This window comes from Equus caballus, chromosome 27 (assembly GCF_041296265.1).
Source record: "Equus caballus isolate H_3958 breed thoroughbred chromosome 27, TB-T2T, whole genome shotgun sequence".
Classification (NCBI taxonomy): domain Eukaryota; kingdom Metazoa; phylum Chordata; class Mammalia; order Perissodactyla; family Equidae; genus Equus; species Equus caballus.
Genome location: NC_091710.1, coordinates 20,027,056 through 20,169,737, shown reverse-complemented (window position 1 = coordinate 20,169,737; position 142,682 = coordinate 20,027,056). Strand labels below are relative to the sequence as shown.

The 142,682-nt window shown below is 43.8% G+C and overlaps 4 protein-coding genes across 38 annotated transcripts in view; 3 read left to right on the top strand and 1 right to left on the bottom strand.

Annotated features, from left to right (window-relative positions):
• Nucleotides 1-9,957, top strand: part of FNTA (farnesyltransferase, CAAX box, subunit alpha) — a 30,075-nt gene extending 20,118 nt beyond the window's left edge. For both annotated transcript variants that reach the window (XM_023630751.2, XM_070253322.1), the window contains 5 exons: nt 2,502-2,628; nt 4,046-4,194; nt 7,913-7,975; nt 8,864-9,035; nt 9,318-9,957. In XM_023630751.2, coding sequence (XP_023486519.1) covers nt 2,502-2,628; nt 4,046-4,194; nt 7,913-7,975; nt 8,864-9,035; nt 9,318-9,440 — 634 coding nt within the window. In that variant the 3' untranslated portion in view covers nt 9,441-9,957. The remainder of the gene's footprint in view (nt 1-2,501; nt 2,629-4,045; nt 4,195-7,912; nt 7,976-8,863; nt 9,036-9,317) is intronic.
• A 7,598-nt stretch (nt 9,958-17,555) lies between these two features.
• On the top strand, nt 17,556-41,388 carry POMK (protein O-mannose kinase). 23 transcript variants are annotated; one of them, XM_070253335.1, is made up of 8 exons: nt 18,487-18,511; nt 19,434-19,511; nt 21,472-21,564; nt 21,754-21,895; nt 22,781-22,938; nt 25,734-25,875; nt 26,856-27,158; nt 38,259-41,388. In XM_070253335.1, the coding sequence occupies exons 7-8, from the start codon at nt 26,877-26,879 to the stop codon at nt 39,027-39,029; spliced, it is 1,053 nt and encodes a 350-aa protein (XP_070109436.1). In that variant the 5' UTR covers nt 18,487-18,511; nt 19,434-19,511; nt 21,472-21,564; nt 21,754-21,895; nt 22,781-22,938; nt 25,734-25,875; nt 26,856-26,876; the 3' UTR covers nt 39,030-41,388. The 23 variants fall into 23 exon arrangements, 19 of the variants coding, with proteins under 19 accessions (XP_023486472.1, XP_023486471.1, XP_070109430.1 ...); XM_070253330.1 differs by lacking the exons at nt 18,487-18,511; nt 19,434-19,511; nt 21,754-21,895 and adding exons at nt 17,819-18,376; nt 23,317-23,482; XR_011433353.1 differs by lacking the exons at nt 19,434-19,511; nt 21,754-21,895 and having other exon boundaries at nt 18,375-18,511; nt 38,259-39,299; nt 39,452-41,388.
• Nucleotides 41,389-57,078: 15,690 nt separating this feature from the next.
• Nucleotides 57,079-94,059, top strand: HGSNAT (heparan-alpha-glucosaminide N-acetyltransferase). 5 transcript variants are annotated; one of them, XM_014736513.3, is made up of 18 exons: nt 57,079-60,147; nt 67,205-67,314; nt 72,753-72,889; nt 73,106-73,227; nt 75,576-75,645; nt 79,890-79,959; nt 80,627-80,736; nt 82,320-82,396; nt 83,119-83,149; nt 83,580-83,740; nt 84,873-84,988; nt 86,686-86,807; nt 87,031-87,157; nt 87,983-88,069; nt 89,772-89,849; nt 90,467-90,537; nt 90,620-90,732; nt 91,669-94,059. In XM_014736513.3, exons 1-18 carry the CDS (start codon nt 59,862-59,864, stop codon nt 91,848-91,850), a joined length of 2,070 nt encoding a protein of 689 aa, XP_014591999.2. In that variant the 5' UTR covers nt 57,079-59,861; the 3' UTR covers nt 91,851-94,059. The 5 variants fall into 5 exon arrangements, with proteins under 5 accessions (XP_014591999.2, XP_023486485.2, XP_023486484.2 ...); XM_023630717.2 differs by lacking the exon at nt 57,079-60,147 and adding an exon at nt 61,854-62,370; XM_023630716.2 differs by lacking the exon at nt 57,079-60,147 and adding an exon at nt 61,854-62,370 and having other exon boundaries at nt 86,659-86,807.
• A 3,624-nt stretch (nt 94,060-97,683) lies between these two features.
• INTS10 (integrator complex subunit 10) lies at nt 97,684-127,817 on the bottom strand. Of its 8 annotated transcripts, none has more exons than XM_023630726.2 (18): nt 126,682-127,817; nt 126,222-126,289; nt 124,567-124,670; nt 123,711-123,850; nt 121,884-121,965; nt 121,202-121,342; nt 120,597-120,768; nt 119,965-120,134; nt 119,034-119,167; nt 115,570-115,723; nt 114,328-114,410; nt 113,486-113,638; nt 110,598-110,706; nt 106,090-106,169; nt 104,776-104,938; nt 103,723-103,816; nt 100,227-100,304; nt 97,684-98,083 (listed from the first exon to the last, which is right to left on the bottom strand). In XM_023630726.2, the coding sequence occupies exons 1-18, from the start codon at nt 126,808-126,810 to the stop codon at nt 97,927-97,929; spliced, it is 2,211 nt and encodes a 736-aa protein (XP_023486494.1). In that variant the 5' UTR covers nt 126,811-127,817; the 3' UTR covers nt 97,684-97,926. The 8 variants fall into 8 exon arrangements, 7 of the variants coding, with proteins under 7 accessions (XP_023486494.1, XP_070109418.1, XP_023486495.1 ...); XM_070253317.1 differs by having other exon boundaries at nt 124,567-124,653; XR_011433351.1 differs by lacking the exon at nt 100,227-100,304 and having other exon boundaries at nt 104,776-105,241.
• Between the last annotated feature and the right edge of the window lie 14,865 nt (nt 127,818-142,682).

Below are 142,682 nucleotides of genomic sequence, written 5' to 3'. Positions count from 1 at the left end.
GGCGACTGAGGAAGGAAACCAAAAGTTAGTGTTGCTACAGAATTCAAAAGAGAGAGTTTTAAGAAGAAAGGAATGAATGACAATATCAGCCACTGCCGGGAGGTCGAGGAAAGTAAGGAATAAAAGATGACCAGTGCATTTTTTAAGGAGGTGAGTCTTAGTGATCTGGGCATGAGCAGCCCTCCCACCAGAGGGTGGGTGGATGACGAGGTGGGCAGGAGAGAAGTGGTTGGGAGAGGAAAGAAGTCACACAGCAGTGGGTTGAATCATAAATAGAAGAAGCAGCTTGGCTGTGGAGAAAAGAAGACATCGCAAGTAGCCAGTCAAGCTATGGTTTTCATTTTTGTTTTCCCAAGGTGGTAAAGACTTCCTGGTGAGGGGAGAGTATTAACAGAAGGAGAGAAGGTGAGAATTCTGGAGGAAAGGGGGAATAAATTAATGGAGGGTAGATTGGAGTTGGGAGCGGAGCCAGCGCATAGGTTAGCCTTAGAAGAAAGCACAGCTTTGTCCCAAATGTTGACAAATGTGGAGTGCGAACTGCTATCTGGCCCATTTGGCTAATAATAATCTGCATAATGAAGTAGTATCATTAAGGAGTCTGTAACCATATGTAGATATTTGATTTTCAAAGAATTTGAACATAATAGCCCTAGCAGTGAATAACTGAACATTATTTGGCAAAGAATGGAGTGGTGGCTGTTGCAGATTTCCATTTGTAGGATTTTGGTTAAACAGCCTCACCACTGTAACCTCTTTGTTTATAGCTGGATTGTTACATTCCTGAGAAACTGCATCATCAAATAGTTGTCCTAGTGAGAAAAGCGATTAGCTGGAGAGTTTGGGACCCTCACTAAGAAGTTATTTACCTTGCGAATTAAGGTGCTTTTGTTTAAGAATCTGTTGCTATAAAATCCAGGCATCACACCTTGTCACCTATTGTTATGAGTAACAAAGTACAGAGCCACCCAGAGCAGCTGCTGTTGAAACCCAGCAGTTTTTTAATCGCAGGACATTTATATTGACCACTCTGCTGGTTGCTGGTATAACCAATATAGTACAAGTAATGCAGATCCTGTAGCCTACTTAATTGATCACATTGTATTAAATTCTCACTATGAAAACTGCTGTAAGATTAAACTCCAGTATTTAATTAATACTCTTTAAATCATAGAACATCAGAGAGAGCTTCTTAGTATTTTGTTCCAAGAAGTCACCTTGACAAGGATCTAATCAGGTTTTTCCTAAATTAAAGAATTTACCAGGAACTTGGAAAAATAGATTATTACTAGTGTTAACTAACTTGAAAGATTTCTGAATTAAATTATTTAGAAACCTTTTCCTCTAGGATCTTTCTCTTGGTGTAGTATCTTGCTTTCTTAATATTCTGTAAGATCAGTTTTTTAATTTTCCATACATATAGAACAGATAATTCATTAAGTGTTAAATCCGTTTTCCCCATCACCCCTGTTCACTTTTAGTATAATGCATACTTATGGATTTTTTAAAAAATAACTTTGTTGAGATATAATTCGCATACTGTTTACCCATTTAAAGTGTACAATTCGGTGGTTTTAGTATATTTACAGATAGGTACAATCATCACCACAAGGAATTTTAGAAGATTTTCACTAATAGATTTTTATAAATATTTTAGGTTAAAAAATTAGTTTTTAATTTTTTTTACCTTTTAGATTTTTTTATTTTTCCTTCATCCCTCCAAAGCCCCCCAGTACATAGTTGTATATTTTAGTTGTGAGTCCTTCTAGTTGTGGCATGTGGGACGCCGCCTCAGCATGGCTTGGTGAGTGGTGCTAGGTCCATGCCCAGGGTCCGAACCAGGGAAACCCTGGGCTGCCGAAGCAGAGCACACAAACTTAACCACTCAGTCATGGAGCCGGCCCCAGGTTAAAAAAATTATAAAAATAGAACCCAGTAGAAAACTCTTAGAGGTATTTTCCTAGTACAGAAACTCCTCTTTTGACAAACCTGCAACTTGACATAGCTACTTGCCAGAATAGAAGTGAATTTCGTCAACTGGTGGAATGAACACTGGCTCGTATGGTGGCATTTTGGACTTCAGGAAAACTGACAGCCTATTTTTAACCAGAGGAGCTTCTATACTTGATAAAATAGCATCACATTTCCTGTGGTCTCATTATGCTCTGGGAGTGTTTCACAATTCTTTGACAGAATTTTGTGCTTGTCAGAAGATTACTGTGCTTCCAGATTTAGCTTGAGATAACCCTTCTTTAAGCCCCAGGTGTGTGATTTCTTTTTACACACAAATCACTGTTTTACGTTACTCAACTCTTAGTGTTGTGAAATTTTTTCTCTTAGTGTTTCTTTTGTGTTACCTTTTCTCTCCAGGAGAGTCCTGAGAATTAGAGGTGAATTTCTGTTTGAGTGCCCCTCCACATCCCCTAGTGTAACTCATGCAGCTGATACTTTAGTTCTTGGGTAAATTAACACAAAACTTGTCTCCCTTCTTCTCCTGGCTTTAGGCACCATAGGCGAGTATTAGTGGAATGGCTAAAAGACCCATCTCAGGAGCTCGAGTTTATTGCTGATATTCTTAATCAGGATGCAAAGAATTATCATGCCTGGCAACATCGACAATGGGTTATTCAGGTATCACCTTTCTTGTTACAATGTGTTTTGGATTTTTATTTTTTAACTGAATTAAATTAAAATTACTATTAAATTGTAAATATACTTCTGAACCAAAACACACATGTAGATCATTGCACACAATATGTAATGATGAAGCTTTATTAAGATAATTAAAACTTGACATCCTTCATGTTGGTTAACCTTTAAAATCTCTTGGGATATGTTGGTGAGTAGCTTCATGTTAAAGAAGAATAATAGTAATTTTAAAATATTTTTTAGATTGAATTTGCATCACATATTTGCTAGCAAATTGAATAGAAAACATAGTTGTAATTTTTTAATATAGCTGTGTTATTTTTATTAACAAGGGCATAGTATAAACTAAGGTCTTTGCATATATAAACTTTAGAATATGATTTTATAGTAACTATTATGTGTTTTATTTCTGTCCACTTGTTAAAATTTTATGCTAAATCCTGAATAGAACAGAATAGTTCTTACTCCCACTCTGGGCATTTTATTTATTCTAGCAAACAATTCCAGTGTTGTTTCCTCTGAACTTTTTTCCAGTAATTGCTACTTTGTCCACTATTCATTATACGAAGAACATTTCGTCAAAATTTTTTTACTTAAAATTTAAACTTTCCTAAATTTGATTAAAAGGATACATTTTCAAAAAGTATTCAGTATTTTTGTTTTATTAGCTTTTACATTTTTGCTATTATTGAATAAGGAATATAACTCCATTAGCTTTTTCATAGTTATCATCCCCAATTTTGCAATGTTTCTAAGTTTCAACCATTTTACTCCTTTTCAAATTGTCTTTATTGGTTCTCTTCTCCCCATAAATTTTTTTTATTAAAACAGCTTTATAATATAATCATTTATATCTAAATACATGTATTTTAATGTAATTTTATCATATATGTGCATTTTTGAATATTTCCCTTTAATATTGTGTATTAATATCAAATCACATAAAATTAATATACTATACTATAGTTAATCATTTTATTTACTGACGTTTTTCCCCCTTGAATTTTCACCCATAAACAGTGCATAAGCATTTAGTTAGATATACTTTTTTTTGCTTTTGATTTAGCTTTAGAGTAGTTCTTCGGTCAAGTAATATAAACATGCCTCTTGGTATCTAAATTGCTCTCAGGAAGACAGTACTGAATTACAGGCCATTTTGGCTTCAGACTCTCACTTTCTGATTTTTTTCCTTCCTCATCTCCATTCCCTTGTCTTTGATGACTTTTCTTCCCCCTCCATTTCCTTGACATGCACCTATCACTTTCCTCCAAGTATATGATGACTCCCACGTCTTCAGTTGTGCCTACTTAGCTTTGCTGAAGTTTGACTTATTTATTTTTATTGTTTATAAATAATAGGACATTTCTAATTGGATATTTTATTTTTCGTTTTCTTATAGGAATTTAAACTTTGGGATAATGAGCTGCAGTATGTAGACCAACTTCTTAAAGAGGATGTGAGAAATAACTCTGTCTGGAACCAAAGATACTTCGTAATTTCTAACACAACTGGCTACGATGATCGTGCTGTGTTGGAGAGAGAAGTCCAGTTAGTAATCTCTTCACTTAGTAACTCATTAAAATATTTGTGTGCCTACCACGTCTCAGGGACTGGGGATACAGCAAAGATAAGACTGCCCCCACTCATACCCTCATGGAACGCATAGGATAGAATACTTGGATGAAACCTTTAGTGACAGATTTACAAATAATATAGTATACTTCTTTGTAGTGTCTTAAGTTTCTTGAAATATTGTTGCTAATACAGATTGAGAAGATATCAGATTTCTTAGTGTCTAACAAGCTTTATTTTAAAACTGTCTCATTAAATTCTATTGCGTTTTAGATAATAGTGCCCAGATGCCATGTTACTCTAGTGCAGGGTTTGGACCAAGTAAGTCTTGGTTGTAGGGGGCTGTCCTGTTCCTTGCAGATGTTTAGCAGCATTCCTGGCCTTTATGCCCTATATATCAGTAGTAAGCCCCTGCCCCGAGTTGTGACAAAAAGAAATGTCCCCAGACATTGCCAGGTGTCTCCTGGGAGGCAAAATTATCCCCAGTTGAAAACTACTGCTCTAGCATACAAATAGAAAAAGTTGTTATAAGAGCTAGAAGTTTCTGAATTGGCATGAATGTCTGTGTTATATTGATAAACATTAACAGCCACCTCCTTTTTGACTTTGTTTTATCTCAGTGTCTGTTTTAAATTTGAACGTGTTTATTGCTTTTATAGCCTGATGAGACCATAGTCATAATTTTAATTACAAAAGTTGCTTTAACACCTGCTGGGCAGAGCTGATTTTTATGGCATGTCTGTCTTTCATCTCCTTTGCCCTTACTTCTGCTTGGATGAGGGCAGCTAGCTTTTCTTTTATCTGTTCGATATAGAGTTCTGGTGATTTAAATTAAAAAAAGAAAGTCTACAATCCAGTATCCTGCATTAACTCTGCTCCAGGCTTCTTTCTGGAGTAGCCACGTGCCCCGCAAGCACACCTTATGCTTTCTTTCCACTGCTCTGCTCTCCAAAGCTGTACTGTCCAATATGGTAGCCATTAGCCACAGACAGCTACTTAAATTCAAAGTAATTAAAATGACATTAAATTAAAAATTCAGTTCCTCAGTTGCACTAGTCACATCTCAGGGGTTCAGTACCCACATGTGGCTAGTGGCTACCGTATTGGACAGCACAGATAAAGAATATTTCTATCATCTTAGGAAGTTCTACTTGAGTAGTATTGATCTAAAGAATAACATTGGACTTTATTTTTTTAAAGATTGGCACCTGAGCTAACATCTGTTGCCAATCTTCTTTTTCTTCTTCTTCTTTTACTTCTTGTCCCCAAAGCCCCCTGGTACATAGTTGTATATCCTAGTTGTGAGTGCCTCTGGTTGTGCTATGTGCGACACTGCCTCAGCATGACCTGACGAGCAGTGCCATGTCCATGCCCGGGATCCAAACTGGTGAAACCCTGGGCCACTTAAGCGGAGCGCGTGAACTTAACCACTTGGCCACGGGGCCAGCCCCAACAGTGGACTTTTTAAAATAATTTTATTATTCTTAATCTTAACCTAAGTACTAGGGCTTAAGTAGAGAAAATTCAGACTCATCATCCAGCACTCCATTTTTTACTTTCTTTTTTCTTTAAGAGTTGGTATTCTGTTTTGAGGATTAGAAAAAAAGTACTCTGAAGGAAAACAAAGTATCCTTTAGAGGGTTCAGGAGCTTTCTTGTCAAAAGGTAGAATGCTTCAGGTTATTCTACCTTGAATTAACCGGTTACTAACTAGGGATTTCAAATATTACACACTCCTTATTTACTGTAGCATACTTCACTAGGTTAGTAATAATAAGATATTTGAAAATTGAATACGAAGAGTTTGGAAAATACAGACTTCTCTCATAGCCTTCAAAGGCATATCACTGGCTTTCTGTTAGCAAATAGAAACAGAAGTAATTAGCCAAGAATCCAAAGGAGTTTTCCATATTAAGGTTTATCATACCCTTAAGATAGGTAAAAGAAATATTTAAAATGCTACGTGTAGCTATAGTTATCTAGAATTTAGTTTAATTTTTCTTAATTCGAAGAATATAGATGTAGCTGATTATTTTCTGTAGTTTTTATTTTTATTATAAAAAGTAATTCACTCTAGCTGTGGAGGAAATTGTACTAAACTATATAAGTAAAACCTCAGAATCTCTCATTCTCTCTCTTTCCCATATCCCGTTCTTTAGAGTGAGTTGCAATTAATGAGAGTCTTATAAATATATTTGCAAACATTTATGCACAGAAATGTAGACAATCATATTATACACATTGGGGCTCACTTAATATATCATGGCCATGTTTCCAGATGAGTACATAGTCTACTAGCACTATTAATAGCAGTTACCATTTATCAAGCATTTACTGTATGCTGAGAATTCTTATTTAATTCTCCTAACAACACTGAGATGCTTGATGAAGACCTTGAGGTTCAGAGTGGTTCTGTAATGTGCCTGAGCGCACACAGATAATAACTAATGGGGCTAGGATTTGAAGCCAGGCAGTCTGACCTCAAAGTCCATTTTTCAGTTATTAAAATAGGTAATGATTTAGTGCACATGCACGTAAATAAAATGTTTTAGCTATTGTCAAAATGAAATTACAAGAACTAGTTAAGACCTGCAAGGACCTGGTTACAAATAACTGAAAACATTAGGTCATGTAAAAGTAGTTGGAAAAACCTTTTCATAATGCTGAATGAGTTTATTATTATTCTCTGTGGAAAAAAATGCTGTTGTAACAGCCCTGCAACAAAACCAAGATCACTAAACTTTAGTCAGTGCCTTACTCATTTGAGTAAGTATATGAAGCACAATTCTGTAACTGCCTTGGAATTTGTTGTTACTGGATCTAAATTGTATTTAATAATCTGGTTAAGGGGAAGAGAAAGGTGGGGAGTGTCCATTTGCCTGGGAATCACATAGTGTACTGGTGACCTTTTGGAATCTAAGAAATATATGTTTGTGTTGGTTTCTTATTTTTATTCTTTGCCTACATAATTTCCATGTTGTCTGTTTTTTATTTTAGCTCCTAAAGTTGTGTAGTTCCTTTTCAGTGACTAAGGATTTGTCTGACATTAGTAGATCTTAGACTTTTTTCTCAAGATTTACCAATAAAAGGAAAATCTCCTTGTTTTAGTTGACATTTCCTTCAGAGGGAAAGCCTAAATTAAAGGAAGCCTCCCACGTTAGTTTCTTTTCGTATTGTTTTTTTGTTTTGTTTTGTTTTTGTTTGCTTGTTTTTCTCCTGCTTTTTTCCTTCCCAAATCCCCCCAGTACATAGTTGTATATTTTAGCTGTGGGTCCTTCTAGTTGTGGCATGTGGGAGGCCGCCTCCGCATGGCCTGATGAGCGGTGCCATGTCAACGCCCAGGATCTGAACCGGTGAAACCCTGGGCTGCTGAAGTGGAGGGCATGAACTTAACCATTCGGCCACGGGGCCGGTCCCTCTTTTCGTATTGTGAATTGAGCTTTCGTGTTAGTTAAATGTCTTTCCCCGGAATTGGTTACAAATATATAGCCGGGAGGAAGTGTGTAAGAACTGACAGGTGCAGATTGGAGGAATTCACTAATTTAGGAATGAGCTAAAGAGTTACCAGCATCCACTAAGACAGATAAGTGAAAGCTCGTATGCAAACTGTGCCATAATCTTATTAAAGCTTTTCCAATTATTGCACTGCTCTTTTAAGTTTATACACATATTTATTTGTGGTCTTTTTCTTACAGGTACACTCTGGAAATGATCAAACTAGTACCACATAATGAAAGTGCATGGAACTATTTGAAAGGGTAAGCAGTTGTTTTGCTTGTTTTAGATAAAAAACAACCTGCTAAAATGATGCATCACAGATTGTGTTCCGTAATCAGATTCTAAAAGGATACTAAAGAATGTATCATTTTTCTACATCTAAGAGCAGAAGCTAACAGTGTCTTGGTATCACCCAAGAAGAGTGCCATCTACTCTTCTCTTCCCCTCACAAGCACAAACCAGCACAGTTTTTAGAATAATCCATGAGTAAACAATAATACGATATTAATTGTATTTATGAATCTTGTGGTCTTTCTGTCAAAGAACAGAATACACATACTCAGTTTCTGTTCAGCTCAGGAGCACAGTAAGACAAGACAGACTGTTTACAGATTGCATAGCCAACCTTTCTGTTTTCATTTCTAGAGATATCCTGTTACAAGTCTCACTCCCTCAGTCGACAAGGTTTCACTTGCCTGGCCACTGACATAACCAGGCTCCTTGTTGAACTTAGAGATCTCTAAGGAAACTAGGCCCAAGGAGCACAAAGTATGGAGTCACATTAGAGATGTGTTCATGATTGGGACCCATAATTATCTGGAGAGCTAAAGGAATAAGGAACTATGTCAAGAGAATCTTTCCTGAGTTTTTTTCCCTTCACTTTAATTTTAAGAAGATAGTTTATTTTCTGCTTTAATTTTGTGTGTTGTAGTTTGAGTTATAAACTTTGGTATTCTTTATAACTAATTTTGCTCAGCTCTTAATTATCCATGATAAAGCTCACATATAATTTAGAAATTTCATTTAGTTTCAACTTCCTTCATTCAAAATAAGTCTCCTTTTCTTGCTTATGCTACAGGGGTCGTTTTCTCTTGATCTTTCTACTTTTTTTTCCTTCGTTCTCAAAATTGAGAGTAATTTTTTCTTAGGATTTTGCAGGATCCTGGTCTTTCCAAATATCCCAATCTGTTAAATCAATTACTTGATTTACAACCAAGTCACAGTTCCCCTTACCTAATTGCCTTTCTTGTGGATATCTATGAAGACATGCTAGAAAACCAATGCGACAACAAGGAGGACATTCTTAATAAAGCATTAGAGGTAAGCTGGTGGGACTCCTTGCTTATCTTTTCAGTATCTCAAAGTGGGGTCTGCCCAGTGCCACTAATATTCATGCCCCTTTTCAACATCATTACTCGGAATTCAATGCAAGGCATGTTCTGCTGTTTAGGGCAACACCCATGACACTGGTGAACATGGTATGTGACTGGTGGTGTATCTCATTTGAACGTGATCTGCGTTGAACTATATTGGCTCAAAAGCATTTGCCCTAGAGATTGACTTATACATTTTCTTTAATGAATTTTTGTTTTTTGTTTTCAGTTATGTGAAATCCTAGCTAAAGAAAAGGACACTATAAGAAAGGAATATTGGAGATACATTGGAAGATCCCTTCAAAGCAAACACAGCACAGAAAGTGACCCACCAACAAATGTACAGCAATAACACCATCTAGAAGAACTTGATGGAACGCTTTTATTTTTTTAAGAGACTCTAATGCAGGAGTTTAAAACTAGAGCGAGCATTCCCTTTGCCTGTGGTGTAAAATGTGCATCGTGCAGGTACTGCTTTTTAACAAGAACTAGGTGTGATGCTGCTTGGGTGCTGCTGCTATTCAGACTAGCTCTAAGTAATGTGATTGTTTCCTAAAGCAAAGTAATTCGGGGGGTGGGAGAAGAAACAGAAAGTCCCATAAAGGAACTTTTGTAGTCTTACCAACATTTACTCTAATCCCTTAGCATCAGCTCCTCCCTAAATGGTATATGCGTCAGGATTTGCAGCATTAATGATTACAGGTCACTTGTATGTAATGGATATGAGGTAACTTAGTTTTGGTTCAGGAAGCAGGGAATGCAGTTGTTACATTAGAGCTGCTGTGCCATGCTCACAGTATCTTGCTATCACTGTAACCAACTAATGCCAAAAGAATGGTTTTGTAATAAAATATAGATGTATCCTAAAACAGTGCCATAGTAGTTTGATTTTTTTAAGTAGCATTTAACTGTATACAAGGGACATTGTATTGGCTTAGAAAAATAATTGAGAAAGAAAATACTGCTATAAAACTGGAGAAACCAGAAACATTATTATGTTAAAGGAAATGTTATTAAAATGTGAATTGGTCAGTTCTTGACTACAAGCAACAAAAGCCACTCAAGGTAGTTTAAACCCACAGAGTTTATTAAGGTGTATAGATAGCTCACAGAATAATTGCCTGACATTCCAGAAATACATCCCCAAACCACACTGCAGAACTGGACTATCAGGTTGCTGTTGCCAGTGCTGGGATCAGGGAACTGCTGAATGAGGCTGCCAGCCCCAGGACCGTCCACATCTGCCACATTCTATGTGAGCACACCTGCCTCCTTCCCCACGTAATGCGGCTCCAAATTAAAGACCCGCTTTAGTGCATCTGATTGGAAAGAACCTAAATGACATCTAAAACTCAACTGCAAAGGAATCTGGGAAATGTAGTTATTTAGCTTTCCAGCCTCTACAATTCAGGTGGACATGCTAGAAAGGAGGTGAAGTGTTGAACAAGCTGGTTCTCTGTGCCTGCTCGTAATTCAATCTCACTTTATCAATAAAGAATTTGTGTTCAGTGTTCAAAGCACCAAACTACAACTAAGGAAATTATATAGAGTAGAATAGTCATCTCTTCTCGAGAACTTAGGAAATAACAGTATTTTAATACTTCCACGAGAAAACATATTTGGGGGGTGTTATTTTTAACATTTTACATGTTTTGTTTTTAGGCTTCAAAAATCTCTGATTTTATATTTGAAATTGTCAAAAGTGTCATCCCTATTTAGACAATTTCAAAGTTGTCATAAGGAACAAAAACTACTGAGAGAGGTTTTCATAAGATAGCATTTACTCTCAGAAACGAGCTCATCAGTGTCCCAAAATTGATTGGATTCAGGGCTGCTGACTCAACATAGCTCATCATAACTGTTTAATAAAAAGCATAATGGCAACTTACTAATTAACATTGAGAAATGTAACTGAAGCAGACCACACAGTTGCATCAGCCTAGCCACTTAGCATTTTCTGTCTGGAGTTTAACTAGGTGGCATTCATTTATCAAAAGTTTGCTTAGTGAGCATGGAATCAGGTGAGGAGGCTCTATGATTTAAATGTATGTAAATTTTAGGCTTTGAGAATCATCATGAGGGCCATTTCCTGTTGGGCAACTGGATACATAGACCTGGCAGCACACTCCTTTCACTGGACCAGCGATTAATGTCTGTGGAGGGGGCTGCTAGTTCAGAACTACTTGCCTAATGACACTGTCACTGTGTTGCTCTTTGCATTGTTGGTGCAAAAACAATTGTGGGTAAAGCTGCTGGTGCCTTAGCACAGATCAAGGCAGTGATAGTTAGCAGTTGTATTCTTCACTGCCGTGCATTCACTGAACAATGTCCTTGATGAATCAGTGGTTCTGTTTTATTCACAATACTTGATCTGTCTTTTCAATATTTTGTGTAACTGAAGGGGAGTATGCGTAAAGCATATCTTTTTGGTTGTCTTGAAGAAAGGCATTTGTGAAGTTGTGTAAGTTGTGGGCCAAACAGGCTGCTTTTCGTGGAATGCCGTTTTTACTTGAACAACTAACCAACTGGTTATTCATACTTGGATGGCTATCATACATTTTTCTCAAAACTGAATGAAATGACCTTCTCACTTCAAGGAAAACAACAGTGTTTGTTACAAATGATAAAATTTGAGCTTTCAAGTGAAAATTTTAATCTTCTACAGTGGGCTTAACAATTTCCCAATACCTACAGACCTTTCTAAAGAAATCAAAGTGATAGTATTAATGAATGCCATCTTTTAATATTCTTTCATTAAGTGTATCAACAACTGGGAGATCTGCATAACTCAATGAACCAATGTTTTCCAAATGACCAATCTATGATGTTACATGCAGATAAACAGTCCATTCAAATTACAAGATGGAACAGGACAAGAAGTGTATTAATAAGGTTGCAGAGTCCACACTGCAACTAACCTTTCAGAAACTACCGCTTGTCAAATTTTGGTGTAATATCATACAAGAATATCCACAACGTCTGAAAAGGCTATTCAGATACTCCCTTTCCAATTACACATCCGTGTGTATGAGTGGATTTTCTTCATCTGTTTCAACCTAAACACCATATTGCAACAGACTGAATGTAGAAGTAGACGTGAGAATGCAGATATCTGCTATTAAGTCAGACTAAAGAGATTTGCAAAATGTAAAACAATGTCATTTTTCTGTTTTTTTTTTTTTACTTGGAAAATGTAAGTTTCATAAAAGATATTTTTGTTAACATGTAATGGGTTTATTGTTTTATTAATTAACTAATAAAATTTTAAAATTTCAAATATGATAAATATCTATGGGAAGGTATCTATGGGTAAGACACTAACCACATCAAGAAAAGCCCGATTTAGAAAAGAGTAAGACACCACCATCTCTGCCCTCAGAGAGCGCAATTTTGAGAGAGACCGATGGTATGCTACTCACCTCAGTGCCTTGAAAAATGTCTACTGGCTGTGTGAAGAAACACGGAACATGGAAGCAGGAGGGGTGATCTGCCTGAGGGAGTCAGGAAGGGTTCACAAAGGAAGACAGATTTGGCTAGTTACATCCTTTAATGAGACCACAAACTCAGTGTTATAATTGCTTATATCCCAGATATTAACTTATAAATTAGCAAGAGAGTTCAGAACATTTCTCTTTGGAAGTTATGTTATAAAAATTAATGGTTTTCAAACTGGGCTGTAACCCATTAATGGACAATTACATCAATCAGTGGGTCTCAACCAGCTTTAAAAAGAAAAAATATATACTAGAAAATGCTTAATTTCATTGAATTCTACTCATATTTCTTTGCTTCTACTTGATTTGGTTTACTCTAGTATTGTTTTCCAGTATTACCGAGATACAATTAACAAGTAATATTGTGTAAATTTAAGGTACACAACATGATGATTTGATATATATTGTGAAATGACTACCAGGTTAAGGTTAGTTAACATATCCATCACCTCACATAGTTTACTTTGGGGGGGGGGAACATTTAAGGTCTACTGTCTCAGCAAATTTCAAGTATACAGTATACTCATTTTTTAAGTGGAAGCTTAGATCAAGACTGTTCTTTCCCAATATAAGCATATAATGCTATACATTTTCCTTGAACTGCTTTAGCTGCATCTCAGAAGTTTTTATATTTTGTATTTCCATTTTCATTCAGTCCAAAATATTTTCTAATTTCCTTTCTTGAGACATCCTCTTTGACCCATGGGTTATGTAGACCTGTGTTTAATTTCCAAGTGTTCAGAGATTTTCCTGTTATCCTCTGTTACTTATTTATTGGTTTATTTTGTTTTTATTGGTTACTCTAGGGATTACAAAATATGTATTCAACTTTTCACAGTCTATTTAGAACCAATATTTTATCACTTCAGTTGCCATGTAGAAACCTTACTGCCATATAGGTCTCCTCCCCCTCCACCATTTATGCTACACGTGTCTTATGTGTTACACCTACTTGCATCATCAGACAATTTTGTACCTTTTGCATTCAACCACCAAACATTTTAAAGAACTAAGAAAAGAAGAGTAGTCTATTTACCCAGCTATTTCCATTTCTGTTACTCTTCTTTCATTCCTGATGTTCCAAGTTTCCTTCTGGTATCATTTCCCTTTTCTCTGAAGAAACTTCTTTCAGCAATTCTTTTAGAGTAAGTCTGCTGGTTGCAAATTTTCTTAGTCTTCCTTCATCTGAAAATGTCTTTATTTCACCTTCATTCCTGAAGGATATTTTCACTGGATATAGAATTCTGGGTTTACAATTCTTTCGGCACTTGAAAAATGTTATGCTACTTCCTCTGGCCTTCATAGTTTCAGATGAGAAATGTACAGACATTAGAATGGTTACATGTCATTTCTCTCTGGCTGCTTTCAAATTTTTGAGTTGGTCTTTAGTTTTCAGTAATTTGATTTTGATATGTCTGGGCATGGATGTCTTTAGATGTATCCTGTTTGTTCAGCTTCTTGAATTTGTAGGTTTGCATTTTTCACCAAACTTGGAACATTTTCAGCCATTATTTCTTCAAATATTTTTTCAGCACTTTCTTTCTCTTCTCCTGTGGGACTCCAATGACAAGCATGCTAGACTTTCTGTTCTTGTCCTGCAGGTGCCTGAGGTTCTGTACATTTTTTCCTATCTTTTTCTCTCTGTTGGTCAGATTGAATCATTTCTATTAATGTGTCTTCAAGTTCACTAACTTTTTCTTCTGTCGTCTCCATTCTGCTATGGGGTCTATCCAGTGATTTTTTTGTTTTGGTTATTATATTTTTCAGTTCTAAAATGTTTACTTAATTCTTCTTAAGTTCTATTTTTTACAGATACTTTTAACTTCTTTTACAATGTTCATGACTAAGCATTTTTATAATAACTTTTAATGTCTTTGTCAGACATTAATCCCAACGTGTGTCCTCTTGTCACTGGTAACTGTCAATGGTCTTCCCATGCAAGTTGAGATTTTGGGATACTTGATATGCCTAGTAATATTTTACTGTAACTGCATTCTGAACGTTATGGGACTCTGATTCTTGTTTGGATCCTATGGAGAATGTCAATATTTTTATTTTAGCAAGCACTTGCCCTAGTTAGGTATAGGTCAAAGTTCCAGCCCTCTTTTTGTGTGCTGTGTCCCAAAGTCAGTTCACTTGTCAAATCTGCAGTGCTATTTGGATGAGTCTCGTGTGCACCACCCAGTGGTTAGTCTGGGACCTGGGCAGAAATCTACCCGTTAGCACAGTACCCAAAGTCTTTGGTATGCCCATTAGGATCAGATCTATGATGTGCAAGTCAAGGGTGAGCCCAAGAGTTCATAAAAAACTTCATGGGGTTGCTTCCTTGATCTCTTCCCTTTCCACTTTCTTCCCAGTACTTTCTAGTTCCTTGGGGCTCCTCATTTCAGTTCAGACCAGAAACCTCCCACTTCTGGTGAAACTGCCCACTTGCACAATTGTGCCATAGCACTGGGAAAACAGAAAACAAAGCAATGGAGTTTGTCTCTGCCCTCCTCAAGTTGCAGCTCCACTGGACGGGAAGGAAGATCGTGTTCTCAGAGTTTTGGCTCCTGGGGTTTTTGATGGCCAGCCACTTTTGCTTCTGCCCCTGCTCCTGCCACAGGACTGACTGGAGGCTGGGGTGCAAGGAAATGAAGTAAAAGGAGAGGATGAAAAAACAGAATTTTCTCTACTCTGAGTTTTAGGAGTTCCCTTTTCTGTTCTGTGAGCTAGAACCAGAGGCTTTCTCCAGGGTCTGTCTGCCCCCTACTGCTCACTTCCAGGTTTTGGTCTGTGTTGAGTTGAGGCCAGAGGCTACCAGAGGAAAAACAACGTCACCACCGTCAGTGGTTCAAAGTCTGGTGGTGTTCTTTTATCCACCTGGTGATATTCACTTTTCTGAGACCCCAAATAGCTGTGCCATGAGTTCTGTTCAGGTCTTACAGTTGTGTTCAGTGGGAGAGAAAAGATTGTGTGGGTTTACTCCATCCTACCAGGATCAGCCCTTCCTGTCCTTCTTGACATCTCTCTCCTATTGGCTTTCACTGCTTCTTTGTTCTTCACTAACACTTCCTCTAGTCCTGAAATCAGTTTCCTAGAGCTCAGATATACGGCTGTCTCCTTTTCTCTGTAAGCTCTCTTTCTTGGAGAGATCATCCATTTCCAGAGCATCACGGGATTCTTTGAGGCAGATAATTCCTATACACAGGAAATCTTTATTACTGTCCACTCACCAGAGATGTTAGGTCCTGCTGGATATTAACTTGGACTACACTCCATTTCAAACTCAAAATGTCTACCGTGTGCTCTGTTAATGATGCCCTGTTCGAAACCCACCTAAAGCCCTTGTCTGGTCAGTTCTGTTAGAACATGATGCATGCGTTCCTACATCACCATGCTATGCAAAATCACACACACACACGAAAAACCCAGGGAGCTTATGGTAAAAATGGGTTTAGAGACGCAACACTTAAAAACTTAGTCAGTTAAAAAGATAACCTAATAAAAAGGGCAGGACAGTTTTACACATTATGGCACTTTACTTTGAAAAAGACCTGAAGCTTGCTTGTGGAAGTGGGCACTGGAAGGGTTGCAGCTTGTGAGGAGTTATGAAGCGATAGAGGGAGGGTTATCTGAAATCGATCGGAACGTTGTAATAGCAGATGTGATGGGTGTGGCTCACAGCACACACAATGACCTGAGGGTGTTGGTAGATGCTGAGGGCGTGCAGGTGAGTGTTTTGTGCATCCCTATGCAGTGCAGCTCAGCTGGTGCCATTTCCTGCACTCACCTCCTGTTTCTCCAGGATGAAATCACACATGAACAAATGGGAAATTTGTGTCATGCTCAAATGATCTCCTAATACATCAATCCAATTGAAATAAATTTGCTTTTTAAGAATATGTTATAGCAAAGCTGACTGCACTTGACTTTGTTTCTTTCCTCAATTTCTCCTTCCTTGGCAGTTTTCAACTCCTGATTATTTTTCCCTTCAAAATTCTCGTGTTCAAAGTGTCTCATATCTCACCCATTTTCCTTTTACATTCTTTTAAAAAATTATTATTTGACAGGTTTATTTCATGATCCTCCTTAGTGGTATCTCTCTAATACAAGTCACATATTGATACCAGGCTCATCTTTCATATATACACACACTTATGGAGTAACACATGTTAATTATATAAACATTCAGAAATACATATAAGAGGCCGGCCGTCGCCGAGTGGTTAAGTTCCTGCGCTCCACTTGGGCAGCCGGGGTTTCGCGGCTTCAGATCCTGGGCGTCGACATGGCACCGCTCATGAGGCCACGCTGAGGGGGCGTCCCACATGCCACAACTAGAAGGACCACAACTAAAATATACAACTTTGTATTGGGGGGATTTGGGGAAAAAAGCAGAAAAAAAACAGATTGGCAAGAGTTGTTAGCTCAGGTGCTAGTCTTTAAAAAAATAAATATAAGGTAAATAGGAAATTTTCTATTGCCCAATATATATATGCTATATTTCTAAAAATAGGATTGTTTCCCCACCCTTAGCCTTATGTTATGAATTATTATGAATATCCTTTCATGTCCATACATATAGATCTACAGCATCACGTTTTTACTGTGGTAAAATTTACCATTTTAATTGTTTTTAAGCAGCACTATGTACATTCACATTGTTACGCAACCATGACCGCCATCTAGCCTGAACTACTTCATCTTCTCAAATTGAAACTCTACCCATTGTACGGCATCAGTTTTAATGGTTGTATGGATATAATATAATTTCTTTCAGAAAGCCCTATTGTTAAACATTTTTTTCCCTACTATACGTATCCTTTATCAACAACAGATCTGTTGTACATACGTCTTGCACAGGTATTCAATTATTTCTGCATGATAAATTCCTAGAAATGAGATCTGCTAGGACCTTTTATACTATGAGGAATTGGTACAGCTTAGACAAATTTACACTCACGTATGGGTGTGGGTGTGGGGAAACTTTTAGATCCTGGACACCATCAGCAGGTATTACCATTCTCTTTGCTATTTGCCAATCTGATAGGGAAGTAGCTTCTACTCATTTTAATTTTCATTGTTTGGACTGCCAGCCCAGGCTATGCTGTTTAACCCACATCGTGTTTATTCTCTTGATGCCGAACTTGGAAATGTGTCCGTGTAGAAGCAGATTACGCCGCCTCTGATTTAAACAAACAGAAAGTTATATAACCCGATGCCTGCCTTTCGCCGCTGCAGCCTCTCCCGCGTCAGCTTCCACCAAGGACGAAGGCCGGTGTGACAGGCTGACACCTTCCCGCTCCCTCTTCGGATAGCCCTCCCCGCTGGGGTTTGTCCACGTGACCGCCTGCCCCCCGAACCCGTGAAGCTCGGCCTCTCCGTCTGGGCGGAGCCCCTGCGTTTCCCTCCCGCCACTGGTTCTCAGCCTTCGGGGGCGCAGCATCACCCGCAGGCCTGGTTAGAGCCCTGACTGCAGCGCCCCACCCCCAGGTCTGGGAAGGAGCCGAGAATGTACACGTCTAACAGTTTCCCGGGAGGTGTGCAGCATCAGCTTCTGGTCTCAGGACACCTTTCGGGAACGACCGCTTTGCGACGCTGGGGAGCTCTTTGAAAGATCTAGACCTTACAACTCCTCTCCACCGTATCCAGCACCGGACCGGGCGTCCGCACTAAACCAGTAACAGGGCCACACATCATCGTCCCCACACGCTCGAAGCGAAGAACCAGAAGAGGACACTGGTCGGGGCACCCGGGCTGGAATCCGGACGCGCTCCAAGCCCGGCTCTGCGTTTCGGCGTCTCGCCTCCAGGTGCGCGGCGGGAGGCGGACGCCAGGGGGCGGCCTCGAGCTCGCCCTGCGCCGCTCGCTTCCGGCCACGCAGGCGCAGGCGCAGGCGCAGGCGCACGCCGCCTCCAGCTGGAGCGGGGCGGCCGGGGCGCCGCAGGTGGGGGCGCCCGGGTTGGGCCTGGCCGCGGGGGTGGGCCTGGCGGGGGGGGGAGCGGCCTGGCGGGCGGGGGTCGGGGAGGAGCGGAGCGGCGCGGCGGGTGGGCTGGGGGCGCCCGGGGGGAGCGGCGTGACGGAGCATGCCGCGGGCTGGGGGCCAGGGGCCGGGGCGGCGGGCGCGCCCTGGCTGCGCCCCCGGTGGCGGCCTCGGCCGGCCCTCCCGTCCCCTCCCCTCCCCTCCCCTCCCGTCCCGGGCCCGCGGGGCCGGTGCCGCCGCCTGGCCGTGCGGTGGAGCCTGCGGCGGTGAGCAGGCGTCCGGGTCGTGGAAGCGATCCGTCCCTGTGCCCCGTGCTGTGTTGGCACAGTGGGATTCTGTCCCTATTTTGTGTTGGGCGACGCTAACCCATTTCTTCTTTGATTGTGTAAAATTTCTGTAAATTGGTAAAAGCGAATTCTGTTCCGTTGCTTTTGTTGGTTTTAAATTAAGCTCTGAGTGTACAGCCGTGGTTCCCAGTCTTTTCCCGGTTACCAGCTTTTTCCCGTGAATGTCGGGAGTCTTTTGTGTCTAAACAGTGCCTGATTTCTCCTACCCGCTGGCCCCACAATCGTTATTCCTTAACTGGCAGGGTATTTTTAAGAACGAGTAGCTTTGTGTCTTTTTTGCTTATTTCTGGGCAAAGACAGTTCCTTCAGCCCGCCTCCGGGGCGCGGCCGGGCAGCCTGCCGTGGGGACCCCGCCGTGGGGACCGGGCGCGCCCTGCGCCGCCGCGCCGACCATGGCGGGAGGCGGAGGAGGAATGTGGGGTCGAGGCCGGAAAACTTGGCTCCTGCATGGACGGTTTAGGGCCCTTGGATAAACCATTTCAGCTCGGACTCAAGTCTCTTATTTTGACACGGGAATATTAATTACATCTACTCCATAGAATTGGTGTGAGGTTGGCACCGTGTGAAAATTGCATTTCTGGACGAGCGTTTTGCTGAGCGAGGGGTCGGAAGTGGCGGTGAGGACTTGGGGACAATCGAACGGCTGTGAGGCACATACCTGCAGAGTCGACAGGAAATGCATTCACGGCTAATGGGTAACTGGGTAATGTTGGAGATCTAATGTAGATTAGAAAATATGAATTTCTAGAGCCCTACATTTGATGTTTACAGCCTTTGAGTGGAAATGAAGAAAGCGGTATCCTTCCAAAAGAGAAAAAATTATGTAAGCTTCAGACCCTGTAAAAGCTGAATCTTCCCCTGGTGGTAAGGTGGCATCAGTGGAAGGTCAGCGGCAAGGAGGGCTGAGGGCTGGAAGGATCACCCGTGAGGTTTGGGCTGGTGAAGTCAGAGTGCAGGAGGTGGTGGATGACGGGGTCAGAGGACAGGCCCCTGAAGAGATGGAGACCCCGCAGCGGGGTGAGAGCACAGGAGAGAGGAAGCAGCCTAGGCGCCTGAGGCCCTGAAGACGGGAGGCTGAGTGGTCAGGCAGTCAGTGCCTTTTTGCTGAGTCCCTGCCTTATGCCACCCACCACGGATACAGGGGTGAGCAAAAAGGCAGGCAGTCTTCCCAGAGCTCACACTCGAGGAAGAAGGAACACCGTGGGGCCAGCCTGGTGGCGCAGCGGTTAAGTTCGCACTTTCTGCTTCTGAGCCGCATGGGGTTCTCTGGTTCGGATCCCAGGTGCGGACATGGCACCACTTGGCAAAAAGCCATGCTGTGGTAGGCGTCCCACGTATAAATTAGAGGAAGATGGGCATGGATGTTAGCTCAGGGCCAGTCTTCCTCAGCAAAAAGAGGAGGATTGGCAGTAGTTAGCTCAGGGCTAATCTTCCTCAAGAAAAGAAGAAACACTGTGCCACGCCTGGGCATCCCAGGGAGGGGCCTTCAAGGACTGAGGAGAGCACGGGCTGGCATAGGGTGCAGGCAGGGGTCTGGAGAGGTGGACAGAGGCTGGATCTCAGAGGGCCTTATGGGAGTTTGGACTTTATCATGTTTTTAAGCAAAGAGGTGATCAGATTTGTCCTTGCGAAGGATCACTGTGTCTGCCAGAGAAACTCTTCCACATGTGCACACAGAGGTGTGTGCAAACTTGTCTCGCTAGTCGTGGTGTAGTTAGATGATCAAAAATGGCAAATTACGGGGCTGGCCTGGTGGTGTAGTGGTTAAATTTGCTCGATCTGCTTCGGTGGCCTGGGGTTCACAGGTTCAGATCCAGGTGCGAACCCACATACCGAGTGTCAAGCCATGCTGTGGCAGCATCCCACATATAAAATAGAGGAGGTTGGCGCAAACGTTAGCTCAGTGACAATCTTCCTCAAGCAAAAAGAGGAAGATTGGCACAGATGTTAGCTCAGGGCCAATCTTCCTCACCAAAAAAAAGAAAAGAAAAAATGGCAAACTAGAGTTTCATGAGTCTACTTGGATAAACCTTACAACCAATGTTGAGCTTTGAAAAAAGCAAGTTGCTAAAGGGCATATACAGTACAATACCACTTGTATAAAGCTTGAAAACAGACATATATTATGCGTTGTTATTTTGGGCACATACTTATGTGGTGAAGATAAAAAGCCTGTGTGGGAATTACATGCACCAGTGGTTCTCAAACTTTAGCAGCACGGGAATCACCTGGAGGACTTGTTGAGACAGATTTCTGGGCTCCGCCTCACAGTTTCTGATTCTGTGGGTCTGAGTGTGGGTTTGCAATCTGCATTTCTCGAGAGTTGCCGGGTGATGCTGCTCAGCAGGTCCAGGGCCCACTGTTTGAGAACTACTGACGCACCAGCTTGAGGATGGTGATCACTTGGGAGGGAGCAGAATAAGACTGGGAGGGGTCCAAAGGGCCTTCAGCTCTATATGTAATGTTTTACTTCTCTCAAAAAGATCTTAAGAAAATGTGATGCAGTGTTACTTGACGAAGCTGGATGAATGCTCAGGATCTTATTTTGTAATTTTCCTTGTGCTTGAAACATTTCAGGAAAGGAAAAAAGATCCTCTTTGCTATGTGGAGAATGGATTGGCGAAGAGAAAGAAGTGGGAGACCGTGGGGGAAACTGTTGCAGAAGCCCAGGTAGGAGATGCTGGTGGCGTGGACCAGGGTGGGGGCACCGGGAAGGGGAGGCAGGAGCAGACTGGAGAGACATCTGGGGGATGGAATCGCGGTAGACGGTGACTGATTGGTTTAGAGGTTAGAGGAGGGGGGAATCAAGTCACCTGTTCTGTGCCTTGAGCAAGTGGGTGTGCTGTGTGCCTGTCACAGAGAGGGAGCCCTGGATAAGGGGCATGCTGGGGGCAGGAGAGAGACGTCCCCGATCTCGAGGAGCCAGCTGGGTGAAGTGTAGGAGAAAGATCTGGGCCACGGTGGAGACTCGGAAATCAGCAGCGTTTACCTGGGCACCCATGTGAGTGGGGATGCGATCACATGGGATACTTAGGATGGGTAGATGGCCTGTGACAGGCCCGCAGGAGTATCACCACCTACGCAGGCCTTGGCCGGCTGCTACCCCCCACCCATTTTTGTATGGCCTGCAGGCTAAGAATGCTTTTCACCTTTTTAAAAGTTGGCGGGGAAATCAAAAGACAGACAGTCTTTTGTGACACATGAAAACTATATGAAATTCAGATTTAGTGTCCATAAATAAAGATTTCCTAGAACACAGCCGTGGTCATTGGTTTACACAGTGTGAGGCTCCCTTTGCTCTCTGGCGTCAGTTGAATAACTGTGACAGAGACGGTAGACAGTATGTGGCCTCTCACCGCTTTGCACTGCTGGTCAGTGCACCACAAGCCACAGTGATGGAGCCCCCACTCAATTTTAGCCTCTGGCCCCTAAACCTGAATATTTACTGTCTGGCCTTGTATAGAAAAAAGTTTGCTAGTCCCGACTTGAGGTCTAAGTTGAGACACACTTGGTCACTTTGAGTGTTGTAGAAGAGAAGGCGGTTGTTTCATTCATTTAAGAGCACCTTCTAAGGATTGGGTACTGGTGGAAAAGCTCCTGAGACCGTTTGTGAGGCTGAGTGGTACAAGTCGTTATATTTTCAGTTGAAGTCCCTGAAGATGATGGGAGGGAATGGGCTGGAGAGAAAAATGCAGGCCTGGAATCTTGATGAGAAAGGTGAGCAAGCAGCCATCAGGTTGACGGGTACGGCTGGAAAGACCACGGCGGTGGGCTGAGCAGGTGGCCTCGTTTCTAGGAGAGGGGCATGTTGAGTGAAGCTGGAGCTGGTTTGCTGAGCACCTCTTGATGGGTGATAAGCAAAGTGGCGTTTCCTGTTGTTAATTAGGAAAAGCTGTACTGAATGCTCTTCTGCAGAAGAGTCCATTACTTCTAGAATTTCCTGCATAGAGGAAGCAGGCTCGCCGTGCTGACCCTTCACCTGCGGCCTCACTGGCCGGGCTAACGGGAAGCATAGACTTGTCACTTACAGAGATTGTGAACACAGTGAGTAGAGAATTTGGGGGGAAAGAGCAGACATTGAGTTTGGGAAGTATTTTTAAGTTGAGATATAACTTACATACCATAAAATTTGCTGTTTTAAAGTGTACAATTCAGTGATTTTTAGTATATTCCCAAGGTTGTGCCACCATCACCACTGTCTAATTCCAGAACATTTTCATTCCAAAAGAAATCCTCTAGCCACTAGCAGCCACTCCCCATTTCCCCTTTCACCTGGCCCATGGCAACCACTAATCTATTCTGTCTCTATGGATTTGCCTGTTCTGGACATTTCATATAAATAGAATTATATGATTTGTGGCTTTTGTGTCTGGCCTGTTTCGTTGAGCATCATGTTTTCAAGGTCCATCTGTGTTGCTGCAGGTATTAGTGCCTTACTCCTTTTTATGGCTGAGGAATATTCCATTGTATGGATGTATCATGTTTTATTTATCCATTTGTCACTTGATGGACGTTTGAGGTATTTCCAGCTTTTGGCTGTTGTGAAAAACACTGCTGTGGACATTCGTGTGCAAGTGTCTGTATGAAGGTATGTTTTCAGTTCTCTTGGGTATACACCGAGTAGTGGAATTGCTAGGTCCTATGGTGACTCAATGTTTAACCCTCTGAGAAGCTTCCAGACTGTTTTCTACAGTGGCTGCATCATTTTACATTGCCACCAACAGTGCGTGGGGGTCCCATTTTCTCCACTCCCTCATCAACACTTGTTGTGATCTGACTCTGATTCCAGCTGTCCGAGTGGACGGGAGGTGCCATCTCGGTGAGGTTTGGATTTGCGTATCCCTGACGACTAAGGGTGTTGAGCATCTTTTCCCATGCCTATCGGCCATGTGTATATCTTGTTTGAATCTTGTCTGAATATATCTATTCAAGTCCTTTGCCCATTTTTGAATTGAGTTATTTGTTTTTTTATTGTTGAGGTGAAATATCATTTCTGAGTTGTCCATCAGACATCCAGACGGAGGTGTGAGGGAGGCAGGTCCAGCGTGCTGGCGAGGCCGGGCTGGAGCGTTGCATCTGGGGGCTGCTGCAGGTGGAGGTGGAGAGTCGTGGGTCTGGAGAGTCGCCACAGAGTCTGAGCCCTGGGCACTCCCGCGTTTAGGCCCAAGACTCGAGGAGCTGCCAGGTGCAGCTTCCTGGGTCCAGGGGAAGACAGCGTTTCGAGGAGAGAGTGATGAGCCAAATGCTGCTGAGACGTCAGGCCGGGCCGCGGACTGACTGCTGTTTAGCGTTTAGTGACAGGGTCAGTGGGGGGAGTAGCAGTGAGTTTGAGAGAAATGAGTCACAGAGAGAGCTGGAGAGTGAGTATCCTTACCCTTCTGAGGAGTTTGCTGAAGAGGGAAGAGAGAACCAGGGCAGTAAGTGGAGGGAAGGTGGGGTGAGGAGAGGGTGTTGGAGTGATGGAGGAGTCAGGGCGTGACTCAGGAGCAGAAGGAGAGACTGCGCGGCGGCGACCCGAGCAGGCAGGAGGAAGCGGGCTGCGCACAGGCCCAGAGCCAAGGCTGGAGGCCGTGCTCTGATGGCTTCTGTTCTTGGGAAAATAGGAGACAAGGCCATCAGCTGGGGGTGGGGGAGGAGGTGACACAAGTTTGAAGAGAGGGGCCGTGGGGCGAGCCTGGCAGGTTTGCTGAGCTGTTGCAGAGAGCGAGACAGCACAGCATCGCACCTGGGGTCTCAGGCAGAGGAAAGAGCCTCTCACAGAATTGGGGACCAGGTGGGGTTTAGGCCAAAGCTGAACAAAGCGGGGTTTGCATGGGCTCAGAGCCAAGCAGGGCTGCCTGTAAACAGGTTAGGATCAGTCTGACTGCAAAGCGGACCCCAGGGTCGGTTTCCTGGGACACTGCAAGGTCCACATAGATGTGCAGTGTCGTTTCCGGAAACCGCTGATCTGCGGCTCTGGCCCGGGCTGGACGAGAGGCGCCTGCTCTGTGCCAGAGCGACTTGGCTCCTCCGCGCAGGAGCGGGACGCTCCCTTCTCCTCACCAGGCCTCGAGCCAGAGCCTTCCTGCTCATCCGGGATTTTTGAGAACAGAGTTTCTCAGTGAGTGTGAAAGCAGTCGTCCTTCACAGAAGAGGGTTGTTGGGCACTAGTGGCAGCGGTCCTTAGGAGAAATGCCGTTTCCTGGTGACTCGGCGGCCGGCTCCATCAGGGTCTGTTGCCCCAGCTCAAGGGGAGGCAGGTGGACTTGGCTTCCTCCAGAAGCGGGAGTGAAAGAGCTGTCTAGTCCTGATTTTGTTCCTGGCTGGCCCTGGCTCCCGGTCTCATGCTCAGAGAGGTTTCTGGGACTGCTCTGCTCAGGGAATCTTCTCCCTGGTATTCTCTGTCCTTTAACCCTCCTCACAGACATGATGATAAACTTTTGTTTCCTTGTTGATTGTCTGTCTTCCCTGCTCGTTTCCCCCTAAGCTCCAGGAGGATAGAACCCCGTCTGTTTTATTTACTCTTTTACCCCCGTGCCTAGAGCAGGGCTGGCACGTAGCAGCTGCTTAGTCTGTGTTGAATGAGTGAGTGGCCGGAAGATGGTGATGGCGGTGGAGGGAGCCAGCTGGGGCCAAAGAGAGGCTGTGAGGGGATGAGGGCTCTGAGCCCAGACAGGCTGACAGGGTTCAGTGACAGCGCCCGGGCTGCAGGAGGCCTTCCCTGCGGCTCCCGGGCTCAAAGCCTGAGGGACACAGGCACTTCCATCTGGGGAGGTGGGCCATTTGAACTGTTGCCATTTGTCTGTGTGCAGAGTTGCAATTTTTATTTAATACCCCTCATTCTTGGTGCTTTGTGGCAGAGCACTTTCAAACCAGTGCCCGGGGCCGACTGGAACACTGACTGACCCAGGTGTCTGGATGGAGACCTGAGCTGGGAGAAGGAAGACGCCCCTGGAAGGGAATGGTTCCTGTCAGAGGCGACTCAGACACAAGAAGCACAGGGTCAGTTCTGTCACTGGTGTCCCCTGTGCACCCCGGTGCTGATGCTCAGCTGGCACACACTAGTGCGGCCAAACCCCCTGTCAGAGTACCGACACACTTCCTCTCTGGTTGCAGCCTGGGTCAGGCACCCGCTGTCCAGGGTCCTTCCCCAGCCCTCCCCTCCCCGGCCCTCCACCGTCCGATGACAGTTAGGGCAGCGGTACCTGCCTCCCCGCGGGCCGCCCCCAGCTCCAGTGCTCAAGCCGGAGTGCAGGGATGGGGAGTGTGCACCTCGTCAGTGGTTGCTTGGTGCGGGGGTCACCTCCACGTCCTCTTCTCTCCGTTCTCACCGCTGTCATTCCAGCTCACGCACTCATCCGCTCTTGTCCTGGAGTGTTGGCGGGGCCCCCGACCAGTCTCCCAGCCTCGGTCTCTTCCACCCGAAATGCACCTTGCCCACTGGCTGAAGAGTAGCCTTGGCTTCTTAAAAACATCACGGAGCTTTGGAGTGTCTCCAGGGAACATCCCCGCTTCTTAGCCAGGTTCAGGAGGCCCTCAGTCCAGCCCGCACCCACCACCCTCGCTCATCGCCTACTGCTCTTCTTTTCCATCTTCCTCCCCGGCCCCACTCGACTAACAAATGCACAGTTTGCTTTCATTGTACTAACTGTTCATTGAATGTCCGCTCAGTGCAAACTGCTGTGGGAGAGACAAAGACGAAGTCAGACACACACCTCTCCCTTCTCATTGAACCTAAAATAGATGAACCCAGGCTGTGGTCAGTAATAAAAAACAATGCTTATGGACACAGGTGAGACTGAACATTTAGGATGAGCCTGGTATTCAGTACCTTCTTTAGTCCTCACGATGACGCTAAAGGGAGCGGGATCTGTGAGCATCAGAGGCGTGAGAGGGTTGGCACCTTCGGTCCTTGTCATCAGAACACCTTAATGGAAATCAAAATGGACTGGTATTACTTCTTGTTTCATTTTATACTCTAGGAAATTACAGAGGATAACAACATGGAAAAGAAGCCCCAGGATGGTAGAAAAGGTCTCCCCCACAGAGAAGTGCCCCCAGTTGTGGGGCTGCTGCTGGCCGTGGCCCTCATGAACGCACTCCTCTACCTCTGCCTTGACCGCTTCTTCATTTCCCCTCGACGGGCCGCCGTGGACGCAGGTCGCTGTCCCTACGGTTACTTCAGAATGGGACAGATGAAAAACTGCTCCCCGTGGCTGTCCTGTGAGGAGCTGAGGACAGAAGTGAGGCAGCTGAGGCGCGTAGGGGAAGGAGCCGTGAAGAGAGTGAGTCCTCGAGCTCCCACCGCGCCGCCCTGGGAGCGCCCACGGGTGCCCCGGGAGAGCAACTTGGTGTTGTGTGTTAAGAGCCATCGAATGTTTCTCCCCTTGAGCCCAGTGATCTCACGTTTGAGACTTTATCCTAATAGTCCAAAGGAAGGGAAAACGCTACCTGCATCAAGGATACTTTGCTTTGCCATATGTAGTGGTAGAAAACTGGAAACAATGACCCAGGGGACCGCTTAATTAGACGATGGTCCAGCCACTCGATAGAATATTCTGCAGCCATTAAGTGTAGTTAGGAACCCCATGTACCAACGTGAAACAAATCTTACAGTGATAAGTGAAAAAAGCAAAATACAAAATTGTACAATACACTATTTCCAACTGCAAAATTATGTATTTATGTAGAAAATTATAAGAATGATAGAAACTGTGCTATGGTGGAAGATTATGGGCAATTCTTTCACTCTTATTTTTCAAACTCTATGATGGTGGTATATTGATGTTTTAAAGTTTTTTATTTTAAAAAGAGAAACCAGAGGCCAGCCCGGTGGCGCAGTGGTTAAGTTCGCATGTTCTGCTTTCGTGGCCCGGGTTCACCAGTTCGGATCCCAGGTGTGGACCTATGCACCGCTTATCAAGCCATGCTGTGGTGGCATCCTACATATAAAGTAGAGGAAGATGGGCACGGATGTTAGCTCAGGGCCAGTCTTCCTCAAAAAAGAAAAAGAGAAACCAAAGGGGTGAATTCAGTTCTCAAATTGAAGCTTTAAGAGCCCTTGTCTTGTCAGCAGCCGGTTTATGTTGTGTCTTGGCAGTCGTCGTTTCATGGTGGCTGAGGCTGCTGATGAAACAGTGACTGGAAGCCAGTTAAGGATGGCTGAACAAAGACAGTTCCTTTATGAGGATGCGCTGAGTGACTGGCAGAGGCAGGCAGGGGGCAGAAAATGCGTGTGTGGGCCTGCAGCAGGAGAAGGAAGGGAATTTATATAAAGTGAAACCATAAAACAAGGTAACTGACTGATTGATTTGTTGTGGGTGCTAGGGGTGTGGCAGTGAACGAACTAAGGACCCTCGGAGCTTGCTTTCTAGCAGTGGAGTCAGACAATCAAGAAAATAAGAGACAGATGTGTAATAAAATATGTTAGTGATACATGCTGTGAAGACGGAGCGGGGCAAGAAAAGAGTTGTGGGCTTGTTACTCTCGCTGGGCAGAGTGATCCAGAGTGAGCCCTGTGGATATTTGGGGAAAGATGTTCCAGTAAGAAAGATGAGTACCAGCAGGGCCCCCAGGACAGAACATGCCTGGTTGTCTGGGGCTGAGGAGGGGGCCAGTGTGACCAGAGGCCAGGATGGGAAGGGCTGACAGCACAGGAGCTCAGAGCAGGGCCATGCTGGGCCTGGGAGGACTGGGGCATCATGGGAGCAGTTTCAGGCGAGGGATGAGGTGGCCCGACCTGTGTGGAGAGGGCCGAGGCTTGGCCAGGGTGGAGGGTCAGTTAAGTATTGCAGGTAACAGATGGTCATGGCTTGACAAGGGTGTCAGCAGTGAATGTAGCGAGAAATCAGTGGGTTCTGGATTTTTTTTTTTTTTAAAAGATTGGCGCCTGAGCTAACAACTGTTGCAAGTCTTCTTTTTTTTTAATTTCTGCTTTTTCTCCCCAAATCTCCCAAGTACATAGTTGTATATTTCAGTTGTGGGTCCTTCTAGTGGTAGCATGTGGGACGCCGCCTCAGCATGGCCCGATGAGCGGTGCCGTGTCCACGCCCAGGATCCGAACCAGTGAAACCCTGGGCGGCCGCAGCAGAGCGCGAAGACTTCACCACTCGGCCACGGGCCAGCCCCTGGATGTATTTTAAAGGCAGAGCTCATAGGACCTCCCGTATGGTGGATGTGGGGTGTAAGAGGAGGAGAGGTTGACTACCAGGTTCTTGGCCTGAGCAACAGGGCACAGGGAAGATGGGAAGGCAGAGATTCTGTGTCTGCGTGAGGTGGACACGTTAAGGCTGTTCAGATGTCCAGTGGAGACTCAGGCGGCTGGGTGGGTGCACACGTCGAGCGTTCGGGGCGGGGGCAGGGCAGGGATACAGATTTGGGGGTACTGAAAGCACTAGGATGTGGAGAAATCGCCAGGAGCGATGCAGGCAGAGGAGGGGACTTGGAGCCGGCCCTCTGTCGCCTTCCAGGCGGGCACCTCACCTCGCGGGCCTGCCCGCACGTTTCCGTGTCCTTGCGGTCGCTCGGAAAGTGTTTGGAGTTTCTTTTTCAGAATTGCGTTTTACCCTGAAGGATGTGTTTTTGGGTAGTTTCGATGGTGACAAACCGTTGTTTGAGGGCAGATTTGATTTTAGGGAACTCTCCAAAGGATGCCCATCCGAATATGGGGTTTGACACTATGGGTACCAACTCTGAGTCATGGAGTTTTGTTTGTTAAAGTGAAGGGTGACTAAAAAGGCTGATACACTGATTTTTTCTTTCTTTGACTAAAACCTGCCCTCAGGGCAAAAGTGTTTCGAGCATCGTCAGGAGCCATGTGTGTCTTGCCCCGCTGGAAACCCCAGAACCTGTGCGGGTTCTGGCCCAGAGTAGACTCCTTTCCTCCATGGAGGCACTTACTTGAACTGCCCCTGCATGGAGCACTGTCCCGTTGCTGCCACCACCACCTCTCCACACGGGTATCCCTCCTCGCTGACGCTCCAAGCCATGAGGCATAGGGTTCTCCACAGGAATTTCTGTAACCGAAGTTCTGCACGCCCCACTCTCTGACCTCCTCTCCTCTCTGTCTGCACCCCTGCTTCCAGAATACCTTAGTCTCACGGGACCCCCAGGGTATCAATCCCATGACGTTCTCACTGTCTGATACTCCGCCCTGTCTCCACTCCCCGATTCACCCAGCAGCAGAGATTCCATGGCTCTTGTCCTCATCGTTCTTCTGCAAGTCTCGCAACAAAAACTCCAGGTCAGATGTCGCCCTGGCTTCCTCTCACTTGGTCTTTCCGCAGCCCGTGATCCGGTTGGCTCCTCCCCTGTCCTTGCACCCCTGGGCCGCAGGGCTCCTCCTCCTTCACTGGCCGTTCCTAATTCCTCTCCTTTGCTGCGTCTGTTCCCTCTCTTGCCTCCAAATCAGTGGTTCTCAGCCAGAGGTGATTTGCTCCTCCGGGGGACATTAGCAATGAAGGGAGATGCAACTGTGGTTGTCACAACAGTGGAGGGAAGAGGTGATACTGGCATCCAGTTTGTAGAGGCCAGGGATGCTGCTAAAAACATCCTACAGTGCACAGGATGGCGCTCACCCTCAACAGGAAATCATCGGGCCCAAAATGTCAATAGGGTTGAGGATGAGAAAGCTGCTTCCTCGTGATTCTTTCCTGGATCCTCCTCTTGTCTTCTTTAGGTGATGTAATCTAGCTCCATTGCTCTTTATATGCTGACGACTCCCAAATTTGTCTCTCCAGCCTGCCCCTCTCCCCGGAGCCACAGGTCTGTGTATCCGCCTGTTTATTTGATATCTCTGCCCAGGGGTGTCTGGAGCATCCATGTCCTCCTGATAATTTCCCCCTCTGAAACCTGTTCTTCTCCCAGCCTTCCTTATCTCAGGAAGTGCCATCACTTCTTACCCAGCTGCTGAGCCCAAACCTGGGAGTCGTCTAGAGTCCTCTCACCCCCTCCACCTTAACTAAGCCAGGAGCAAGTTCCGTCAGTTATATATTCAAAACGTATCAGACTGGTTCCATGATCTCTCTCACCCCTGACGCACTGCAGCGAGTCACCATCAGCTCTTCCTTGGAACCGGTCTCCCCACTTCTACTTCCGCCCTGCCCCTCCACCAGGCAGTCGGCCCCTCAGCACAGTTCAGATGTTGCCGCTCTCTTCCTCTAAAACCCCTCTGGTGGCCTCCTATTGTCCTTAGGAAAAAAGGCCACACCTCTTACTGAGACCTGCCACACCCTCCCTGATCTGGATGGGCGCCTGCCCCCCCCCCCCCCCCCCGCCCCCCTCACCCCTCACCTCCTCCACTCCCCGGGGGCTACCCCCCGCCACTCCCCAGAGGGCCCCGCCCACACCCCCACCCCTGCCGCCTCCACACCCCAGCGGCCCCGCCCTCATGGGCCAACCCCGTCTTTTCATTTGTTTCTTCATCAAGAGCAAGGTCTTTCTCACCTCGGGGCCTTGGCTGTTGCCTTCCTCTGCCCGACAGCTGTCTTCCTCCATCTCTGGTGTGGCGGTGGCCAGCTCCTGGTCGTCCAGGCCTTAGCTCAGATAGCCCTTCTCCAAGAGGGTTTTTTTGTCGCCTCTGTCTGAGCCCCACCGTCGGGAGCTCTCCTCTGCCATCTGCTTTGTTGTCTCTCTTAAGATTTTATTTTTCCTTTTTCTCCACAAAGGCCCCCCCTTCATAGTTGTGGTGATTTTTGCTTTTCTTTTAGTTGTGGGGTGTGGGACGCCGCCTCAGCGTGGCCTGATGAGCGGTGCCATGTCGGCGCCCAGGATCCAAACCGGAGAAACCCTGGGCTGCAGAGGCTGAGCGCCGGAACTCAACCACCTGGCCACAGGGCCGGCCCCTGTTGTCTCTGTTATAACTGAGTCCTCTGAGGGCATAAAGGGTGTGTCCTCAGCGTCCAGCCTGGTGCCTGGTTCAAAGAACACATTTTAAGGGCCAGAACACAAAGGCTCATGAGCTGAATCCACATAAAATAAAATGTTGGCTTTTGTCAATGCAAATAACCACTCACCGTTCCATAGACAGGAGGTGTAAGGCGAATTTTCCTTGAGCCATGCTGAGGACTGTACCCTGGGAAGGCAGTCTCCACAAAGGAGGAAGTGTTCTGGAGAAGCATGGTTTTCAGTACAGTTTATACCTTTTTAGAACAAAGAGCGTACATCACACACGCCCAAGATACATAATCCTCAAAGTTCTGAAGAGATGCTCAGTTACGGGTCAGCGGGTCAGCACGGCCCTGCTGCTAGGAAAGGGAGCCTATCTTCGGGAACACTGGTGCTGGCACACAGGGAAGGAAGTATTCATCCTCGTCTTCACACCGCGGTCTTTTCCTTTGGACTAAGGTTTAATGCATCCTTATCTTAATGGGTTGAAGCAGATGCACAATGTATGGGTGACAGGCTGGAAGTCAGGCTGCCTTAGTTCAGGCTGAGTCGGGTTTAAACCAGAATAGCTACCCTGCAGTCACCTCAAGATGTGAAAATGTCACTGAGCTTTGATGGTTTCATCTGCATACAGTCTCTGCTACCCGCTGCTTTCCCCAGACTGTATTTTTGATTTGCGTTTGGAACTGGGGCAAGTGACCTCTGCCTGGAGCTGTGTGCAGCCTTGCCTCCGAATGAGATAACTGGTTTGTGGCGGGCAGGTTGACACACTGCTTTTTCTTTTTTTTTTTAATTATAAAAGCAGTACATTCAACTCAAATAGTCACAAGGAGGCAAAGTACCAAGTAAAAGTTGCCCTCTCCTGCCTCTTGCTCCCCTTGTCCCCAGTCTTATTCCCTGGGGATAACAATTGGGATTCATCCCTTTTAGATTTTTAAGCCCAAGATTGCATTAAAAGAACCAGATAGATGCCTTGCCGGCCATCTCAAGACAGCAATACCCACGTCTCCTGGGGCTGCCCATGTTCGGAAACGTAGATTTGGGGTAACAGTACTAGTGAGGAAGAAGAAACATTGTGTAGAACCAATTCTTCCAGAAGGTAGCAGACCCAGCCCCTTTGCTGTGGACAGCCAGAGCCTGATTCAGGTCACACTGTGTTTTGACTTGGGTTGAGCAGAAGGCGGTGTGGCCTCATGTATCATCTGTGTGCCCAGCTCGTGAGGATGCCTTTAGTGGTCTCAAATCACTGTTAGAGTTTTTACAGTTGTGTGCTTTTTCCTTTAAAATTACAGTATGGTACATTAAAGAGCCATAAAATTTGGGTTGGGTGCTGTCAGAAGAGTAGGTCTGATTCTTTCTCTTATGTTACCCTGGAGCCCTCTGGTTTTGTGTAACCTTTAACAGGATTTTATGTGGTCTGTTTTTAATGCTTAGGGCTGTCTGGAGAACAGATGTTACATGAATTGTATATTTAAAAGTATGCAGTCACAGTGTCCACTTTGCAGGCTCCACCTCCTCATCCCTCTTAACCTTGGGCCTTTCTTCTCCCACACTTGCTCTTTGGGTGGCCACATCCAGTCTCAAGCGTTTATCTGCAGCTGAGACCTCTGCCTTGAACTCTCTAGACTTTTCTATCCAACTGCCTGTCTTCCTCTCCACTGGGATGTCTGGAAGCCTTCTCAAACCCAGTGTGTCCCAGATCGTCCCCCGCAGCCTGCTCTTCCTTCATTCTTCCCTGTTGCAGTTAATGAAAACTCCGTCAGTCCACATGCTCACACCACCAACCTGGGAGACATCCTTGGCCTCTAGCTCACATCCACGTTCCATCCATCAGCAAGTTATAGTCTCTCCACTGAGAAGAGATCCGGAATTTGACCCCTCCTAAGACTTCTACCCGAATCCCCTCCCCTCACCCAGGCCACGATCATCTTGCACCTAGATTATTTCAGCAGCCTCCGAAGTGGTCTGTCTGCTTCCACGCCTGCCCCACTCCTGCCCCCTTCAGTCTGTTCTCAACACAGCAGCCAGAATGCTGCTATTAAATTGTAAGTCAAATAGCGTCCCTCCTCTTCCCGGAACCCTCCAGTGGCGCTCTGTCTCACTCTGAGTAAAGGCAGGTGCTTTCAGCAACTGAAAGGCCTTACGAGGTCTGCACACTCTCGCCAGCGTCTGCGCCATTCCCTTTGCTCAGCCTTCCAGCCACCCTGGCCTTGCTGACCTGGCAGCCTGGAGATGTGCTCCCGCCCCAGGGCCTTTGCCCTTGCTGTTCTTTCTGCCCGGGATGTAGTTCCTCAGATAGCATACGGCTCATTCCTCTGCATCCTTCAGCTTCTCGCTCAAATGTCCCCCCAGTGAGAGCTCCTCCAACACTGTGAAAATTGTAAGCCCTTCCCTGACTCATTTCTCCCAAAGCACGTTCCACCTCCCAGTACACTTTATACATTCCCTGTTTATTTTCTTTATTGTCTGTCTCCTGCATCAGAGTGTAAATTACAGAGAGGCAGAGATTTATTTGTTTTTTTATTGACATAAATACTTGTTAAATGAATGAAGACAGATTTGACTACATAATAGGTAAATTCTCTGTACTACAAAAGACCACATAAACTAAATAATTACTTTCTAAAATTTGTCCCTACATTTACAATGAAGTATCACATGGGTAATATAGAAAGAGCTCCTAGAAATTAATAAGGACAAAGCAAACAACCCCATAGAAAATTGGGAAAAGGACATTGAACAGGCTTTCTTCAGAAGACAGACAGAAATGCCAGTGAAGATGAAAGGTGCTGAGTCTCATTAGTAATCGGGGAAATAGAAATTGGAACGGTAAAATAGTTTTCATCTATTAGATTGACACAAATTACAAGGATTCATGACACCGAGTGTGATTAAGGCTATAGAACATCAGATTCCTACACGACTGGTGAAAGTACGTGTTGGCACAGATTTGGAGGGTCCTGATGGCTGTGTATTTTCTTCATTCAGCAATCTGTCTACCTACCTAGCTTATAAAAACACTTGCAGATGTGCACAGAGGTGTAGATACAAGGCTATCCATTGTAGCACTGTTGTTAATAAGAAAAAAATGGGGAATAATTTGAACCTCCATCAAGTCTTTAAAAATAGATCACATAAGTCATGTTAAAGGTCTATACAAAATTACAGAGCTGTGTGAGAAAAAGAACCTAATCTATTCTGACAGCATCCATTCTAAATTTTCTAAATTTTTATTAAGTTCTACTTTAGTTTTAAAACAGAAATGATGTAAAACCTTACCGAAAATACACCAGCATAGGTAGTATACCCATACTATGAAGTATTCTGCAGCTTTCGAAAGAGTGACCTAGAGCTGTATATACATAGGGGAAAGATTTCTGAGGCATCGGTTAGATGGAGAAACCAGTTGCAATATATTGATGTTTAATCCCACTTTATGTAACAGGCTCCAGTGCTGTTTTCTGTGTCCATTAATACGAGTAAAAGTGCAGAAAACCACCTGGGAGGCCACCAACCAGCCAGTTAACGAGTTTCCTTGGGGTTGGGAAGTAAATGCAGGGGGAGGAGATCTGCTCCTTCTGTATCTGAATTTCTACAAAGAAAAATATTCATGATTAACTTTATAATTAAAAAAAAAGGTAATGCTGTTTTCTCTAAATGACAAAGTTTTAGAAAATGTTAAAAAGCAACTAAATTGGAGATTGCTGGGAAACTATTCTTAAGCAATCCCTGACTTGCAAATATTTAACACTGGAGATTTCAGATATTTGTGAGTGATCCCAAAGACTAATAATATTTAATAGTCTTTCATTTGTCTGAGGCACAAAAATTAACAACATAAACGAGGGTTCAGGAGTGAGTCCCGAGGCCTGTGGTTGGGCCTCCTCACCATTTATTGTTGAATAAATGGAGAAATAAGTTGTAGCGGTGTCCCTAGAGTGATCGCTGTATTTATGAGAAAAATGGGCCTAGAAAACCAAAGTGGTTGGCCAGTGCTAGTGGGGACCATGAAGAGGGGTGTTAGGAAGTGATGGATCTCAACAAAAATAAGGGTTTGCTATTAGAGTCCAATGTCAAACTCAATGCTGATGCAGATCTGTAGAAAGAATATGCTCCCTATAAAAATTTATATATATATATATATATTCATTAAACTTTTAGTGAATGTAGCAGCCAGAGCAAAAAGGCTTTTTAACAGAAATTATGATCCATAGTAAAATTTCTCAAATTTGATTTTTTGAGAAGATCTTGAAAGATTTCTCTCTTGAATATTAAGGGTCAACTGTAGTTAGCTGAGTTTTTCCATTAATGAACCTCCCTTCTCAGATCCAAAAAAAATCTTCAAAGTCCTCTAGCCTACCAATATTTGGTATAATATTTTGAGTTCTTTTAAAAAAATTTTATCTGAATGGCTGTAATTAATAAGACAAGAAGTAAGTGTTGGAGAGGATGTGGAAAAAAGGGAACTCTCAGACGCTGCTGGTGGGAGTGCAAACTGGTGCAGCCACTATGGAAAACAGTATGGAGATTCCTCAAAAAATTAAGAATAGAACTACCATACAATCCAGCTATTTCACTGCTGGGTATTTATCCAAAGAACATGAAAACACGAATGCGTAATAATATATACTACTCCTGTGTTCATTGCAGCATTATTTACAATAGCCAAGACTTAGAAGTAACCTAGGTGCCCATCAAGGGACAAATGGATAAAGAAGATGTGGTATATATACTCAATGGAATACTACTCAGCCATAAAGAAAACAATGAAATCTGGCCATTTGTGACAACATGGATGGACCTTGAGGGTATCATGCTAAGAGAAATATCAGAGGGAGAAGGTCAAATACTGTGTGATCTCACTCACAAATAGAAGATAAAAACAACAATAATCACATAGAGACAGAGATTGGATCCGTGGTTACCAGAGGGGAAGGGGGGAGAGAGGAGGGCGAAAGGAGTGATTAGGCACCTGTGTGTGGTGATGGTTGGTAATTAGTCTTTGGGTGGCGAACATGATGCAATCTACACAGAAATCGAAATATAACACTGTACACCTGAAATGTATATAATGTTATGAACCAATGTTACTGCAATAAAAAAAATGTTTTAAAACATAAAAGTAATATACATCTGGAAAAGTCGGAAAATACCAAAGAAATACCGAAAGAAGTAAGAGAAAAAAATAATCCAGCATCTTACTGTATAAAGAGAACTGAAATATTAGCCTGTTTCCTTTGATTTCCATGTAATTTTGTCTTGTTTTATGCAGTTAGAACTGCATATAATTTTATGTCCTTTTTCATTTGTAGTGTCACTTTTGTCTGTGAAAGCTCCCTCAGTGTATGCATTTTGCTGACCACATAATACTCTTCTGAGTGGTCCTACCATAACTGAACTACCCCCAGGTTTTGATGGATGGGTAGGTTGCAATTTATGCTTTTATAAGTAATACCTGATTTTTATTCCTAGAGCTTTTTTTCTATTTCAGATTATTGCCTTAGATAGATTTTAGACTTAAATGTTAAAGGCTCTTGATAAATAATGTCCCAAATTACTTTCAAAAACCATAACCTTTATTTTAACGATGAAGAAGCAGAAGCTGAGAGAGAGCCAGCGTGCTGGGGGCAGAAGCAGCCCAGGGCAGCGACATCCTGACATCTGAGCCTGTCCTCTCTTCTGCAGGCTGCTGCCTCCCTCTGGGGATTTAAGCAGAGCAGCGTTCTTAATGACAGCGCTTCCTGCAGCCCTTTTCCAGCTAGTAAACACTGAGAGGCAGGCAGGGCTGTGCGATTGCTCTGCTGTTAGCTGTGGGCCAGGATGGCTGGGGATGCCAGGACTGGTGGCATTTCAGCTCCTGCTTTTACAGCTGAAGTAACACAAAGGCGCAGGCCGTGTAAAAGTCTTTTCCCTACATAGAACTATTCCTGTTTGTGGTTTACTATGCTGCCTTTTAAAATTAATGAGTAATATTGTTAAGTGTGATGGTCTGGCTGGGCTCGACTCCCTATGTAGGATTCTCCAGATCTCGACTGACCACGTCTCCAGGCTTCTCCCTCCCCTCCTCTTTGGTGCTGCAGGATTCTGGAACTGGCAGTCTATCTGCCACTCTGTGCCTTTGCACATGCAGTCCCCTCTTGGGGAACATACTCCCCGTTCTCCACATCCTCTGCAAGCCCCGACCGTCCTTCAGAGAGACTCCTGGCAGCCTTCCAACACCCTCCCCAGTCGGACCTCAGCACCCTGACCTGTCGGTTCCTCCTCCTGCCCTGTGCCTTTCCACATGGACGTGGCGCTTGCCTCACTGAGCGCTGTGGTTTGCTCTTAGGTGGCCTTTGTAACTTGCCTAAGAGCAACTCTCGGCCTCGACGTGTGTCTCATTAAGTCCCGTACCCTCTGCACCACATCCAGCACTTAGAAGATATTTTGCTGAGTTGTTTCCCTGCTCACTAACGCAGGTGAAGGTTCCGGGTTTGATGTTCTCTGTGGCTTTGTTTCAGGTCTTTCTGTCTGAGTGGAAGGAACACAAAGTTGCTCTCTCACGGCTCACCAGCCTGGAGCTGAAAGATGATTTCCTCCACGGGCTGCAGATGCTGAAATCCTTGCAGAGTCAGCATGTTGTCATGCTGCTGGGCTACTGTGAGGAAGACAACACTGTCCTTACGGAATATCACCCCTTAGGGGCCTTGAGCAACCTGGAAGAAACACTAAACCTTTCCAAGTACCAAAACGTGAACACGTGGCAGCACAGGCTGCAGCTGGCCATGGACTACGTCAGCATCATCCACTACCTGCACCACAGCCCCCTGGGCACGCTGGTCATGTGCGACTCCAGCGACCTGCGCAAGACGCTGTCCCAGTATCTGCTGACGCGGAACTTCAGCATCGTGGTGAATGACCTGGACGCCTTGCCCCTGCTCAACCGCAGCTCCGGGGCTTTGGTGAAGTGCGGCCACAGGGAGCTGCACGGCGATTTTGTGGCTCCAGAGCAGCTGTGGCCCTATGGAGAGGACATGCCTTTTCGTGATGATCTCATGCCCTCGTATGATGAGAAGATCGACATCTGGAAGATTCCAGACGTCACCAGTTTCCTTTTGGGGCACGTCGAAGGCAGTGATATGGTCCGATTCCATTTGTTTGATATTCATAAGGCATGTAAGAGCCAGGCTCCTGAAGAAAGACCCACTGCTCAGGACGTCCTGGACACCTATCAGAAGGTTTGGAACTTACTCAGAGACACCATGATATCTCAAACAAGAGAAATGCTATGAAACCAGGCCAGTGAGAGAGGGCTGGGCGTGGAGGAACAAATGCAACCGTTGCAGCAATTCCGCTCCCACGGAGTTTGCTGCTGTTTAGTGGTGTGGTTCTCGTTCTGCGTCCCCGTGCTCGCGTGAGGGTTCTCCCTCTCCTGGGGGCCTGGCGGAAGTTGCTAAGCAAGAGCAAACCCGCCTTGACTCAAGTCCGCCTTCACTTCCCGAGGCTGGTCTCTCCCAGGGGAAGATGCAGAGAAGCAGGAGTCTGACCAGCATCTGAACAAGGTAACAAAGACGGCGCTGCAAAGAGGCCTCCCTCCCTAATGACTGAATCTGTAAGCTTGTAAGAAATGTATAGAGAGAAGGTTTGTAAATGGCAGTCTATGAAAGAAACATAAAGTAATTCTCCAGAGAGTACTTTTTCCTCATTTTTTTAGATGGTGATCAACAGACGGAGTCCAGGGAGGATTTGTGCGCTGTTTCACGTGGTATCGGTGAGCATCTTTACTGTTTCGAATCATTGTTCTGTGAAGCTCCTGTGCCATCCTCCTTCCAGCGAGCTGGAGGAGAACTATGACAGATGCTCTTTGAAATTTTGAATGGATAAGGAATATTGCAAACAGCAAGTGTGAGGGAAATTAATCTAGGTTACTGCCTTGGATGGTGCTTGTGAAAATCCTGTTTACCTTCCAGCTAAGTTTTCTGTGTCCAAAATTAGTTACTGTGAACGTTTTACATCAGTAGTGTCACTCCTTCAGGTGTCAAGCCCTTCCACCTGAGTTGCATGATTGAATCCTTCAAAAGGCTCTCTTCTTGGTCCCTGTCATCGTCACTGGCAGGGGATGGTGGATCTGGTGCATCTTACTCATCACTAACCAGGTGGTCACAGCCGGCGCTGAGGGGCAAAGACGCTGTGCAGCAGACTCTGCCTCCCCTGTGCTCAGGCGGCGTCAGACTCACTGGGGTCACTGGAGCTGTCCCCACCCCACAGCCTCTGACTCAGGAGGTCTCGGGCAGAGTCTGAGACTCGGCATTTCCGCCTGGCTCCCAGGTGCTGCTGGTGCTGCTGCTCTGGGGACCACATTTTGGGAACCACTGCCGTTAACTGTCAGGAAGGAGCCACAGGCAGAGGATAGGGCCGTGCTGTCAGTATTGTCCGCTGTCCTGATGCCAGTGGGTGACGGGGCCCTGTGGCTGCTCAGAGAGTGCCTGCCCAGAGTCTTCTAACTGTCACTTTTGTTATAAAAACTCCACCGCAACCCACTATGCTGGCTGTGATCAAAAGTGTGGACAATAGTAAGTGTTGGCTGGGATGTGGGGAGTTGGAACCCTCCTACACTGCTGCTGGGAATGTAAAATGGTGCGGCTGCTTTGGAAAACAGTCTGGCTGTTCCTCTAAAAGATTAAAAATAGAGTTACCATAACCCAGCACTTCCATTCCCAAGTATTTACCCGAGAGAATTGAAAACATGTCCATAAAAACATTTGTACACAAATGTTCATAGCAACACTATTCATAATAGACAAAAGATGGAAATAAACTGAATGTCCATCAGCTGGTGGATGGATAAAGACAATGTGGTGTATCCACACAATGAGACATTATCCAGCCATAAAAACGAATGAATTTCTGATACGTGCTCCAACATGAATGAACCGTGCAAACACACTAAGTGATGTGGGAGGAGGTAATCGAGAGGACATGACCGCCACTTGACCCAAGAACTGGGCATTGGAAACATTCTCACCCCTCCCCGTCCTTGGAATGCACACTCCCCACCGTTCCCACAGCGGGGGTCATTTTCAGGGTCATGGCCTTGAGAGAGCACTGAGTCTCGAGACCATCTGGATGATCCAGGTCACTGAACCCCATTAAGGCCTCTACATAAACTTTGAAGATTCTGGTGGGCAGTGCGGAGGTCGTCTGTAGCTGCCCAAGACGAGCGTCGTCAGTAAGTTCCCTCACTGATTAAACCTGCCCCTCCCCATCGAGTGTCTGCCTCTTTCTTCCTTCTCTCTCTGCCCTCCGTGTGTGGGGCCACTGTGTGAACCAACATGTGACAGAAGCCAATCATGAAAGACCACGTGTTGCTGGCTTCCATTAGTATGAAATGTCCAGAATAGACAAATCCATAGAAATAGAAAGTAGGTTAGTGGTTTCCAGGGGCTGGCAGGGGGTCGGGGGTGAAGGATGGGGAGTGCTTGCTAATGGGTACAGAGTTTCTCTTTGGGGTGATGAAAATGTTCTGAAATTATGTAGTGGTTGTATCGTGGTTGCACAACTCTATGAATATACTAAGTAACACTGAATTGTATAAAAAGGGCAAGTTTTATGGTATGTGAATTATATCTCAATAAAGCCGAAAAAACCCTACGTCTGTGACAAGGCCGTGTATCCCTCATGACTCTGCACTTGACGTGGCCTGTTGTCGTGTGGAATTGATTTGGGATTATCTGTTCATGTTGTAATTCTTGTTTGAGGGTTTTTCTTAGCTTTTGGACTTTGCACTGGAGCAAAACTAACAGTTTCAAACAAATGTCTTTTTAAATATTGACAGCCAAGCTAAAATAAACAGCATGGTGTGGGGAAGGGACCCCGCTAGGATGAGAAGACCTGAGTTAAGTCCCAGCACTGCCTGGATTCTTTGTGCGGCCTCAGACAAAACCATCTCTCGAAAGGGAGTCGTGGGAGCCATTCCGGCTCTCGCTCTGCCTCTCCGAGTTCTCTCTGAGGCTTTATAATGCCAGAGCCAGACCCCAGACTGGACTTGCCTGGCGGCGTTCAGTCTTTAGCTTGTGCTCAGATATAATTCAGTGCCAACAGAAGTGCAAAATCACAAGAGGAAGTTACGTTCTAAGTAACACTTAGCTGGGGGTTCATTGCCCCCGTAGCTGCGGCCTCACGTTCGGCAGAGGTGTAGTCAGGAGGAGAGGCAGACAAGGTGAGCCGTTCTCAAAGCGCAGCCAGCAATTCAGTGCTCCCTCCCTGCTTACCTTAGTCCAAGTGTTAAAGAAAAAGTCGCCCCCCGTACGGTTTATAGTGTGCTTTCTCACTGTCTCCTGTGACGCTACAAACACTGTAAGCCTCGGGGCCTCCAGCGATTGATAACGATTCAGTAGACGCAGAACACGTGGGTGTCCCCAGAGTGAGGCCCCCGCAGGTGGAGTGAGGTGGAACGCTTGTGTCACACAGCTCTCCATGGAAAGGTCCTCTGGTGAATCCTCCTCAGTATTGTGTTTTTATTTTTTTATTTTTTGCTAAGGAAGATTAGCCCTGAGCTAATATCTGTTCCAGTCTTCTTCCACTTTATATGTGGGTTGCCGTGACAGCATGGCTGACGACTGGTGAGTAGTGTAGGCCTGCGCCTGGGCTCTGAAACTGCGGACCCAGGCCACCAAAGCATGGCGTGATAAACTGAACCACTGTGCCATGGGGCCGGCCCCTCCCCTCAGTATTTTAAAAATAAACATTGCTTAATTTCTCTAATCTCTATTCTCATATGACTTTTGATCCCTTAAGGGTAATTTAAAATGTGAAACCATGATTTTCCATCCCTTCGTAATATTTTGTGAGGACAAATAAAATGAAGGAAATACTTTAGATTCTTTGGAGATCTGCAACGTAGGTTGGAAGCAAATTCTAATAAGGAAGTCAGCAAGAGTTCTGCATCCATGTTTAAAGATTTTATTTATACCATAGGCACGCCTCCGGGTTTTGCTACCTGAAATTAACTCCTTTGGAAAGAAAATTTGGTTCATTAACTCCCAATTTCATGTGATCGATGTGTAGTAGTTCACATAAATAAGGTATAATATTCATTTTTACTTCTGAAAAGGACCTCGTGCCCGTTGAAACATAGCACAGTGTCTTCCAGAGTTCTCTTTGTTCTTTCACAAATGAACAGGACTGGTTTGTGACTACGGAGAGCCCTGAAGAGTGTTCTTGGGCTCCCGGGTCAGTCACTACTGACAGACGCCCCGACCCTCAGGGTTCTCAGCTACACGTGTAATATGTAAGCTATAGCCTATGCCATAGTTCAGTTTTTTAGCTTGGCAATTTTTTTTTTTTTTTGGAGGAAAATTAGCCCTGAGCCAACTGCTGCCAATCCTCCTCTTTTTGCTGAGAAAGACTGGCCCTGAGCTAACATCCATGCCCATCTTCCTCCACTTTATATGTGGGACACCTACCACAGCGTGGTGTGCCAAGCGGTGCCATGTCTGCACCCAGGATCCGAACCGACGAACCCCGGGCCGCCAAAGTGGAATGTGTGTACTTAACCACTGCACCACTGGGCCGGCCCCAGCAATTGTTATTAACTTAACCTTTTAAATGGGTTCTTAGAAGTTAAAGGAGGTAATAAATTGTCAAACAACAATTCAGACTTTGCCAGATGTTAGAGTTTTCTTATGAATAAACTTTTGAGGGTTAATTTTTACTTATTCTATTGACAAAGTAGCCAGCTCAGGCTGTTATAATGCTTTCAGGAGATCACTCAATAGGCATTTCATAAGGGTTTTTCAGGGCTATTTGGATTATTTAAGGACTAGTAATTGCAGAATTATGTCAGGATTCATTCCATTACAACTGGGTAAAACGGTTCAAATTCTGAAGTAAGGTGACTAAATTACATTCATCATAAAAAAAAAACAGGCATATAGTGTGTATGTATAGCCCACATTAAACAGTGGTATATTCCTGTAAACTAAATTGATTTTTTTTCTTTTAGGTTATCATTTAAAATTTCAAGGGGGACACAGTGGAGGTCTATTTTACCTTTAGGGAGCAGACCATTGGTTTTATCATGTTTATGTGATTAGACATGATAGGTGGAACAGACATTTATCTCTACCCCCTTTTGAAACCAAATTAAAATGGGAGGAAATAAATAAACAGGTATAAACCATAAGGCCAAATATGAAGCAAGACCATTTGTGCCTCAGAGCTCTGCAAAGCCTCTAAAATTCAGAGCTGAATTCTTTGGAAGAGGGAGTAAGGAGTGGGCTGAAAGCTACAACAATTGGTTGAAAGTTGCTGTAAAGAAGTTAGACTCCAGATCCCCTTCACAAACCACTTTGAGTCAGGATACGACCTCCCGTCCTCAGCAGGAAAGGGGACAGCTCTGGGGAAAGTGAACTAGAGAGTTGCTAGACTCACAGGTGTAGCTTGTGTTGGGGGTAAGGTCTCTAATGAAAATGGAGGGATTGCCTGAAATGCTACACGATGGTGAGACCCTACAGTGCTAGTAGCCAGGTTCATTACTGCACCTTCTCCACCAGTCAGGAGATGAGCATTTCTCTCTAGAAAAACTGTGCCCCAAAGAAGAGGTTTATTTCCCAATGAAATTTCTGGATCTGCAACCAAAAAACCCATCAAGCAACAAGACACTCCCATCCCCCAAGCACACCCACATCTTCCATTTTCCTTTTCATTTCCTTATTCTTGAAGCGGACAGATAAGGATAATCAGACACTTGAAAGAAGATTCCGGTTCATGAAAACAAAATAGAACCTTCAAGGAAAGTGAATGCAGGCAGCAGAAATCCTCAAACAAACTGTAATAAATATTATCAGAGAGCTAGAAAGAGATGAGAGATGTAACAATGGACGTGACAGAATGGAGAACGTTCAGAGACCAAGGAAAAGCTCTTGGAAATTAAAAATATGGTCCTAGAAATTAATACTACAGAAGAGTTAGAAGATAAAATTGAGGAAATCATCGAGTAAACAGAACAGAAGGAGATAAAGGATAAGACAGTTCAAGAGTCAGTCCTACAGTTATAGTATTAAGAGGAATTCTAAGAACAGAAAAATAGGAGGAAATAATCAAAGAATCATATCAAAACTTTCCCAGAGCTGAAGAAAATAAGATTCTAGGTTGAAAGTGTCAGTTGAGGACTTGGCACAATGAATGAAAAAAAGACCCACAACATGAAATTTCAGACCACTAGGGATAAAACAATGCCAGAAGTTTCCAGAGAAAATACTTTTCTAAATGAGAATCAGCATACTGTCCTATGTGTCAATAGCAGTGCTGGAAATTATATTGGATAAGATGCCTTAAAAATTCTGAATGAATATTATTTCAGCCTAAAACTCTATGTCCAAAGTTTCAATCAAGAATGAAGTAAAACAAAGACTTCAAAAAATTTTAAACTGGAAATAATTGTGGATTCACAAGATGTTGCAGAAATTCTACAGAAGGGTTTCATGTACCGTCCAGTTTCCTACAACAAAGACATGTTTTTGACCAGCACTCTTTCTTAGGAAGCTGTGTAAAATTTGCTCTGACAAAATGAGGCACACTGAAGAAGAGGAAGCTATGGGATCCAGGAAACAAGGGGGCACCTGCACAGAAGGGAGGCAGAGGGGTTTCCCAGGGCAACGTTGAAGGAAAGTCTCAGGACCACAACCTAGTGGGCAACCAATCCGATGGGAGCAGGATCACTAGAAACCTCCAGCAGGAGTGACTCCCAGAAAAAAAGGAAGTGGCAGGTTACCTGATGTGTTTGATAGTATTTCTAGGATTTCTACAGCTATGTTAGAGAGGTAGTGGAAGGATTAATGGCAGGAAAAGAGGAAAATATTAACTGCTCCCTCCCAAAAATTATGGTACGGTTTTTTTAATCAAAGAAAAAATAATTATACCAGGGGAACCATTTAAAGGAATTCAGGGGTTGGGGGATGGGGGGGGGGAAGCCATTAAAATAAAGGAAGCTTGGATGATGTCCTGCTTAGATCAAAGATGCTTTATAATGGGAATGATCACTTCTTATCTTTTATGTGAGTTTCCTATTGCTGCTGTAACATCTTACCACAAACGTAGTGGCTTGAAACAATACAAATTTATCATCTTACCATCCTGGAGGTCAGGAGTCCAACACAGGTCTCCCTGGGTTACAGTCAAGGTGTGGGCAGGGCTGACTCCTTCTGGAGGCTTCAGCAGAGCATCTGTTTCCTTGCCTTTTCCAGTTTCTAGGGGCCACCCCCTTTTCTTGGTTTGTGACTCATAAGACATGATGTTGAAGACAAGTCATTTGAAAGTATCCAGTCAGAGTAGAACAAAGAAAAAAGAATGAAAAAAGAGTGGAGAAAGCCTATGTGAATTATGGAATACCATCAAGAGAAACAATATATGCATTATTGGAGTCCCAGAAGGAGAAGAGAAGGAGAAAGGGACAGGAAGCTTATTTGAAGAAATAATGGCTGGGAACTTCCCAAATCTGAGGAGAGATTTGAACATCCAAGTTTATGAATCTCACAGGTCCCCTAAAAGATTCAACCCAAAAAGATCTTCTCCAAGACACATTAAAATAAAACTATCTAAAATCAAAGACAGAGAATTTTAAAAGCAGCAAGAGAAAAAAGTCCTCACGTACAAGGGAACCCCCATAAAGCTATCAGAGGATTTCTCAACAGAACTCTTGCAGGCCAGGTGAGAGCAGGATGATATAGTCCAAGTGCTGAAAGAAAAAACTTCCAACATAGAATACTTCACCTAGCAAAGCTGTCCTTCAGAAATGAGGGAGACATAAAGACTTTCCCAGGAGCGAACCCGGTGGTGCAGTGGTTAAGTTCACATGTTCTGCTTTGGCAGCCCAGGGTTTGCCAGTTCGGATCCTGGGTGTGGACATGGCACCACTTGTAAAACCATACTGTGGCAAGCATCCCACATATAAAAGTAGAGGAAGATGGGCACGGATGTTAGCTCAGGGCCAATCTTTCTCAGTAAAAAGAGGAGGATTGGTGGCAGATGTTAGCTTAGGGCTAACCTTCCTCAAAAAAAAAACCAAACAAACAAAAAAAACCCCAGACTTTCCCAGACAAACAAAAGCTGAGGGAGATCATAACCACTAAACGTGCCTTACAAAAAATGCAGAAAGGAGTTCTTTGAGCTGAAATAAAAGGATGATAATTAGTAAAATGAAAACATATGAAAATATAAGACATACTGGTAAAGGTACATACATAGTCACATTTGGAATACTCTAATACCGTGATATGGTGGTGTGTTAATCACTTAACTCGAGTATAAAGGCTAAAGGACAAAAGTATTAAGATAACTATAAAAATAACTATAGGTACAGTAATTTGTTAATGGATACACAATACAAAAAAGATGTAAATTGTGACATCAAAAACAAAATAGGAAAGGGAGTAAAAGAGTAGAGTTTTTGTATGCAATCAATGTTAAGTTGTTATCAGCTTAAAATAGACTGTTATAAGATGTTTTACATAAATCTTGTGGTAGGCACAAAGCAAAAACCTACAGTAGATACACAGAAGAGAAAGAGAAGAGAATCACAACATACTACTACTGGAAATTATTAATTCACAAAGACAATGAGACAGGAAGAAAAGAAAAAAAGGGACTACAAAACAGCCAGAAAACAATTAATAAGATGGCAGTAGTAAGTCCTTACCTATCAATATTACTTTGAATGTAAATGGATTAAATTCCTCAATCAAAAGGGGCAGAGTGGTTAAATGGATTAAAAAAGCAAGACCCAACTTTATGCTGCCCACAAGAGACTCAATTCAGTTTTAAGAACACATATAGGCACAAAGTGAAGGGATGGAAAAAGATATTCCATGCAAATGGAAACCAAAAGAGAGCAGGGGTATCTATACTTATGTCAGACAAAATAGACTTTAAATCAGAAACTGTAATAAGAGACAAAGAAGGTCATTATATAATGATAAAGGGGTCAATTCATCAAGAGGATAGACCGTTGTAAATAGATATACACTCAACATTGGAGCACCTAAATATATTAGTAAATACAGATCTGAATGGGGAAATAGACAATACAATAATAGGAGGAGACTTCAGTACCTGACTTTCAACAATGGATAGATCATCCAGACAGAAAATTAATAAGGAAACATTGGATTTGAACTATCCTTTAGACCAAATGGCCCAAACAGACATATATAGGACATTCCATCCAGTAGCAGCAGAATACACATTCTTCTCAAGAGCACACAAAACATTCTCCAGGACAGATCAGACATTAGGACACAAAACAATCTTAATAAATTTAAAATTAAATTTATACCAAGTATCTTTTCTGACCCCAAGGGTATGAAATAAGAAATCAATAACAGGAGGAAAACTGGAAAGTTCACAAATGAGTGGAAGTCAAACAACACACTCCTGAACAACCAGTGTATCACAGAAGAAATCAAAAGGAAAATAAAAGAAATACCTTGAGACAAAAATGGAAACATGACACAACAAAATTTATGGGATGCTGCAAAAGCAGTTCTAAGACGTGTATAGCAATAAATGCCTACATTAGGAAAAAAGGAAGATCTCACATGAACAGCCTAACTTTACACGTCAAGGAACTAGAAAAAGAAGTAACTATGCCTAAAGTTAGCAGAAGGAAGGAAATAACAAACATGAGAGTAGAAATAAATGAAATAGACCAGAAAATTAATATAAAAGCAATGAAACGAAGAGCTGAGTTTTTGAAAAGTTAAACAATACTGACAAACTTTCAGGTAGCTAAGAAAAAAAGAGAGAAAACTCAAAATCAGAAATGAAAGAGGAGATACCACAGAAATACAAATGATCATAAGTGATTACTATGAACAATTATATGTCAACAAATTGAATAACCTAGAACAAATGGATAAATTCCTAGAAACAGGAGCCAGTCCAGTAGCATAGTGGTTAAGTTTGTGCACTCCACTGTGGGGGCCCCAAGTTCAGAAGTTTGGATTCCTGGCGTGGACCTACACACCACTCATCAAGCCACACTGTGGTGGCATCCTACATACAAAATAGAGGAGGACTGGCACAGATGTTAGCTCAATGACAATCTTCCTCAAGCAAAAAAAAGAGGAAGACTGGCAACAGATGTTAGCTCAGGGCCAATCTTCCTGAGCAAAAATAAATAAATAAATAAATTGCTAGAGACATACAACCTACTGAGATTGAATCATGAAGAAATAGAAAATCTGAACAGACCAATAATGAGTAAGGAGATTGAATCAGTATTCAAAAATCTCCCAAGAAAGAAAAGCTCAGGACCTGTAGGCTTTACTGGTGAATTTAGCAAATATTTAAAGAATTAATACCAATCTTTCTCAAACTCTTCCAAAATATTGAAGAGAAAGGAACACTTCCAAACTCATTTTATGACGCCAGCGTTACCCTAATACCAAAACTAGACAAGGACACCACAAGAAAAGAAAACTACAGGCCAATATCCCTAATGAATATATGAACATGAACCAAGAATGGTTCAATATACATAAACTAATCAATGTGATACACCACATCAATAGAATGAAGGATAAAAATCATATGATCCTCTCAATAGATGCAGTAAAAGCATTTGACAACATTCAGCATCCTTTTATGATTAAAAGCTCTCAACAAATAAGGTATGGAAGTAACATACCTCAACGCAGTAAAGGCCACACATGACAAACCCACAGTTAAGATCATACTCGACAGTGAAAAGCTAAAAGCTTTTCCTCTGAGATCAAGAAAAAGACAGAAATGCCCATTCTCACCACTTCTATTCAACATAGTACCAGCCAGATCGATTAGGCAAGAAAAAGAAAGAAAAGGCCTCCAAATCCTTAAAGAACAAGTAAAGTTGTGTGTTTACAGATGAAATGATCCTGTACATAGAAAGCCTAAAGACGCCACCTAAAAACTGTTAGAACTAACAAATGAACTCAGTAAAGCTGAAGGATACAAAATGAACTCACAAAAATCAGTTGTGTTTCTATACACTAGCAACGAATTACCAGAAAGAGAAATTAAGAAAACCCCCTTTACAATAGCATCAAAAACAATAAAACACCTAGGAATAAATTTAACCAAGGAGGTAAAAGACCTGTACACTGAAAACTGTAAGACATTGATGAAAAATTGAGGAAGACATGAATAAATGGAAAAATATCCCATGTTCATGGATTGTAAGACTTAAATACTTTAACAATGTTAAAATGTCCATACTACTCTAAACCATCTCTATCAAAATTCCAATGGCATTTTTTACAGAAACAGAGATAACAATCCTAAAAATTCATATGGAATCACAGAAGATCCCAAATAGCCCAAGCAATCTTGAGAAAGAACAAAACTGGAGGCATCACACTTCTTGATTTCAAAGTACATTACAGAGCTATAGTAATCAAAACAGTGTGGGACTGGCATTAAAAATAGAAACATAGACCAATGGAACAGAATAGAGAGCTCAGTTATAAACTGGCAGCAGTTGGCTCAGGGCTAATCTTCCTCAAAAAAAAAAAAAAAAACTTAAACTCACTCTGTTTCTACAAAGTGGAATGGTGATTAACAGGGCCTGGGGGTGGAGGAGATGGGGAGATCCTGGTCAGAGGGTACAAGTCTTCAGTTACAAGATGAATAAGCTCTGAAGATCTAATGCTCAGCATGGTGACTGTAGTTAATAATACGGTGTTGTGTACCTTAAATTTTCTAAGAGAGTAGATCTTCAGCGTTGTCACTACAAAAAAAGAAGTAACTATGTGAGCTGGTGGATATGTTACTTAACCTTATTATGGTCATCATTTCACAAAGTGTATGTACGTCAAATCGTCATGTTGTACTTTATTTTATTTTTGCTGGGAAAGGCTCACCCTGTGCTAATATCTGTTGCCGATCTTCCTCTCTCTCTCTCTCTCTCTCTTTTTTCTCCTCAAAGCCCCAGGACATAGCTGTATATTCTAGTTCTAAGTCCTGGTTCTTCTCTGTGAGCTGCTGCCACAGCATGGCGACTGACGGAGGAGTGGGGTGGCTCCAGCCCGGGAACCGAAGCTGGGCTGCCTAAGCAGGGCATGCCAAACTTTAACTACTAGGCCACTGGGGCTGGCGCTACACTTTAAATATAGAAAATTTTATTTGTCAATTATACCTCAAAAAAAGCTGAAAAAAAAGAATGTTTTCATCATCTCAAAAAAAACCACACCCCATATCCATTAGCTATCAGCCCCCCATCTTCCAGTCCTCCCCCTTCCGCCAGCCCTAAACAACCACTAATCTACTTTCTGTTGCTATAGATTTCTCTCTTCTGGACCTTCATGTGAATGGACTCGTATAACGTGTGGACTTTTGTGATGGCTTCTTCCACTCGGCACAATGTTTTCAAGGTTTATCCAAACGGTAACAGGTGTCAGGACTTCATTCCTTTTTATAGCTGAGTAATATTCCAGTGCGTGGATATACTACACTTTGTTTATCCCTTATTCCATTGGTGGACATTTGGGTTGTTTCCACTTGGGGATATTATGAATAATGCTCATATAACCATTTGTGTACAAGTTTCTGTGTTTCCATTTCTCTTGTCATATACCTACAAGTGGAGTTACTGGGTCATATGGTAACTCTATGCTTAATCATTCGAGGAACTGCCATTAAACAGACTGTTTTCCAAAGCGGCCGCACCATTCTCCATTCCCGTCAGCAGTGTATGAGGGTTCTGATTTCTCCACATTATCTGACTTTGATTACAGCCGTCCTGATGGTTGGGAAGTGGTATTTCATTGTGGCTTTTTCTTTGGAGTGGGTTTACTTTTCTGTATTTTTACATGGAGCTTCTGATCCTTGCTATTTGAGTGTCCTTAACCGTTAAAATTAATCTCACAGATTCTCTATTTCTGTAGGAATGATGATAGCTTTCTCCTAGAGTAGTTTTCTCCCCTTTTTAAATTACGGTAAAATATACATAAAATTTATCATTTTACTATTTTTAAGTGTTCAGTTCAGTGGCATTAAGCACATTCATATTGTTGTGCAACCATGGCCACCAACCATCTTCAGAACTTTTTCATCTTCCTTGAGTGAAACTCTGTACCCATTTAACACTAACTCCCCACTCACCAAGCCCCTCCCCCCCGACAAATTTCTGGAGCCAGCATAATGTTACTGTGAACATGGATGTACAAATATTTGTTTTGAGTCCTTGCTTTCAGTTCTTTTGGGTATATACTCAAAAGTGGAGTTCCTGAAACACATGTTAAATGTTATGTGTAATTTTTTGAGGAACTGCCATACTGCTTTCCGCAGTGGCTCCACCATTTTACATTCCCAGCAGCGATACACAAGGTTCCAATTCCTCCATATCCTGGTCAACACTTGTTGTTTCCTGTTTGCTTATTTTTTTTAAAATAATAGCCATCCTGAGTGTCAAATGGTTTCTCATTATGGTTTTGGTTTGCATTTCCCTAATGATTAGTGATGTTGAGCATCTTTGCATGCCCTTATTGGCCATTTGTATATCTTCTTTAGAGAAATGTCATTTTTGAATTGGGTTGTTTGTTTTTGTTGTTGAATTGTAGCAGTTCTTTATATGTAATGGATATCAATCCCTTATCAGATATATGACTTGTAAATATTTTTCTCATTCCACTGTTGCCTTTTCACTGTTGACAGTGTCTTTTGATGCACAAATTTTTATAAAGTTTAGTTTATCTATCTTTTCTTTTGTTTTCTGTGCTTTGGGTCTCATATCCAAGAAATCATTGCTAAATCCATTGTCATGAAGCATTTTTCCTGTTTTCTTCCAAGACTTTTATAGTTTTAGCTCTTACATTTAGGTCTTGGATCCAATTGAGTTAACTTTTATATACAGTGTAAGACAGGGTCCAACTTCAGTTTTACGTATGTGGTTATCCACTTTTCCCAGCATCATTTGCTGAAAACACTGTTCTTTCCACATTGAATGGTCATAACTCTCTTATCAAAAACCATTTGATCATATATGCAAGAGTTTATTTCTGGGTTCTCTATTTTATTCATTGGTCTATATCTCCGTATTTGCCACTCTACTAGTACCACTCTATTTTGATTACCATAGCTTTATACCAAATTTTGAAATCCAGATGTGTGAGACCTACAACTCTGTTCTTTCTTTTTTTTTCCAAAATTGTTTTGACTATTCTGGGTCCCTTGTGATTCGATATGAATTTTAGATGTTTTTTTCTATTTCTGCAAAAAACACTGTTGGGATTTTGATAGATATTGCATTGACTCTGTAGACTGCTTTCGGGTAGTATTGACATATTAACAATATTGTCTTCCAATCCATGAACAGGGGGCTTACCATGGCTTTGATTTGCATTTTCCTGATGACTAATGATGTTGAACATCTTTTCCTGTGCTTATTGGCTATTTGTATATCTTCCTTGAAGAAGTGTCTATTTGGATCCTTTGCCTGTTTCTTTCTTTGCCTATTGTTAAATCAAGTTGTTTGTTTTTTGTTTGTTTGGTTAAGCTTTTATTGAAACATAGACGAATTGAAGAATTTTCACAATCTGAACACACCCATGTCCAACCTTCCAAGATCAAGAAACTCATCCACTGGGTCAGCCGGCAGCGATGGTTAGTTCCGCCTCTGTGTGGGCTTTACATAAATGCAGCCATTTGGAATGTGCTCATCTGTGTCAGTCTTCTTTTCCCCAATATTACGTTTGTGAGATTCATCATTTTGTTGTGAAGAGTCGCAGATCATTCATTCTCAATGTTGTGTAGACTTTATTGTGTGAACGCACCACAATTTATTTATTCTACTTTTATTAGGCATTTGGATAGTTTCCAAGAGTTCTGTTATTAACATTCTCGCACATGTGTTTTGGTGAATACATATACACATTTCTGTTGGATATATAGCTAGGTGTTTAATTCTTGGATCATCGGGTACACATATGTCCAGCCTTAGTTGATACTTTTCAGTTTTCAAAGTGGTTGTACCAATTTACACTACTACCAGCTGAATTTGAGAGTTCCAATAATTGCACATTTTTGTCAACACTTGGTATTTTCCATCTTTTCAGTTCAGCCATTTTGTAGGTGTGTTGTAGTATTGCATTTCATTGTATTTCCTTGACTAATTTGTATAATTAAAATTTATTTCCTTCGTTAATGAAGTTGAGCATCTCTTCATATGTTTATTGGCACTTGTATCTCCTCTGTTGTGAGGTGTCTGTTCAAGTTCCTTACCCATTCTTCTTTGAATTGAATTTTTGCTTACAGATTGTAGGATTTCTCTGTATTGTAAATATTTTCTACTCTGTGGGTTACCTTTTTACTTTCTTTTTTTATTGAGGTTATGATAGTTTACAATATTGTGAAATTTCAGTTGTACAATATTAGTTGTCAGTCATATTATAGGTGCACCCCTTCACCCTTTGTGCCCAACCCCCCCTTCCCCGGTAACCACTAAACAGTTCTCTTTGTCCGTATGTTTGTTTATCTTCCACATATGAGTGGAATCATGCAGTGTTTGTCTTTCTCTGTCTGGCTTGTCTTCCTTAGCAGAATAACCTCCAGGTCCATCCATGTTGGTGTGAATGGGACAATTTTGTCATTTTTTATGGCTGAGTAGTATTCCATTGTATATATATACCATATCTTCTTTATCCAATCCTCAGTCAGTTGGCACTTGTGCTGCATTCATGTCTTGGCTATTGTGAATAGTGCTGCAAAGAATACAGGGGTGTGTATGTTACTTTGGATTGTTGATTTCAAGTTGTTTGGGTAAATACCCAGTAGTGGGATGGCTGGGTTGTATGGTAGTTCTATTTTTAGTTTTTTGAGAAGTCTCCATACAGTTTTCTATAGTGGCTGCACTACTTTGCATTCTCACCAGCAGTGTATGAGGGTTCCCTTTTCTCCACACTCTCTCCAACATTTGTTATTTTTTGTCTTGGTGATTATAGCCATTCTAATGGGTATAAGGTGGTATCTTAGTGTAGTTTTGATTTGCATTTCCCTGATGATCAGTGATGTTGAGTATCTTTTCATGTGCCTATTGGCCATCTGTATATCTTCTTTGGAGAAATGTCTGTTTATATCTTCTGCTCATTTTTTGATGGGGTTGTTTGATTTTTTGTTGTTGAGTTGTGTGAATTCATTATATATTATGGAGTTAACCCCTTGTCAGATATATGATTTCCAAATATTTTTTCCAAGTTTGTGGGTTGTCTTTTCATTTTGACCCTGGTTTCCCTTGCCTCGTAGAAGCTCTTTAATCTAATGAAGTCCCACTTATTTATTTTTTTCTTTTGTTCTCTTGTCCAAGCAGACATGGTGTTAGAAAAGATCCTTTTAAGACTGATGTCAAAGAGTGTACTAACTATATTTTCTTCTAGAAGTTTTATGGTATCAAGTCTTACCTTCAAGTCTTTGATCTGTTTTGAGTTAATTTTTGTGTATTGTGTAAGATAATGGTCTACTTTCATTCTGTTGCATGTGACTGTCCAGCTTTCCCAGCACCATTTATTGAAGAGACTTTCCTTTCTCCATTGTATGTTCTTAGCTCCTTGTTGAAGATTAGCTGTTCACAGATGTGTGGTTTTATTTCTGGGCTTTCAATTCTGTTCCATTGATCTGAGTGCCTGTTTTTGTACCAGTACCATGCTGTTTTGATTACTATAGCTTTGTAGTATGTTTTGAAGTCAGGGATTGTGATGCCTCCAGCTTTGTTCTTTTTTCTCAGGATTGCTTTAGCTATTCAGAATCTTTTGTTGCCCCATATGAATTTTAGGATTCCTTCTTCTACTTCCATGAAGGATGTCATTGGGATTCTGACAGGGATTGCATTGAATCTGTAGATTGCTTTAAGTAGTATGGACATTTTAACTATGTTTATTCTCCAATCCACGTGCACGGAATGTCTTTCCATTTCTTTATGTTGTCATCAATTTCTTTCAGTAGAGTCTTGTAGTTTTCATTGTATAGCTCTTTCACTTCCTTGGTTAAATTTATTTCAAGATATTTTATTCTTTTTGTTGCACTTGTGAATGGGATTGTGTTCTTGAGTTCTCCTTCTGTTAGTTACTAGAGTATAGAAAGGCAACTGATTTTTCTAAGTTGATTTTGTACCCTGCAACATTGCTGTAATTGTTACAGCAATTGTAATTGTTAATAGCTTTCCAATGGATTTTTTAGGATTTTCTGTATATATATAATCATGTCATCTGCAAACAGCAAGAGTTTCACTTCTTCATTGCCTATTTGGAGTCCTTTTATTCCTTTCTCTTGCCTAATTGCTCTGGCCAAAACCTCCAGTACTACGTTGAATAAGAGTGATGAGAGTGGGCACCCTTGTCTTGTTCCTGTTCTCAGAGAGTTGTTGAGTTTTGGGGTACTTTATATATTCTCTATATTTGTCCCTTATCAGATATATGATATGCAAATACTTTCTCCCATTCTGTGGTTTGTATTTTCACTTTCTTGACAGTGTCTTTTAAGGCACAAAAGTTTTAAGTTTTGATGAAGTCCAATTTATCTATATTTTTTCTTTTCTTACTCATACTTTTGGTGTCCTCTCTAAGAATCCATGGCCAAATCCAAGGTTGTGAAGATTTATCCCTATGTTTTGTTCTGAGAGTTTTATAGTTTCTGCTCTTACATGAAAGTCTTTGATCCATTTTGAGTTAATTTTTGTGTATGGTAAAGTAAGTGTCCAACTTCTTTCTTTTGCATTTTGCTATCCAGTGGTCTCAGCACCGTTTGTTGAAATGTCTCTGCTTCTTTGTATTCTTTTGACCCCTCCACCCACTGCTGTCTAAACTTTACTACTACTGTTGTCCTGAAACTGCTATCACCAGGTCACTAATAACCCGACAGCTAAATTGAATGGATAATTTTCAGTCCTTTCCTTCTTGAAATACCCCTTGACTTCTGTGATGTCACCCTCTCCTAGTTTCCTCCTGCCACTCTGGCTTCTTCTGGGTCTCGTCCATCCCAAGGGCTCCTGGAGGTTCTGTTCTCAGGCCTACACACATTACCTGGGTGATCTCATCCTTTTCCATGATTTCACTTGCCATCATTGTACTGATTTTTTCCAAATACTTAACTCTCTTGACCTTTATATCAATTTAATTCACAAATCATATATCTGATGAGGGAGTGATAGCCAGTATATATAAAGAACTCCTGAAGTCAGGTACCTGAGAGTTACTGTAAATATTCAATAAGAACATGATTACCTTTGACCTTGTTCCCAACAGACACAAATGAAAAGAAGTTAATCTTGTTAATTTGCTGTTTTCTTATTGAACTGGAGGGGTGACTCAAGGGTCACCAGCATTTATGAGCTTGTTTTTCAGAACAAAAAGAATGCCTTCAGGGAAGTTACAATCACCAGATAACCAGCCCCCAGCTGCTGTTGATGCCCAGACGTCAGGTTGCCCAGGGGTTCATCTGGAGTGAAAGGAACACAGATTTCCCCTTTGTCTCTCTGAAACTCCTCCTGCCAAGCCCCTTAGCTCTCTAAAACCCCCTGACTTCTTCTCTTGTCAAGGCAGATTTGAAGAACCTATCCTCTCCCTTCTCATCTTGGCCAATTCAAATAACCCTTTCTCCATCTCCAGGCGCCATGTCTCAGTGATGGACTTACTGTGCCTTTGGCACAGGAACTTGAGATTAGGAGGTTCCATATCACTTCCACAACTCAACAAAAACCCCACAAACCATCCAATTGAAAAATAGGACTTGAATAGCCATTTCTTCAAAGAAGAATATCTTATACTCAACGTTTCTCAAATAACTCTTCTCTGTTCCAAATTTGCTTCTTCTGTGTTTCCTACATCTGTAAATGGCACACCATCCATCTGATATCCCATGGCAGAAACCTGGTTTATATAAAATAAAATTCAACATTTAAAATATACATTTCAATGAATTTTGATACATTTGTATACTCATGTCACCACCCCTGCAGATAAAACATAAAACATTTCTCTCTCTCCTGGGATTTCCTGTGTGTCCTATCCCATTCACTCCTTTCTCCACTGCAGGCCCAGGCAATGACTCTGCTTTCTTTTCAGAAAGATTAGAATTTCTTTTCCAGGGTTTCATACAGTTGGAACCATACGGTTCCAAGTATGGCATATATCTTTTTGTGTCTGTCTTCTTTCATTTGGTGCAGTGTTTTTGAGACCCATCCACGTTGTTGTGTGTATCAGTAGTTTATACCTTTTCATTGGTGAGTAGTATTCCATTGTGTGCACATACCACAACCTGTTCATCTATTTATCTTCTGACGGACATTTGGTTGTTTTCAGTGTGGGACTATTATGAATAAAACTGCTGTTAACTGTAGGGGAGGAAGATGTTCCCTCTACCCTCTGGGTCCTTCTGGCCAGGCTACGTATTGAATTGACATGAGACAGAGTAACAGGAGAAAATCAAGCAAAGCTTCATAACATGTCTACATGCAAGACACTCAGGAAAACTGAGGAACTCACCAAAATGGCGGGGGCTCTCATCTTAAATACCATCTTCAGCTAAAGACAAAGGAGGCTGTTGGGGGTAGTGGTTTGGGATTTCAGGGGAGAGGAAGACCGTTTACATGGAGAGGGAAATGTAAATGGGCCAACTACAGACAACGTGACCTGAGAGACGCGTTTTACATGACGTTGCAGTGATCCTAGGTCTCAGCTCCTTCCTGGGAAGGCCCTTCTATTTCACATTCTTTCAGGCAGTTGTGGGGGAGGTCAAGGTTTCTTTCAGCGTCTTTTGTTCTTAAAATTAACCAAGCCAAAGAGCCACATTTTGGGGTGGCCAATTCTGATCCCCCACAAAACAGTCAAATACAAGTCTTTGTGTAGACATATATTTTCATTTGTCTTGGGTAAATACTTAGAAGTTGTCCTATGATCATAGGTAAGTGTATGTTTAACTTTATAAAAAACTTCTAAACTCTTTTCCAAAGTATCTGTACCAATTTGCATTTCCATTAGCAATGTGTAAGGACCACATCTTGGCCAATAATTATCAGCCCATTTAATTTTAACTATTCTAGGGGGTGAGAAGTGCTATCTCATTGTAGTTTTAATTTGCATTTCCCCAAAGATAAATGATGCTAAGCACCTTTTCATATGTTTATTGGCCATTCACACATCTTCTTTGGTAAAGAGTCCAAATCTTTTGCCCATTTTTAAAGTCACTTGCTTATTACTGAGTTATAAGAGTTCATTATATATTCTGGAATTAAGTCTGTTATCAGATATACGTTTTGCAAATTTTTCCTCACAGCCAGGAGCTTGCCTTTTCATTTTCTTAACAGTGTCTTTTACTAAGTTTTTTTTTTTAATGGTTTATTCATTATTTAAGAAATCTTTGCCTAAACACAGTCATAAAATTTTCTCCCAGAGTTTTATTTTTTATTTTATTTTATTTATTTAATTTTTGAGGAAGATTAGCCCTGAGCTAACATCTGCTGCCAATCCTCCTCTTTTTGCTGAGGAAGACTGGCCCTGAGCTAACATCCGTGCTCCTCTTCCTCTACGTTATATGTGGGACACCTACCACAGCATGGCTTCACAAGCAGCGCCATGTCTGCACCTGGGATCTGAACTGGAGAACCCCGGGCTGCCAGAGCGGACTGTGCAAACTTAACCGCTGTGCCACTGGGCTAGCCCCATCTTCCAGAAGTTTTATAGTTTTAGCCTTTACATTTAGGTCTATAATCCATTCCGAGTTCAGTTTTGTGTATGTTGTGAGGCTAGGGTCAAGGTTTACTCTCAATTGTTCCAGCATCATTTATTGGAAGAGTATCCTTTCCCTGATTAAAGTCCTTTGGCAACTTGGTGGAATGACAGTTGCGTGGGTTCATTTCTGGGCTCTCTTATCTTATTGATCTGTATTGCTATCCTATGCCAACAATAGACTATCTGGATTACTTAGCTTTGTAGTAAGTATTGAAATCAGGTAGTGCAAGACCTGCAACTTTGTTCTTCTTCTTCGGCATCATTTTGCACAGCCATATAAATTATAGAATTGTTTGTCAATTTCTATGCACACACATGCACACAACCTGCTAGAATTTTGAGCTGGGCTCTGCTGAATCTATACATAGATCAATGTATTTCTTAATGACGATTCTTTTAATCTACGAACATGGTAGGTCTCTCCAACTGTTTACGTGTCTTTTCATTTCAACTGATTTTTGTCTATTGACTTTGAATTCTGTGACTTTGCTAAATTCACTTATAAGTTCTAGTAGGTTTTTTTTTTTGGTATATCCCTTAAGATTTTCCACATATACAATCATGCCATGTTTGAATAAAGCCAATTTGTATGCTTTTCTTTCTTTCTCTTGCCTGATTGCACTGACTGGGACCTCCGAGACCATGCTGAGGAGAAGAGGTAAGGACCGATAGCCTTGTCTTGTCCCTGGTCCTAGGGGGAAAGCACTCAGTCTTTCAAGTGTCCTGTTAGCTGTGAGCTTTTCACAGATGCCCTTTATGGGATTGAGGAAGTTCCCGTCTAGTCCTAGCTTGTTGGGAGGTGAATAGGTGTTGAATCGTGTCTGATGTTGTTCCTGTAAAAGCTTTGACCAGTGAAGCGTGAATCAAGTCACCGCCATCTCTTCTGGGCTGCAGCGTTAAGAGGCAGCGTGGGATTTGCAGACTCTCTGCCCACCACTGCAGTAACAGTCGACGCTCTTACTGAGACGAAGCACTGAACGAATGTGAGCCAGAAATGAACTTCTCTTGGGAGAAGCCACCAGCTTTGGGGCTGTTTTTTAGTGCATTATGGCCTAACAGAAATGGTTCCTGCCCTCAGGACAAACTCTTTGCCCTCATGGAGCTTACATGCTAGTGCAAGGGAAGCAGGTGAACAGGCAGAGATGAGGACGAGGAAGAAAACAAAGCAGATACAGCAGGATATGGGGATAAAGAATGTTTTAGTTTAGCCAGGGGCGTTGGAGAAGGCCTCCTTGAAGAAGGTAACAGTGGAGCTGAAACCTAAAAGAACCACAGGAGGGAAGGTGGTGTCTGGGGGAAGGTGTTCCAAGTAGAGGGAACAGCCATGCACAGCCCTCAGACAGGAACTCCAGACTCTCCTGGGCATGGAGGATGCGACAAAGCCAAAAGAGCCGTCCTTTAAGAGGGGACAGAGGAGGGCACGTCCACCCACTCGCCCCTGTGGCCCATTCTGGTTCTGTGGGGACCGGAAGTGGCTGTTAGTAGACTAGTTGGCAGTGGTCCTGCCAGCCTGCTTAGACACCAGTGTCCCGGCCTCCTGGCATCCTTAACAGTGGGGCAGCGGCAAAGAGGAGGAGTGACCGAGCTTCCTGACCGCGGCACAGAGGCTTGTCTTCTCTAAGAAAAACCACGTGCTGACCTGTGAGAGCTCCTGACCATGGCTTTCCTGGGAGTTATTCTCCACCTTAAAACTCATCAACAGCTCGTCATTGTCCTTAGGAAGAAGCCTAAACTCAACTCTATTGTTTGGCTCACCTCCTGTCACATCCCTCCCTCCACAGAATTCTGCTTCAGTCTCCGTGGGTTTCTTTCCGTCCTTGCACTGAGCCCGGCTTTCCCTGAGCCTTCGCAAAGGCTGTCCTTTCTGCTAGGCTTTCCGCTCTCACGCGCATCCATCCCGAGGCACACAGCATTGCTCCGCTTGGCTTTACCTGTGAGTTATTAGGAAGGCATTTCTGCAACTTGCCTTTGCTCCTCAGCCTTATTTTTGAGATTCACCCATGTCAATTCATGGAACTCTAGATCATTTCTACCGCTGTACATACTGACCACGTCTGTCCATCTTCCCCAGGGTGGACATTCAGACTGTGCACAGGTTTTGCCATTTCAAACCACTCTGCTACAAGCATTACTGTACGTGTCCCCTGATGCGCATGACACTTCCTCCTGGACTATAGCTCGGATGGAACTGCTGGGTCATCGTGCCCTCGCCTTCATCACTTTATCAGAGACTGGCAAGAGCTCTTCAGAGTGGTGGGACCACATGGTGGCTTTTAAGTCTCATCTGTCCCTCTGGATAATAAACGCTTTGTGGGCTCGGCTTGCCTGGCTTAAGTGCATTTCCAGAACAGACAGAGGACACTAACACCCAACTGTACGATGAACGGCTGGACGCAGGAATTTAGCAGAATGTTGCACAGGCGAGCGGCCGGAGATCGGGGAGCGGCGGCTCGCGGCCTGCGGCAGGCCTCTCTTCCGGCTGCTCCTCTCCCGGAGGCCAAAAAGCCCGGCGCCGCCGGGGGAATCCGGGCTCTTTCCTCCGGGAGCCTCCGCAGCGCAGGGCGGGAAGGGCCCGGCCCCTGGGACGCTCCCGCCGGCGGCGCCGCCCTCCGCTCGGGCCCTCCCCCGCCCCGCGGTGACTCAGGCGGCGGTGACGGCAGCGGGAGGGCGGCGATGACGGGCGCGCGGCCGGGCGCCGCGGAGCAGCGCAGGGCAGGGGCGCGCGGCGGGGCGGCGGCGGCGGCGGCGGGCGGCATGAGCGGGGCGTGGGGCGCGGGCCGGGCGCTGGCCGCGCTGCTGCTGGCCGCGTCCGTGCTGAGCGCCGCGCTGCTGGCCCCCGGCGGCGCCCCGGAGCGCGGCGCCGAGAGCGCGCGGCCGCGAGGTGAGTGCGCGCCCGGCTCGGGCCCGGCCGGCGGGGCGGCCCCCGGCTGCGGGGCGCGGGGGGCGGGGCGCGCGGTGTCCCCTCCCCCGGGGCGACGCGCCGCCTCCTCCCGGCTCGGGAAAACAGTCTCGGGAGCGGGAGCCTCGGTTCGCGCTGGCTGTGTGAGCGCCCCCGGGCCGGGGGTCTGCGTGTAGTGAGCGCCTTTGGCCCCGTCGCAGGCGCCGCGCCGCCGGCGTCGCGGGGCCGGCGGTCTGTTGCGGTCGAGGCGCCGGCCCAGCATCCAGGGACCCGCCCGAACGGAGCGCACGCGCCGGCGCGGCGGAGCTCCCCGCGGGGCAGCCCCGCGCCCCCGCCGTCCCCGCTCCGAGGCTGGGGCACCTGGTGTCTTCAGGCGACTCCTGTCCAAACAGTGAAGTGCCTTTGATCAGGACACCTGGTAGCTCCCCGATGCAGAGCTAGTAAGGGACGGACTGGCCCGGAGGGGCGTGGCCGACACCCCTGCGGCTGCACAAATGCAGGCCGTGCCGCGCGGGGCAGAGGACTCGGCGGGACACGCTGCTGGACGCGGCCCTGCCGGGGCGCTGGAGCCGGGGGGCGCCGAGCACGTCCGCCCGGGTCCGAAGCTGGCCCGGGCAGGTCTCCCTCCCGCTGGGACTCAACTCCGGAGTCCGCGGCCGACGTGCAGTCAACACCGCGCAGGCGGCGGCGCGGGGAGGGCGATGCCTGCGGGAGCTGGTGGTTGAAACTCCAGGCCCAGTGTCGAGCCGACCGCCCCGCCTCCCTTGGGCGAATTTTCCTTGTTTGGTGACAGCAGACACAGTTGAGGCGCTGCGGTTTGCTGGGAAGCCGCAGAGCGCGGCTCGCGGCCTGGGAGGGGCCGGGCGGGGCATCTTCGCCGGTGGTGATCCTACTGTGCGGCTGGGAGGAGGGCCCTCGGCTCGCCTAGTTTCCCTCACTTGCCTGGTCTCTGAACTCATCGAGGGAAATGGGGAAAAACGCTCATCCGAGGGCCTCCCGCTAGGCCCCTGGAACGAGGATCCCAGGGCCTGGACGATCTTAGTCCCAAACCCCTCCCGGGGGGATGCTTTGGTCGGGGATGGTGGCATCAGTCGGATGCAGCAAACCTTTCGACCAGTTCTGGCGGAGGTCTGACTCGCCTGGGAAGGTGACGGTCAGCCGCCTCTCCTCCCCGTCCTCGCATCCGCCCTTCTGTGTCGGAATGCGGGGGCTTTGTGTCGGGCTGTGTCGTTCAAACTGCCTCTTCTCTCCAGTCTGAGTCTTGTAGGGCGACGATTAAATGAATTTTGAAAAAGCAGTTTAGCTGATTACGTTTTGTGCGCTGCCTCCCTCCCCGCCGGCCTCCATCTCGTCCGCTCCCCTCCGTTTATGACGGAGGAAGCAGACCCGCAGACGTTTCTCGATCTGCCCAGTCACAGCTTGTCGGGGACAGATCCCACACAAAGCTCTTTCTTTCTATTTTAGCACCAATTAATAATGATAATTGTTTTAGGAAAGAAGTGGCTTGTAAATAGTGACTCTGCGTAGTGAGAGAGAACGTCTTCGTCGTCTTAAGCGATCCACCCCAGAACCTCCTGGGAGCTGCGCTGGGAGGACACCCGGCTTCCAGTGCCACCTGCAGTCCAGGTTTGGGCTGGACAACTTCCTACCAAGGAGTCCATCTTCAGATGATTTGAGGACTCAAGTTTACTTGAAAAAGAAATTAAGTAGAATATGTCTTTTAAAATATTCCCAGCAAAGACATTCATGAGCAGAGACTAGAACCAGAAGTTAAATTTTTGGAAATGAAATAAAAGGCTAAAACACAAACAGCACCCTTCCCCCAGGAGCCCTGAAAGGTGCCTTTGGTTTACTTCCTCAGCGGGCCGTGTGGACAGGAGGAGGACGAGGAGTGGCTCCTTGTGTGGTGCTCCTTGAGGGCCGCCCTGGTCTTTCTAAGGGCAGCTGTACCAGAAGTTGGCAGCTTTTTCCTGAAACTGAGCGTCGGGTTCAGTGTCAGTGTCATATTGGACGTCTTTGGAATTGCGTTCTTTGTGTGTGTGATAGAGAGTCATTGGTTTAAAAAAGAAAGTTCAAACAATGCAAAAAAGTACAAAGGTGTCAGAATCCCGTGGCCTTGCACTCCGAGTCCCTCTAACTGTCATCCTCAACCTCGGCTGCACATTAGAATTATTTGGGGAGGGTTTTGTTGTTACTGTTTTGGGGGGGAAGTTTTAAAAAATGCTGGTTAAGCAGAGATTCTGATTTGATTGGTCTGGTGTGGGGCCAGGGCACTGATATTTTTTGGTTTATTTTGTAGCTTCCCAGGTAATTCTAATATTCAGCTGGGGTTGAGCGCTTCCCCACTCCCCTGTATAAAATAATTAGTATTGATGACAACTGAGAGCTTTCAGAGTCTGAAATTAATATGGACAATCTAAGCATAAAATAGGAAACTGACTCCACCTACCACTAAAGACTCATAGAAACATGATTAAGAACAGTAGTTATACAAAGGCATGATGACGTGCCGTCATCCCTTCATCCTCAGTTTAAATCTTGGTGGCTGCTGAGCGGCCTCGGGCAGGTTGCTTAACGTCCAGGCCTCAGATTCCTCCTCCGGAAACTGGAGACACCAGTAGTTCTTTCATAGCGCCACGGGGCCAGGCATGCCATGACGGTGTGATTATTCGTGCCATCTAGGAGCTGGCAGTCACCACAGCTGTCGTAAATCGGCACAAGCTAAATTGGAGAGGAATTTGGCAATATATATCAAAGGCTATTTAAAAAGCTATTTTTTGTTAAAAGTTTCATTCCTGGCAGTTCATTCTTAGGGAACTATGTCAAAAAAAGAACATGTCAATTTTCAGATATCTATAGCATCATTTCTCATAATAGGAAGAAATAGGAAATGGGGAGAAATAAGAAATAAGATTAAATGAAAAAAGAAGAAGCATCTTTTAAAAATATTTAGGCATATCTTCCTGATGCTAATGAAGTCCCCGTTGTCCCTGCATTGGTTGGGTGTGGCCTGGGCCATCGTCCTCATCATTTGTTAAACACTTACTTTGTTTTAGGCTCTGAGCCAGACACCTTACATATGTTGTCAGTTTTAGCCTTCCCAACAATGCTGTGAAGTACACACTATTATGGCCCCTAATTTTTTCCTTTTCTTTTTTTAATTTTTATTGGGATCATATTGGTTTATAACTGTGTAATTTTAGGTACATTATTAAATAGCAGTTTCTGTATAGACTGTGTCGTGCTCATCACCAGTAGTCTAGTTTTCATCCATCACCATACATACGTGCCCCTTTACCCCTTTCTCCCACCCCTCACCGTGCCCTTCCCCTCTGGTAACCACCAATCTGTTCTCTTTGTCCGTGTGTTAGTTTATCTTCCACATATGAGTGAAATCACGCGGTGTTTGTCTTTCTCTGTCTGGCCTATTTCACTTAAAGTCATAGCCCCAAGGTCTGACCCCTGATTTATTGATGAGGACACACTGAGGCAGGGTGGGATTCAAATTCAAGTTGGTCTGTCTTGGAGTCCACACACTTAACCGACCACGTTATACCTCTGGTCCCAGACACTGCTTCGCCTGGAGGCTCTCCAGGACACAGAAGAACAGAAACAGTGGTCGGTAAAGCTTCATTTAGCCCTGAGGAAACCAAAGCTTCGGCAGATTATTAAGAGTTATATACCATGTGTTTTAGCCAGCCCCAGGGGTCTCGTGGTTAAGATCGAGCCCTCTCGTGACCATGGGCTGGCTTTGTTTCCCAGTCAGGGAACCACACCACCCATCTGTCGGTTGTCACACTGTGGCAGCTGCATGTTGTTGTGCTGCTGAAAGCTATGCCCCCAACATTTCAAATACCAGCAGGGTCACCCATGGTGGACAGGCTTCAGTGGAGCTTCCAGACTAAGACAGACTAGGGGGAAGGACCTGGCCACTCACTTCCAAAAAGATTGGCCATGAAAACCGTATGAATAGCAGCAGAGCACTGTCTGATATAGCGCCGGAAGGTGAGAGGATGGTGCAAAAAGACGGCAGGGTTCTGCTCTGCTGTACACAGGGGCGCTAGGAGTTGGAATCCACTCCACGGCACTCACAACAAATTGTGTGTTTTGTCTTCACTGAGAGCTGAATAAGGGTCAATTGTAATAAACAGGAAAACAAAGTGGAGCTTCTCAGGCTTGGAAGGTCGTGCATGTCGGCCCGGGCCCCTGCTGGCCTGCAGCCCCTGACCCGCTGACCGGGGCTTCTGCAGGTCTCCGCGCCGCCCGGCCTGCTCTCAGAGCTGAGGAGCGCAGGCATAAAGTTTGGGCTTTGGGATCACACAAATTCAGTGATTTCACAGAAAAACTCTGTGGCCACGGGCAATTATCTGAGCCTGGGAGCCCTAATTTCTTCATCTGTGAAGTGGGGACTATACCTAGCTCATGAAGTTGTCATATTCTCAAATAGAAAATCGGTGGAAATGCTGAATGCCGTGTCCATCACGCCGCTGCACTTGGCGAGCGTGAGTTCCTTCCGTGGTTCTTTCACACACTGCGGGAATGGTGTTCACCGGTCCGTGTTTGGAGTAGAGGCCCCTGTGCAAAAGGGGACCTGGGTGTGTGTGTGCACGTGTGTGTGCGCGTGTGTGCATGCACATCCATGTGTCCACAGGTGAGGGGTGAGACCCTGGAGCCCGAGAGTGCAGGCACCCAGCGGCCCTGCCCTGAAGTCACTGCTCACACAGGTGCACTTTGTCTCCGACACATCTATCGAGTGCCTTGTTTTTCTGTTTGTTTGGTTTCTTTAAAATATTTTTCTAATTCTTACCAAACTTAGACAAGAAAAGGCATGTAGAGCTGAAGATGGACCAGGCTTTGCTGCTCATCCATAATGAACTGCTCAGGACGAACTTGACGGTTTACTGGAATTCTGAACGCTGTTATCATGTAGGTATTGACTTCATGCTCACAATGCTGTGCGCTTTGGGGCTGGGGCTGGTTTGATATGATCCTTGATGCTCTCATACCTGAAGCCCTTTGCATGTTGACTTCAGTTTTATATATAAGGAAATAAACAGGGTCCAGAGCAGAAATCTTTGGGAGAATGCCAAACAGAGGGCAGCGTCGGCTTCTTCTCTTTCCCCTACCCATCTTTAAAAACCAGTTCTCAGTGATAAGCAAAATTGATAGACCGTGTTTTATTTTACTCCTCTGCCTAATGCATAGCCTTCTTGCTGGACCAGAGAAGGAGTGAGACATCTGGGTTTTCTCCAAGGGTGAGGGTAGTGAGGACAGTGGGGCGGCTCGAGCTGAGGCAGTGGCAGTGCTTCCAGGATCTGCCCTTCTGATGATAAAGAATTTATTTTATCTGAAGGTGTTACTCCTATTCCAGGCCTTGTTGCTTTTTAATGACAGGCTTTTCTTCCATGTAAAATAAAATGTTCATTATTTCCAAATGAAGAGCTTCAATGTGCCTCCTTCAAAGGAGGAATTTTAATATATAGGGACCTGTTTACTGTAAATAGCTTTAAAAAACAAATAGGCCCCCCAAATGGATGAAAAGATGATGGAGCAATACATAACAGCTCCTCTATTATTGATTAAACCCATTGAAAACTCTGCAAAGTAATGTGAAACAAAGAAAATCTATAATATTAGAAAACTAGCTCAAGACAAAGAAAAGATTTATCAGCCTATGAGAAGGACCTAGAAGAACCCTGGAAAAAATCAATAACAGGTGAATTTAAAGGCCACAAGAATTACAGATAATTCAGAGAATGGGCAAAACATCTTCTAAAAAGACGTAATAAAGGTCCAAAATCCTCAGAAAAACAAGTTGAAAGGAAAAAAAGGCTGCCTTATCAAGATATTAGCCGTCAGGCAAGTAAGAGCATCTTTAGGATAAAAAAATGTAGAATCATTGGTATGAAACAAGGACACTGGTGACAGATTCGAGACTCAAAAAACAGGAAGAATTGACTACACGAGGCCAGTTCAAGGAAATTGCTAATTTATTTAAAAGGGCATGGAAATAATTCTGTCCTAGGAAAATGTGTAAATGAGCAGTACAGAGTTTGTACTTAAACGTCATTGTAGAAAATGTCCCATAATTGCAAAAAAGACCTCAGTTTGGAATTTGGGAAGACACTTGTGATCCTTTACAGGTTAAACAACCAGAGAATGATGCCTAGACGTAAACTGTTTTAAATTTTGAACTTTAATGACCATTTAAAGATCTTTAAGCCAATATAAAGAGACTAGTATTCAAAGGAATGCCAATTATAATAACTTTGTATTTAGTAAACCAGGTGATAAAAATTCGGGAAGGGTGGACTCACATCTACACGGTATTGAACGGTGACAGCATGCCGTGGAGATCAGTTACCCAGTTAGCTGCGTTGGGAATTTCCTCTTTGTCTCTCCTCCCTTAAAGCAGAAAGACCTAGAGACACATAAACATTGGAAAAATGTGCAGACTGGATGTCATAGCTTCAAGACAGCTAAAGAGCCTGATAATGTGATAGCAACTTCTTTTGACAGAGAACAAGAATTGGAGAAAGGTTGTTACTCTAATGTTAACTATGAGTAATTACTATAATTGACTAAATAAAAGTAAGATGTAACTGACAAAAAAAGAAAAGAAAATTCCTTTTTAGAATACTTAACAAAACTCCTTAGGGGATCTGGATCTCGAGGGGAGAGAATGGCAGAGTGGGGAGTGGGAGAGGAAGACAGAGATGCTGTGCTTTCATTGCCTCAAAGGAACCCAGAGTGGGTATCTGTTAGTCTTGACTGTTTATTATTTTTAGACATAAATTAGAATAAACAAGGACATTTTGGTTTTTTAAGTGGCCACGGGCAATTATCTGAGCCTGGGAGCCCATGTTTTTAAGTAGACATGTTCTGTGATAAATATAATAGTTAAGCTTATTATATCTTTAAAATATTATTAAACAAGAATATGCAATATGGAAAATATATAAAGACAAGAATAGAGGAGGAACTTCAGGGCAGGTAAGTCTAGACAAATTATAGTAAATGCAAATGGACTAACGTATAAGAATAAGACTCAGATTGTATTAAAATGTAAATTATTTTTTGGAAAGAAGAAAGTTAGACATACGTTGATTAATAACATTAAAAACTACAGTGTAATAATATGCATTGTATTTATGAAGAAAACATTGAAAACAGAAAGACATATGCAATTATACTTTGATGGAGGTAGATGTTGGAATAAAAAGGGCCCATCAAGCTTTAGCATTTGCATAGATCATAAAAGAAATATTAATAGTAAAATATAAGCACACTAAATAAAAAGTTTCCAAATTTGTATGGGCCCCTAAAACACGTAGAAAATAATGTTAGAAACTACAGAACAAAGTTGTGGTGAGAAATGATAATTCACTATTGTCAGACTACGATAGGTCAAGTCAGTTAAGGTTTAAGGATAAAACTGGTGAACTGAGTCAAACCACAAAGTGGTGAAGTGGTTAAGAGCATGGGGTCTGCAGCCGGAGTGCTGGGTTCGAATCCTGCTGCTGTCACTTCCTACCTCTGTGACCTTGGGTACACAACTTACTTTCTCTGTGCCTCAGTTTCTTCACCTGTAAAGCTGAAGAGATGATGGACCCCTCCTCTTTGGCCACTGTGAGTGTTAATGACTAATGTACGTAAGTGGTCTGAAGCAGAGTAAGACCTCTGTGTAAGTGTCAGTGTTATTGACAGTACACGTAAGTAATGCTTGTGGAGGGATTAAGTATAAAAAATAGATAACTTCAAAAATATCTGTATATATTTCACGAAACATGGATCATGTATTAGACTAAATAAATGCAAAACACAGAGAGTATGCATTCTGCGATCTCGCATCTCAGCACAACAAAACAAACGAATCTAAGAGGAGATAGAATACAAACACATATTCCATACAACAGTCGTTGGTCTGGACAAAGCAATTCTTGTGAAAAATTTCATTTAAATGCTTCTGATAATGAAGGTGATGATAGGAGAAGTTGCAGCTAGTGTGCACTGGGGGCTGGCTCGTGCCCGAGGTGTGCCCGAGGTGACCCCGCAGAGGGGATACACTGGCTTCTGCAAGTGGGAATCCTGCTATTAGGAGCGGTACAGTGGCTATTCTGGGTTACTCAGTTAGCAGGGACCAGCTGCTCTGGGGCCACGCTGGGATTCACACCCCTTACTCGAGCTTCCGAGGCGTCCCTTCTCAGCATCCTGCTTTGTGGTAAACTGCAAGAAAAGGGGAAATGCAGAGCTATGGAGTAGAGTTCTCAATGTTTTGGAAAAAGTGGTGTCGTCATCCAAACCAGAAGGAAAAGGGAAGCAATGAAAATAATAACTAAGTAAACTGGAAAGTGAGAGAAAAATTGAAATAAGAATAAGTCAAGAGAGGATTTTTAGAAGTAAAAGTCACACAATTGATAAATTATTGATAAATTTAAGAGAACAATGGAAAGTAGTGAAATTAGGAGTTGGGATCTATATAACCGCTGTAATTGAAATGATTATGATCTAATGAACAGTTACAAGGTGGTAAATTTGATATTCAAAAATTGATTTCCTTCAAAAAACATAGTATGAAGAGTGATTCAAGAAATTGAAAACATAAATGGATCAGCAACTGATTAAGAAATCTGGAAAGTTATAATAAATTTTTCCACCTGAAATAGGTGATTTTTTCTTACATTTTTCAAATAAATAGTTCTCAATCAATATAAGTTGATCCTAGATATAATCCCCGCCTGGCAAATGATGGCTTGATATCTGATTCGTCCTGCAGTATAGATAGAATGTTAACCTTAAAATCTGGCAAAGACATGAAAAGCAACACAGGTCAATCTTTCTAATTCATATGGGTGCAAAAACCTTAAATGAAATTCTGTCAAGTAGAATAAGTTGGCATATTCAAATATTTATTTATGATGACTTACATTTGTATCTTTGAGGAATCTGTAGAACTCATAAGGAAAATGATGAAATTTTATGGGAAAAATGTAGGCTAAATGGAGAGAGAGCTGCTGCACTCTGATAGGAAAAATGGCAGTACTTCCCAAATTAATTCAGACATTTAACACAATTGCTGTTAATGTATCAATGGATACTTTATAGAATCTGTAAATGAGCCCAGAATTCATATGAAAAATAAATGAGCGAGAGAATCAAAGGGTGGCCCAAAATTAGAAGGAGTGATACAGAGACTGCTCCCCAGATGAGGAAACATGACAAAGCACAGTCATTTCTGAGCCACAAAAGAGAACTGAAGACCGATGGACCAGAATAAGAGTAAGAAATAGAATCTAATTCACATAAGAATTTAACGTATTAGAACTAAAACCATGGTGAAAGGTATTTAGAATTATTGTATACCATCTGTCAAATATTCTAAGTGGGTTCAAGTTAAAAAGAACCTCCACAAACTTAAAAAATACTAAAAAAGGCAGAATACATTTTTAAACTAATGAAGCAATGGAAATAACAAGCCAGATTAGAATGACTATGTAAAAACTTTAAAAACTTGTAATTAAAAGCCGCAGAATATAATAAGATGAAAAGGAAAGCACTAGAATGGGTAAATATTTGAGATAACTAAGAGTTTAATATTACAGTGTATGAAGACATATTTCTAAGATTATATTCAAGGGAATTTGGTGTTTAACAGATGGTTCACACTAAAGTAAACACAATAGCAAAAGAATAGTGAATTATTTCATCTACTGATAATTTAAAATGTAATCTTAATGCTGTGATATAAATATCACATGAGCAAAAAGAAGAGTGGTTTTAAATTCTGGTAAGCTAATGAGAAATAAGTATATTGTTGTAATTTTTGAGTACTATTTGGCCACATGTACCAAGAACCGTGAAAATGATTATTTTTTATCCAGTAATCTCATTTTTGGAAATTTATCTTAGGGAAAGAATTTAAAGGAGTAAGAACATTATGTGTAGATATTTTTAAACAATATCATTTATATAAATTATATACAGAAAGATAAAACGAGCTTTGAAAGCAGGCTAAATACAATTATAGTATTTGATGGAATATAATGCCACCATTAAAAACTAAATATGCAAATTGGGTAGAATCATGGAAATTTATTCAATAATATTAAGTAAAACCCAATAGAATGCAAGATTTAAGGTATGCTGTATTTGTTAATTAGTAAAAAATTTACCTAGAATAAAGATTGTACAGTTCCATGGCAACACATAGTTATGTAGCAAATTTTACGGAATTCTTGAAATTTAAAATTTTTTCTAAGTATGAAGGAAAAGTCATCTCAGGATCTTCAGTTGGATGTTGATGTCCTCCCACTCAGCAGACCTTCAGACACCTCTGACAGTTGGCTTGTGCTTGTCTTTCGTAGTGCTTGTTTCAGGTGCTGGTAAACGTTTCCCAGAGTAGAAGGGCTGGGGAGCCCAGCATCGCGGCCGTGGGTGTGAGCGCCCAGCACGGGTCCATCCTGCAGCTTAAGGCCACCGAGGAAGAGAAAGAAGTTTGTAGGTTTGTACCTGCTCTGTGTGACCTACTGAAGTCTGCTTTTTCACTCTATTTTTCTTCCTGTTTGGTTTTTGGTTTTTCCTTTCTTTAAAATATGTTTCTATATCTTTCCTGTTCTGCACCTAGGAATGCCTTTCGCTCTGCCTTGATGACATTACCGGAATCCAACTCTTATTTCCTAATCTAACTGTTTTTCTTAATTTTACCTAATTTTTGTAGGCTGGAATACAAATTTGGAGAATTTGGAAACTATTCTCTCTTGGTAAAGCACGTCCAGGATGGAGTTGATAGAATTGCCTGTGACGTAGTTGTCAATGAGGATCCAGTTGACAGTAACCTTCGTACGTATATGTTCTTTGTAGATTTTTATATTTGCATTTTCTGAGTTTTTGTTTTTGAGCACTGTTTGCAACACTTCATGTAATTTAAAACCTGGATTATATGTTATCTATCCCATTTAGTCACGGTATATTTATAATATATTTATTGTGTCAGTGGAGTATACCAAGAAAGTTATGTGATATATAAAAAAATTATATATCATCATATTGTTGTTATTTATTTTAATTGTGAAGCATAAATAAACCAAAAAAGTTAATGCGGTGGAAAGAAACTAGAAATAGGGCAGTTGACTGTCAAGTATCTTTTCCTTGTTTTAGGATTTAGGTGCAGTATTTCCCGTATGTCTTTCGTTGACAGTCCAGAGGTCCCCTTAGGTTAAGCAGGGACCGTTCATTCTCTGATAACTCCACTGAAGAAAATTTCTCGCCCTGAGCCCCCGTTAGACCATACAAGGAATCCCTGGGCATCAGTAAGCACTGTTCACAGTGAAGGTATTGAAGACGGTGGGTCGTGTCAGAGGAGCCAATGTGAAAGGGCCAGCGTGGGATAATTTAAGCATTGAAGACAATAATGAATGTAACTGATGGAAACACACTGGCTATAGCAAACCAATGAGTTCATTAGGAAACTAAAAAGAGCGAGCCCCCTGCCCCAGACAAAAACAGAAGCAATACTTGGGTTGCCTTTGGAGATAACAGCGGTGCCTGACATTAACCAGTGTGATTTAAAATCGTCAGTCGAAAGGAAAAATTTAAGCACTTATCCTGACTTTCCTGTTGTAACTGTATTGTAGGATAACCAAATAGTCCTAGATGATGAGGGTAAATTCTTTAGAGAAGAATTCTGGCTAATAAGTGTGGCAGCACGGCAGAATATTTGCAACCCCTAATGAAATGATTGACTTGGGTAAAAATCGTGAGTAGATGAAACCATTGGATGAAAGGGGAAGTGTGCACGGGAGGGGGCAGGCTTTCACTGGCCGAACACCTGCACCGGGCACGTGCTCCGTCCCCGGAGATCTCCTGATGTGGCGCAGTGGGAAAGGCAGCACCGCCCGTGAAGCATTCTTGACAGGAAAAGTTGAACTTTTCAGTCAAGGCTAGACCGCCAATTTCCCCTCTACAGAGCATTTGGAGGCTAGAGGAACAAGTCAGCAACACCAGGAGGAAGCATACAGACAGATCTAGAACCTGGGACGTCCTACTAGAGGACAACTGACCTGGTGTTTAAACACATCGCTGGCTGCTTACAAGTCAATGAGACTGAGGGACACAGCGAGCAAATGCAGGATGTGGACCTTGTTTGATCCTGACTTGAGCACACTGACTACAAACAACATTGTTGAGACAACTAGAAAAATTTGAGTGCGGACTCTGTTAGCTAGGGAATTATTCTTAATTTGGTACGACATTGTAGTTACGTAACAAAAGGTCCATTTTTAAGAAACATATAATTTTGAAATAGTTTTAGATTTATAGAAACGTTGCAAAAAAGATTTCCTATACACCCGTCGCCCAGCTTCCCCTCAGGCCCTAAACTGTCTAATCATGGTACAGTTATCCCATACACAGCTACCGAAACCAGGAACCTCACATTGAGACAGTACTAATAGCTGATTACACACTTTGCAAATTTCTCTGATTGTCTCTTCTAATGTCCCTTTACTGGTCCAGGATCCAGTCCAGGGACCCACGTTGCCTTTAGTTGTCAGGTCTCCCTGCTCTCCTCTACTTTGGAGCTGTTCCTCAGCCTTTGTCGCTCACGAGCTTGACACTTTCGAAGAGGACAGCCAGTTATTTTGTTATTTGGATTTGCGTGCTGTGTCCTTGTGACTAGGTCAGGGTCATGCCCTTTAGGGAGACCACCGCAGAAGTGATGCGGTGCCCTTCTCCGTGGGCACGCCGGGAGCTGCGCGATGCTGATACACCTTTTACGACGCCCGTGCTTAGAGATACATCTGAAGATGTAGGGATGAAATCACGAGATGTCTGGGATTTACTTAAAAATACTTTAGGCAAAAAAACAGAGGGGAGAATGGTAATAAATGAAGCAGGAGTGACAATATCTTGATAATTCTAGAATCTGGGTGATGAGTATGTGTGGGTTTATTGTACAATTCTCTGTACTTTCAGGTATGTTTGATATTTTCGTAATGAAAATTAGCACTCCCCTCATGAAGTGTCCGAAATTATTCATAGGAAATTTAGCATAAGAATGTAGGCTTTTCCCTCGTTGGTTTCCATTTTTATTTGTTTGCATGTTTCATTGAGAGTAATGTGATGATGTGACAACTTTGATGCTGAGTGATGACATTTTTGGTGATGACGGGTTCCTTCTGTTTTTGTAGCTGTGACTGTCGCGTTCCTTATTGGTCTGGCGCTCGTTATTGCCGTGTGCTTTCTGCGGTTCTTGTTGAGGTGAGCAGATGTTCAGGGAGGACACAGTTGGGGAAAGTAGAATTAGAAATTATATGTTCAGGGGCCGGCCCGTGGCCGAGTGTTTGAGTTCATGCGCTCTGCTTCGGTGGCCCAGCGTTTCACCAGTTCGAATCCTGGCACCACTCATCAGGCCACGCTGAGGCGGCATCCCACATGCCACAACTAGAAGGACTCACAACTTAAAAAATACACAACTGTGTACCGGGGGGCTTTGGGAGAAAAAGGAAAAAAATAAAATAAAAAATAAAAAATAAAAAATATGTTCAGAAAGGTAATTTGACCCTTCAAATGCCCATTCTTCTTTGATTAAATGAATGCTTCTTGTGTCCACCATGCCCCGTCCAGTCCTAGGCAGTGGGGATGAAGCGTAGCATAAGAGATGGTCCTTGACTTCAGGGAAATGATCACCTCATTCTAAAGGATCTTTGCCTTCAGTCCTCCCACATGGCTGAAAAAGTAGAAGGAAATGCTTGAGAAATGATTATTTCCTGAGAGGGTCTCACATCCTGCTGCGTAGAGACTGGGAGCAGTGGGTGACAATTTTGGGAGGTGCTGCCACACTGTGCTCTCTTGCTCCTCTCCGGCTCTGAGCCCCAAGGCCTCCCCTCAAGGCCAGCCCCTCCCAGCCGGGGGACCTGGCGGCAATGGCGAGGACCGAGGAGGAGGTGCGGGCAGGGTTAGCAGCTAGGAGAGGGAATTCCTTCTCGTCCAGCTGGGTAAGAGCGATTCTGGTGAGAGTGAATTAGGAACCTGGAAAAGAAGAAAGTGAAACAAGTGCAGACCTGGTAAACGACCTTTTAAAGGGAAATTCTTTCATGTTTTAAAGGGAATAAGACTGACTGAATTTTCACATGCTCAGCCTGTTAGGGTCTCAGGAAAGACTGTAGATTTTATTGGTGAGCAGTATCCAAATTGCAAGGAAGAACGTACCTTTAAGTCTGCTGGCTTAGGGGAACCCTGCGACTTTGGGGCGTTTGTGCACTCTGACCCTCTACCTCGTGTGTCCTAGAAACAGTGTAATTTCCTGTGGGAGAGACCTGGCTGTGTGAGGGTCAAAGAACCCCTTGCAGCTCAGAAGCAGATGTTTAACCTAACTGCTTTTTAGGGGCATGATCCTTTTGAGGAGCATAATCCTACTGGAGGAGTTTCGTTTCTTTGAATTAAGGTATTATCTTGTCAATCTTTTGATAAGATGCAAATGATGTTCCAGTTCTTTAGAGTGTTTTCATTTGGTGCTTTTAATATGAATGGGTCTGTCACATCATGTTTTAAAGTAACTGATAGCTGATATTACGTTCTTGCTAAGAGAAGAATTCCATCCTTGCTGTGGAATTAAAACTCTTTTTTTTTTGGTGAGGAAGATTGGCCCTGAGCTAACATCTGTTGCCAGTCTTCCTCTATTTTGTATGTGGGATGCTGCCACAGCGTGGCTTGCTGAGTGGTGTATAGGTCTGTGCCCAGGATCCAAACCTGTGAGCCCCAGGCTGCCCAAGCAGAGCACGTAAACTTAACCACTATGCCACCAGGCTGGCCCCTGAAACTCCTTTTTGCATGTGATTCTGCCTTGCAGCCTACAGGCAAAATGCAGTTGTTGGCAAAGCAAGAGTCCTTTGTACGTTGTTCTGTCCCTTGCCAGTATGCCTGTGAAAGTTCAGGTTTGTCTGAACCAGAACAGGATCTGAAAAAGCAGTAAGAAAAAAGCACCTCTACCTTTTCACTTGGGGAACAACATCTACAGGAAAATTAAGTGCTTTTTTTCTTTTTAATTTTGAATATCTTAACGTCTTCTTTTCACCCTTCCTTAGAAGGCTCTGCCTTAATGTTTTCCTGTGATGCTGATGTCATTAGTGCTGAGTGAACTAGAAATGGGAGTTGAATTGTGGGGAGAAGAAGAGAAGAATTAAAACTATAAGCATTGGATATATGAATCATGTGTGGATACTGATTTGAACAATTAAACTGTAAAAAATCTTATCACAGGGAAATTGAACTGGCTATTTGATGATATTAAGGAATTACTGATAACATTTTAAAATGTGATCATGGTATTGCAGTGACATTTAAAAATGAAAAGAGCCCTTATCTTTTAGCGATACATACTGAAGTATTTATGGGTGAAATGATATGATGCCTGTGATTTTCTTTAAAATAATCAGTCCGGGGCTGGCCCCGTGGCCGAGTGGTTAAGTTCGTGCGCTCCGCTGCAGGCGGCCCAGTGTTTCGTTGGTTCGAATCCTGGCCACGGACATGGCACTGCTCATCAAACCACGCTGAGGCAGCGTCCCACATGCCACAACTAGAAGGACCCACAACAAAGAATATACAACTATGTACCGGGGGGCTTTGGGGAGAAAAAGGAAAAAAATAAAATCTTAAAAAAAAAAAAATAATCAGGAGAAAGGGGCAGTGGGGGGCAGTATAGATGAGGTAAGATGTGTAGATACTTGTTGAAGCTTGGCGATGGGTCCATGGTGGTCCATTATACTAATTTGTCTACTTTTGCATACACTTGAAACTTTCCATGACCAAAATAAAAGGAAAGAAAAGGAAAAAGTCCTGTGCATCAGATAATTTAAATGTACAAATTTTATACAAAACATATGTTTTACCAGGCTAAAATGTACTTTTTAAAAAAAGTAGACAGTTTATCTCCAACTTCCCCAAATCTTCCATAGATGAGCATGAGGTTGGTCACACTTTTCAGGACCGAGAAAGCTGGGGCCGGCCTGGCGGCACAGTGGTTAAGTTCGCGCACCCTGCTTTGGTGGCCCAGGGTTCGCAGGTGTGGTCCAGGCACAAACCTAGCACTGCTTGTCAAGCCTTGTTGTGTTGGCTTAAAATAAAATAGAGGAAGATTGGCACAGATGTCAGCTCAGCGACAATCTTCCTCAAGCAAAAAGAGGAAGATTGGCAACAGATGTTAGCTCAGGGCCAATCTTCCTCACACACACACACACAAAAGCTGGAAGCACGGTACCTAAAAGAGCTTATATTAAGTTAGAAATGTCATATATGATCTCCACTAGAAAGCCGTTGACGATTTACAACCAAACTAAGACACGCATTCTCCTGATTTTCTAATCAAACATTGTACTTACTAAAAGTACTCATTTAATTGTTCTCATATACCAAATAAAAAATACTAAGTATTAATTATTATTTGAAAATGACAAACTGGCCTGTGAGTTGTGAGTGCAAGAACACCAGTTTGCCAAATCATGTCTTGGGTTGAGAAAGGCTTCTCTGTGGACTTCAGTAATGGTCTGTGGGCATGCAGCCTTAGCACAGTTCTTTTTCTTAGGGGCACGACAAACACACTGAATAAAAGGGAAGCCATCTAGGGAAATTGCAGAATTGTGAATAACAAACAACACTACCACATCGAATCACTCAGCAATCTGTAGTGTATTGGAAATCAGGATTCATTTCCATTTAAAAATGCAAAAGAGGTAAGGAGAAATGACCCAAATCAGAATATAAACGTTGTATGAAAGAGCTAAGATACGTCTTTTGAAAGATTTTTCCCAAGTAGAAATCTCATTTTAAAGAAAAACCAGTAAATATGTGTATCTTTTGTTAACCATGTAAATCAATTCCATATCATCTGGATATCTTTTTGACCCAAAGCACCCACCTAGGAAACAGAACCCAATAATGAACGATCTGAATCACTCCAAAGTCCCTTTCAGACTTTCTCAGTGTGCACATTCACGTTTTCGTTTCGCTGTGATGAAGTCTGCATGTTGGGTTATTGCTTGTAGTTAGTAGTTAGCCTTTGCATTTCTGTGTGGACAGAGCCTCATTCTTGCGGTGTCCCGCGTCTCATCTGTCACACAGCTGTCACAGACTGTGTCTAGTCGTTCCTGTATTGAATGCGTTTGGTCATTTGCAGTTTTTGCTATTCTGATTTTAATAGTATTACTGATAAGAATTCCAGCCACAGGGAGTAATGATCTCATTTCACTCACACGACAACTCGTGAGCGCAGGCGCTGTCGCTGTCCCTCTGTCACTGATGAGGACACTGCTGGAAAGGTCCAGCAGTTACAAGCACTGCTGCTATGAACTTTGATTTCTACTTTCGTTTTGTTAAAAAACTTTAAAACATTTACTTCTTTGACTTGTGTAGAATATGAACTTTAATTTTCTTTCAATTTGATATCCAATCATTTTGAAAATTCTCCCTAAGAAAATAAATTAACTGAGGCTTTTTTAAATTTACAGTTTGGATGACTTTAATAATTGGATTTCTAAAGCAATAAATTCCCGGGAAACTGATCGCCTCATCAATTCTGTGAGTATTAGAATGCGTCCTGTGTATCCTGGGTGGTTTTCTAGATTTGGAATTTGTAATTCTCTATTTAATAACCTTTCTATCTGGTTTAATTAATCTTATTTATATTGTGGGAGGCCAGGCCGTGTGTCCTGTCTTCTTAATAGAGAGCGGCCTCCTTGCCGCTCCTGTGAAGGGCACACCCCTCTCTCCAGTGGGGCTGGGGCTCTGGGCTGTGTTGTGATCACGATGTGGAGACATCCGTCACTCTGCAGGCAGCTCTGTTGAACTGATCCAGTTAAGTAGAGAGCGTCAAGATTCAAACCAAAGCGGAAGAGACATCGATATTAGATCTAGAAACACTATGGCCTACTGGAACAATTGGAGCATGGTATTTGTGTTAATAAATTCATTATGGACATGGTTGCTTGTACACGTGTACCAGACACACTTGTGGACCACTTCTTTGTGGTCATTTATCAACTTAGCCACTGCAAGCTCAGAGGAGTCACAGAAATAAAATAAAGTGAAACACCAAACCTCTAGGTGGGATCTTTACAAGAGCAAGTATTGTTCAGAACAACGATCTTTAGCTTTCCACTCTTAATTTCTTCCCTAAAAAATAGAGAAATGAGACTTACTCATCAGCATTATGGATTGTCATGTCTTCCTCCTCTTTTTTCTGAAGGAGCTGGGATCTCCGAGCCGGGCAGACGCACTTGGCGGTGACAGCCAGCTAGAAGCATGGGGCCCGGCCGCGGCGCCGCAGCGCCTGCGCTGTGTGGACACATTCAGGGGGTATGTGGGGCTCCGTCGTAGCACGGTGGGCACAGGGAGCCTAGGATTACACATAAACACACTTTTAACTGAAGGCATTTTACATATATTTTTTACTTCCTAGGCTAGAGAGGATGTCTTGCTGTAAACAGAAATCAGCAGGCTGTCCTTACTTGAACGCCGTCACGATAGCCAGTACATATGTTGCTAGAGACGAGTAGTGGGACAAGGCCCGAACCGGCCGCCACTGGTTGTAGCTCCTGCTGAGTTAAGGTCATTCACAGTTGGGCTGTACGTGTGGCTCCCCCGTCCATCTGCGTCCCCATGGCCAGTGAGCAGCTTGCACAGATGAGAAGCTGCAGCAGTCCAGAAACGAAACAGCCGTCTTTGTCCTTCACCAGTCCCGCAACACAGCTTGTGACAAAAGCAATGTCAGGCCCTTTTGATAGCAAACCCAGAGTCATACAGTAAGCTGTTATTATTTTATAGTTGTGGCAGAAGAATGAAGGCCAAGACCAAACTCTGAAAATAAAGTATAAAACTATATAGCTGAAAATAAATATCTAGGTGTCAGGTCTGCCATTTCTACCCACTGAGGCCTTTTAAACCCTGTGATAACCTTATAATCCTGTCCCAGCCGCACCAGAGCTCTGAGTGTGCCTGGTGTGTGTATTTGAAGCCAGGGAATAATAACAATGATGATAGAAATCATCAGAACAATTGCTAACCATTTTTGAGTTCTCACTGTGTGCCAGGCACTGTTCTGACTGGCCTTCGTTTATTTAATCTCCTAGACATCCCTTGAGGTATCTACTTTTACTGTGCCGGTTTTATAGATGAAGAAAGTGAGTCACAGAGTTAAGTAACTTGCCCAAGGTCACGCAGGGACACAGCTGGACAGCCAGGATTCGATTCCAGGCAGTTGGGCTCCAGAGTTCCCACAAATTACCCCCTCAACCTACTAAAGTCTTCACTCCTGCATTCGGCAGAATTAGTGTCAAACAGTAGCACATTGGGAATCTGTTTTATTGTGTTCCTCTTTCTTTCCGATTCTCGTTGCCGCCTTTGGCGATGAGATGTTCACAGGATGTGGGCAGGAACTAGCATTTGTTAAGTACCCAGCGTGAGCCGAGCACTGTCTCCTAATATCCCTACGGTCCGAGGTGAGGAGCGCTCCCTCTTTTACAGAGAAGCGCTCTGAGATATTGAGGAGGGTCCTGCCCAAGGTCTGAGGGCTCCTAAGAGGGAAGGGCCTGAGATCCGAGCCCTCAGCTCTGACTCTGCCTGCACGCTTCTGCGACAGTTCTTTAGCTGAGACATCTGAATAATTAGCACAAAATTGAGTGGTCGGAAATGTTTTGCTTGTTTTCAGGTTATGCAGTTTAGTGTCAGTCTACACTCTTGTTAAGACGTCATGTGGGAAACGTTGGCAGCAGGGCTCCCGGGTAGGGCCCTGGCTGTGGTGATGAGAAGCAGTGGCTTCCTGCTCTTTAAGCGTCATCTTGTGTCGTGACTGCACCTTGAGTGCAAGCGAGTCTCTTGCAGTCGGGCCGTTCGCTGTCACAGGTGCCAGCCCTGAAAGCCTGCCCTTTGTTGCTTTACAGGATAGCTCTCATCATCATGGTCTTCGTTAATTACGGAGGAGGAAAATACTGGTACTTCAAACACTCGAGTTGGAATGGTGAGACTTTTCCTAAGGTGGCATTGCTCATGTAGGACCCCTCAGAGCTGCGGGCAGGACATCACTCAGCATGCCCCCAGGAGCTCCAGAGATGAGGCTCACCCACCTCCTCTGAGCTGCTGAGCTGCTGCCCCCAGCGAATGACCTTCAGACTCTGTTAGCCCTTTAGTTTAGTTCTCCCTTTGTGTGCTGGGGCTCTGTGATGCTGCACTGTGAGGACACGTTGGCTCCAGAGGTCTCTGCCGAAGGACCGTGGGACACTGCAGAAGGTGTCGGGAATTTAGTTGTAAATGATCCCTGTCGCAATCTCCATATGCCTTTTGTTATAGCCGTGTGGGAGTTCTGCCTTCTAAGACTCATGGTCCCCTGTGGGGTGCCATTGAACTGGGGTTGGTCTGAGCGGTACTGGGTAATGGCTGTGAATTTGGCTCAAAAGTTGGCTTAAGAATGGATTTGGGACAGTGCTGCTTAAAGATAGCAGACTTGTCCACAAGCTTCTAGTGCGGTTCCCCCGTGCCCAGTCATGTTCTTAGGAAATGCCCCGGCCCAGTGACTGGTGGCAGAGTGCCCAGGAGGTCTGCGTGCTCCTCACAGTGCTCTCCTGTGAGCCTTCTGTGCGGGTTTACTGTCCCTTCAGTATATAATGGAACCCGTTCTGGATTTAGCAAGTATTTACATTCCAGAGTCCTTTTCCTTAACTCTGTGCTTGTGTTACTCTGCAGGACTGACGGTGGCTGACCTTGTGTTCCCGTGGTGAGTTGGCAGTCTGCCACTGGCCTGTCCGTAGGTCGCCTCCAGTTTCTTGCTCTCCAGCTCGTGCTAGGGCCTCTCTGGGACCGTCCTTGATTCTGGGCTATGGGTCTGTGTTGCTCACGGGTCTCTGCTGTGATGAGGTCCCTCCGAAAGTTGTTACCGAATAGTTCTCCTACTTGGCTTCGTCCTGATTTAAGACATGCAGACGTAGAAGATGAGTGATTTCACAGGGACCTTTTGTGAGTGCAGACGTAATGGACAAGATCCTGGAATCTTGTAGGAGATCATAAATTCTGAATATATAAAGTCCACTAATCCTGAAAATAAGTGTAAAAATCATATTTCCTAAAAGAAATGCAGGATAGTAGATTATAAAATATTAGTGATATAGAGAAATGGTTGCCTTATATTCATAGCTGTTTTTTTCTAGGTTTGTGTTTATTATGGGATCTTCAATTTTTCTTTCAATGACCTCCACACTGCAGCGGGGATGTTCAAAATTCAGATTGCTTGGGAAAATTGCGTGGAGGAGTTTCCTGTTAATCTCTCTAGGAATCGTTGTCGTGAACCCCAATTATTGCCTTGGTCCGTGTAAGTTTTCCCCTCTGTTGGTCTTTATTCAGGTTGAAGTATGGAAACTACATGTTATAATTTGAAAGAAATGTAATTCCTCCATCTCAGGTACCTGCAAAAAGAACAGTTATTAGAAAAGTGTGTACAGTGAGGTATAATTGGGGGCATTATTAAGATGATCTTGGAATTTGGGGCCTGGGAGGAGCCTCCCAGACCACAAGACCCTTCTGCTGTGCAAAGGAGGAGTCTGAGGCCAGGAGAGAGTGAAGTGCTTTCTCCAGGTGATCGAAGGGTAGTGAAGGGCAGGGTAGGTCGCCTGGGTCTCAGACCTTCCCTCCTACTGCTTGGGTTTCATGATAAGGCTACTGTGTGGTGACTCAGGAATCCACCTTTGTCATCATCTGTATGCCAGCGGGCTTCCTGGGGAGGAATGACGTTGTGGTCGTCGTTTAGCAGTGTGAGTAAGACAGGAAAGCCGAGGGAAGGCTGTCTGCTCTGTGTGTGGGACCGACGGCAGCATCAGGGAGTGTCCTTTAGGGGCTCAGAGTGTCATTAGCAAAAGAGGACACAAATGTCTAGGCAGCAGTCAGATGAGCCCCAGGCATGAAGCCCTGAGACTTTAGGCCTTAGGAGGAGGTAGCGGTCACTGCCAGTTGGGGTCATAAGGGAAGGTGTCACATAAGAGTTGATTTGATGTAGCATCCAAAGTGGGCCGCTGTTCCCAGTAGGGTTCATTATAGGGTCGTTACGGGGTTACAGCTTGTCAGTGGGACGGCCATGCAGTCTGAAGGGCAGGGAGGGCCGGTGGCGGCCTGGGCTGCTTCTGCAGTTTCCTGGTGGAGGTGAGAGTCGGATGTGTTGTCCTAATGGGAAAGGGCCGGAGATGAACTTCAGGGCCAAGGGTCGTCCTTGCTTTATCCCCACCCCCGAGGAGGACACTTGTTCTTATCCCAGTCTCCCTGCTGCCAGCTTCCTGCTGTGGGTTTGAGCCATGTCTCCTGACCATGTGTATCTCCATCCCTAAGAGCCTAAAAGACACTGACTTAGGTTAACAGAGGTGTGTCCCCCACCTAGAGACGACTGGTGTTATGTTGTCTTGGGTGAGATGAGAAATGCTGGCTAACACTCTGCCCACCTGTACCTTCTGCAGTGTCTTGGGACAAGTTGCGAATCCCTGGCGTGCTCCAGCGGTTGGGGGTGACGTACTTTGTGGTCGCCGTGTTAGAACTCCTCTTCGCTAAACCTGTGCCTGGAAGTGGTGCCTCGGTGAGAAACCGTGTTTTAAAAAAAGGCGGGGGTGGGGTGGGGATCACTAGTTTTTAGAACTTTCTTTAGTTCTGAGTGCAGTACTATACTTCAGTAGACTCTTTAACTCTGTTAATCAAATGCTTTCTTTTTTTCCATAAATTAGTTATTTTTATGTAGGATTTGTAGACATAAAATGAGATTTACTCTCAACAAATGTTTAAGCGTCCAGTAATCAAATGCATTTTGATGGCATTAAATAATGTCACCATCATCAGTCTCTTGGGGCATTACTGCTAATTTTTCAGTTTCTTTGTGGTACAAGGTACACGGAAAACTCATAGAACATTTCACTTATCTACACAAATGCTACAAAGGTTCAACTTGGAGAAGAAGCGCCAAGGCGGGTGTGGGAGAATGGCGGGCTTGTCCTGGGCTGTTTGCCAGCTCTCTGTAAGAAGCGTGCGAGCCTCACCGCCTTTGTGGTTACTTTCTGTCTTACTGTAAACTACTGAGTTGCGTTTACTCAGGTGACAGCTATATTTTTTTTCCCCAGCAGAAGTAAAAATTCAGGCAGAAACGTTTCAACTCTTCATTTGGGGTTCTACTTAACAATCAATTAATAATTCTGTGTTTGTTCTCCAGCTTTTTTCACATGTATAACTAGCAATTCATCATTGAATCCCAACGTCTCTTGGTTCTTCCTGTAACGAGGGCTTGGTCATATGCTCTTGGGATGGTTTAATCGTTATTCCTTTACGTCCTCTGCCCTCCCTGTCAGTGTGTGCGTGCCCTCTGCCCTTTATTTCCTTAAGGAGGAGTGAGACTGGACGTGTGCGAGTGAACACGAGCTTGGTTAGCTGCGGGTGGGGCCTGAGGGACTGTGCAGGCTCATCCGCCACGATGAGCGAGGGGTTGGGCTGCATCCTTCTTCCTCCAACCAGAACAGCTCCAAAAGTTTACATTTCATTTTCCTTTTTTAAAATTTATTTTTAATTTCTTTTTTCTAGCAGCTTTATCGAGGTATAATTCCCATACCATAAAGCTCGCACATTTCATGTGTCCAGTTCAGCCATAGTGTCTTCACAGAGTTGTGCGGTCATCACCACCCTCCAACTCTAGAACACTTCATCCCTCCAGAAAGAAACCCAGTGTTCACCTCCAGCCGCTCTCCATTCCCCCAGTCCTAGGCGACCCCTGATCTACCTCTGTCTCTGTAGATTTGCCTGTTTGGGACATTTCACATGAATGGGGTTATACAACGTGCGGCTTTGTGTGTCTGGCTCCTTTCACTCAGCGTACTGGAGGTTTCTGCACGTTGTGTGTCAGTGCTAGATTCCTTTTCACTGCTGAATAACAGTCCACTTTCTGAATGTACCACATTTTGTATCCATTTGTCAGCTGATGGACATTTCACTTGTTTCCACTTTTTGGCTATTATAATGATTCCACGTATATTTGTGTACAAGTTTTTGTGTGAATTTCTTGGGTAAAGGAGTGGAATTGTCCACTGATTTCTTTTTAACTACTGTTTTACTGGGATGTTTCGTAGAGAGGGAGGTTCCAAACAGCAGAATGCACGTGAAATAGCTGTGCGCCATTGTTGGAGTGGTACCATGAAGGCAAGAGAACCATCTTGGGAACTGCCCAAGTACGTAGCTGCTGGTGGTTCCTGTTCTACGTGCATTTAGTCGTATCTGTTTGTGCCCCTCGCTCAGGAGAGGCGCTGCTCTTCTCTTCGAGACATCCTGTCCAGCTGGCCCCAGTGGCTCTTCATCCTGCTGCTGGAAAGCATTTGGCTGGGCTTGACCTTCTTCTTACCTGTTCCTGGATGCCCTACGTAAGTGAACCCTTCTTGCATGTCATTTTCTGCCACGTCAGAAGAATTCTCTTTCCCTTTCTTCTCCTTGGAGACATGCTTTATATTGGGAGAGGAGTTTGCAGCGCTAGGGCCCCCAGGCTGGGTGTGCTGGTGGCTTGTCGTTGGGCTGCATGTAGGGTCCGTATATCCCCTCGTCCCCTCTGAAGTCTTGTCAGCTAAGTGCGTCTTCTCACCTCCCCAGCGGTTATCTGGGCCCTGGTGGCATTGGAGATCTGGGGAGGTATCCAAACTGTACTGGAGGAGCTGCCGGCTACATCGACCGCCTGCTTCTGGGAGAGGACCACCTTTACCAGCATCCTTCCTCGGCTGTGAGTGAGCCTGCGTATCCGGAGAACTGAGGAGCCCTGAAGGAGGAAAACGAGAACGGGCTGGCCAACTTTGAGCTGTGTCCGTTTAGTAAACTGTGATGGGAGCTAATTTTTATTTGAAAAGCTGGTGACTTTAGTGTTCACGATGGGGCAGTGTGTACGCATTACTTGGGTTTCACAGTGAGAGTGTGTTGTATCGGGTGTGTGGGGTGGCGCCCCCCTGTGCGTCTCGGATCGGGTTTCCCGCAGCAGACCTGAGATGGACTCGTGTGGAGGACCTTTATCAGGCAGCCCTTCTGGGGTCGACATTGCTGGGGAAGGGAGGAAGCAGAACTGTGTTGTAGTCACACGAAGGCCTCAGCAGATGTCATGGGGGCTGGGCGGCCCTTCAGAGCTGTTCTGAGTCAGGGTGAGGGATCAGGCCCTTGATGTCCTTGGTGGGATGTAGACAGTCCCCAGCAAGGGGTGTGGCTCCTGGAGAGGCACCTCTTCAGTCAAGGGCGAATCAGAATGAGCGCCTCAGTCCTGAAGGGGTGGGGCGGGGCGTCTGGGTGGTTCGGGCAGCACCCAGCACGCTGCACAGCGCCCAGTTCCTTCAGCGACCAGGAACAATTTCATTCATAATGAAAGAGCACAAATGTATTTTTAAATGTTATTTGCCTTAAAAGAAGATAGGAAGCATTGATGGTACACTAGGGTTGACCAAAAAGAACCTGAAAATCCAGAAGGCCGGCTGCAGTGGTGGCCCTGCGCGTTCGGCCTCGGGGTGTGTGTGTGCATTCTCACGTCGGTGAGTGCGTGCTGCCCTTGCTCTGTCGTCTTCAGGTGCTTTATCACACCGAGGTGGCCTACGACCCAGAAGGCATCCTTGGGACCATCAACTCCATTGTGATGGCATTTTTGGGAGTTCAGGTATTTCTTCATTTCATTAGGATACATTTTTCCAACAGTTTGTGATGACTGACTCATCATTAATTCAAAAACTATTTCATTACAATAAATGAGCGGAAGCATATCTTCTTCTGTGTATTACAGGTCTAATAAGTTCTGTTTATATTTGACAGATTGTCACAACTAGAAGTAACTAAAATTCAGCACATTCAAATAATTAGGTATAATTCGTATATTCTCAAAAAAATTCTTATTATGTATATGGCTAATCGTAGCCGTGGCAGCCCAGCCGTTTCTGGGTAACAGACTTCCCTTGGGGGAGTGAGCAGTGTGTTTGGGTTCTGGTGATCATGGGAAGTCACTGGGCCGCTTGTCACATTTCTTTTGTGTACACTTCATGTGGTTTCAGGCTGTGCATATTCTATGTCAAAGGCAATACAGATTATTCTTGGTTTGTCTCATATACAATTTTGTTAAAATTCTGGACAGTCTAGATTTTTCTTTTTAAAGTTCTCCTAATTGGTGTTTGAAACTATTATTTGCGGGGAGGTGAGAGAGGAAAAAAATGTGCAAACTAATAGAACTCACTGTGACAATGAAAATATTCTATGTCTGTGCCGTCCGTGTGGCTGCTGAGTACTTGAGATGTGGCTAGTATGACCGAGGAACTGAAGTTTTCGTTTTATTTCATTTTAATCACTTTCAGTTTAATTGTGAATAGTCACACGTGGCTAGTGGCTCCCGGATTGGACGGTGCAGGTCTAAAGCGTATGCATTCTGGTGATTAGGTCGTCTCTTTAGAAACACGGCCCTCACCGCTACAGCACTTCACAGTTTGGAGCGGGCGCTTGCGCTCATTCTCCGTGAGAGCCGCACGCCCTCTTGGGAGCCTGTGGGCGCAGCCCGGTGGGTGAGGGCGCAGCCCTGGCCGCCACTCGGGCGGGGAGCCTGCACACGTCCCTTCAGCCCTCTCTGCGTCCGGAGCACCTGCCGCATAAAGGTGCTGAGAGGCTGGAAGAGTTAATGCGCGTAAAGTTCTAAGAACTGGCACATAGAAAACATTCATGTGTTTGAGCTATTATTACAAATTATTGTGAAGCTTTGATGTTTTCAGAAATTAATTCCTAATTTGGGGGGATTTTATGCAAAGTTCAGATTTTACTGTTTTAGACTGTTTCCCTGCCTGCAGTTCCGCCCCGTTCCTGTTCCTGCCCCCTTCTCCACTGCTGCCCGACTGGGCCATCTAGCAGGCCAGTCTGAGCTTGTCCCTTGTTACTTTTTTGGGACAAAAAAAGTGGCTTTCCTTGCTCCCCATCCCCTATGGGAGAAAGCCTGTGTCTCGCGGGGAGACCTGCAAGGCTTCTGCCTGCCGCCTTGTCGCCCTGCCCCGCCCCTGGCCTCTCTGAACACTGGCAGCACCTCAGGGTGTTGTGCTGCTTCTCCGGATTTGATGTGCTTCTGGCCATGCTGTTCCATTCTGCCCACATGCTTGTCCTGCTTTGCACGCACACCCTCAACTTGACAGCACCTCTCTCCCCTGCACGGCGTCCCATGTGCCTCTGTCTTCTGGGCGAGAGCGGGGCCTGCTCTGTTCCTCTTGGTCCCCCATGTCCGGCAGTGTGCCTGGCAGATGAGCCTGTGGAGGGATCAGGACAGTGGATGAATGTGAAAGAAGAACATACTTTAGGCGATTCTCCTGGGCATGTTGTGACTTCTTTTCTAGGCAGGAAGAATACTCTTGTATTACAAGGATCAGACCAAAGCCATCCTGCTCAGATTCACTGCCTGGAGTTGTTTTCTAGTAAGTAACCAGCGTTTCTCACTGAAATTCCTTTTCTTCACACTACATATTTAAAAGAAGTAAAATGTTTAGCAACTCTGGTATAGCAGCTGTCACCACGTCACAACAGGTGACATTCTTCCCTTGAATAACAGAGAGGAACCAATCTCTACACCTAAATTCTCAGGTTTATTTTCTTAGGAAAATGTCTTTATGAATAAGTCAGCGTTTGCCATCAAATGGCCAGGCAGGGGGGCATGAGCAGGCTCTGGGGGGGCCGCACCAGAAGGACCAGGCAAGCAATAGCAGGTTCCAGACCTCAGCCTCCAGACTGACAGGTGACAAGAGTTGTCAGGTGGGCTCTTCGCTTCCCTGGACCTGGCCTCGTGGTTCCTCTCAGGATTAGCTCCACTTCCTCGAGTAGTTTACCTTCAACTCAGAGGAATGCCAGAGAGAGATTTTTTGGAGAATATTTTTAGTTATACATCTTAAAAATGTTTTTCCAGTTAAAAGAATAAAATATAAGGCACAATTTTCAGCCCTCCCTAAGCAATTAAATAATCAACATTTTTCAGTTTTGAAACACAATTATTCTTTGAGATAGTAAAAAAACTAATACCCTTCTCCCCCCATTATAGGGGCTTATTTCTGTTGCTTTGACCAAAGTTTCCGAAAATGAAGGCTCTATTCCAATAAACAAAAATCTCTGGTAGGTATAGAGAACTGTCATTTTAATGCTGACGATTGGCCGTGCTCCAGGAGCCCTGAAACGCCCTGTTACCTCCTCCCAGGTCCATTTCCTACGTCACCACCCTGAGCTCCTTTGCCTTCTTCATCCTGCTCGTCCTGTACCCCACTGTGGATGTGAAGGGTCTGTGGACAGGGACCCCATTCTTTTACCCAGGCAAGTCACCCCTAACCCCAGTGATGAATGATGGTGACCTGGTGGGCTGGTCCAGAGACCAGCTGGGCATGTGCAGTGCTGGGGCCCTGAGCCTCAGCCTGGGGGCAGGTTTCCAAGACACGGGCTGAGGGAGAAAGCAGCAGGGGCCACGCTGTGGCAGGCCACGCAGGACGTCACTGGCCTGTTCCAAAGCAGTCCACCCATTTCATCTGTTTAGACTGTGGGATCATAAATGAGCTCTGCTTGTTTCTTAGGCAATACCAAACTGTGGAGTATCAGAAATGATCCAGGGCATTCATCCTGTTTCTAACACTTCAGAAATGGGGCCAAACTTTCTTTCTCTTTTGTTTTTGGTGAGGAAGATTTGCCCTGATCTAACATCTATGCCAGTCTTCCTCTATTTTGTACTTGGGTCGCCACCACAGCATGGCGGACAAGTCGTATAAGTCCACACCTGGGATCTGAACCCATGAACCCAGGCCGCCGAAGCAGAGCACACTGAACTTTTAACCACTATGCCACGAGGCCGGTCCCCCATACTTTCTTTCTTAATGTAAATGTGCTACCTTACAGATTATACATAAGAAATATTGAGACACCATCAAGAGATAAACAGAATGGCTCAGGTGTGGTTTTACCTGAAGACTCAATGGCTAGATGATTTCAATGACCTCAGCCTCTGATTGTACTGATAGCTACATTCTGTGGACCTCAAGTTTTCTGTCTAGCAAATATAAGTTAATAATTTTGGCTTTCCTTTCAGATTTAGTATTTAAGAACTACAGTTATGAGTATTTTCTAGTAATTTTTTGATATAGTTCACACTTAAGTCTAAGTGTGGGCTTTCTGCTTTTTCACTGAAATAATGTCAAATTTCAAGACTTAAGGAGATGATCAGCTGTGGCTCGGGCAAACGTGATGTGCGTCTCTCCTCAGGAATGAATTCTCTCCTGGTGTATGTTGGCCATGAGGTGTTCGAGAGCTACTTCCCCTTCCAGTGGAAGCTGGGGGACGACCAGTCGCACAGAGAACACCTCACTCAGAACATAGTTGCCACCGCTCTCTGGGTGCTCATTGCCTACATTCTCTATAAAAAGAAGATCTTTTGGAAAATATGATAGCTCCAGCTGAAATGTGTTGCTGGCAGACTCTAGTGGGCCTGGGGAATTATTAAAGGGCACCATTAATGATAAAGACGAAAGGATGCGGTATTTCCAGACTCCTGGAGCAGACGCGGAGGCCCCAAGGCTAGTTTACTGGGACACGGCTCATCAGAACTCTGCCTGAATATCTGGGACTTAGAGATTTGGAATGTGGTTGTCTTTTTTTTTCATCTTCTATGTAAATGGATGTATCTAGAACTTCATTCTAAGGATTCTCGTTGAATTTTTCAAAAGGGAATTACCGTGGGCATTTTGCTTCTGTGATGGATAAAACAATTTGAGGTCTGATTCCTGTTGATCTTGTTTTCCTGCAAACTGCCTTTGCATGTGTGGACGTGCCAACCAAGAATGCCGTCGTCGCTCGTGGGGCTGACTACAAAGCTTCTTGAGTGGGATGTGTGGTAATGTAGTCTAATATTTTTGGTTAAGTGCAGTTTAATATTTCAAGAAAGAGTAATTTCCTTGTCCGATCTGGAAGGCGTTGGTGGGTCCAAAAAATGCCTTCCTATCAGAAGCCATTTTTTCTTTTTCTCCACTTAAAAAAAAAAAAGTTAAAATGTAGCTGTGTTATTTCCAGCCACTCTTGCTTATAGTTTTCTGCTTATGTCCCTCTATGTCAATCACCTATCTTTCCATCTATCTGTCTCTCTTTGTGTCTTGATGGCAGCTGGGACTCAGGGACATGGCTGTGACGAGAGAAAAGCATGCTATCTTGCTCGTGGCTCCAGCTTTGCCATCCTTGCTGTGTAAGATGCCAGGCGAGTCCCTTGGCCTGTCTGGGCCTCGATTTCCTCATCTGTGAGTAAGGGAGACAGTGATACCCTCTCAGCTCCTTTCCAACTCTTAGACTCAGTGAGGTGGGATAGATACATCAATGGTTTTTATGAAGTCCTTAGAAAAATAATTTTATTACAGAAAACTCTTCAAAATAAATGATAATGAAAAGTTTAAAAAACTCTCATTGGAGTAAGTCTTTTCAGAATGACCCTCCACAATGGAGGCAGTTTTCCTGCTCGGAATCACAGAACTGAAGACAGTTTCTCAGGAGCGAAGCCAGGAGAACACACCAAGAGAAACAGCACTTTTCATATGATGCGCCATCATACTGGTGAATTTTCCGTGAGAATTCCCTATTTAAGGAAGATGTGATGCTGGACTATACTTCAGAGCTGCTTTTCCAGGGTCAGATGGGCCCATCTCCACAATGCTTCGACTGTCGCCGCTGCACGGGCGACTTTCTGGTTGTGTTTCCAGCTTGGACCGCCAGCATGGACTCTCATCCCAACTCTAACTGCCCGCCGGACCCTCCACCTGGCTGTCCGCCAGCGTCCAGGCTCACCTCTTCCCAGATTCCAGCCTCTGCCTCTGGCTCTTCCTAGCTCTGTGAATGGATCATTCTCCATCTCTAGGTGTAAAACTGCCGTTATCTGTCACCCACCTCACCTCCTCTGTCCCTTTCCCCCATCATTGCCAGGTCTCACTTGTCTCCATCTTCCGCCTGTAACTTCTCATTCTCATTGTCACTGTCCTATAGCTCCAGTCCAGACTCCTGTAATCATTTTTAAACTGGCTTCCTTCCCTCAGTCCCTCCTCTGTAAAGTCCCTATCCATTGCCACCAGATTGTTTTATAAAGCAGAGCTCAGATCAAATCACCTCTATGAAAACTTCCACAGAAGCTGAAACAGCTTTCCCAGCATATAAACCATCCTCAGTGGAGCCCAACACACCTCCCAGCTTCCTCTCCCCAGCCCCTCATGCCCCCTGCTTATCCAGCCGACCAGACTCCTCCCACTGTCACACAGCCAGTACCTCTTGCTTCTGACTTTGATTAAAGTTGTCCTGGATTACCTTTTCCTCTTAATTTTCTCCTATCTACATTTGACCTGTCACTTTAACCCCTACTTCTAAGGCACCTTCTCTAATCTTATTCTCAACCAAAAGTAGTATTTTCTCCCTCTGGGTTCTCATATCTTATTGGGATCAATCTCACGGCATTGTCGACTTCTGCCTTGTGTGATAGCTGTTTGTGAATATGTCTACCTTCCCATGCTAGACTGTGAGCTTGTTAAGTGCAAGAATTATGCCTTGTTCATCTGCACATTCTTTGTGGTGCAGAGTGCCTCACACATAGCAGGCACTAAATAAACATTTATTTAAAGCAAAGCAGTGGCGGTTGTTTGTATTTTTAATATCTAAGTGCTGACAAAATTCGCCTAACGTGTAGCGGACAGCCATCTTCAAGGAACTGCTGCCTCCCTTCTCTTGCAGTGAGGCGTTACGGACGTCACAGCGGTGTCATCCTGAGTCCCAGCACGTAAAGCGGCGTAGGGTCTCTCCAACTCACGATGAGTTATCCAGAAGCATTTCTCCAGTTGGGGAGCACGTCAGTTAGGATGTCTTGAAGGGTGAGGAACAGGAAATCCTCATTCAGCTGGGTCATAAGGGGAAATCTCTCATGTAAGAGGCAGGCTGGCTCCAGCAAATTGCTCGCTCTCAGCCAGCTCCCTTCAGGGCTGTGAGATGGCTGCCGCGGTGACAGCCACTCAGCAAACGAGACACCGGAAGGAGAGGGTACACCCTCTGTGTGTGTTGTCATTTTTAGCCAGAAAACCCTTCCCAGAAGCTGTTCAATGGTGCTTCTCGTGACCTGCCAAAGCAGCAGTGAAAGGGAGCCTAGATTGACCAAGCGCAGGGCTGTCAGGATGCGACCACCTCCCTCCTTCGGGAGGGCGCGGTGTGTGCTGGAGCCAGTGGCAGTACGGGAAGTGGCTGCAGGACGACAGCGAGAACTGACGGGACTGCAGCTGACACGGCGGGCTGCATCTCACAGGGACATTGGGCGGGGTCCTTAAGTAACAAAGCAGAGACACTCTTCTAGAGTAGGGATGTAATAATTCAACGTGGTTTATTCCTTTTTGTACTCAGATTCCTAATTCATATTTATAAGTTAATTGAATAAACTGCTGTCTTACACTTTACCTCTTTTCACTGGCCAATTTTATAAATGCACAATAATTCGGTTTGTATCAGGAGTATAAGCTTAAATGAGATGCCAAGATACTAGTTTTTATTTTTCCTTTAATGTCATTGTTTTCCAAATAAATGGGGAGACAAATGGACTTTGAGAAAATTTCTCAACATATCAAACTGCCTTAACAGCCTTTCAGGACGCGCTCTCTGTATCAGTTATAAGAAACAGGGCTAGCCCTTTAACAGTGCTAAACAGGGTGCCAGGGCCCTGTAACAGCACGGCGTCTGGCATAATCCCAGCTTCTGAGGCTTCCAACGCATCTTTTAATTTTGAAATCAGGCGAGAAAACGCGCAGCCAGCATTTGTCTTCAGCTGCTCTCTGTGGTCTGTTTTCACCAGAGTGCAGTAAGTGGGCTGTCTTCCCTTGGAACCAGTGATTGTTAGGCCGTTTTCCTCCAGGCTACATGCATCTCCAAATTGAAAGTTGACGGAAGTGCTGGATGTTCCGTTATGTCACAAGATGCCTCCGACTTCATACCCCTTACCTAATGGCGTTGGTCCCTCAGAACACTGCACAAACAAAAGGCCATTGTCTCGCAGGCTCTCCTCTGCAGAATTCCATCCCGCGCTGCGCAGCCAGCTGGCCCTCCCCGTGCAGAACTGGGCACACGGCTTCCCAGTGTACATTACCGTTTTGGGCTCTGGTGGAATTCTGTCCCCACTAGTGGGACTTTATAGAACTCAATTATTTTTCAGATTTTTCCCACCTTTCATGGCTAGTTGTTGATTCTTGTATTTTATTCTATTTGTAGTCATGCCCTTCCACTTCGATAAGCGACAGTTTTTCTTCTGATATTTGATTAAACTCTGAATGTCATTTGGCTTCGAAACTGGTACCTCCATCTATCCAAACCCTGTCTGTTTCAGCTCTGCCCAGGTGACGGCTTGTATCAGTTTAACAAATCACAGGTGACACCTGCCCTGCGTCAAAGACATCACAGCCAGACTCAGAGCGGGGAGGGCAGGCTTTCTAGTAATGTGACGGCAGTGGGGAAGAGGGCCCTGTGTGAGCCAGGGCTTCCTGACACACGGCAGGCTGTGCCAAGGGGGTTGGTCCATGCGATCAGGCCACCCAGATCTGGCAGGAGACAGTGGTGCAGTTTGAAGCAAGGTACCCATGAAATGAAGCCCTTATCCTCCCTGGATGTTTGCATTTCAAAGAGACAACTCCTTGAAGAAACAGCTTGGTGGCAGTTTTACACCTCAAAGGGCAGAGGAGGAGTTCTAACTGCAAGCTTTCTTAAGTAACTGCTCCTACCGGGTTCAGGGACTGGCTGCTCACATCACGCTTCGGCTGGAACGAGAGTCAATTCTCCCAGCAGCGTGCAGCTTTCCCAGGCAGGCATTTTAAGGGCGGCTGGGGTCATCCAGGGACACACCTTAAGCTTTTGGAAGGAGTCTGGGGTCTGGTCAAGTCTCTCAGTGCAGGGGTTTGGATGGGTCCCAAAGTGCCAGTGGTCTGCAGTCCGGTTTCCATTTTCCTCTAGGGCCCTCCCCTGCAATTCTGCACACAGGAGTGGCACCACTAGATTTAAAAAAAAGATGACTGGTCCTTTTTTATATGGTGCCTGCACATTTGGGTATCAGAAAGGCTTGTTTTGATGTGTGCTGCCCCAAACACTATCTGAGGAAGTTGTTATAAAACCAAAAGGTAGGAGAGGGTTTACTCTGAAAGCTGTTGGGGGAGAACACACTCCACGATGCAAGCAACAGGACGGTGTATCTATTTGCAATTGACTCTATGACAGACAGACACTTTCAAACTAGTGTTTAGAGCCAGCTGAAATACTTTCTGAGATCAGATGCCTATTAATTAACCTACTTTACTGATTCAATATATCTATCAACAGGGTCTTACATAGAAAAGACTTCTAATACTTTTTATGCAAAGTAACTGAACTTCTCAGCTCTTCCATTCTTTTTTTCCTTTCAAGTATGCTTTTTGGTGAGGAAAATTGGTCCTGAGCTAAAATCTGTTGCCAATCTTCCTCTTTTTCTCTTTCATCCCCAAAGTCCCCCAGTACATAGTTGTATATTTTTAGCTGTGAGTCCTTCTAGTTGTGGCATGTGGGATGCCGCCTCAGCGTGGCCTGATGAGCAGTGCTGGGTCCGCGCCCAGGATCTGAACCAGCGAAACTCTGGGCTGCAGATGCAGAGTGCACGAACTTAACTGCTCGGCCAGGGGGCCAGCCAACCAGCTCTTTCATTCTTAAATGGACCCTAGAAACACATCTGTTTGATGTTTACCTGATATATTTCAGGAACAGCAAAAGAAACACCCCTGACACTGGCCGCACTCAGATGTGCCAGCGCTTTTCCAAACAGCTCACGTGGAGTCACACTCAGTCTTCACAACAAGCTGCAGAGAGGAGCCATCATCCCTGCTTTCCAACGCCGAGCTGGAGGCACGGAGCGCCTAAGTTGTCCCCGGTACAGGGCAGGCAAAGGGCGGGCAGAGCCAGGGCTCAGCCAGGCTGGCACCGGGATGGGAGGCCCCGCCCCACTCCAGCCGGGGCTGTGGGCAGAGTCCGCCCCTGGCTCCTTCAGTGGAAGGCCGCTCAAGTTCATTTCAGCATAAAGGTTTTGGTATTAAAACTTGCGAATGAAACGCTCTACCATTACACTGATATGTCATATTTACCAAAGCCTAACTATGGAAAATAAAGTCTTCAGGTCATGGAAGGAATGTCTTTTTAAGTAAAGTGCACCCTTGTTCAGAAACTCATGAGAATTAAAATAAATTTTTAACAACCCCAAACTTAGCATAATTTTTATTTACAAAACAGGTTAATTCTTCTGTTTTACAAAAACTACAAAAAATGACAAAAATAGAAAATAGCTTCTCAGACTCTTGCGAACTACTTTTAGGCAACCAAGGAATTAGAACTCAGATGGTTTTCTTCTCTTTAAGAGTTGTTAACAGCAACATTTTTCACTGCTTGTTTGTCTTCCCCCAAAATTACATGGCTCAGAGCTGCCACCGGCAGAAAGGCCTCCGGTCAGGCCAGAGTCTGAAGGAGCAAGATCTTCTCGTTGACGCAGAATCTGTGTAGCACTGCCATCAGGTTCTCCCCACAGCGGGACACCTGGCGCTCCATGGCCAGGCGGAAGTCCTCCTTCACGCCCTTGGTGATGCCCCGTGTGACCGTGTGGTGCCTGAGGGCAGTGACAGGGAAACAGAGGGACACCTCCGTTAGCACGGCATCGCCGGCCGGGCTCTGGGGTAGGAATAAAGCTGCCTCAATCTATGTGTCAAAAAAGAAAAGTCCCGAGCAAACCGCCCCATTCCTTCTAGAAAGACTGAACGCTAGAGAGACATCTTTATCACTCAATAAAAGGCTACTGTAAACATCTAAATGTTTGGTAAAATGCCATCTGCTTTGCTTCTGAACTCCCGCAGCTCTGATGTTATGCGCCCCTGTGCCGACTCGTGCACAATTCAGTTATTTGGGGCCAACTCGGTACAGCCACACTGGCCACACAGCTGTGGCCAGTCAGGCCCACCAACCGCAAAGGCAGCAGCAAGGGAGGAGGGAAACTACAATGAGCCTGCCACCAAACTGGGCTTGGGTCCAAGACCCTCGGGCCAGTGCTCCGTGACAGGCTCAGAAAGGCTCGGGACTGTGCACAGTGCCTGAGCACAACGCGCCCCCTCCCCCACCCCCGGACGGGCAGCTCCTCCAGGCGCTGAGCCCATCCAGACTCACGTCTGTCTGAGAAGCCGCAGGAGGAGGTGGGGGACCCAGAAGAGTCTGGCACAGGTAGGGGGAGAGAAGCAGAATCACTGAAGAGTGGTCAGCGGCCTGCAAAAGCCTAGTGAAGACCAGAGGTGGTCCTCAAGCTCAGGAGACCGGTATGTCTGTGGAAAGGTCAGTGGGGGCAAAGGCAAGGTCTCTAACTACAGCCCCAAAAGGTGTGCTTTAAAGAAGGAACTCCCAGAAAACTGAAGGCACCAAAACGAAGAAAGGAAAAGAAAAGTCTAGCAAAACTCAGTGGGTTGAGTGAAGAGGAAAGGAGTTGCAAGTGCTAGCAGTGACCTGGGAACTGAGACAGACAGAAGCCACCTCCACTCCCGGCCCTCCTGCTTAGCTTCCCTCAGACACAGTGACAAGGATTAAGATGAGATCTTTATGAATCGGCCAAAATAAAACTGTTGAAACCACTCTAAAATGTTTCTGTTTTTTAAAACTTGTATTATCAGATAAAATAACAGAAGTCATAACGTTGCAATGCAACAGAAGAAAAACCCCCAAGCTTTGCTAGACTAGTAAAGATACTCCAGGACACCCTTCCGTGCCCACGGACATCTCAGAGCACTGCGCAGGGAGGCGGCAGCGCCGAGGAGAAAAGGCACAGCTCTCGGTGGGCGTTTCTGGTCAAGTCCATGGTTAGCTCAGTAAGGACACAGTGTCAGCGAGGCCAAGGCTGAGGCCCACTGGGAGCAGACACAGACTTTTTTATGCAGCCCCAGAAACGGCTCTTCTGGGTCCCAGACGGCAACCCCAAACAGGAGCCAGCCCTCTGACCAACCGAAAGAGACCGGTATCTGCAGAGAGTAAGCTAAAGGGCACCGACGGCCCAGAGCCACATCTCCCCTCAGGATGAGGGAAGCGTAAGGATGCTGGGTCCCGCCGGCAGCGCTCAGCGGTGCTGTCTCCACACACAGGAGCGGCACGGCTCAGCTATACTTCTGTCAGAGCCTCTGCCCACACCGCCCCCCCCCACCCCCCGCGAGCTTGGAGGAAGAGAGAATTAGTTAGCTTTTGTGGTTTAAGAACAGGATAAATCAGCTAATAAAAGTGGCGCTCCAGCCTAACAAATATTTCAGTTCAGAGGGTGGGGTCTAAAAAGACAGTATCAGGGACAGGAAAACCCTGTGCTAACGCATGTCTGGACCAAAACCCCAGCACTGGTCCCTAACAGGAAAGCCCAAGAACAAAAATCTGCTTAAAATAAGTCTCAGCATCCTTAAACATTTATGACCGAATGCCTTATGTTTTATCAAAAGAGAATCACAATTTAGTGCCTAATCTAATGTGAAATTAATCTAAGACAGTTTTACACAACTTTTTTTTTCCAGATCCATAATGATTTTTAAATCAAACACAAAAACACTGGCAACTTATGGAAAAAATAAGAAATGTTACAATATTACAACCAGATGGTTTGCCAAGGAATGCAGAACAAATTAAAAAAATAAATAAAGCATGAAAAAGAGCACTGAGAACAAAGAGCTGAAAACCATGGGCAGGAAACGTGACAAACAGCACACTATGAGCAGGTGTTTTCCACTTGGTACCTGTCAGCAGTCTGTATGCTGGGCTGAAGCACAGGTAAGAATTCCTGCGGCAGTAACCCCATGGGAGGGCTAGAAGGCCTTTAAAACAGCAAACAGCAGCATTCAAACACCCACACCGACTCCCCCTGCACTGCAAAAACAACACTCCGGAGACAGTGCTCGAGACGGGGCGGACCGTCCCGAGGCCTCCAGCCTCCACAAGCCGGCCCCTGCCGCAGCTCCGGGGCAGGACGGCGGAAGCCAGCGAGCACGGCTCCCAGCACGTCCAGAGGCAGCGTGGTTCCTGGTCCCTGAGCTCAGCCCACTTGAGATTTGGTTAAAAAGCAACCACTGAGGAAGAGGACGATGAGATGCAACTGATGGCCATGGGGAGAGGGGTTACATTTGAGAAGAGACGGTTCAAATCCAGCCTCCTTCACTCTCCCCACTATGCCCAGCCAAGCCAGAAATAAACCTTGACTTTGTAACCATCTTTGACAGGAACGAAGCCCCAGATTGAAGGGGCCCTTCCGAGAGGACGAGAGGGGCTGGTAATGTCTCTGATAAAGAAAGGCTGAGTTTAAATTTTAAAAAATATTGAGAAAAGAAACAGATGGGGGAGAAAAGAGTCTGGGACCCACGGCTTTGCAGAATTCTGTAACAACAAAGATTGAGTACATTAGCTGGGTAATTACTTCACAGAACATCATTACCCACTCTATTCAGAGCAGACATGGAACACTGTTTTCCATTTTCAACCAGTCTAATGCAACTAAGATACTGCAAATATCAGCATAAAAATATTTCTCTATTTTCAGATACATAAGAGCAAAATGTTTATGTAACGAATAGCGAGCTTACCCCTCCGCTGGTCAGGCCCCAGTGCCCTCAGTGTTGGTACCATACCTGCTCGCATCCGAGAGGCCACAACTAGGACAGACTCACAATCTTACCCAAGGGCAGGGCTGTGCACTGCTCACAACATCTCTGCCTTTCACAGGAGGGGCCACCCAGAAGGTGTGCAGTGGCTTCAGAGAACTTGTTTGGAACCCAAAGGGAAAAGGAATATAGATAGTTTTACACAGATTCTAACCATACCTCGATTAGCAAGAGCGTTCCGGCTTACGCAGCATGCTTCCCCGCTGCAGTGAGGCATAAGAAATCGAACTGCAGCTTTCAGACGAGCTCTGAGACTCACACAGTGAGCACGGGGGAATTCCTACAGGCTCAGCTCACGAGGGAACAGTCCCTATTCCTGCTTCCAAACAGACGGAACAGCAGTTCCCTAAGAGGCTTAATGGTCTTCTACAGGGAGTCAGAAGAAATTACGGTTCTAGTGACCAAGGTGGGAGTATGAGATTATCCCTCCAAAGCCATCAGAAATGCCTGCTCTGTATCTCTGCCCTTACAGTGTTATCACCGGGGTGTTCCATGCCCCCTTGCTTTCATCCCTTGTCCTAGGGGTTGTCTGCATGTACCCATGTCACTATTCAGCTCAATAAAAAAGGGCTAAAGAAGAAACTTCAGTATAATGAAGTCTGAGATTCAACTGTTGATTTTCTTTTTTTCCCCTCAGGAAGATTGGCCCTGAGCTAATATCTGTGCCCATCTTCCTCTATTTCACATGTGAGATGCCTGCCACAGCATGGCTTCATAAGTGGTATATAGGTCCATGCCTGGGATCTGAACCTGCGAACCCCAGGCCCCTGATGCAGAGTGTGCAAATTTAACTGCTAAGCCACCAGGCCAGCCCCTCAATTGTTAATTATTATTTATTTTATTTTTTTTTTTTGAGGAAGATTAGCCCTGACCTAACATCCACCACCAATCCTCCTCTTTTTGCTGAGGAAGACTGGCCCTGAGCTAACATCTGTGCCCATCTTCCTCTACTTTATATGTGGGATGCCTACCACAGCATGGCCTGATAAGCAGTGCCATGTCTGCAACCAGGATCTGAACCAGCGAACCCCAGGCCACTGATGCAGAACGTGGGCACTTAAGTGCTGTGCCACCGGGCCGGCCCCTCAGTTGTTGATTTTTTGACAATCCATTCTCTCCCATTTCCACAAATGGTTGTGTGTTACTGAAGTAAAAGGAGGACCACTGTAGGGTTAATCCTAAGTGAATGGGGTTATTCTACTAAGGCTGTCTCTATATTAGAATTTGTATGGTGAATGTTAATGGAATTAACTAAAAAGCTATTAAAGGTATGTTTGTATATCCAGCCTCAAAACCTAGAAATCACAACACAAAAGGGGTTACCTAGGCTCTCATATCAAAAAGTAATGTTTATTCTCAAACCCTGTTAAGAATATTTTGAAGATGCAATTATTTTTCCTGTGGTTTTCACTAGGTGTCTTAGGGGAGTAAGTGGCGATGGGAAGATGAGCATGTGCAGTCCATCTTGCCTAAGCAACCTAATGTAGAAAGGTCTTGTCTTGTGTTTTCATAAAAGAGCATTTGTTCTTTTATTTTAAATATTTAGAATGTTTAATAACATTTACAAGATGAAAGACAAGAACCCCACTTTATCTTCCTCTTCTTTAGAATGGATTCCACCAGCCAATTCTTGATAGGACATAAGTCACGTTTGCTATGCACCAAATTACTGAGGTTATACAAGAGAATGAGCCTCTCTTACTTCCCTCTCTCAACATTTCCAAGATTCTGCAAAGACAGAACAAGCTGTGGATTTTTGCTTTCAACAACTGAAAACTCATTCATCTCACAATTGACAGAAAAAGGAAAATGTTTTCAGCCTTAGCAACAGTCTCTTCTCGCTCAGGGTTGTCTCTTGCGTGACTTACATTGACTTACAGACACACTGAATATGCAGGACACAGAGGAGGCAGTGTGAAAATAAAACTACACGTGGCATTTACAGCACAAAGGATCTATCCTCCAAACTACAGTGAGTACTGAAGGGCAGAAGCAAGACTGTCAGCTGTTTAAAAACCACCAGTAGTCACTAACTTCATCCGGGTGTGGGAGTGCATGCCTGAGACCAAGGGCCCGGCCTCATCGCCAGGGCAGGTGTGCTACTTCTCTCCGTGCTGTGTCAGCAACGGGGACTGCTTAGGAGCGCTTCCACCAAATACAGACAGCCAACGACAGTTCCTGAACGAAGTCTGCAGCTTCCTAATGAATTCTCCTAACCCGGCACAACCTTGATTACGCATGGCTTTTCTTAATTAAAAGCACTCTACGTCTAATAAGAAACTTACTGAATCAGTCTGCAAATTTTGGAAAGGAAAAGGTACCATGATTGAGACTTTACCTAGTGAAAAAGTATCAAAAGTGACAGAAATACTCCAATTTAAACAATGTTTTAAGAGAGACAGTTAAGGAAATGCCAAGTTTTTCAAAAGGTACCCAGAATCAAATCTACTTTCAAAACAGAGACCAGGTTTGGATGCCTTTCTATTCAATGTTTGAAGGTAGAGAAATTTACAAGCATTCCTACGAGCACACAGAAGCTGAGCACTGGGCGCGGAAGAGCGAAAGAAAGCACGCTTACTTGATCAGCATCCCTTGATTGGGCAGTAACTCCAGATGAATCTTCCCACCTTCCTGAGTTCGTAAGTAGGCGAATTCCTCCAGCATATCAATATCTGCAGGCCAGATTCAGGTTAACCTCATGTGAAAACCAGGTGCCCGCTCTCTCTGAAGAGGAAACAGGCTCGCAGCGATCGGGGAACTGGCCCACGGCCAGCCCCCTAACTGCAGAGTCAGTACTGGAACCCAGGTCTGTCTGACTCCAAAATGAATGATTCCTATACCAACCAAGCCATCTCACAAAAACAAGCATGTTTTTCATATAGCTGAAAATTAAGCAGAGTCTATGTGGGCATAAGAGCAAAATCTTTTGTCTTCTTAATAAGAAATGAAACTGGCACTGGGGGTGTCGCATCCCCCCAAAAGGCTAAGAACTATTGCTGTAGGCACTTGGACAAGGATATCAGATTCCTTGCAACTCAAAATACTATATTAAGCTAAGCAAAGAATAAATACCAAACTGACGTGTAACCTTCGGTTCCAGGTGGCCTCTCCCTAACAGACAGTATGAAATACCACACTCCCCATCGCTGAAGGCAACTGCTGGCTTGGGCAGCATCTTTTGTGAGTACTTGGCAACAGCTGTGACAGGTATGGCATGGTGCACTAACAACTGATGCCAGGGGACAGTCAATGCCCAGGAGGCCCTCTTCTGATAGACAAAGATCAATGAACTATTACATTCTATGGCCAAACCAGCCTCTCTGGGCCTGTCAGGAAGATGCAGGCTATTACTTTGGGCATCTTGGGTACCTTCCTAGAAGTTGCTGGAAGTGGAAAACGGAACAGGGTTGGTGATATTCCTGATTTCCTGCATTACCTCTTTCAAGTCTTTTATGACTTTCACAAGACCAAGTGCCACAGTTACATTTTTAATCACCATTCTTTCTTTTATCCCCCTAAATAGCAAAAACCACTATTTCTACCCAGAATGCTTCATTCCTTTTAGTACAATGCATTCGTTCTTAAAAAAAAAAAATCAGAACTTCTTATGCTTAAGTAAGAAAAAGGATACTTGTAACATAATTGAAAAAATTCTCATATTGGAAGTTTCCTTGTTGGCAAATCTTATTGACGGCTTTCAAGAAAAGATTCTCTCCCCGTGGCCACTCTTGCTGAAGCAATACGATCACGTGCCCCAGGGCCATGTCATCCCTGCTGTCCGTGAAAGCTCTGAGCTGTAAGAGAAGGATTCATGCAGACACAGAAGGAAGAGGAAATCACGGAGTAATCTAAACACACCAAACATCACTCTTAAAAACACGCTGCTAGTGAAAATGTGGGACAAAGGTCCTCAGAGGGAGAAGGGCACGGAGCAGCAAGCGAACTTGCCCTGCAAACATCCCAACTGCTTCCTGGGGGTGGGGGGGCTAACCAGGGAGGCCTCGGCTCCCCCGTGCTGGGACTGGGTCGCTGGAAGTGTGTTCGTCTGAGCATCTTGATGGGAGCTGGACGTGCAGGCTGGGCCTGAGGCTGTGAATCTGGGAATAAGGGCGAGAGAAAGCACAGTGGTTCTCTGTAACAGAGAGAAGAATCTGGGGAATTCTCTTAAGGAAACAGTCGGGAGTGGAGGGTGGGTAAGAAGCCAGCGAGGAGAGAGGGGTTTGAGAACACGGCACTGGGGTGAAAGAAAGGCAGTGAGTAGCCAGGAAGGAAGCAGGAGTGTGAACTGGAGAAACGGCCAAAGGACCTTTTGTTTTAAATATGCAGCTAGGCCTAAAATCACACTTCAAACCGTTTCTATCGCCCCAAGCGATTCTGATGATGAGTTCTGTGTGGGAATTACTGCGCTGATGTGGAGACCCAACCCTGCTGCTCTCCTGCTCAGACCCTGAGGAGACAGTCAAGCCTGTCGACTCTAAGGCTCTACTCGGCCTGCAGCCAAGGGCCTGGCTTCTTCCCAAAGTCCCGAAACTCCCCCAGCTCTGCTGTTCACCCTAAAGCCCACCACATCTTCATGATGATAAACTCACCACCCTCTATGAACCCAACAGAACGTGCATGCCCTTCTTCGGTAGCTAATATATTGACTTGTACATTAATTTGTAAAATTACTGACCATGCCACAAGCAAGGTTATTTGCGTATTCTCCACCAGTATCTGCAGACTTTTCGAGGATGGGGATCGCTCCCTACTCCGCTCTGCCTAGTGCAGAGATTTATAAACATTTCTCAATTCCTAGGCCATGTGCTTTCCTCACTGTACCAACCTGCACTGTCAAAGGACTAAACTAACATCCATTCTCAAGCCTCTCTATTCAAGCTGTTCCAGAGCATCAGAACAACAGTCCAAATTAAATTTCTTTCACGCTGATCAACTTGACGCTTACCTTAAAACAAGCTAACATCAAATGCAGGCAGTACGGCATGAGAGCCTTGCTGGTACAAGGCAGAAGCTTCAGATCCGAACCTAACAAAAGCCCACAATATGCTCATTATTATAAAGAAAACAGTTTCGAAAAGCAAACGTCTAAGATGCTTTACTTAAAAAAAAAAGCAACAGTCATGATTTCAAACATAGCTAAACCATAATTATATGTGGTGATGGTGAAATTGTTTTTTGAATGGTCTCTGGATTTATCAATCTTCTTTCCAAAACTTGCTTAAATACTTATTATAAAACATTTCAAATATATAAAAAATTACCTACACAGAATATTACAAACGCCAGTGTGCTTACCACTCAGCTTTATGAAATGTTAACGTTTGCTTTAATTTTTAAAGATTTTAATATAAAGTATCACAAATTTAGCTGAAGTCTCTTGTGTACCTTTTCCGATCCCAATTTCTTCCTCCCTCCCTAGAGGTAACCATTGTTCTGAATGTGGTGCTTTTCATTCCCTTTTATATTACCTACTTTTAACACAGAAATTTGTATCACGAACAGAGGAATGCCTAATACATAAACGGTGTCATATTGTATGTATCCTTCTGCAAGCTGCATTTTTGAGACTAACATCTGTAGCTCTAGTTCATTGATTTTCAATGTTACATAGCATCCTGTTGTTTACATATACCACAATTGATCTAGCCATTCTTCTATGGTAGACATCGAGATTTCCAATTTTTCAATACTACAAACACTTCTGAAATAAACATTCTTATATATATTTTCTTGTGCACTTGTGGAAAAAACTTTAGGTAATGATTTTTCAAACCAAGACCTTAATCCTTTCCTTTATGATGTGTGCTCTTTACATCCTAAATCCTTCTCTACCCCAAGGGCAAGAAAGGAATACACTTTTTACATGGGGATCCTGTACACATACACTTACATGTTTATATATCTAAAACGAAGGGTTCATGAAATAAAATTTACCCTTTTTACTGGAGATGCACTCATTTTGACAATATTATAATAGTCTATCTCATTAGAAAGAAAAATTTCTGGTTGAAATTCATTTCCCAGTGGGGGAGGACCCAAATTTGACAATCACCGATCCAGAGGGACAGAACCGGGAGATGAGATGTTCAACTTGGTCCTGCCAGACTGATCTCCAAAGTGACTGGAGGAATCTGTACAGCTTCCAGAAGCACGTGGGCAACGTGTGTCTTCACATCCTGACAGTCAGCACCTCCCCTCTTCAACCTTTGCATTCTGATGTATGTGAAATTGTAGCTTATGGTTTTAATCTAAATTTCCCAAATTACTAACAGGTTGAGAATCATTTCAAATAGTTTCTGACCATTTGGATTTCTGCTTCTGCTTCTTGTTCATATTTTTCTATGGGGGGGTTAGTCATTTGTTTCTTACTGGTTTGAAGGAACTCTTTGAAAATCCTGGATATTACGTTTTTGTTGATTATACATGCTAGACAATTTTCTTGTAGTCTGTGGCTTATCTTTTCACTTTGATCATAATATCTTGTTGCTATTTTAATTTTAATGTGATCAGATTCACCAATCTTTTCCTTTATGTTGTGTGCTCTTTGTAGGCTAAATCCCTCTCTAATTGAAAGGCACAAAGATCTTCTAAAAGTTTAAACGGTTTAGTTTTCATATTTAAATCTTAAAATTTAAAAGATTTTTGTATGAATGAAGGAGTGATCTCATTTCTATTGGTATTGTTTTTCCATTTGGATTATCAATTGTCCCAGTACCACTTACGGGATAAATTCACTCTTCCCCATTGAATTATAATGCCACCTGTTTCTCTATTCTGTTCCACTGGTCAATCCCTATACCAATAGTATGCTTTCTTAATTAGTGTAGCTTTAAAATAAGTCTTGGGGCCGGCCCCACGGCTGAGTGGTTAAGTTTGTGCGCTCTGCTTCAGCGGCCCAGGGTTTCACTGGTTCGGATCCTGGGCGCGGACCTGGTGCTGCTCATCGGGCCATGCTGAGGTGGTGTGCCACATAGCACAACTAGAAGGACCCACAACTAGAACACACCACTATGTACTGGGGGGCTTTGGGGAGAAGAAAAAATAAAAAAGAACTAAAATCTTTTAAAAAACCCCCATATATTCTAATTGTTTAAAAAGAAAAAAAATAAGTCTTCATGTCAGCTAGGCCAAGTCTTACCCACCAGACCTATTTCTGTTCCACAGAGATAAGTTTGAAGGTGTCTGGGCTTATCTTTTTTTGTTAAACCTTTTGTTATTGAAAATTTCCAACATATACAAAGCAAACTCAATAGTATGATCAACTCCCATGCAGCTCAAAGAGCTTCTGCAATTATCAAAACTGTCATGCTTTTGTCTTCTGGAAAGTTTTTAGTATCCTAAGACATCTACCTGCTACCAGTTGCAAAGATATTTTTTCTAAAAAGTGTTATTTTAGCTTTTCCATTTAGTCTCCACTCCACCTCAGGTTACTTTTTGTGCGTACTGAGAGGCAGGGGTTGAGGACCCCTCTTCTTTCTCCAAGGGAGTCCCTTTGCTCTAGCACCTTTGTTGAAAAGGCTTTCCATGCTCCACTAAATTACTCTGGTGCCTTCATTTAAAGTCACTGGATCATATTTGTGTGGGTCCGTTTCTGAATTTCCCATTCTTATGCCAATACTGTCTGGATAACTGTAGCTTTATAGCAAGTCTTGCTATCAGGTAGGGTAAGTTGTCCAATTTTGTTTGTCTTTTTCAAAACTATTTATTTCCATATAAACTGCAGAATCAACTTGTCAATTCTCCTGAAAGAAGAGTCTGCTGGGATTTTGACTGGGATTGCACTGCCTCTACAGAGACATCTGGGGAGAACTGGTACCCTAACAATACTGAGTCTTCCGATCTACAAACATGATTTTGCACCTTTCATTGAATTTACCCCTAAGTATTTTATGTTTTCTGATGTTATTTTATTTAGAGACTCCTTAGGCTTGTCTAGGTAGTCAAACACGTAGCTATGGATAAAGACAGTGGTAACTGAATGAAGACACTATTTTTCAGCCTCTCTCTCTGGTTCTTGCCTGCCGTGTTGGCCAGAATCTGCAGCGTGCTGAAGTGAAGTGGTGTGAGCAGACATCCCTGCACAGGTGCCCACCTGGGGAGGCATTCAGTATTTCATGGTTAAGCGTGATGTTGAGGTAGTTTCCTTCCATTTCTAGTTTGCTAAGATTTGTTTAAATCATGAACGATAAATGCGGATGTGATTGAATTCTGTCTGCATCTATGGAGACAATCATATGATTTTTTCCACTGTAATCTGTTTATGTGGTGAATTACAGCGACTGACGTGCCCATGTTAACCTACCTCTGCATTCCTGGTGTACTTGGGCACGTGTATCATCCTTCTTATCTATTGCTGGATTCGAGTCACTAGCATTTCAGTAAGGATTCTGGCATCTATACTCATGACAGATACTGGCCTTTAATGTTCTTTTCTCGTAATGCTCTTACTTGATTTTGCTCTCAGGGTTGTGCTGGCCTTAAACACTGAATTGGGAAGTGTTCCCTCCTCATTTTCTCAAAAAGTGTGTGCAGGCTTGGTGTTATCTCTTCCTAAATGCTTGATAGAATTCACAAGTGAAGCCATTTGGACCTGGAGTTTTCTTTGTGCGAAGGTTTTTGATAATAAATTTAATGTCTTTGATAGATACAGCAACATTCAGATTTTTTGTTTCATTTTGTGTCAGTTTTGCTAAGTTGTTTTTTCAAGGAATTTTTCCATTTCATCTAAATTGTTGAATTTATTGGCATAAAGTTATTCATCACTTATTCTCTTAATGTCCTTTTGATTTCAGTCGGATCTGTAGTGACACTCCCTCTTCCATTCTTGATATTGGTAATTTGTGTTCACTTTCTTCCTCATCAATCTTGTTAGGGGTTTATCAATTTTTTTTTCAAAAAACAATTTTGGGCTTTATTAACTTTCTCTCTTTCGTTTTCTATTTCACTGATTCCTGCTGTTATCATTATTACTTCCTGTCTTCTACTTTCTTTGAGTTTAATTTCTTATCTTTTTCTAACTTCTACAGTGGAAACTTAAACAGTGACAGTGTGTCCTTCTTCCTTTCTTATGTGAGCGTTACAACCCAATTTATGCAGTTTTCAAGCAATGTGCAATGGGAGGTGAGGCTCGAAATAGCCCAAGAGGGAGATGCTAAGAGATACTTCTTAACTAATCATCTACAAGTTTTCCTAGAACTGGTAAAGATAGAAAAAGGAGTTCCCTGATACTCTTCACAGAGACGAGCTCAGGAGGTGAAGAGAACTTGGAAGAAAGACGTGTTCACAGCTGCTTGTGAAGTGAGAGCTGAGGAAAAGCTTGGCAAGGGATTCCCTTTTCACACAATTGTCAAGCCCTGCTGATCACACAGGATTAGCTCACTAGGAACTGTAAAACTTCCCAGCTCTGAATCCTAAAGCTCTTTTTACAAATAAGAATAAAACTTGTCATGGTACCTTTTCTAAATTTGGGCTTTATTTTTGAGGGTTCCTCCTGTGACTTGCCTCCGTCTTGAAAGGGGAGAACCATGTAGCACATCAAATCAAGGACCTTCTCACACGTCATCTAAGGAAGACAAGACCAAAAGGAACTGATCTGAAGTTTTCTGACTGAAACCGGGTCAACATAACACTGAAATATGTGCAGCCTACCCCTGGGCAACCTGTGCACAGGCATGCAGCATGGCCTCCGTGCTTCGTATGTGCTCAGCACTGTCTCCTTGACAGAGCATGTAAGAGACATAACCTGGAGTAAATCTAAGACTAGGACTTTGATGGAACAATGACTCATTCTTTGCTGTAAAGAACCAAAGAAATAAAACTTGAAAATTAGTCAAGCATTAAGTAAGGCCCCAAGGTGTGTAACAGCGCAATGGCATCCAAAAGAAGTATGTCCTTGCCTTAAAGACGCTTCCTAACTCACCGAAGAGAAAAAGTGACAGACGGGACATACAGTAGAGGACTAAGAGGCATGCTGCAGTGTGTGACTGACAACGCAGGGGAACGCGCAGGCGAACCCAGCAGGCACAGCTGCAGCAGGAAGGTCGTCCCAATCGAAGCCCTACGCGGGGAGGGTTTGGAGTGTGGAAAAGAGAAAACGGGCTTTCAAAGGAGGAGAAAAAGATGTGGGGAAGGAATGTATATCGGTTCAGGTGCTCTACTTGAGGGAGGTGGGTGCGGGTTAGGAAATACAGACACAACCTGGACGGCCGCAGCACTGGCAGTGAGGGGAGGCCTCGAGTGCCACGCTGAGCCAGCTGGTCTCGATCCACACGGGGGAAGGCGTCAGTGTTCACCTTCCGTCCACCTAACCAAACGCTAAGAGTCACATCCGACTGCATTTAGAAGCGTTTCTCTGTCAGGCACAACCCTCTTATTGTCCCCATTCTACAGATGAGGAAGTGGGGCCTTAAACCGACGCTTCCCAGCCTTTTTCATGTTGTGGAATGTCCAGAAAAGAGTATTTGTAAGGCTGCTCAGAGCCGGCAGCAAGGGACCGAGGGGTTCGAGCTGCCCGAAGTCAAAGCTAACTGCCCGAGCACTGAAGGGGTCTAGATATAGACTGGGCACATCTAGAACCCACTCACAGCCACAGGTCGTGCAGCTCCAGCTTCGAGATCGGCAGCTTAGTGGTTAAGAACTTGAACTCTGGAGTTAGCCCGTATAGGGAGGGAACCTGCCCCGGGGCCCAAGCTAGTAAGTGGTGGGGCCAGGACCCGTACTCGAGAGTCAGGTACCACCACCCTTCAAAGCCCACCTCCAGCCGACCTTTTCTGTACATCTTTCCCGACTACAGGGACCCTGGTGACAACACCCTTCCTTGAATGTCTATTGTGCACATGTCTGAGGCAGAGCACTTAATATTGGATCTTTAACTCTTATATAAATCCTTGCACTTTTCTCTCTAACTCTAATTATATGCCCTGGAATGGAGGGGGTCCCACATTCCCCACACTCTGCTTGTACTCCCCACCCCAGCACATTGTTCAACTCTGGGTACCCAGGAAGTCAATACTTCAATTAAGTGCAATGATGACAGCAATATTTTAGAAAGCTATGACCGTAATTTATAGGGTTGAAAAAAATATTACAGGCAAAAAACTCAGTTAGAAGCCATGGGTTAGGGTGGTGGTAATGGAAATAAAAGGTAATATACCAAAGATACCAGAACTGCACTGGAAGAATCAAAAGGATTAGCTAGAGCAAGAGTCACCCAGGACTTGACAGGGCCACAGAGCTACAGAAACTCGCACCTGCACATGCTGAGTCTGAGCTGAAGACAGGCAGTCAGAGACTCAGCAGTCAGGTAAGCCAGGAAGCGCGGCCGGAGGCCCAACAGTGACCAGCCCTCAAGGAGAATGAGTTTGCTGAGCTTCATCAAACCTACCAGCTTCTTTTACAGTCCCTCCGACAATGCAGCACGGAAGCACCCTGTGCAGCCGTCTAATCCTACATATGTACAGCTGTGTACGTATTCTCTTGTAAGTTCTCAGGAGGAACCAACTGAAACTTAGAATTACGTACCCGATGGTTACACAAATGACGGAAGAAACGCATTTTCAATTTTAAATGCACATACTTTACATACCGTTTCTTTCCAAAAATTGTCATGGCAAATTATCTATCATATTACAAAGTTCAAGTTAAAAAACCTACTTCAGGGTTTTTCATCACAAAATAATCAACTCACATATAGAGAGATGAGAAGGAATCAGTTTGTGTGTTAAAGTTGTGAACTTGATTTATACGGTACCTACACATACAAAGAATGTGCTTATCACTGTAACTGAATTCAAACATCTACTCAGTATAGACACTGTGCAAACCCCTGTGGTGGGTGCTGTGAGAGATTCAAAGGGAAAGAACACAGTCCCCACCCCCCATGGAAGGGGCTCACAATCGGGGAGGAAACAGACCCGTTTATACATGTGCCCCTGCCACAGCCCTAGGAGGCGACATCACCACGTAAAAGGAGAATCTGAGCTTCAGATAAGCCAAGCTAAATCCTCCATTCCCCACTCAGTAAAGGCCTCTTCTGCCCAAGTACCACAGGCCCGATTCCACTCTAAAGGGATTCCAGGCAAGAATGTGAAAAAACATCATCCTCCAACAAAATGGAAGAGCGGACAGGAAACGCCACAAGCCCCACGCCTCACTTCAGGGAAGCTATACTAAAGAGAAGATTCAGGAAGACACAGTCATCAAGGTTTACCAGCAGATTAGGTGACAAAATCTAGGCAGAAAGATCACGCTTCAAGTAAACAGGCACTGAATTACAAGGCCACTCTAGGAAGAAGAGAAAGCCCCAGTGCACCCACGGGTCTCCGGGCATGGCGCGTACTCACTCTGTACTCTCCCAGAGCAAAGTGGCAAGTCGCCAGCTGGATGAGCGCCCTCTGATGCTCCAAGGTCCCCTGTCCCGTGATCTGCGGCTGAGGAAGTGATCCCTGGAGAGCTGCTAAATGATGCAGGCTGGCTATTGCCTTTTTATATTGACCCTTAGAAAGACAGAACAGCAAGGAGAGAAAAAAACACTGCCATGAAGAAAAAGTCTTCAGAGTTGATTAAGCAACTAGCAAGCAAATACAAATAAGGTACCTCTGGCTCGATCATCTGAGGGGGAGACGGAGCCTTAGCGACAGTCTTTCTAGTCTAATTCTTCAGGCTAAATAAAATCACACAAGCCCTTTGATAAGGTACATTTTGGAAATGCCATTTCCTTATAAATATTTTACTACTAACATCATGTCTCCATGAAGGATGGAAGCAGCAACCTGTCCCTTTCAACAACAAAGTCTGGAACCTCCCCTTCTCATTAGTGGATGGTCCACTCCCTTCATCCTAGGCCTGAGGAGCTCAAGAACGGCTGAGAAGGCAGAAAGACTCCACCAGAGTAGAGAGGAGGGGCGAGAAACAGTCACTTTTTACTGAAAAGTAAAAATCTTACTTTTACAAATGAGTGTGACTGGACATAGCAAAAGTAACACAGAAGATGTGGCCTTGTCATTTTGGAGTTATTTTGAGATGAAAGTGGACCACAAATCCTCTTTGTCACTGAAGGCAGAACGCCTGCCTTCAGAGCACAGACTAGTCCACAGAGGGAACACATACAACTTGCATGCTGAAGATGGGTCACAAGAACATCATCGTGGACAGACGCAGAAACTTAAAATACACACTACTCTACCTGATAGATGATCATGTCGGTGAGGAAGATTCTTAACCAAAGCCAAGTATCTGTCTTCCAGGCCAAACAGATTCTTGTAAATTCTGAGCAAGAATTCAAAAGCAAATTTACCAAAAACATGTACCACAGAAGCAGAAAACAAAACTAACAAACTCAGCAAGAGAGAACAGCCAGAGACAAATTACCAAAAAATGGATGGCAACTTTAGACTTGGATTTCTAAAATGATGGCCCAGAATTCCACTTAGACAGTGAAGTTAGCACGCTACCTGTCAGTAATTCACAAGTGCTACTTTTATTAGGCACCAACATTTACTATGCATGTAACACATGCCAAGAGGTGTTCAAAATGCTTCTCGCATATCCACCTCATTTACCTTTTAAACTACTTTGCTTTTCCCCAGAAAAAGGTCTTGTCTTATTTTCATTCAGTCAAAATAATAAATATACGACATTTTTAAAAAGTCAATTTACAACTAAAGGAAAATCCCCTCCAGAAGTCACATACACATTCACAACTCTAGATGTGACAAGGAGAAACCGAATGACGCTGTATCTACTTAGACAAAATGACATGACACATCTGACCAAGGGCTCTGTGTGGGCTACGATGGAAGCAGACAGGGGGTGAATGTCCACTGGCTACGAGGAAGGTAAGGCGCCTCAATTCCGGAGTCGAGGAGAAATGCGCTGGTTAGCAAAGTGCTAGTGATTCCAAGTAATGCCGAAACACTGCACAGTTCACACAGACAGGTGAAACGCCCTCTAGCTTTATGTCTATGCTCAGAAGAAAACGGGCTTTCTGGAGCGTTTGGATTTTGAATTTTTCAGGCAATGGAGCTAATGCAGATAAAAACAGCATTACCTTTTGTATTCTCAGTTACATGTGGCTTAAGGAGGATACAGAGCAGTAGGACAGACTAAAAGCACAAAACAAACCAACCTACCAAGAAAAAAAAGTCCAGCAGTACAAATATTTAAAAGAAAACCCAAAAACTCTCTCTCACACTCCACCCCAACCCTGATTATAATAGACCCTCAGCCAGGAGCTGAGAGATAAGTGGTTATTTCAATATTAATAAGTGATTAGATATCCCACACAAAAAAGAATCCTAAAAAATGTGTGAACTGCTGTCATCAATTTAATGAGCCAAAGTGACCTGACATTTCAAGGAGAACAGTGATGTTTTAGCCTGAAGATTTTATATGCTAATATGGCACTAATGAGACAGCATATTCTTACCCTTGTCAAGGGAGTCCAGGGAAGAGAGCAGCTCCCAGCTCTCTCTGGCCAGTTTAAAGCTTTCTAACACCTCAATGGAATTAGCGAGCTCCGCCTTATTGACGACAATGTGCCGATTCCTTCCTTTTGCCGAACAGTCTTCGTCGTCTGAACTCTGCTCAGAGAATGTGAAGAACATGAGGAAAGTTATAAATATAGTCATACGCTGGAACATTATTACATTTATTGCTGCCAATCCAGGTTATTATATGGATTTTATATCAAAGGATACTATGATAATTTTTTTTTTTTTTGGAGGAAGATTACCCCTGAGCTAACTGCTGCCAATCTTCCTCCTTTTGCCAAGGAAGATCGGCCCTGAGCGAACATCGTGCCCATCCTCCTCTACTTCACATGTGGGACACCTACCACAGCATGGCATGCCAAGCTGTGCCATGTCCGCACCCAGGATCCGAACCAGCAATCCCTGGGCTGCCCAAGTGGAACGTGCGCACTCAACGGCTGCGCCACTGGGCTGGCCCCATAATCTCTTTTCTGAATTTAACAAGCTTTAAAATTTAACATAAATTTTTCATCTTTTCACTCTCACAAGTTCAATTTTTACTTTTTTTTTTTTTTGCTTGAGGAAGATTAGCCCTGAGCTAACAGCTGTGCCCATGCTCCTCTGCTTGATGTGTGGGTCACCACTGCAGCATGGCTGATGAGTAGTATAGGTCTGTGCCCAGGATCCGAACCTGCGAACCTGGGCCATTGAAGCGAAGTGCACTGAACTTAATCACTATGCCATGGGGCTTGCCTCCAATTTTTACTTTTAAAATTAAGTTTATGTTTTCCTGATGATAAATTCTAAGTTCACGTTGGGTTCAGAAAAAGACTACGGAGTTAAAATTTCCAGTAATTTAAAATACATCAATTTTATAAAAGCCCAAAATTAGATTTTTATAATGAGAGCTGTTTTATAGTTTATTTTTTCCTCAAATATGTGGCATTATTTGTTTCCAAATAATAGCTTGGCATGTAGAGGAATAAATTAAAGCTTGGCTCCCCTAAGAAATAATGTGGAGAAGTGACCGTACTTATCTTTGGTTCCCTGTGCACAACCCCTCCAGCGGCCACCCCTCCTCCCCCCTGTGCAAGGTGTCCAGTTGGGAATTATGTTTGTCTGCACTTATCTACTAACGCCCTCTGTACTTCACAAGAAAGATTTCTACTTTCCTTGCTCCTCATGCCAAGTAATATAACGCCAAAGAAACGAGAGGGCCTCAGAGAAAAGTAACTATTGCAAATGCCAAAAAAAACAGTCAAGGCAAAACAGCTCCACTTAGTTATATCCTGCTGAGAATTTCTTGAATCTTTTATTCCACTACATCATTTAACTAATTCAATAACCCAAATTAAATTCTCCCTGAAATTTCTGCCCCACTAAGATTATTTAAAAAGACGTCTAAACCTTTAGCTAAAAGCTTCATTCCTCAGGCTACTCTCAGAAACAGTAAGCACCTCCCTCCTGCCACCCACCTTTCTCCCCCACTTTCAGTTTGCTATCCTCCTGCTCTTCCTTGACGCTGCCCCACCCAATTTGCTTCCATGTTCTCACCCGCCCTCAGTAATGACACAGCCAGACCCCTTTCACAATCAAACCCCATCTGTCAGGTGTCCTATGGCATCAGGTCCACTTCCAATCTAGTAAGATGTACTAACAAGATCATTCAGGCTGCTGGGTAGAGGAGACTGCAGGCAGCAGAGTGAAAGTGGAGAGACAAGATGACGCCGCCAACGATATAGGAGACAGTGATGGCTTCAATGGGGAGGAGAGTGAGAGACCGAGAAACAGATGATGGGGCTATGTCACAGACATTGAATTATATGGGGACATGCCACTGCTTTTAGCTAAAACCAGGAACGTACAACCTATTATCTACATGGGAAGAAGTGTCTGTGGTGTTAATGTGAAGCACCTAGATAAACCACACACCCTGTGAAACCAGAAGGGAAAGCTAACCAGGGCTACCCCACTGGGAATGTCAGGCCGGAGTCGCCTCCCAGCAGCCTCAGTGACCTTTTTCTAACCGCAGTCAGAGGGCATCCAGGAAAGCCTGGTCAGCACAGGGGGTTCTCCACCCTGGGTTCATGGTCGGATGTCAAAGCATCTGTCACCTCTGAAATTACCTGCAAAATTGTGCATGGGTGCATTTTTCCATGGGAAGAAACAAACTATTTTATTGAAAGTGTTAATAACCTCGCAAGCATTCAGAGTAGCCACATCTTCCCTGCTCTGATCACTATCACACAGTCTAAAAGACATGTCAGACTGAACTGATCTCAAGGCACAGCTCTCTGTGCGCCAGGGTCTAGTGAAATGTTACTCAAGGACTGAAGCAGAGGGGGTAAGGGGACTGAAGGCAAGAGGGGGGAGAGGACAAAAAGGGGCTGAGACTCCAGGCTCCCCTCGGCATCTCAACTAGAGCAGGGGTCAGCAAAATGACCTGCAGGCCAAATCCTGTTTCTGTAAATAACCTTCTGTTGGAAGACAAGCATGTCACTTGTTGACCACTGCCCACGGCTATTTCTACACTGTAACAGCAGAGCTGAAGAGTTGCAACAGAGGCTGTATGGCCTGTAAAGCCTAAAATATTTATTACCTGGCCCTTTACAGAAAAACTTGGCTGACTCCTAACCTAGAGTATCTCCACTTTCGTGTTACACATTGGGCCTCCACTAAAGATTTTATTGAAAGAAAGGATTCCTCTGCTTCAAAAAGTTTAGAAATCACTGTCCTGCAAGGCCTACTGCCGGGCCAAATTCTTCAAATTCTCTGGCCTCTTGCATCCTTGAGCAAACTGTCCCCTCTAGACAAAATCTACCTACTAATTCCAAATGACAAAACCCTATATATCTTTCAAGGCCGATTTCAAACACTGACCTCCTTCACGAAACCTTTCCAACATCTCCCCTTGGGTTCTGATTACTTCCTACCCTGAACACCTAGGCACTTTGCATTCTAAGGCCAGCATTTGCCATGGCACCCTGCTCTAGACATCCAGTGGAGCTCGTCTGGCTTTGCTTTTTAAATATAACTGATGCCATTCAGTCAAAAAAGGTACAGATCACTTAGAGTGGGTTTCTCCACCTCGGCATGCCCACCTCGTGGGCTGGATCACTCTTTGTTGTGGGCTCTCCTGTGCACTATAGCATGCTTAGCAGCATCCCCGGCCTCCACACACTAGATAGTAATAGCAACCCCTTCCACTGAGCTACGACCATCAAAAACGTCCTCGGACACTGCCGAATGTCCTTAGGGGGCAAAATCACTTCTATTGAGAACCACTGATTATACAGTAATTATATTTCATAATTAAGACAACTTAGTTTTATCAATTTAGCTTCAAAGCCATGTTCTACAGTTTCATTTCTAGCAAATCATAAACATATAATCTGTTAACAACTATATCTGAAAAGATTACCATGGTTTTTTCTCTTCCCTCAGCTAGTTTCCTCTTTTTGTGTATGTGTTTATTACGATCAATTTCTACATCACCATACACATTTGATACATCCTCAAGAAGAACCAGTGGAACTTGGCTTGGGGCATTGGGACCTATAGATGGGGAAAACACCAACATTTAAAAACGCAGCAAGAAAAAGAATACTTAACATCAGGTGGACGTTTACTTAACTGTCATATGAAATTATAGGTCACTAAAAAATATGTTCAGTGTGGTCCCAATTAGGTAAACAAACAAGTATACAAAAAGACTGTATAGAAAAAAAGACCATACAGATAGACATCAAATTGTTAATAAAAGTTCTGTCTCAGTGGATTACAAGTGAAAGTTCCTTCTTTGAATTAGTTCTTACGTATCTATAAATTTTTTACAATGATCACAAATTATAAAATTACCAAAAAAGTAAGACTATGAATTAAACATACATTATGGTTATGAACTACAAACAAATTTAAATGTATGAAAGATGATAAAGCAATACACAAAAATGAGAGCTGTGTTATACTGGAAGGATTGTGGCTGACTTCACCCTCTTATTCTTCTGTTTTTCAAGTTTTCTAGAATTACAAGCATATATATTATTTAAAAAAAACCTTTGTCTATTGCAAAGTCTTTGTGAAATCTACTTCAATATGTGGTTACGTCTGCTGAGTTTTCAAAATACAGGCATCAACTATCTGTACTTAGTTTTGACGTACCACTACATCCTTTGATACGGAAATTTTTAATGAAAACATACTTACATAAAAACCCTCAACAACTGAAAAAAGCACTGGCATCACTCCACCGTTATGTGGCTCCAGAACAATGCTGAGGTAGACATTTTCACTGTCCTCACCCTCCCAGCTGAGGCCAGTACTGTGGGACACCCTAAAATTCTTAAACCAACCTTGGAAGAGAGATGGTTGTATGCTGTTGACATACTGGAATGCATTCTTAAAGAAGACCAACATAGTGGAATAAACCACTTGGTTTCTATACTTTGCATGAGCTTCATTATCAAAATTGTTCATGTATCTGCAGAGATCCTTCATTCTATGCAAAATGTCACTATAGCTTCTGAAAGATGAAGGATGATAAAAATTATTTAATTACTCTGGGCTTGTCAGCAAAAGGTCTAGAAAAAAGCCCCAATGGAAACATTACATTTACCAAATGAAGCTCTTGGCATGTAAATTATTCTTTACTGTCTGCATACGGATGCAAATTCCCCTTCTGAATTAGGGCAGGGATCAGACCAAGATTTCAGGACACAAACATGCCAAGTAGCTTCTCTTTCCTCAGAACGCCAAGGAGTGCTTCAAGCGCAACTCCACCTTCAGAGTGCACACTTCCGCTGGGAATCTTTTAAGACGTGAAAATCCACCCCCTTCTACATCGATACGGAGTGTTGAAAATTTGCCCAAAGAGAAGTGTGTATACATTATATGCTTTTAAAAAAAAGGGTTTTTGTTTTTTAGGACCTGAGATTATGCTATCAAAAGATTTGTTAGGCAATCCTGGAAATGAACAATTTTTTACCGTCTTCCTTTATCCATCTGCCATTCACATCTCACTCCAACGACATTCAAAATCTTAAACAACCTCTCCCAAGGGTCCACAATCTGGGACGATTTTTCAGTCAGTCCTTCTATTATGTACTTCTGAGAGCTACGTTTGCTAGGTGACATTAAATCAGATGTTTCTTGGGCACCTGAGATATGAGAAAAAAGTAGCCTACAATTAACATTACTACTTACTATTTACGTGGAACTTGATAGAGAAAGAGAAAGTCAAACTCCCCATTCAAAATGCAAGAGCACAGAATCTCAACACGTGTGTTTGTTCAAGGACCCACAGCTGGCCACTGGTACCAGGAGGAAGTGACTGTTGAGCTGTGGTACATGGGCGAAGCTCAGTGCACTGATGTTACGGTCCAGCAAGTTGAATGTTCTGATCAAGGGGTAAAAGTGGTTCCAGAAAAGACTCATCTCTTAAGTGTAGTATTTTTTTTCTAGGGACTATCTTTTAGAAACACTACCAAACTGGTATGTATCCAGAGGAGAACAATCAGAATGATAAGGAATTTCTGAGTTTGCAACTTTACTAAAATCTGTCTAATAAAATTGCAGGATATTCCCACTTACCTTGATGCTGATTCTCTATTTGAGTTGACCTCGTGACATAATTGATATAAAATTCAGCTGCTTTGGTCAAGTACTTATATAATAAGTTGGCAGGCAATCGAACATCATGGTTGTTAATTATTAGAGGAAGGACGTCACAAACTGTTGAAGAGGAAAAATAAGAGAAAACCACTTATCTATCTGCCCTAGGGTTCTGGCAAAAACAAAATTTATTTTGGAGTTCATTTAATGTATTATCCAAAATACATAGGGAAAAAATCCCTTATGGCGTATTTATTTAAAACTGCAGTGCAGAGGGACGCCAGTGGATGGAGTCAGCAAGGAAACACGCAGGCAAATCCCACCTCTGGGTCGGAGTCCAGTTCCCATGTCGGGTGGTAATTCAGATGCTTGTTTACTATTATGCTTCATACTTACTACTAACATACATCCGTACATGTTGACACACTAAATACATGGTCTACATGCATTCTTTTGGAGGTATCGAATATTATACAATAAAAATTGAGAAATTGTTTAAAATGCTTTGTGCAGTGGAAAAAATAAACAAGGATTTAAATTCCGTAATATGAAAAGTTCCTTTGCTTTCCACAAACAACCTTATCCCTGAAATGATACTTATCCCAGTATAGTCGACTTACTGGGATAATAAAGAATTAACACAAAACATAATTTTTCTTACCAAATAATTTTCTAAAGCAGTTAACAGGAGAGTCTTGTTCTTCAATAGTTTCAGCCTCTAACAGTGCCTCCCCAAGGCCAACCTGTATCAAAATACAATTAATCATTTAAATGTGTTACAGCTTAAGGTGTCAGAAATACATGAAGAAATAGGGTATTTTTTATATTTATGACATAGTTTGTATATTCCAACTTCCCCAAGGAACAAATATTCTCATTTTAAAGACTAGGAAAAAAAGAACCCATCAGCAACAGAGCCCAGAAGGGAACCTCAAATTCACCTGACCACACACTACTTTGTCTTGGTTATTCTCCTTTGAATTAGTAAAATTAAAACACTAACAAAATGTCTAAGAAACTTAAAAGAAACACTGGAACTAGAGACAGAGTGACAGCAGAAATGTAGAGATCTTCTAAGCAACGTGGAAACTAGTTTTACACTCTACGTCAAGATGTACAATGTAGACAAAATTTATCACTTTCGAGAGTTGCCAGCAGCCACCAGGACTAGGCCAGGCTGGACAGAACTGTCTGTTTTCAGAACACCTTTCCATTAGTAATGCCCTAGCATAGGGGAAAGTCGGCTGATCAAAATCCACCAAGCTGTCTGCATGACCTTCCTTGAAACCACCTGGGGATGAATGGGGCCGGGGGTGGAACAATGTGAAAGATCACAAAACAGAGAAAATTAAAAGTCTGAGTAATGATCAAGGAGTGTACTGGGTTAAACAGTGTCCCCCCAAAATTCATGTCCTGTCACAACCTCAGAATATGACCTTATATATATTTTATCTTATAAAAAAGAAGGTCTTTGTAGATGCAATTAGTTAAGACGTGGTCATAGTGGATTAGGGTGGGCTGTAAATCCAATGACTGCTGTCCTCATAAGAAGGTCATGTAGAGACACAGGGACACAGACACACAAGGAAGGCCATGTGCAAACAGGAGGCAGAAATGGGGATAACGCAGCTAGCCAAGGACTGACAAAGGCTGTTGGTGACCACCAGAAGCTGGGAAGAGGTAGGCAGCACCCCTCCCCAGAGCCTTCAGAGGGAGCGTGGGCCTGCCCACACCTTGCTTTTGGACTTCTAGCTACCAGAACTGTGAGAGAACAAATTTTTGTTGTTTTAAACCACCCAGTTTCCGGTACTTTGTTACAGCAGCCACAGGGAACCAATACAGGGAGGTATAGAGAAGGTTAACTGGGGCCAGAAGCCAGAAAAACGGAGTGGGAAAGAATACGCAACAGAATTTGAATAGTTAATGGTTTGAACCCTGACTCTCCCTCTTACTGGCCATAGGAAGGTACTAACATGTTTAAGACTCAGTTTCTTGATCTGTAAAGTACTACCTACCTCAAAAGATCTGGGGAGTATGAAAGGAGACAGCTCACAATCACCAATGCCTGCCAGTAGCACTCATAATTATTACGGTTATAAGGAAAGGGCGGGAGGAGAGGAAAACCGCGTCCACATAGCAGAAGCACATGAAAAACGTCTGTTAAGACTATAAACTATGGCTCTCAAAATGCAACGCTGACTACAACGGAATAAGATTATTTTTTAAAACTGTACTTTACAACATTGCAAACAAATAGCACTGTCAAAGCTTGGTGGCTGTTTCCTTACACTAAGACAACTTCTACTGGAAATTTATAAAGTTTGATAACAGTGACGTCCTTTCAGCTTTACCGACAAAGATTCCTTGACCTAAGTTCAGTCTTATCCAGTGCTCCTCAGAATACTACACGCTGCAGCTCCTAACCACGCTGATCAATCTGTTGCTCAATTTCACTGCCTCTTTAGAAAAGGAAAGGATCAAATCCTACCCCATGTTGCACCACCGTTTCAGGGAAGCGTCTCAAAAGCAGAAGCAACATTTCTGATCGTTCCAGGGTGTTGAAGCATTGTTCTGTAACCTTCAGCAACATTTCGCACTGGACCCGGCCAGGAAGAGTTTCGAATAAACCTGTACACAACATGTGGCACTTCAAAAGTTTCTTTGAGAAGAAAACGCAGAAGCAAAAGTGGAAGCAACACATTTTCAAGTAGAAAACAGTAAACATTACATGAAGAACCACTGTCATTGGGTTTCAGCTACAACCTGAGGCTTTTGGGTCAGACAGTATTGGGCAGAAGATGTTCGCTGAGTGACCATAAAACATTTGGAGGCCTTATTGGATCCAGAAGACAAGAATGATGTATGCAAAGGGTCACAACAGAGCATGTAGCTTGCTGAGATAAAAAGCACGCTCTTGTTTAAGCTGAAATGACCTAAACCGTCTACTTTATTTTTTATCCAGAATTCGAAATCTTGGGTTGACTAATAGCAACCAACACAGAGTGAAGATTAATGAGAAAGGTCATAAATTACTAAAAGTTTGTCTCTTGTTTTGTGCAACTCTGCCTAACCTACAGTTGCTGATTACTGTAAAATCTGTTAAAAATATATTTAGTTCCCTGCATTAACTGATAAATCTACATCCTTTCAGGAAGTTTAAGGGGTTCTAAGCAAATGCTCAAGGGACCAAGTGACATTATTTGTACAGACTTCATTGGCCAAGAACAAAACACACATATGGGTACCAATACCACAGATGTGACTTTTTGGTGAAATTATTATATAGAACTTGGTATTCCAGAAATGGTAATTTATACACCATTAGGTTATCACCCCATTCTTACTTCTTAAAAATTGGGTTTGTTTATCCTGTGAATCGTTCCTTAATGCTGACGTAATAATGCTGATTTCTCTCCACACCACCGGCTGATCTGGGAAATTCACAAACCTATTTTTAAAATGAATGCATTACATTAAAATGTCAGATTCTATATAGCATCTGAAGAAGAAAGTAAGAACATTAGCATTTGAAAGAAAACACATTTTTCTTTATTCTAAGTAAATATGTAGATACACCAAAACAAAACAAAATAAAGATATAAAAATAAAAACTAATTAAGAAAAATAAGGGAAGTCACAAAAGTCTTTTAAGTTTTTTATAAGTGAAAAGACAAGCGACGATGACAGATAAAATAATCCTGAATAGCAATAGAAAGAAAAAACTACTGGGTCTGGCCGGTGGCGCAGCAGTTAAGTGTGTACGATCAGCTGGAGCAGCCCGGGGTTCACTGGTTTGGATCCGGGGTGCAGACATGGCACTGCTTATCAAGCCATGCTGCGGCAGGTGTCCCACAGATACAGTAGAGGAAGATGGGCATGGGTGTTAGCTCAGGGCCAGTCCTCCTCAGTAAAAAAGAGGAGGATTGGCAGCAGATGTTAGCTCAGGGCTAATCTTCCTCAACAAAAAAAGAGAAAGAAACAAAGGAAAAACTACACAAAACACGGGCAAAAGCAAGTAACAGAAAAAATACAAACAACCACAGAGAACATTTGAAAAGATACTCAGTCCTATAAATGAATGAACACAAATCTTTAAAAAATAGCAAGATGCCACTTTCTCCTACCACACTGGCAAAAATTTAAAACTGAAAGACTGATAATATCGAAAGTTAGCAAAGAAAAGAGGCACTCTTATACAACATTAGTGGAAATATAAATTGGAATAGTATTTTTTGGAGAGTAATTGATAGTGTACCAAAATTCAAAATGGGCATAGTCCTTGACTGAAAATCTACATCTAAGAATCCATTCTACAGAAAACACTAAAACATGGGTGCAAAGTGGCTTGCTGACACTCTAATTTCAAATAACTAGAAACTACCTAAATCTCCCCAATAAAAGAGCGGTCACGGAGCGCGATCCCGCCCACGAGGCCTGCGCGCGCCGTGTGAGCGTGCACACCAGCGACACTGCACTCCGAGTGTGGACACTCCACTCCGAGTGCGGATACTCGGCTCCGAGTGTGGACACTGCACTCCGAGCGCGGACACTGCGCTCCGAGTGTGGACACTGCACTCCGAGCGCGGATACTCCGCTCCGAGTGTGGACACTGCACTCCGAGCGCGGATACTCCGCTCCGAGTGTGGACACTGCACTCCGAGCGCGGACACTGCGCTCCGAGTGTGGACACTCCGCTCCGAGTGCGGATACTCCGCTCCGAGTGTGGCGGGGCTTCCGCTCGTCACTCTCCGCTTCAGTCCCGTCTGAACTCCGGCAGACGGCATGCACCAGTCCCCACGTAAACGGTCGGATAAGACACTTTCACGGCAAAGCAGAAGGCGACGATTTCTCTGCAGAACCCGTGTCAGCAGCTAGCAGCCTGGACTCCCGCCGAGGCGGCTCCAGGCCCAGAGCTCCAGGCGGACCCCCGGCCCCCAGGCCCCCAGGCCCCCCGGCCCCCCGACCCCAGGCCGAGGCAGCCCAGCGCCGCCGCACTCACATGTCGTAGAGCAGCCTCCCGGCCGTGGCGGTGCGCTCGGCGTTCCGCTCGATGGTGTACATCTCGTACTGCAACGCGGACGCGCAGCCGTCAGGACGCCGCCCGGCCCGGCCCCCGCCTCCCGACCCCGGGACCCCGCCCCCGGCCCCCAGTCCCCGGCTCCCAGCCCCCTGACCCCCAGGCCCCGGCCCCCGAGCCCGCCGCCGCCCCCCGCCCCGCCCGCGGGAGGAGGGCCCGGAGGCAGGCATCACCTGCGGACACAGCACCACGGCTGCGCAGCGCGACCCTCGGCTCGCTCACAGCCCTCGCTCCCGGGATCGGGGGGAGAGCGCCCCGAAAGCAGCGGGCGCTGGACCAACGGCCGCCGGCCCCCCGCAGCGGCCCCCGCCGCCCCGCCCGCCCCGGCGCGGCCCGCGGGCAGCAGGCCGGCGGCCGGCGGGGAGCAGCGGCGCGGCCTCACCTGGATGTTGAAGTCGGCGGGGTAGAGGCTGCGCGCCGTGATGAGCCAAGCCTTGGCCGCCCACAGGTCCTGCTGCACCAGCTCCCGGGCGCGCTGCACCAGGAACTCGCAGTCCCCCTGCGCCGACATGACCCCGCAGGTGACCGGCCGCCCGCCTGAGGCACCGGGACCTTCCGGCTCTGGGGAACGACGCCGCCGCCGCCGCGGCCAGGGAGCCCACTGCGCATGCCTGGGGCCGCGCGCACGCCGGCGGAGCGGATCGGGAAGGGTTTTTCCGGGTTTTGTGGCGCCCCCTCGGAGGAGGAACTAGTGTTTCTGCGCCGACTCTTCCTGGGTCACCTCCAAGATGTGGAGAAGTGGATTCTCACTCTGGCGGACCCGGCGTGGCCCCGGTCGAGCCAGGGAGCATGCGCGGGGGCCTGCGGTCGCTGGGCTCGTCGGAACGGCGGGCCCTGGGCGTCCCGGAGCGCCCGCGCCGCGGCCCGGCTGGGAGGACGTTTGAGAGGAAAAGGGGAGGCGGCCGAGGGGCTGGCCCCCGGCTCGCCGCCCGGCATTAGGTGCCGAGACAAGTCGGGCGTGGTTCCGTCCCCGGCACAGGGGGAATGGTGATCCTGGCGTGTGCTTTCAATTTTCCCTAAATACCTGCACGTTCTGTTGTTGCTCCTGTATTCGCTGGTTTCTCCACAAACACCTACTGAGCAGCTGCGGAAGCGCTTCCCAGGAGCCGGCCCCCGGCGGGAATCAGTGTCGTTTTCCCCAAACTCCAGACTGATTTTCCATCGGAGCGCAGGAAAACAAAATCCGGCTCTGTTAAGGAAGGCCGCATTTAAGAGCCAGGAAAAGCAATATTTATTTGCCTAATAGGAAGAATGGACGAAAATGTCGGTTCGTTAGCGTTTTCAATCCAAGTTCTATATACAACAGAAGTTCTACTACCACTGATATCTTGATTTAAAACCAAGAGATTAAGGATTCAAAACTGACCTGTTTGTAAAAAATTAGAAATTACTAAGTATTTACGTACTTGTAAAAAATTACAAATATTTTAAATATGAATATATACATTATTATATATGATTATACGTAAAGTATAATATATGCTTACTGATTATGATAATTTATAAATAAAAAAATCTTAAATTTAGTGCTGTTAGTGTGCTAGTTTTAGAGATAAGTATCAAAAAAGGCACAAAGGAACACCAAAGCATCAATGGTATCAAATCCATTAATGTCCGAGCTCTTTGATTTACCTATTTTGCTTAAGATACCATTCAAGAAATGATAATTTTAAATATCGACCTCTTTACTCAATTTTTAAAATTTGATTTTGTTTCATTGATATTGTCAACAAGAGGCATATACTGCAAGAGAAGCAAAAAGTTTATTTGAGGTCTCAAGAATTGCAATTCAGGGAGCACAGAGGTAGGTAGAAACCCAAATAGTGTCTCACGAGGGAGAAAAGTGAGGGATTTTTAAAGGCAAAGAAGGGAGGTTGTATTACAAAGAGATTTAATTGAAGTTGGAGGCAGAGAGTGAACCTTAGCAAAACATTGACTATTGAGTCTATCTTCAGAAATGATGAGGATTATTTTAGGCTGGTTACTTTTAAAAACTGCAGATGGGAAGGAGGCTCTGAGGAGTGGAATTTGCTTGCCCTTTGATGAGAGACATTTACATTTGTGAAGGAAGTCTCCATCTGCGGGGGTGTCTCCCTCTCTGCACCAGGAGGAAGGGGGGCTGGCCTTGTCTATGGAAACCCTTAATGGGGAAGGCAAGGACTTAAGTTGTTTACTGTCTGGTAACCTCATGTAACTGATTCCCCCCCAACATCCTCCTTTGTCTTTAGCTGAAGATAATATTTAAGGTGGTGGCTTCTGACATTTACTTAATCCAGTTTGGTTCTTATCTAAAAGTTATAGGACCACCCAATAACCAGACCCTACCAGCACTGATACCATTTTAACAACTTTTTTACATATTCTTTCCTTTGTCTTGTAAAGAGATAACTCACATACCTATGCCTTACATTTAGCCCTACTCTCAACCCATGTTTGCAGCAGCAGCTCTGACTGCCCGTGGGTCCTGTCCCCATGCTATTGCACACTATTCTCTAAATAAAAGAGCACTACTGCCAGACCTTGAGAGTCCCAGAAATCTTTCTTTCTACTCCTTGGCTCACCGACCCCGCATCAAGAAAGTCCACAATTCTCAGTCTTTCTAATCAGGGTGTCTGTTCTCCTGCTGACTTCTCAAACAATGGCTTATAAAACAGTTGCCATTTTGGCCCAGTCCAAAGGTTTGGCCCAGTCCAAGATTCAAGACAGTAAAGCAGTTTCTCTGGAAAGGCAGCTCCGACTCCATTTTAAAATGGCTCCACTACAGTCAATTTTGACTGTGTCTTCGATGATACCCTTAGCTAAGATTCACTGCGTTAACCTCAGTCACTCTGTGGTATCAGTTGTGGTCTTTGCACTTGAGGGAGTGTTCTGATTCCTGAGGTGCTGCTCAGTGCCCGTGACGATGCACAGGGACAGTCTCATTGTGCCATCACTTTGTAGGTCAGGATTGCTCAATGATAGAATACTTTTGGCTTTGCAGAAAAGAAGGTAAAAAATTGAATTTAATCAGGGATCAGGATAATTTTTATGAAGTGTAGATCATAAAAACAGATTGTTGGCTGAACTATTTCTTCCATTAATTCATTGATTTTAATAAGTGAAGTGTTATGTAAGAATTTTCAATGGACAAAAGGAGTGATTCAGTCATTAAACTTTATGTTTTGGGTCTAGAATTACCAAAACCTAACCAAAACGAAAACTCTACTCAGAGTCTTTGGTTCTCTATTGTTCTACTGAATAACAACTGTAAACTAAAATTTTAAGTCCAGGAGCTAACAAAGGGATCTCTGGATCCTTTATCCCAGTTGAGATAGCCTCTGACTTTTTGCCAGAATACAACATAAGATTTGTGGCTATTTTCTAGCCAACTTCTTAATTTTGAAAGGTCTCCAGCTAAACATTTCTCCTAGGGTGTCGTGCTGGCATCTCAAAGTACAGAAGGGAGGTACTGCACCACGTCGGTTGACATCTTTTGGCCTCCTTGCCCTGATCTTGCAGCCTCACTGAGAATCTGGGCACCTGGCTCACGTTCTGTTCCACTGTGACTCCGGAGTCCTGTAGGATGCCTCGTTTCCTGAACTCAGTTCAGTGCTTTGTATTAAACTCTATATTGCTTTTCACCTTCCACTTCAAAATCTTAAAACTCACCAGTACAACCTTTTTTTTAATTGAAGTGTAATTGACATATAACATTATATTAGTTTCAGGTGGACAATGTGATGATTCGATATTTGTATATGTTCCTAAGTGATCACCACAATAAGTCTGGTTAACATCTTCAACTTTCACTAACACAATCTCTTAACTTTCACTAACATAACCTCTTAACTTCCTTGTCCTCAACTCCCTCCTTGGTTCTTTTCAGCAATTTCCTCATTTCTCCCTGATTTTAGCTTCACAGCCTCTGTTCCCTTGGCACCTACGTTTCTCTCCTAGTGTATCTGCATCCTTGGGCTTACTCGTTTCCTGGTCATGGGGAGCCTGTGCTCAGACAGTCAGCATGTTCAACGCCTTTGCCTTCCTGTCCTACCACTGCATCCAGCCTTCAGATTACCAACCCTGGATCCATCCCATGGTGCATCTTCCTGGGTGTTGTGACCGGCTTGAAATAGGTGTTCAATAAATACATATTCAGGGAATATTGACCAGGCTGAGTTCTGTTGGAGAATAGCACACAAATGTGCAGATTGATGCTGTAACAAATTCCAGGTTTTCATATCAGTTTGGGCTCTCAGCTACTCCACCTCCCATTTCTTTGCCATTTAAGCCTTTGTCATTTTTCTCAAGTGCCTTGAGCAGATGGCTTTACCTTTTGCTGAGAAGATTGAGGCCTTCAAGCCTTAAAGTCCTTCAGTTTTGGACGCAGTAGCCCCATTTACCTCTTGAGACTGAGCATCCGAGCATGTATGTACTCTGAAACCCCTTGCTGGTTTCCACTTGTGCTGGTATCTGGCTTGTAGCTATCACTCTGCCTTGTCTTTTGCTGCCACCCCCAGCCCAGAACTTCTTTCAGTTCTTCAGTGTGCTGTGTTCTCTGTCTTGTCCACCCATTCATGTGTGCTATCACTTCTGCTCTGCCTAGAACGCTCCCCCCGCCAGCGTCAAAGCTAACACTTCCTCAGGAAGGCTTCCCTGATCCCCACCTCCTCTGCTCCACGGTCCTTATACTGTTTTATCACTGATGGTTTACCAGACATTAAGTTCCATCAGATCGGGGACCTGTCTTTTATACTCCTACTTTTCCAATCCCTAAGACCCCCCAGGCATGTATTCATAGTAGGCTATCAATAAAATTTAGGTGAATTTTGAATTTCTTCATGTTTGCTTACATATTTGCATAAAACCTCTAATTTTACATGGATTTCATGCCCTCTAGTTTCAGAAGATAAAGGGTCCCTTTTGTTCAAAGCCAGAATCTTCACCTGTGCTCAGAATCCCATACCATTGGCTTCCAAAAATCTGCCTTATCATTTATCCTCACGTCTACAGTTTCAATCTGTTTCTACCAGTTTCTTCCAGGAGAGGACACGTTTTTATTGGGTTGTTGCAGTTTCCTGTTGATTCCGGTAGATGCTCTGTTCCTTGTTCGGCACACCCGGCCCCTGCTGCTCTGAGAATTGCCTTTTAACTGCTCCATAGCTGCCCCTTCTCTGGAGGGTTACCTTCGGCTACCTTGAAAAGTTAGTCACTCCCAAACAGGTGATAGAGGGTACAAAAGGTTAGTGCCCTTGCCTCGGGGAGGGGGGTCAAATCTATGGCATAGTTTATGTTCCAGAGCTGGATGTCCATGTGCATGCTCAGCTCTTTCCACTTCCCTATCCTAATTCCCTCCCTTGTAGGTTTTTCTCGAAGGGCACGCCCTCAATAAGCCCTGTGCTCCCAGATGCCTGTCTCAGGTGCTTCCAGGTAACCCAACTCGAGACCATCACTTTTACTGGACGTGGGAGTAATATGAGGCCTTGTGAATCCTCTGCATTCCAGATGCACTCCCTGTTAAAAATTTCAACTGGGTAAACTTGCAGATCTTATTGGCATTATTCAACGATTCATGAATCTGGCAGCATCCTGTCTAGCAAATAGCAGGGCACTCTGAAGAGTTGTACAAAACGGAAGGTTTTTGTAGGCAGAAGGAGGGTGGGGTAAGGAAGTTATTAGCAAAAGAGAAGAAAGGATTGGTTCAGGCCAGAACATCTTTTGGGGTGAAGGCAGGAGTGAAGGCCGATTCCACACTAGCGCCAATCAGGAAATTTCAGATTGACTGTTAACAAGGTCACATTCCTGGGATAGACTGAAACTGTCATGAAGTCTGCTGTATTGGTTGGCTGTCGTTGGGGCAAATGGCTCAATTTGGGGCCTGTTGTTTCTTCTTTAACAATTCCCCCTTTGATCAAAACTCTCAGTCTAACTGAGAGATGTGATAAAAAATGGAGGCATTAGTGCCACTCTCAGCAACCGCTCTGTAGTTCTCGTGGCTTTTTCCGACCCTGTGTGTGACAGTCACAGGTCGGGATGTCTTGGCTTAGTCCCTGTGGTGCTCACAGGTCATGGCCTCAGGTTTAGGACTTTCAGCCGGTCACTCTCTTTGCTCCTTCTCTGACGTTCCAGTCTTAGGGAGATCATTTGCCTGGTGGTCAGCAGATGTGAACGTGTATTTAGAGTTTGAGAGGATACAATGCACCAGGGAGATTATTCTAATTATAATAAGCAGGATAATTCCCAATGTTTGGAATGCACTTCAGAGCCATGGTCCCCAGACCCCAATGGATCAAAGACCCCATTGAAGGGGTCGCCCTTGTAAGCCAAGCAGCTTGCTCAGTGATCTTGTCTGAGTTTCAGCTTACCAGGAGTGTTGATCCAGGTACAGCAGGTGGTGTTGGCCACAGCACAGACCCCTCCTTGCTCAGCTAAAAGACAATCAAGGGCTGTCCTATTATCAAGAACAACTTTGGCCAGAGAGTCAAGGGATTTTTGTTGGGTGGCTCTTCCTTTAGCAGTGGCTTCAGCAATATTTTTGAGTTAAGGAGAAGTTCCTGATCATGGCCTCGTTTGTATTTACTCCTAACCAGGGAGGAGGGCCCTGCCACAGGAAGCAGGTCCTGAATCATGCAGGCCTCCTGATAGGTCCTTTCCAGAACACTTAGGGCACAGTTAGATGGCCTAAGAGGCGTTGCCCAGCTCTGTGACAGCCATCTAGGCCTTCATAGGTGCGAGGAGGATGATCACCACCACAGAGATAGTCCTATCGGGACACAAACCGCCTCCAGTAAGGTGGCACTGTGAATGGATGCATTTGCAGGAACTTTTGCATTTGCCCATTCAAGCCAGGGGTCCATTAGGTTTTCTTCTAGCTTGAAATAAAAAGTTCTTCTAAATTCCAGAAGTTATATCCCCTTTGCAATGGCCTGAGAGATACAGTTGGTGGCATTTTCTTTCCAGCACAACACCAGAGTAAAGAAAAGAAAGAAAGAAAAGAAGAAAGGGTTTTATGTTTAGTTAAAGTGTTGTCTTGATCCGTCCTCTTGGCTGGAAGCGGTCCACCTCAATGTCAGGTGTTTCTCTTCTTCGTCAATTTGATTCCAAGGTCTCCAGCCTTTGTACAGGACCAGATGTCAGGTGGAGCCTTTTTTAGCTGTGAGATGTGTGCCCAAGGCTCAGTGCCTTCTGGTTCTGCAGGAGTGTCAGTGGTCAGGAGCACTTGGAAAGGCCCTTTCAATGGTCCCCAAGGGCTGTCTTCCTCTCATGATGCTTCCAGAATACCCAGGCCCCGGGCTCTAGACTGTGACCACAGGATCAAATGTATTGGGATCCAGGGAAGCTTCTTTAACCTGCTGCTGATGGGCTCTAGCGTAAGATAGTAAAGACTTAGAGTAGTCAGTCCTACTAGCATGAGACAACAAGGGATCAACAGTGGCAAGTTTCGAAATTTTAAGTTTGAGGACCCCATTAGTTTTCTCGACCTTGCCTGGTGATTGAGGGTGACGGGGACAGTGATAACTCCAAGAAGTTCGCAAAGTTTTCTTTAAAGCTTGTATGATTTGCCCAGGGAAGTGGGTGCCTTAGTCACTGGAGATTGTGGAAAGTATACCACGAGTGGGAAACATTTGCTAACAGTTTCTTTGCCACTGCAGGGGCATCAGCCTTGTGGTAGGGGAATGCTTCAACCCATCCAGGAAACATGCATACAATACCAAGAATATCTTGATAACCTGTACTAAGTGACAGTTGAATGAAGTCCAGCTGTAGGTGTTCAAAGGGTCCAGAGGGAGGAGGTTTGAGTCCTTTGGGGACAAAAATCGTTTTTTCAGGATTATGGGCTTGGGAGATCAGACATTGCTGGTAAACTGTTTTTGCAATTTTTTTTAAAGGTATACTTTTTTTCTTTTTTTTTTTTGGTGAGGAAGATTGACCCTGAGCTAACATATGTTGCCAATCTTCCTCTTTTTTTTTCTCCCCAAAGCCCCAATACATAGTTGTATGTCCTAGTTGCAGGTCATTCTAGTTGTTTTGTTTTTTTTTAACTATTTTTTTTATTGAGTTCATAATAGTTTACATCAATGCAAGATTTCAGTTGTACATTCTTTCTTTCTTTTTTTTTTTTTTGAGGAAGATTAGCCCTGAGCTAACTGCTGCCAATCCTCCTCTTTTTGCTGAGGAAGACAGGCCCTGAGCTAACATGCATGCCCATCTTCCTCTAATTTATATGTGGGATGCCTGCCACAGCATGGCTTGCCAAGCGGTGCCATGTCCGCACCCGGGATCCGAACTGGTGAACCCTGGGCCACCGAAGTGGAACATGTAAACTTAACTGCTGCGCCACCGGGCCGGCCCCTGTACATTATTTCTTTTCTGTCACCACATAAGTGCTTCCCTTCACCCCTTGTGCCCACCCCCACCCCCCTTCCCCTGGTAACCACTGAACTGTTTTCTTTGTCCATGTGTTTGCTCATATTCCACATACGAGTGAAATCATCTGGTGTTTGTCTTTCTCAGTCTGGCTTATTTCGCTTAGCACAATTCCCTCTAGGTCCATCCATGTTATTGCAAATGGGATGAATTTGTCTTTTTTTTCTGGCCGAGTGGTATCCCGTTGTATTTATACACCACATCTTCTTTATCCATTCATCAGTCGATGGGCGCTTGGGTTGCATCCATGTCTTGGCTATTGTGAATAGTGCTGCAGTGAACACAGGGGTGCATATGTTACTTTGGATTGTTTTCAAATTGTTTGGGTAGATATCCAGTAGTGGGATGGCTGGGTCATATGGTAGTTCTATTTTTAGTCTTTTGAGGAATCTCCATACTGTTTACCATAGTGGCTGCGCCAGTTTGCATTCCCACCAGCAGTGTATGAGGGTTCCCTTCTCTCCTCACCCTCTCCAACATTTGTTATTTTTAGTCTTAGTGATTATAGCCATTTTAACAGACGTAAGGTGGTATCTTAGTATAGTTTTGATTTGCATTTCCCTGATGATTAATGATGTTGAACATCTTTTCATGTGTTTACTAGCCATCTGTATATCTTCTTTGGAAAAATGTCTGTTCATCTCCTCTGCCCATTTTTTGATAGGGTTGTTTGTTTTTTCATTGTTCAGTTGTGTGAGTTCCTTATATATTATGGAGATTAACCCCTTGTCAGATGTATGATTTGCAAATTGTTTCACCCAGTTGGTAGGTTGTCTCTTTGTTTTGATTCTATTTCTTTTGCCTTGCAGAAGCTCTTTAGTCTGACGAACTCTCACTTGTTTATTTTTTCTTTGTTTCCCTTGTCTGAGAGGACATGGTATTCGAAAAGATCCTTTTTAGTTTGATGTCAAAGAGTGTACTACCTATATTTATCTTCCAGGAGTTTTATAGTTTCAGACTTATCTTCAAGTCTTTGATCCATTTTGAGTTTATTTTTGTGTATATTGTGAGATAGTGGTCTACCTTCATTCTTTCGCATGTGGCTGTCCAGTTTTCCCAACACCATTTATTGAAGAGACTGTCTTTTCTCCATTGTATATTCTTGGCAGCTTTATCGAAGATTAGCTGTCTGTAGATGTGTGGTTTTATTTCTGGGCTTTCAATTCTGTTCCATTGATCTGTCTGCCTGTTTTTGTACCAGTACCATGCCATTTTGATCACTATGGCTTTGTAGTACATTTCGAAGTCATGGATTGTGATAACTCCAACTTTGTTCTTTTTTCTCAGGATTGCCTTAGCAACTCGGGGTCTTTGGTTGCCCCATGTGAATTTTAGGATTCTTTGCTCTATTTCTGTGAAGAATGTCATTGGGATTCTGATTGGGATTGCGTTGAATCTGTAGATTGCTTTAGGTAGTATGGACATTTTAACTATGTTTATTCTTCCAATCCATGAGCAAGGAATCTCTTTCCATATCTTTATGTCATTATCAATTTCTTTCAATAATGTCTTAGAGTTTTCATTGTATAAGTCCTTCACCTCCTTGGTTAAATTTATTCCTAGGTACTTTATTCTTTTAGCTGTGATTGCAAATAGAATTGTATTCTTGAGTTCTCTGTCTGTAAGTTTGTTATTGGAGTACAGAAAAGCAACTGATTTTTGTAAGTTGATTCTGTACCCTGCAACTTTACTGTAGTTGTTAATTATTTCTATTAGTTTTCTGATGGATTTTTTTGGGGTTTTCTATATATAAGATCATATCGTCTGCAAACAGTGAGACTTTCACTTCTTCCTTCCCTATTTGGATTCCTTTTATTCCTTTCTCTTGCCTAATTGCTCTGGCCCAAACCTCCAATACTATGTTGAATAAGAGTGGTGATAGTGGGCATCCTTGTCTTGTTCCTGTTCTCAGAGGGTTGGTGCTCAGTTTTTGCCCATTGAGTATGATGTTGGCTGTGGGTTTGTCATATATAACCTTTATTATGTTGAGGTAATTTCCTTCTGTCCCCATTTTGTTAAGAGTTTTTATCATAAATGGCTGTTGCATCTTGTCAAATGCTTTCTCTGCATCTATTGAGCTGATCATGTGGTTTTTATTCCTCAGTTTGTTGATGTGGTGTATCACATTGATTGATCTGTGGATGTTGAACCATCCCTCTTTCCCTGGTATGAATTCCAGTTGATCATGATGTATTGCTGAACTCGGGTTGCCAAAATTTTGTTGAGGGTTTTTGCATCTGGGTTCATCAGCAATATTGGCCTGTAGTTCTTTTTTTTTGTGCTGTCCTTGTCAGACTTTGGTATCAGCATGATGTTGGCCTCATAGAATGTGTTAGGAAGTGTCCCATCTTCCTTAATTTTTTGGAATAGCTTGAGAAAGATAGGTATTAAATCTTCTCTGAAAGTTTGGTGAAATTCCCCAGGAAAGCTGTCTGGCCCTGGAGTTTTATTCTTTGGGATGCTTTTGATTGCTGTTTCAATCTCTTTCCTTGTGATTGGTCTATTCAGATTGTCTGTTTCTTCTTGACTCAGCTTTGGGAGGTTGTAAGAGTCTAAGAATTTATCCATTTCCTCTAGGTTATCCATTATGTTGGCATATAGTTTTTTGTAGTATTCTCTTATAATTTGTTGTATTTCTGTGGAGTCTCTTGTTATTTCTCCTCTTTCATTTCTGATTTTGTTTATCTGAGCTTTCTCTCTGTTTTTCTTTGTAAGTCTGGCAGGGGGTTTGTCAATTTTATTTATCTTCTCAAAGAACAGGCTCTTTGTTTCATTGATCTTTTCTACTGACTTTTTTGTTTCAATAGCATTTACTTCTCATCTGATTTTTATTATTTCTCTCCTTCTGCTGACTTTGGACTTTGTTCTTCTTTCTCTAATTCAGTTAGGTGTAGTTTAAGATTGCTGATTTGGTATTTTTCTTGTTTGTTAAGATGTGCCTGTATTGCGATGAATTTCCCTCTTAATACAGCTTTTGCTGTATCCCATATGAGTTGATATGGCATGTTATCATTTTCATTTGTCTCCAGATATTTTTTGTTTTCTTCTTTAATTTCTTCAGTGATCCATTGCTTTTTCAATAGCATATTGTTTAGTCTCCACATCTTTGTCCCTTTCTCAGCTTTTTTCTTGCAATTAATTTCTAGCTTTATAGCATTATGATTGGAAAAGATGCTTATCATTATTTCAATTTGCTTAAATTTATTGAGGCTTGCCTTGTTTCCCAACATATGGTCTATCCTTGAGAATGTTCCGTGTGCACTTGAGAAGAATGTGTATTCTGCTGTTTTTGGATGGAGTGTTCTATATATGTCTATTAAGTCCAACTGTTTTAGCTTTTCATTTAATTCCACTGTTTCCTTGCTGATTTTCTGTCTGGATGATCTGTCCATTGATGTGAGTGGGGTGTTGAGGTCCCCTACTATTATTGTGTTATTTTTAATATCTTCTTTTAGGTTTGTTAATAGTTGCTTTATGAACTTTGGTGCTCCTGTGTTGGGTGCATAGATATTTATAAGCATTATTTCTTCTTGATGGAGTGTCCCTTTGATTGTTATATTCTGCCCCTCTTTGTCTCTCTTTACCTGCCTTATCTTGAAGTCTACTTTGTCTGCCATTAGCTTGGAGTATTGTCTTCCACCCCTTCACTCTGAGCCTGTGATTGTCATTGGAGCTGAGACGTGTTTCCTGGAGGCAACAAATTGTTGGCTCTTGTTCTTTAATCCGTCTCACCACTCTGTGTCTTTTTATTGGAGAATTCAATCCATTTATGTTTAGGGTTATTATTGATGTATGTGGGCTTAATGCTATCATTATATCACTCGTTTTCCGGTTTTCCTGCATTTCCTTTGTTTCTAGTCCTGTGTGTTTTGGTCTACCTATTGAGTTATGTAGTTTTTTATGATGTGTTTCTTTGTTTTTTCCTTATTTATTTTTTGTGTCTCTGTTTTGCTTTTTTGTTTAGTGGCTACCCTGAAGTTTGTATTCAGAATCTCGTGTATAAGATAGTCCATTTTCTGACTAGAATAGTCTAAACCTACTTAGTCCCTTTCCTCCTCCCCGCCTGAGTTGTTTTACTCACATCTTATTCCAACTTGTGTTGTGAGTTTGTGGTTAAAGTGACGAGATCGTCTTTGGTTTTGGTGTTTTCCTTCCCTTTAGCCTAATGCTAAAGGGAATATTTGAAAGTTGAGTATTGCTATCCTATTCTGACTTTGTCTGTTTATCTTCTTACTCTGTGTTTTGTGACCTCTTTCTCCCTTTTTTTCTTTTTTCAGGTATGAGGGCCTTCTTGAGGATTTCTTGTAGTGGAGGTCTTGTGGCTACAAAGTCGCTTAGCTTTCGTTTGTCTGGAAAGGATTCAATTTCTCCCTCATATCTGAAGGATATTTTTGCTGGATAGAGTATTCTCGGTTGACGATTCTTGTCTTTTAAAGTTTTGAATATGTCATTCCATTCTCTCCTAGCTTGTAAGGTTTCTGCAGAGAAACCTGCTGAAAGCCTGATAGCGGTTCCTTTGTAGGTTATTTTCTTCTACCTTGCTGCCCTGAGTATTCTTTCTTTGTCATTCATTTTTGCCATTTTTACTACTATATGCCTTGCAGTAGGTCTTTTTACATTGAGAAATCTAGGAGATCTGGAAGCTTCTTCCACACATATTTCCCTCTCTTTCCCTAGATTTGGTAAGTTCTCTGCTCTTATTTCTTTGAACATGGTTTCTGCTCCATTCTTCTTCTCTTCTCCCTCTTGAATATCTATAATTCTTATGTTGCATTTCCTCATTGAGTCGGATATTTCTCGGAGACTTTCTTCATTTCTTTTCACTCTTAGTTCTCTCTCCTCCTCTGTCTGGGGCATTTCAATGTCTATCTTTGATTATGCTGATTCGCTCCTCTATGGTGTCCACTCGAGCATTCAGAGACTCCACATTTTGTTTTATCTCTTCCACTGTGTCTTTCATCTCTAGTATTTCTGATTGATTCTTCTTTATAGTTTCAGTCTCTTTTGTGAAGTAGCTCCTGAACTCGTTGAATTGTTTCTCTACGTTCTCTTTTCCCTCACTGAGTTTGTTGATGATAGCTATTTTGAATTCATTGTTGTTTAGCTTACATATTTCTGTGTCCTCAGGACTGAGTTCTGGGCGCTCGTCGTTTTCTCTCTGGTCTGGAGATTTGATGTAGTGTCTGATGTTGGAAGGTCGGCTCTTTCTCATTCTATTATTTGGTTGCAGTTACAGCCTATCACCACTGGGTGGGGGTCAAGAGCCGTGTATTCTGAGCCCTCTGCCTTCAGCCGAGATCCCAGGGAGCGGAGTGGCCTGGGGCAGGCGGGGAAAGGGGGCTTTCTCCTGCGTGCTCTTGGGGTTTTCTCTATCAGCTCTTGCTATCTGGTCTCCTGGGGCCTTTGCTTGGTGCGGTCACCCCACCAACCGTTTTCACCCCATTAGAGGGCTTCCCTCTAGGCTCCAAGGGCCCGTGGGAGTCCTGGGTGATCCTGTGAATGAGCAACCCTTCCCCCACTCCTTCCCTCATGGATCCTCCCATGGTCATGATGGCAGTCTTTCCAGGAGGGAGTGAAGTTCTTTCTGATCCCGTTCCAGCTCCTCTGAGGGGGGCTCCAGCCTCTCCGCCCTCCATCACGTGGCTGTGTGTCTCTCTGAGGTTTTTGTGTTGTTAGGATGTCTTCTGTTGGAGTATGGTTGCCCCTTATTGTTATAGGTTGGAGGGGAGAGAGTCCCGGGCAAGTTCACTCCACCATGATGCTGACCTGAGTCTGGTCATTCTAGTTCTTCCTTGTGGGATGCTGCCACAGCATGGCTTGATGAGTGCTGCATAGGTCTGTGCCCAGGATCTGAACTGATGAATCCTGGGCTGCCAAAGTGAAGTGTGCAAACTTAACCACTTGGCCATGGGGCTTGCCCCTGTTTTTGCAATTTTATAGAAGTCTCTCCACCAATATCTATTCATAAGTTGAGTCATCTTAAATGCACAGTGGTAGGTGAAGGAATGCAAAAACTGAAAAAATGGGGTTTTCCAGGGAGCCAGGAAGAACCAAGTGACCATTTTGAGTTTTCCATAAGCCATGAATGTTGTTTAATTTACTGCCATTGTTCACTCCTCTTAATTTCTGTGATTCAGAAGCAGACAATTGCCATGTTACAAGGACATCAGGATGGCAAAAGTCTGGCAATGAGGGGTTATTTTTGCAGAAGCAGAATGGACTTCATTCACATGTGCTGCAATCTGTATAGATTCTCTTGCTGCTACCTTTGCATGAAAGTCAGCCAGGGCACTGTCTTGATCCTCACATTCAGTCCTTTTAGTGTGAGCCTCAATTTTGATAACACAACATTTTATGCCAGGACATATCAGGCTCCCAGAAATTTTACACAATTTCTAGGACATGTGTATTAATAACATATATCCAAATAAATATAATCAAAGAAGTTTTAACATCACTTATTTGACAATGCTTCCCATGCAATTTAACAAATCAAATAAACCTAATTAGTTTAACCTCTCTCTTTTTATAAGGAGAGTGACAAATCCTTTGAGATTTTTCCAGGGGCCTCTGGGAAATCTAACAGTTAATTTGAGGTCAAACAGACTTCTTTTAGGATTTGATTTTGGGTAGTTTGCCAAAAATATCAAAAGATTTGGACACTTTGTCAGATAGGATCATAGGTCACTATGAAACAATACTTAATTATCTATTTGACTAAAGTGACAATTAAAGACATCAGAGGTAAATGTAGAAGGTTACATAGTTCTGAGCAAAACTTAGCTTTTTTAATATTGAGAAGACTAGGTTTACTTAAGTAATCAAGACCTGATGGTAAAGGTAACATGAAGCACAGTAAATTATCTTGGTAAGACACAAAATATTTGCAGATTACTTAAAAGGTAAAGAAACTTTCACAATCTGTTACTGAAAGTCCAAGAAAACTTTGTCCTTTTAGCAGGTAAAAGAAAATTAAGTTCCAGTTTTACATAAGGACATTATTGATGTTAAAGCTTAATTTAAAACCCTTGTAATAATTTAACTTTTGCCAACTTGACTACATGAGGTAAAATTCTCTCTCTCTCAAATTTCTATACCATTTTTACTTTAGTACAAGCTTATTTTCTTTTCCCTTAACAAAAATGCATCTTCATTCTTTATACTTCTTCTTACCAAATACACATCCTACTTTCTTTACATACAGAATTTTTTCCCTTAATATTTCTAGTAGCTTTAATTACATATATTAATTGTAATTCTTAACCCTTAGAAGCCTTAATTTCTAGTGAAAACTAAGAAGCAGTTGTAAACTGTCTTTTATATTAGCATTCTGTGGCTTCACAAATTTTGTGAATATCTTTATAATCTTTAGAAACATGCTTTTCAGTGTGGCATAAAATATGTCTATTAACAGACCTAAATATCTTTAGTTCCTCTGTAATGAGGTCAAAAGTAGGTAAACTTAGACTTGTTTAGCAATTAATGTTTCAGTATTTTATCTTATTTGGAAATAATCTAGACATTCAGTAAATTCCCATCATTTAACTTAACTTAGCAAAACTCTAAGGTTTCAAGTTACCGAAAAGATTTTGGAAGCTATTTTTAAGTCCATATCCCATAAAATGTAATTGTTGCTGAAGCGTTCATCTACAAACTCATCTCACCTACATCTGTCTAAATCCTTTGCTCCTGACAATTAATTATGTGTAGATTACCCCTGAAAACTTCATGAAACGTTAGACAAACTAAGCCATCACACTGTTGTTTTTTTTTTTCTTTGGCTGATCGACAAGGTTTGCAGCTGAGATAACATGAATTTGACTAGTAAGCTGAAGTAGAATAAAAGTTGTTTATTGTGTTATGTTTAATGCTGATAACTCTGAAGGTATGTCTGTTTAATTAAAATAATGAACCTAAGCTAGCTGTAATACTAACATTTTCCCAGATCACATGAACCTGAAAAGCATTTGGGTTATTTCT

Coding starts and splice junctions, on each gene's coding strand:
- POMK (XM_023630704.2), top strand. CDS start 26,877: ATGGAAAAGAAGCCCCAGGATGGTAGAAAAGGTCTCCCCCACAGAGAA. Junction 27,159..38,258: donor GGGAAGGAGCCGTGAAGAGA/GTGAGTCCTCGA, acceptor GCTTTGTTTCAG/GTCTTTCTGTCTGAGTGGAA.
- HGSNAT (XM_023630716.2), top strand. CDS start 61,869: ATGAACGGCTGGACGCAGGAATTTAGCAGAATGTTGCACAGGCGAGCG. Junction 88,070..89,771: donor TGGCATTTTTGGGAGTTCAG/GTATTTCTTCAT, acceptor CTTCTTTTCTAG/GCAGGAAGAATACTCTTGTA. Junction 90,733..91,668: donor GACCCCATTCTTTTACCCAG/GCAAGTCACCCC, acceptor GTCTCTCCTCAG/GAATGAATTCTCTCCTGGTG.
- INTS10 (XM_070253317.1), bottom strand. CDS start 126,908: ATGCGCAGTGGGCTCCCTGGCCGCGGCGGCGGCGGCGTCGTTCCCCAG. Junction 121,343..121,883: donor CTGCTTTAGAAAATTATTTG/GTAAGAAAAATT, acceptor CCTCTTCAACAG/TTTGTGACGTCCTTCCTCTA. Junction 113,639..114,327: donor CCGACATGATCATCTATCAG/GTAGAGTAGTGT, acceptor TGTCTTTCTAAG/GGTCAATATAAAAAGGCAAT.